This window comes from Erigeron canadensis, chromosome 1 (genome assembly GCF_010389155.1).
Source record: "Erigeron canadensis isolate Cc75 chromosome 1, C_canadensis_v1, whole genome shotgun sequence".
Taxonomy (NCBI): domain Eukaryota; kingdom Viridiplantae; phylum Streptophyta; class Magnoliopsida; order Asterales; family Asteraceae; genus Erigeron; species Erigeron canadensis.
In genome coordinates this window covers 19,157,133-19,301,311 of record NC_057761.1, presented here as the reverse complement: position 1 = coordinate 19,301,311, position 144,179 = coordinate 19,157,133, and the positions used below count along the sequence as shown (strand labels likewise).

Below are 144,179 nucleotides of genomic sequence, written 5' to 3'. Positions count from 1 at the left end.
ATAATGAGCAGAGAACCGAGTCAAATGTAGTATAGTAAGTGATAAATACAAGATTATTCGCAAGAACGTTTGCACTACCTAGTCTAATAATATGTATAATTCTAGCGGTTTTTGGTTGTACGATTTCCTATTTAAACTACTAAACACAAATCAAAAAAATTAAAAGGCAGCAACCGCTTGGTCTAGCGAGAAGCCTCTTTTAGCCAAGTAACTAAAATTGAAAGCAGAAAACTGTAAATTAAAACAAATACTTGTTCGACATCTTCGATCACATGCATATGACAATTATTATCCTATTTATTGCTAGCCTCTTGGAAAATTTATTCACGACTCAGATTCTCCCTAGATTCACTTCACCTATGTAAGTAGTGTTATCGCTAGACTCACACTACTCTTTTAACAAATTCTTGCTAGATTCATTGTTTAAACATTATTAACTAAGTCTGTGTTACTAATTCATCTTTAACTATACGTGGCTCTGTCATGACCGGATAATAATTCCCTCCAGTGACCATAGTGCACGTTTCCATGTCACTAGATCGCGTCTGACATTGTTAAGCTTCATGTTCAACTTGTCCTAATTACTATGGTTCTGGATCCGCCCGCTAGAACTGAATCACCTTTTACATCTAATTAAAGACCAATTAGTGTTTTCCACCGTTATATATTAGTCATAGTGTATGATTATAGACCGATCATCAGAATTAAATTAATATACTCAGATATAGAACCTATAATGATATGAAGAACGCATTAACCATGAATCTATGACAAACACTAATCACAATCCAACAGATGTAACAGATAAAATAAGATAAATGAACGCTTATCAACATATTATGCTAAGAACGATAAGAGATTAAAATTGGTCTTAGTCACCCAAAGTAATTACATGTTCCTAATAAAAATCATACATTGCTTTAATTAAAAGCCTTCATTATTAAGGTGAATATATTAACTATAATCTTTGTTGAATATACTTTTAAAGTAGCTTTGTAAGTAAAAGGACCCAACTCGATGAACCGAAAATATAAGAATTTTTTTTTTATACCCCACTGCGCCGCAGTGGTTCGAGGACTCCCCACTACGCCGCAGTGGAAATCCTCGGCCGGAACTTGAACATGCCCCACTGCGCCGCAGTGGGTTCGACACATCTCCCACTGCGCCGCAGTGGGAAGAACCAAAGTTATTTCCGTGGGAATCCACTGCGCCGCAGTGGGCAAAGTTACCCCCACTGCGCCGCAGTGGGCCACCTGACAGCAACCCTAATACTCATTTCGACCTTGAACAACTTGTAACCTTCAAATTTCGAACCAACATCTGAAAGACACATTCTAGAGATTTATAACAACTTCATAGACACATTTTATTATAATTACAACATCAATTTGTTTCAAAACCCTTGAATACCATTAACAAGTCATTTACCCATTTTGACGCTATTTTCGTCCAAAGTGCAACTTCACAACTTGTTAAGACTTTACACCTGATCATATACAAAATTTTAACAAAAGTATGACCATCCAACCAAAATGTACCAAGAGCCATGAGGAGGGGGATTTCTAGGCCTCTAAACCAAAAGTTTGTCATTCCTCCAAGAATGACCTAATACCTTCAACTCTTGCAAAGTCACTTTAAGCTCTAGTCAACTCTTTCAAATCAACACACTAGTTCCTTCTTCCGGAACTACCTATAAAAGGGTAAACAACTAAAATATAAGCAAAGGCTTAGCGAATATACTTGCATACATTTACGGATACGAAGGGGGGCAAAGTACAAAGACTTTTACATGTAACCTATGGATCCATATAAGCTAAAACATCATAATAACTATCGGGATTCTTAGGCCCCGGAGGTTCTTAGGCCTCATATCATATCAACTATCGAGATTCTTAGGTCCAGGAGGTTCTAAGGCCTCAAATCATAATGCCCCACATGGGCTTATGCCACATCAATTACTACACATGGATTTACAAACTTCAACATGCAATGGTCAAAACCACCATGGACAAAAGGCTTCAACATGATGTGGTCAATTATCCAACATAAACATAAAGGTATGCAAATATACTCACCTCATCCGCAAAAAGGACAATAATGCTAAAAACGAATAAGCACAAGCAAGCTTCAACCTATAATCATATCATAAAAATGCATAAGCTTACATTCACACTTGACTAGCTCAACCTATTCATACTCAATCACTAGCCCTTTCTAAACCCAAAACCCAACCCATTTGTCATTGAGTTAGTTTCATGTTTAACTATAACATTAGGTAGTTCAACCTACCATTTTCAAAAACATATCAATAACTAGTAATATTCATCTTTTCTTACAAACTCAATTTATCACATGAACTTATCAATTCCATAATCAAACACATCATATAACTCAATGACAACTAGGGTAACTAAGGAATTGGAGAAAATTAACCATAATTCATTTCCTAGTAAAAACCCCCTAATTGGTTCACTCTATGAACCCTAATTTTCCCTAGAAGGATAGAACTAAAGTAGGGGAAACCAATACCTCAACAAATGGAAGACAATAGATTAGGATTTTCAATTCACAATTCCTTCCCCCTATTTCTCTCAATTTTCGGCCACCACCACCAAGACCCACAAACCCTAACTTTTGAATTCTTGAATGAAGATTATATGTTGGTGATGATTAATACTATAAATTCTTCCTTGAACTTGAGAGAATTTATGTTTGATTTTGAAAGAATGAGATGGAATGCATGGAAGAAAGGTGAAGAAGAAAGAAAATTAGTAATGGAAGAGTGATTCATCAACAAGGTGGAGGGCTGGCACTCTTTGGAGCTGCCACGACCCACCCCATTTTTTTGTGGGTATTTTACCCGTTATCCGCTAAAGTTCCAACTAAATTAACCCCATATTTAAAAATAAAATACTAGGAAATTAATTTAATGTCAAAACTATGAAAAGGGGTTAATTTCTTTTACCTTAAAAACTTGGGGTGTTACAACTCTGCCCCACTTGGAACGGATCACGGCCTCGTGATCCAAGCCATATGCAAAGACGGATAGTAAACAAGAACATCATGTTCGGACTCCCATGTGCAATCGGACATCTTACCGTGCTTCCACAAAATCTTATAAGTTCTTACCGTCTTATTTTGTACTTTTCTAGGCTCTTCTTCTACAATGACAATAGGCTCCTCAATGTAATTCAACTTGTTATCGACCTCGATTTCATTCAAAGGCACATAAGTAGATTCGTCGGCAAGGCACTTTCTAAGATGAGACACATGAAACGTAGGGTGTATTCCCGAAAGCTCATCCGGTAACTCCAAACGGTATGCAACCTTGCCAACCTTAGCCAAAATTTTGAACGACCCAATAAAACGGGGACTTAACTTTCCACGCTTTCGAAATCGTAGCACTCCTTTCCAAGGGGAGACTTTCAACAAGACACGATCACCAACATTGAATTCAATTGGCCTTCTTCGTTTATCCGCATACGACTTTTGTCGGTCTTGAGCCGCTTTCAATCTTTCGTTGATCACATATATCTTTTCAATGGTTTTTAGCACCACTTTCGTGCCACCTGTTTCCCTTTGACCTACTTCTCCCCAACAAATTGGAGATCGACACTTCCTTCCATACAACATTTTGTACGGTGGCATTTGAATACTAGAATGGTAGCTATTGTTGTAGGAGAATTCTACCAAAGGTAAGTGAAGATCCCAAGTGCCTCCAAAATCAATTATACATGCCCGAAGCATGTCTTCAAGCGTTTCAATAGTTCTCTCACTTTGACCATCCGTTTGTGGGTGATAGGCAGTGCTAAGCTTGAGCTTGGTGCCCATATCTTCATGAAATTTTCGCCAAAAGTGAGAGGTGAAACGAGTGTCTCTATCCGAAACAATGGAGATGGGACCTCCATGTCTCACTACAACTTCTTTTACGTAGATCTTCGCCAACACCTCGGATGACGATGCTTCACAAATGGGAAGAAACAAGGCACTCTTGGTCAATCTATCTACTATTACCCAAATCGTATCGAATTGATTTCTGGGCGTCTTGGGTAATTTAGTGATGAAATCCATGGTGATCTCTTCCCACTTCCATTTGGGAATTTCCAACGGTTGCATCATACCATAAGGCTTTTGATGCTCCGCCTTCACTTGTGCACAAGTCAAACATTTCTCGACATCCTTCACCACATCACGTTTCATACCAGGCCACCAATATTCTACTTTTAAATCATGATACATCTTTGTAGCACCGGGGTGGATGGAGTACTTGGATTTGTGAGCCTCATCAAGTAGAACTTGCTTCAACTCACAAGAGAATGGGATCCAAATCCTCCCAAAACGTAAGGTAAGGCCACGAGAATCCTTAGTAAAATATTGAATTTGACCTTGAATTCTTTCTCTCTTGGGATCGTGTTGCAAGGCCTTTTCTTGAGCTTCTTTAACTTGATCAAAGAAATCGTTGGTGATCAAAACCCATAGGGGAGAAACAACTAAAGCATGATGAGAACTCTTTCGGCTCAAAGCATCCGTCACAACATTAGCCTTCCCGGGATGATATAAGATCTCACAATCAATCTTTCAAAAGATCTAACCATCTTCCTTGGCGATTATTGAGATCTCGTTGTTTAAAAAAATATTTGAGACTCTTATGATCGGAATAGATGGTAAACTTGACTCTATAGAGATAATGGCGCCAAATTTTTAAAGCAAAGACCACCGCCGCTAACTCCAAATCATTAGTAGGGTACCGTTTCTCATGCTCTTTCAATTGCCTTGAAGCATAGGCAATGACTTTACCCCGTTGCATAAGAACACAACCAAGGCCATTAGATGACGCATCACAGTACACCACCATATCTTCAAGACCATCGGGTAAAACAAGAACCGGCGCTTAATTTAGCCTTTCTCGAAGTTGTTGGAAAGCCATCTCTTGCTCGCTTTTCCATTCAAACTTGATGTTCTTTCGAGTCAACTTGGTCAATGGGGAAGCTATTTTAGAGAAGTTTTGAATGAAACGACGGTAATAGCCCGCTAGACCAAGAAAACTCCTAATCTCCGACGGGTTCTTGGGTTGTTCCCACTTCATCACCGCATTAATCTTGGCCGGATCCACCATAATTCCTTCACTATTAACCACATGGCCAAGAAATTGCACTTTTCTTATCCAAAACTCACACTTGGAGAACTTAGCATAAAGCTTCTCTTTTCGTAAAGTTTTCAAAACCTCCCTTAAGTGAACTTCATGATCGGATGAGCTTTTTGAGTAAATGAGAATGTCATCAATGAAGACGATCACGGACTTATCGAGCATAGGGCGACAAACACGGTTCATGAGGTCCATGAAAGCCGCGGGAGCATTAGGAAGTCCAAAAGGCATGACAACGAATTCGAAATAGCCGTAATGAGTCCGAAAGGCTGTTTTAGGAATATCTTCTTCACGTACTTTGAGTTGATGGTAACCCGAATGAAGATCAATTTTGGAAAAATACGAAGCTCCTTGGAGTTGATTGAATAAATCATCGATTCTAGGCAAAGGATACTTGTTCTTTACAGTGACTTTGTTGAGCTCGCGATAGTCGATGCACATTCGTATGCTTCCATCCTTCTTCTTTACAAATAGTACCGGTGCACCCCATGGAGAGTTACTAGGTCGAATGAAACCCTTGTCAAGTAATTCTTGTAGTTGCTTCATCATCTCTTGCATTTCCGTTGGAGCCAAACGATAAGGAGCTTTAGCAATGGGGTTGGCTCCTGGAATAAGATCAATTGAGAATTCAACTTGCCGTTTGGGAGGAATGCCCGACAAGTCTTCGGGAAAAACATCGGCGAATTCACTAACAATAGGGATGTCTTCGATAGATAGGGGTTGCTTCTCAACATCTACGATGTGAGCAAGATAAGCTTGACATCCATGAGATATGTAACGTTTGGCACGAGCAAAAGTACACACGGATATAGGACGTTCTTTCCTATCACCGTAAACCACCAAGTCTTCGCCCTTAGAAGTCTTCAAATATACCGCTTTTTCATCACACGCGATCTTGGCATTACAAGAGCTCAACCAATCCATACCCAAGATTATGTCAAACTCTCCCATTGGAAAAGGAATTAGATTAGCTTGGAAAAGTTCCGAAGAAATTTTGATTTCACGCCCTTTGTACACATCCTTTACTAATTCCATCCTACCATTACCAACCTCAACCTGCAAAGTATTTTCTAGACAGGACTTAGACACGGGAATAACATGAATTGCTCTAGTTGCAACAAATGATCTATTTGCCCCCGAATCAAAGATAATTCGCATAGGCACATTGTATACAAGAAATGTACCTGTGACAACATCATCCGTGTCTCTAGCTTGCTCCATCGTGAGTTGAAAAGATCTTCCACGTGGGTTTCCATGAACTTGAGCATTCTTCCTTTCCGCCTCCCTCCGTCACTCTTCTAGCCTCTCCTCCTCGGTCAACTTAGGGCATGAGCTTCTCATATGACCCTCCTTAAAGCACTTGAAGCATATAAGGGGTTTTTGAGGTTTAGACCAACATTCCCGACTAGTGTGCCACGGCTTCCCACAAGTATAACAACCCTTATCCGCCGCCTTACATACCCCCGAATGATTTTTCTTGCATTGGCGACAAAAAGGAACATTTCTTTTATTTGAGTGGTTCCCGGAACCACCCTCTTGTCTAGGCCGCTTGTTTGAAGAATTCACATATTCATACCTTCTTTTCAACACACCTTCATCAACCCTTGACATCTCAATTTCATGATCCCGGGCCACATCCGCTAACATGGAGAAAGATTCCATTTGACGCAAGCTGATCTTCTCCCGAAGATTCTTGCTCAACTTCAAATAAAATTGCTCCTTGAGCAATTGGTCATTTTCAAGAAATTCCGGACAAAATTGAGCCTTGTCCAAGAATTGGGCTCGAAATTCGTTCAAGCTCATGTTGCCTTGACAATCATTGAGGAATTCACTCCTCAACTTAGTTACTTCGGCCTCCGACTGAAACTCCTTGAAGAACATTTCATTAAATTCGGGTCATTCCACATTATCCAACGCCCCTTTCTTGATAGCCAACAAACCATCCCACCATCTTTTCCCATTGTTTCTAAGCATGCCCACTGCAAATATAACTTTAAGATGTGAGCGGCATTGACTAGTACGGAAAGCCCCTTCTATCTCCGGTATCCACCTCGTACAAACAATGGGATCACAATCACCGTGATACTTCGGAGGGTGGCACACTTCAAAGTCTCGAAAGGTGAACTTCTTCTTGTAACTTCTTTCCCCCGTTACTTCCACCTCCTTCTCCTCTTCATTCTTTTTGCCTTTATCCTTGGCATCACGTTTCTCAAATTCCGTTGCACGTTAATTGCAACCTCTTCCCTGATCATTTGAGCTATATGATTATTCATAGCCCCTTCCATTGTCGCATTCAACCTCTTAAGTAAAACGGGAGTGTACTTTTCTAAAGCTCTCCCTATTTGGTCCGATATATCCATGCTATCCTCGTCAAATACAGGCTCTTCTTCTTCATGTTGTCTATGGTGTTCATCTTCGTCGTTGTGTTGATCAGCCATACTATAATAAGATTGAATAAACAGATTTAATTTTATAACCTATCTCTACATGCTCAAACTAAAACCAAACCTAAAAATTTATACTAAACTGTCTCAAGGTTTGATGTCGTTAGTTTATAAACTGTTAGTACTTCAACCACAATAAGGTCGGCTTCTTATTGTGCTTTAAAAACTAGCAAGCAGATAAACTAGCATCATCAAACGCATCTTTCGGTCCCATATAAAATTTCGGCCACCTAAGGTCGAGTCTCAACTAAGGTTTAAGTCTAGGCACTCTCTACACGAGGGAATACCTAAATCCCTTAAATCTCGGCTCTGATACCAACTTAAAAGGACCCAACTCGATTAACCGAAAATATAAGAATTTTTTTTTTTATACCCCATTGCGCCGCAGTGGGTCGAGGACTCCCCACTGCGCCGCAGTGGAAATCCTCGGCCAGAACTTGAACATCTCCCACTGCACCGCAGTGGGATGAACCAAAGTTATTTCCGTGGGAATCCACTGCGCCGCAGTGGGCCACCTGACAGCAACCCTAATACTCATTTCGACCTTGAACAACTTGTAACCTTCAAATTTCGAACCAACATCTGAAAGACACATTCTAGAGATTTATAACAACTTCATAGACACATTTTAAACATAATTACAACATCAATTTGTTTCAAAACCCTTGAATACCATTAACGGGTCATTTACTCATTTTAACGCTATTTTCGTCCAAAATGCAACTTCACAATTTGTTAAGACTTTACACCTGATCATATACAAAATTTTAACAAAAGTATAACCATCCAACCAAAATGTACCAAGAGCCATGAGGAGGGGGATTTCTAGGCCTCTAAACCAAAAGTTTGTCATTCCTCCAAGAATGACCTAATACCTTCAACTCTTGCAAAGTCACTTCAAGCTCTAGTCAACTCTTTCAAATCAACACACTAGTTCCTTCTTCCGGAACTACCAATAAAAGGGTAAACAACTAAAATATAAGCAAAGGCTTAGCGAATATACTTGCATACATTTACGGATACGAAAGAGGGCAAAGTACTAGGATTTTTACATGTAACCTATGGCATCATCATGTCACATTTACATATTCACCTTGCACACTAACAACACATATATGGATCCATATAAGCTAAAACATCATAATAACTATCGGGATTCTTAGGCCCCGGAGGTTCTTAGGCCTCATATCATATCAACTATCGGGATTCTTAGGCCCCGGAGGTTCTTAGGCCTCAAATCATAATGCCCCACATGGGCTTATGTCACATCAATTACCACACATGGATTTACAAACTTCAACATGCAATGGTCAAAACCACCATGCACAAAAGGCTTCAATATGATGTGGTCAATTGATCCAACATAAACATAAAGGTATGCAAATATACTCACCTCATCCGCAAAAAGGACAATAATGCTAAAAACGAATAAGCACAAGCAAGCTTCAACCTATAATCATATCATAAAAATGCATAAGCTTACATTCACACTTGACTAGCTCAACCTAGTCATACTCAATCACTAGCCCTTTCTAAACCCAAAACCCAACCCATTTGTCATTGAGTTACTTTCATCTTTAACTATAACATTAGGTACTTCAACCTACCATTTTCATTCACATATCAATACTAGTAATATTCATCTTTTCTTACAAACTCAATTTATCACATGAACTTATCAATTCCATAATCAAACACATCATATAACTCAATGACAACTAGGGTAACTAAGGAATTGGAGAAAATTAGCCATAATTCATTTCCTAGTAAAAACCCCTAAATTGGTTCACTCTATGAACCCTAATTTTCCCTAGAAGGATAGAACTAAAGTAGGGGAAATCAATACCTCAACAAATGGAAGACAATAGATTAGGATTTTCAATTCACAATTCCTTCCCCCTTTTTCCTCTCAATTTTCGGCCACCACCACCAAGACCCACAAACCCTAACTTTTGAATTCTTGAATGAAGATTATATGTTGGTGATGATTAATACTATAAATTCTTCCTTGAACTTGAGAGGATTTATTTTTGATTTTGAAAGAATGAGATGGAGTGCATGGAAGAAAGGTGAAGAAGAAAGAAAATTAGTAATGGAAGAGGGATTCATCAACAAGGTGGAGGGCTGACACTCTTTGGAGCTACCACGACCCACCCCATTTTTTTGTGGGTATTTTACCCGCTATCCGCTAAAGTTCCAACTAAATTAACCCCATATCTAAAAATAAAATTGTAGGAAATTAATTTAATGTCAAAACTATGAAAAGGGGTTAATTTCTTTTACCTTAAAATCTTGGGGTGTGGATGCCTCTCAAGATAACTTTGATTATACTTGTTAATAATATCGAACACACGAATTGAACAAATATTGGAAAGCCTTCAAACAATTGCAGAGGTTTGACCTTGTCTCCAGGCTATGTGAAACGCGCACACACCGTCACGGCTCTATCTTTGTCCGTAAAAAAGGTCCGTATATTATTTTAAGGTTTTATTTATATTGGATTTGATTAACCTTAATGGATATATGGGCTTACTGGAGTTAATTCGTTTCTTAATTAACTTCAATATACTAATATGTATGTAGTAAGTATTCAACATCAAAGGTTTAACATCAGAAGAGTAACATGAAGAATTTACTTCACTGAAATAACTTCACAGGCTCTAATCTATCAACTCATAAATACATTGCGAGGGACACAAATACGTGTACCAACAGTTTTCAAAAAACGCAAACTACTATCATAAAAAAACCAATTTCTCTACAACATGAGAGTTTATGTTCATACCTCTCAATTTTTTTTTACAAAACAATTATATTCATTTTCAATATTAATGTCGTATTATTTTTATTTAATATAAAATCTTAGAAATAGAAAATACAAATAGACAACTCAAAAATAAAAAAATAATACACTTCAAAATACTTATGTCCAGGTACCCAACCTAATCTATATAACACAAACACGTTTAGATTCTCTTAATAATTATTTTAATGATCATTTTAATGTCTTCTATTTCAAATAAAATCCATTAATTTTTTTTTCAAAATTTTTCTTAAACCACAAGAACGAAAAAAAATACTTACCTTTTTATTTAATATTTTTTTTAAAGGAAAACACTAAATACTCTTAAAGAAAACATTTTTACTCGTTTTTTTTTTTTATTTTCAAAACATCATTAAATTATGGAAGATGATATTAGTACCACAACATTTAAGTAATATACCACAATTATACATTAACTTGTGTAGTCTGCATTAAAAGCTATACATTATGGTAACAACAACACAACAATAACAGGACCCAATCTCTAGACGGGGTATGAGGGAGGTGAGTTGTAAACAGTCAATACCTCTACCCAAAGGTAAAGAGATTGTTTCCACAAGGACCTCCAACCACAAAAAAGTGAAAGTCGGAAAGTGTAAAGTATTTAAAAATCATACCTGTCGGCCGAGAATATCTTAAGTAAATATATCTGCCTGTTAGCCTGGCTACCTTGACAGTAGGAGAGAGTAGCAAACATGAGATCTAACAATACTTTAGCACATATATAAATGCCACCATATTGAGCATATTAAACAACATAAAAAGGTAAAAACATAAAATGCAAAGTCTCACACAAGAAACTTAAACATGTGGTAAGAAAACAACCAAGACAACATTACATATAAATAGGAAGCGACTAAAAGCAACTCCAATGGTATAGGTTTTTTCTAAAAGCTTTTTATAAAAAGCTTTTCATCAAATGGTGACTCCAATGGTTAAAACTCAAAAAAGTCTTTTAATTATTTTTTAATTATGAAATAGTGAAGAAAGAGAATGTCATGTTCTTGCAAAGACTTGAAATTTTTTAAGCTATTGATAAAAAGCTTTTTAATCCAAAGGTAAAAGTTTTTGCAATAGCTTTTTCAAATAGTAAAAAGCTTTATAAAAAGCTTTATAAAAATCTTTACAAAAACCTCCATTGGAGATGCCCTAAGAATATAAGGGCCCGATGGACCCAAGAAAGTTACGATTTCTAATAAGCTTACAGAACAAAGTAACTTAGGCCGCCTAGCTAAAACTAATCCCAGTCCTCTTGCAAAACTCCCAAAACTACAAAACTAAATCTAGCCGCCTAGTCCTCTAGATAAACTCTAATTGGTCATGCCTCCAACAGACAAAGCCGAGTAACCTCCTCCCTCGGCTTAGGCCTCTCGAGATTCAAGGCCAAAAACCCCTATGGAGGTTACAGAGAACCAAATTAAAAAAAAATCTACTTAACCTATTCCCATATGTCTTACACTCCTTGTCCACGTCCTCCGCCGAGCAGCTCCTTTCGCGCATTCGGAATTTTGTCCTCTTACCTCCATCGACCTACCTTTTCTTCTGTCAGGTCAAAACCTTCTTTGGCATCGAGTCACCTTATTTACCCCCTCCATCATGCCAAACCATCACTAGCATCCTTAGGAAATGGGAAAAGATTAGCTCAGGGAAAAGATTAGCTCAGGCAAAAGTTCTAGGGCAAATTACAAAAATTATACCTGAGGTTTGTTCAAAACTACACTGGTCATACCTACAATTTAAAAATTACGCGAGTCATACTCACTGTTGTCAAAAACTTACGCTAACCATACCTATCGCTGACGGTCGTCTATTTGACCGTTAAGTCAAGTCACGTGTTATACATGTGAGGTATCAAAACTGTAATTTCGTAGATACTTCAGGTATTATCCTTGTAATTTACCATAAAAATAATTATTAAGAATTTTAGAGTTTTATTTATACTTCATTTATTAAGTTAGGTAGATATGATATTTATTATGAAACAATAATTTTTATAATGAAAAGTATATCGAGAAAAATAGTTGATACAAAAATACATTTATTATTAAACATGTCATTATTATTTTGTTATATGTTTATAGTAAATATAACAAGGATGAGAACCATCAAAACCACTAAAATTTTCACTTTTATATATTATTATTATTATTATTATTAATTTATGATTTATTCTTTTTAATAAAAACCTATTTAAAAAAATATAATTTTAAAAAGCAATATAATTTTTTCGTATGGTTTGTTGACATCCCCTTAGATTAGAGGGTAAAGCAATATCGAATACTCGTTACGATTTTATAATATATCTTAAAATTAGCAATTTGTAGTATTTTGTGTTTAAAGTTCCAGGGTTAATCGTTAGTCTAATCTTAGAATTTCTAAGCCTAAACTTGTATCATATGATGACATCCTTTTATAATTTTTATTTTGAAATAGGTTTTTTTAAATGTATATATGTATGTGTGTGTGTGAATTTTAATATAGAATATTTACCCACTTTAATAAGTGAAATATAAATATAAATATCTTAATAATTTTTATTAAAGTGAATTACACAAATGATACCTGAAATATACACAAAATTATGGTTTTGATACCTCACATGCACAACACGTGACTTGAATTAACGGCCAAATTGACGGCCGTCACTGATAGGTATGGTTAATGTAAGTTTTTGACAATGATGAGTATGACTCGCATAATTTTAAAATTGTAGGTATGACCAATGTAACTTTGAACAAACCTCTCACATGAGTTTTGTAATTTACCCAAAATTCTAATACCATACATTTAATCAAAAACTCACTGTTTTCAAAATTTTTATTTTCACACTTTTAATAGAAAAAACACTTTTAATAGGAGAACCGGAGTGAATTGAAGAACAAAAGAAAACGGGTAAACAAAGTCCGAGAGATCCAGAGACACAGAGTGATCGCCGAGATCCCATCCCATTTCAGTTCAGACAGATTTATATATTTAATGGACACATTCTGATTCTGATGATTATATCATCTCACAATCACAATAATAATAATAATAATCATATTCTTACACTTCTCAAAAATCATTAACTGAGATCTATCCTATTCTATTATTATTACATATAAACCCCTAATTATATTGGAGTTGAATTAGTAACAGTAATCAATGGAAGGATCTCAACAACAACAACAACAACAACAAGAAGCAAGGGATAATAATAATAATAATTCATCATCAGCAGCAGCTGCAGCACCTATTCCTTCTGTTGCTAATTTCTGGAGAGGTTTCTTTCACCAACTCTTTTCTTCATTTTTTTTTTCATCAGTTAATTAACATTGCTTGTTTTGTTCGATTTCGGCATCCATGAATTTCATTACTTTAGTGTGTAATTATATTCTATTAAACTGTTAAACATTAACTTAGGGTTTAGGAGAGGAAAGGAAGGAATCACTAGAAGTATAGGTTTTGATTACTTATAAGAATTAGAAAATGCCGCTGCCAGCAGACAGTCGACGGATCATAACTTTTTATCTTTTTCCGAGTATTTTAATTTTAGATACGGGACTTCACCGATGCCTCTAGAACTACAACTAGGCTACATTGGTTGAAGCCGTGGGTGCGTGTATTTATGCGTATGTATGTCTGTATATATAAATCTCTAGTATATTGTCACTATGTGCACGGTAATTTTTTAATTTTAAACTCATGCCTTTGATGCAGATTCTTAATGTTTTGTCTTTGTTTTTTTTATCACTTGCTATAATATAGTAGTATTGTGAAGATTTTCCTTGAAAACTCTCTTCTTATATTTTATTGGGGTCAAGTGCTTAAGTGTAGCAAAGATTCTGTACTACAAGTAACACAGATGGTGGATCATTCCTTTTTACAGAAAGTGATTTCATTTTCCATCCTTACGGATTTTGCTATTATTATTTGTTTTTTTGCAGAGTTCGATTTAGAGAAAGAAAGGAGCATATTAGATGAGCAAGGGCTTAGAATTGCTGAAAATCAGGAAAACAGCCAGAAGAACCGCAGGAAACTTGCAGAGAGCACCAGAGGTATTTTGCATGACATTTCTAGTGGATTCTAGCAACATCATGAATTTGTCTATTTGGGTTCTAAACAAGTAAAGCCTGTTTGAGCATATTAGTTGGTTGGTGGCAGATTTTAAGAAAGCACCAGCAGAAGAAAAGCCAAACTTGTTCAATTCGTTACTTAGGGGTTATCAAGAAGAGGTTGACAATCTTACTAAACGGGCCAAATTCGGCGAAAATGCTTTTCTTAACATATACCAGAAACTTTACGAGGCTCCAGATCCTTATCCTGTTGTTGCTTCAGTTGCTGTAAGTACACACATGTTCCCAAATTATCTTCCTGATATTCATTTATTGGGTGCGTTCTAAATTTGTGTTCATAGAAGATACTCTTTGATGGGGATGTTGAGTTTTTATCATGGCAGCACATCTTATAACACTTAATTTGTTTGGACATCCATCATGGTTTTTACTTCTATCATGATATTATATAGTGTTAGGAGTGAAATTATGTTCATCTGGGGTCCAAAAAGGGGGTCTGATAGTTGCTATTATGTGAGATTAAGGAAGTTTGCTTTAGGTGTGTAAAGATGCAACCTTAAAGGGTGGGAAAGAGGGGTTGGGGGGGGGGGGGGGGGTTACACAATGAGTAATTGACATGATATAACTAGGAACTGCTAGTGTGTCTACTTTGTTCTATGCATCGTTGATTGGAACATGACCTATTCTATGCATCAAACAGAAATTAGGTACTTTGTAGTAGTCTGCTCTAAGATTAATCATCATTTTCCAGAATCTATAGTTCAAGTTAATGGAGACTTTGGATTGATTTACTTGTACCAATGATCTTATCTATAACATAGTTTAATACAAAGGGATCCTAATTAAGTTCTATTGACCACATTTGTCTTTGAGAAATTAAGCTAAACCACGTGTATAACACATAGCACAAAATGATGTTATAGGATTACAAAAGTGAACAAGATCCTAAATTACATATGTGGACTAAGTCTGTTCGGCTGTAGCTTATGTCCAGAAACTCGTATGCGGAGGACTCAATATTTTGTTTGTGGTTCTTAGAATTGGCTATGGATCATTTATTGCACTTCTTACCATGTTGTAGCCAAAGTGATTGAAAGACTTAGCTTGGGAATTCATTATACGGCCGTGTCATACTTAAAATATTACTCAGTGAATACTAGAGACAACTTAGGAAATCCTTTCATAAGGATTTCTCTGAGGCCCCATGCCAGTTGCATAATATGTCAAAGGAATACATTGTTATTGGTTTCTTTGTTATTACATCTAATCAGTTTTTGAAAATTGATGCATCTATTTCTATGGATGTATTTAATTCCATAGCAAAGATCTCAAACCGAATTAATTATGCAGTTATATTCATTTCTCTTTTATGATTAAATGAAACGAAATTTTAATATTATTTCTCTCTGTTCTTAACTTAAACACATCTGTTGTATGGACTAAGTCCGCCCTCTATGTTTGGATTTTAATTTTGTTTAGATAATAAACCCCCAAGACGCATTATATTTAGGTACTGATATTCCCCAAATATTGCTATTACTTTTTGGCCAACTTTGAATGCGATAACTTTTGGGACAAACATTTCTGTGGTTGTTGAGTTGCAACATGACCATTAAGATTTTCGTCCAAAGAATTGGAGAATGAGGTTTTTACTGAAAATTACCAATTAGTTTGTACATAAAAATGAAAAATGATCAGTAAGGCTATGTTATCTAGGACTTTGGTATTAGCTAAAAGCTTTCCTGTTTAGATTTAGAGCGGTATTAATTAATTATACCAATAAAACTAAGGCCAGAATGCCTTTTTATTAGATGTACTATGTAGGTGTTTTGTTGGCCTGTTCATCTTTTGAAGTGGACTAACTGACTAAGATGGTTTTATGAGAGAAATAGTCAAAAGGACTTCAATGGTAAAAAGTAATTTGTAGAACTGGATAGATGATGTTATAAAGAGTTTGACCGTGTTCTTTTGTAGAAGCCAACTCATTTCATGTTTGATTTGATATTGATTCTCTATGCAGGAGAAAGATTCAAAAATATCTGATTTAGAGTCAGAAAACAGAAAGATGAAGGTTGAACTTGAGGAGTTCAGAACAGAAGCTACTCACCTGAAAAATCAACAAGCAACAATACGACGGCTAGAGGACCGTACCCGGCAATTGGAACAACAGGTTAACACTTTTAATATGTCCTGTAACTAATCCCTTGTCGTGCTTTTGATTCTAATTCATGTAGGAGTTAAGCTTGGTATTCTATTTGAGGAGATAGAAGGCCATGGCTTCTTTGTTCTCCCATCTGTTTTGCTAATATGTATTGTTTTTAGTTCGGCTTTGGTTGAATTTAATTTTCTGAATACATTATACATAGCACCTGTAAGATGATCATTTTAGCTTAGGTAAGCTGTCAGTCTGTCACAAAGAAGAGCAATGCCTTGTATGTCTTCATTATATTATCTTGGCTTCAATTGTATATCCATCCAAAACATTCAGGTTAATATTTGTCTGAAAAAAAGTAATATCTGTATATCCATCAAAAAGTTCAGGTGTATTCCAGTTATTGGACAGCCCGCTTTTGTTTATGGGGTACACATGACAGTTAAAGTCAATAAATTGTTTCAAAGTAACTAGCTAAAAGTTTTCTTCAATAACTGACAAGTAGGCCAAGGAACCACTGATGCAGCATCTTTTGCGTTGTTAGTTATGTTCTGTCACCAAGGGACTCCTGTCAAGTTTATCCACCAGGTCTCTTTGCGAGTATCTAATAGATATTATAAAGCTGTTATCATATTATCATAATTTGCTTTGCTACTCTCTTCTCATGTCACTGTCCTTTGTTAGCGCTTGATGTTATTTATGGTGCCGTCTTGTAGTTGAGTGTTGGCTAATAGAAGTATAGAACTTTATCTTTTAGATAGCACTGGTCTCTTTAATTAGGGTATTTATAGAATAATTAGAGAAATCCATATCTATATCTGATGGAATTAGATTTCATTTATATATTGCAAATACAATTTTAATCTTTTTTTATCCTCACTTTTCCTTCGTTTTTGAATCCACAATTGCACTTCTTTTGAGTTTTGAAAGAGCTATTTGTTTCTGTAAGAAGGTTTTACACTTGCATTGAACTATTGAATAAAGTGTGTAACAAAGATTTACCAAAGTAGAAAATGTTATTTGAATTTAATATCTAATCTAAATGCTGTTTAATATTAATTTAGATGGAGGAAAAAGTAAAGGAGATTGTGGAGATGAAGCAACGCAGCTTGGCAGAAGAAAATCAGAAAACTATGGAGGTTTTAAAAGAAAGGTATGTTATCTTAGACGGAGTATAAAGGATGATCTTAACGTTGTCTTCTTGAAGGTTCGATCATGAGAATGTCGATTGTCTTTTCCCCTCAACAAGTTAAAAGTGATAATGCCATCTTTGACACAAATAAGTCTCAAGCATTGGTATGCTAACATCTGATTAGATTGAAATTATTTTGATGCAGAGAGCAACTATTACAGGATCAACTGCGACAGGCCCAGGATAGTGTTTCTAATATGCAGAAATTACATGAACTTGCACAGAGCAAATTGTTTGAGTACCATGCTCAATCAGGTCCGCCATCTACTTCCATTTTACATTAGCAGTTATATAGAACACTCAGACTGAAAACTTACAAGCATTTAACTAATTAACTGCCTTTAACATTACTTGTGCTTATACATTGCAGAGGAAGATACAGCAGCCAAGCAGACGGAGGTGAATCTTCTGATGGATGAAGTTGAAAGGGCTCAGACTCGCCTGCTGAGTCTAGAGAGGGAGAAGGTAAGCCAGACTGCCAGAGTCTATATACTAGAAATATAAATGAGTTTGGTTTTGAAATAATGAAAATTTTCATCTTTTGAATTGGGTTTTTGTTGTATTTATTTCTGCTTACCAACATCAACTACGATGATTTTTCTACATTTAGATTGTCATTCTACTTTTTGATTGTTTAATAATTAAGGGAATGTTGTTTTCTTTTGATATCTCAAAGTATTTATTATTCTGTTTGAGTCTTAACATTAAGTTATTAAAGTCTCATGTTTACCTTGCTGCTATTGCGAGTGCGTGAGGAAGGTAGGGGGTGGGAGTGGTTGGAGGGGGCAGGTGCTCTAGTGATTCTGTTTTTTATCTTTATTTTGTTGTCTATTCATGAAGTGATTATGTGTTGGTCGATACCCCTTATTATGATACTTCTTTCTGGTCATTTGCATTCACTCTAAGTCAATTTTTGAACAATGTGCATTTATATAATACACAAGCAGGGAGTTTATTCATGTTTTTATGCTTGCTAAAATCCAAGTAAATTTGTGTATGCTGCAGGGAGCTCTTCAATCACAACTACAAACTGCAAATGAAGACAATGATACCAAAAGAAGGTGATATATACTTTTTATACACTCACCAAGTTCTTCCTAAAGAATGCTGCAACCTTTTTCTTTTTCTTTTTCCTTTCCAATCTCATTCTCATGTGTAGAGAATTCAACTTGCTGGCACTGGTTCTTTTTTAATAAGTTACGTATGTAGGAGTACATGCATATGTAGGAGCTATTTACAGTTTTTAATGTCACTTTCTATAATGCGACATTATATTTTGTTAATGTAGCTCTACTCTGAAGGTTATCTGCCTGGTAGTAGTTAAGCACTTTTAGGAGATTATGTGCCCAGTGAAATGATTGCATCTATATTGGATTGAGAAATTGAAGTCGAGAAAAATCTCTTGCATTCCTCTTCTGGTCTCATTAAGCAGCTTTACTTATTTATAGCATCAAAGAATTATTGTCTTTGTTTATGCTGCGTGTGGTGTGAACCGGACTTTTATATTCATTGAAGTTGGTGTAATAAGCTTAAGTGTTTGCTCTTAACATAGAAGCCTTGCTATAGATCTTGAATTTGAAAGAATCGAGGACTTGGTAAATAGGATTACTCAGCAATCATAAAAAGTAATTACTTGTTGGGAGTGTTGAGTCCCTGAGGGTATCTTTTTTTCTTTTTTTTTTCTTTTTTCTTATCATTTGCAACCTTCGTCAATGACTTATCTGCTCTTCTAGCTTCACATTTCCGACTTGTTTATTGCATATCTTGTTTCCTACAGCATTTTTGTCTAACTTTATATATGATTTGGATATGAGATTGTATCTGATTTAGGTTATTGTTATTTAATTTTAGTGATGATGCCGATTCAAATAGCATCCTGGAAAATTCTTTGAGTGCCAAAGAAAAGATCATCTCCGAACTAAATACTGAACTTCACCGTATCGAAACTACCTTAGCCAATGAACGAGAGCAACATATCAATGAAATCAAGAAGTTGAATGCACTACTCAATGAAAAGGTACGGTGTTTCATCAACATATGTTGTGTTAGAATGAGAATTCCGAGCACTGGTAGCTTGATTTGCCTTTTCTCTGTTACTCTTATGCTGATAATTATAATTTTCTTATAAGGGTTAATCTGATTGGGTATTTCCATATTTATTGCTTGTCCTAATAAAACTTTACTAAATTAATAATATTTCTTTTCTAAAATATAATATTTTATCACAACTTAGAAGATAGAAGTTTATTTCCTTGTTTTATTGAAGCATGCCCTAGGTTTTTTTTTCAATATTTTCATAACTTGTGGGATTCTCACCTGCCATTTGTCATCTTTCTCAATCAACAGGAAATTGCGCTTCAGGAAATTAGGAAAGAGCTCCAGGAAAGGCCAACCGAAAAGTTAGTTGACGATCTGCGCAAGAAAGTTCAGATTTTGCAGGTACTATTATCTACTGTGACAAATTAGAGGTGTTTAGCCTATTATTGATATCAATTTTCAGGCTGTCAGTATATTGCTTGTGCGTTGCACATATTCATTTGTCTACTTTGATTGGATATCACTAACTCTGGGTTTTCTATATGTAATGCATTTACATTTATGTGTGTCACTTCTGCCTGATTGTGTATTTCATATGCAGGCAGTCGGTTACAACTCAATTGAGGCTGAAGATTGGGAGGTTGCTACTACTGGTGAGGAGATGAGCAAACTTGAGTCTCTACTTCTTGATAAAAATCGTAAAATGGAGCATCAACTGACACAGTTAAAGGTAAAGTTATTAGTGTACACAAGTCTTCTTTTTCCTGTGTGAACTGCTAAGTATGAGTACTCCTTTCAGAATTATTAATTTCATCCAATCAATTCATGTTTTGCTTTTAGGTCCAACTCTCTGAAAAAACTTCTTTGGCAGAAACATCTGAAAGCAAGATATTAGAACTTACATCAAAGATCAACGAGCAACAAAAGCTTATACAGAAGTTAGAAGATGATATATTAAAGGTTAGAAACCTCTATTAATGCATTAGAGGTGGAAATAAGGAGTCAGTTACCTAAACACAATTCACGGCTGAATAAAAACTATTTGCCATTAGTGGAATGCCTAAATGGAGAAATTTTACCGAGAAATGTGTTTCAATGCATATAAGTAACCTCCTAGATCACTTTTTTAAACAAATTGTAATATTATAATGTTAAGTTTAATAATCATACCTGAAGCAATAAAATATAAAGCGACTTGGATAAAAAAAAGTGACTACTGGTCAATTTGATCACTTCTTTCCAATACATTAAAGACATTTATCTCAACCCAAACCCTTTATACCCGTTATTTAACCCACCTCATCTCTCCATCATGTTACCTCTAATTAGTATTTTTATGTGATGATGATTTTGCCATCATTTCTGGTTTCTTCACTCATTCTTAGTTGTAATGCAGGGTTACAATTCCAAAGATCGTAAAGGAAGTATGTTTGAGGATTGGGATCTTTCAGAGACTGGTGGAAAGGATTTTTCTGAGGTATATTTACTCGTATGTTTCTAATTACATTTTGTGCATATTAATATACTAAACGTAGTGTATGTCATCTAATTCAGAAGTGCTTTTTGGAAATGGTTTTTCACTTGTTTGAATGTTAAACTTGTCGGTCCCGATAACAGTTTTAAGTGATGGTTACTTAAGCAATGATTTTCCCTTCAGATAACATTTTGTCGATTTTCGTTTACATTACATTGATATAATATATGATATCGTTCAGTGTATTCTGTATGCAATTGTCATTCGAGTGATTGGACTGGTTTTTTCTGTTTATCTTGCGGCTAACATTGCGTTGAACTCCATGTAACAGAATACAGATCATAAACATGTTTCCTCAGACCAAGATCAGAACTCAATGCTCAAGGTGATATGCAACCAAAGAGACCGATTTCGGGCACGCTTACGTGAGACTGAAGAGGTGTGCTTCTTTATTTGTTTCCGTCAATAATTTATTTCTATTTATAAAGGGGGAGAAAATGCAGGTGTGGTCGGTTGGTTAGCTGGTCAAAAGGGGTTCTGTTCAAGTGCATCCTTTTTGGTATGGGCTGCGTTGACCTGAAGCCATGTACTTCAGATATTTATTTTTATTTTTGGAAATGTATAATGTCAGTTTTTATAGCTATAAGTGTTGGAAAAATGCCGGTGTGATAGGTTGGTTTATCAAGTTAAGTGAACCTATATCACAGTTTGGGAGAAAGATCGACCTGTTCACTTTATAAATATATTTCTTTTACCATCAGAGTTAAAACATAACCCACACAACGATTCACAACTGGTGTAACATGCCACCTATCCACATCTTTTTTGGGGCGTAGAAGTTGCTTTATATGTTAGAACCTGATGTGTGTGAATTTTTGGATGAACGGGTAAAAGTAGGAGGTATTCCCTATTTGGGTTACCCGATCCATTATTTGACTCAGATGTGGTCTAGCTGGGCTTTTTTGCCCGTGCCCTACTTCTAACCATTTCCCTAAACCCTAGACAGGATTTGAACCTGAGACCTCTTGTGAGGAAACAGTTTCTTTCCCACTAGACGGTCTAGACCACTTGGTGATGGTTACGAGTGAACTTTTGGTATTTCAGGAAATTAGGCAGTTGAAGGAGAGGATAGGGGTGCTGACAACTGAACTTGAGAAGACGAAAGCTGATAATGTCAAGCTTTATGGAAAGATCCGCTATGTTCAGGACTATAATTTAGAGAAAGTAGTCTCTAGAGGATCAAGAAAGGTGTTCTACATCACTTGTTGTCTTCATAGTTGTGCTTCAGAGTTCTTGTAGCTAAATAGTTGTGGCATTTGCAGCAATCAGCTGAAGATCTTGAAAGTGGCTTCAGCTCAGATGTGGAATCAAAGTATAAGAAAATATACGAAGATGATATAAATCCTTTCGCAGCTTTTTCTAAGAAGGTTTGTGAAAACTATCATACAAACATGTAGTTCCTTGTAATCAGTCTACCACTTGCTATCTAGATGCCCCATCTAAAATAAAGAGGTCAAGTAAGCAATATGCCAATATGTGAACGAACGGAAACAATTGACCGTTCTAAAAATTAATTGACTGAAGGCTAATCCACAAGGATATGGAATGGAGGTGGTAATTTCAATCCCTTTACATTATAAATGGGTCAGTTGGGGTTTTAATGAATGGGTTAAAGCAAATCTAGTTTAATAGGGAACGCTTTTAATTGGTTAAATTAAAAGTGAGATTGAGATTGATGTATAGTTTATCATAAATGGCACATTAAAATCTATAAAAAAGAAAAAGGTTTGGCAAAAATAGTTCGGTTCAGCTGAACCCATTTTAACCCACTCACCCCTTTTGCCACCTTTCACATGAAGGGCTACCTCGACAGCAACACACTTTAATGTAATATATGGTGCTTTCCTTGGACTAGTTTTGGTTTTCCGTTATTTTAAAAAGGTAATTAGAAACAAATAAAATACACATGCGCACTGCATCCTGTTATCAATTTTGTTGCATATGCAGTTACTAGGTAGTGGTTATAGTTAGACACGAGGTGGTGCAAAAGAAACTAGTTTCAAAAGACCTAATGGCTGATTATAGATATACAGTCTTACTATAAATAGTTTTTTTTTCTCTTCTGCTTCATTTTTGCTTATGCATATTCGTAACCAGATAAAGTTTGTTTTCTATCAGGAAAAGGATCTAAGATACAAGGAACTTGGTTTACGGGACAAAATCACTCTTACAAGTGGGCGTTTTCTGCTTGGCAACAAGTAAGCATCCATAAATATATATGACACTTGCTTTTACGCATCTACACTAGTGTAATGTTAATAACAGAAGCCATGTCGTAAATAAAACTGCTCAATCAGTTCTATATGGCTAGACTACTACTGGTCTTGTGTGACTAATTAACAAATGGCTAAAGTACTGAAATGGTCTATCTGGTCATTTGTACAAACCCATTGTTTATATATTGAAATATGATTGCTTAACTTAAACTGTAACCCCATATCACCCTGGATTATACTTTGCCGTGCCTTATTTTACGTGCAATAACCTTTTTTTTTTTTGTCGCAGATATGCACGGACTTTTGCATTTTTCTACACCATTGGGTTGCATATTTTAGTATTTAGCTGTCTCTACCGAATGTCAGCATTAAGTAACCTCAGGTAATTATCTATTGAATCCCTTGGATTTTATATAACAGGTACAAGGGGTTGCAATGTCAAGGCATTTACTTATGAACATTCAAGTTAAATTTTTTCTGAAGTAGATCAAATGGGTTAAGTAACAGAAGTTTGGGGTAATCTGCATATACATCTCCGTTAAAGCTTGAAAAATTGCCTATATACATATACCCAAATATCAAGTTTTCACTACACATATCTATTACTCTTGTGTCATGTTTTGGATATATATGTGATCCAAGTTTTGAGTGGATACTCTGCAACTTCCCCAAAATATTTAGCCAAAAATGGAACTCGTCAACCCTGGATCATATTATTCTATCTGACTAGTTTTTTCCGACCCCCTTTACATAAATCATGTACTGAATTATTTTGAGTCTAAACTGTATAAAGGAAAATTTTAGATTGTTGTTTTAGCATAATTAGCTGTATAACTTAATATTTTATATATCTCTTCTATTTTTAAGTTACGAACAATGTTTGCTAGTCCACCCAACTTAACCTTAGATGTACTAAACTATATCTAATTTAACACAAAGTGTAGTTTGACCCGTGTCTTTGCCAAGGTTGGGGAACGCGCAACTCGGACTCCCCTTGGCTGGGGTTTGAGGTTAGAGTACCCGGTGACTCAGGGAGTACACGGGGGAGTACCTGGATTGGAATTTTATATATAGAAATTATTAATTTGAAATTTTACGTAAAAAATAAACAATATTTTGAGATATATATGTTTTATAAATTGTGAAAAATCTTTACAAATAAGTTGTCATGGTGGTAGTTTGTGTAATATTTAAGAGGTCTAGCAAAGGTTTCACCGCTTTTGACCATTTTCGCGGATCTTGGCCGCTTTTTTAGATGTTGACCCAATGACTCCATTGACCGATTTCCTACTCTGATTTTTCCTAACTCGCATCGCTGAGTTTTATAGCCATGTTCCCTTTTCCCCTTGACCCCTCCAATTATGCTATCTTTCAGCCATGGACCTGAAGAATTTGCTGGCAATGAGAAAATCGTAAATCTTCCCCATGCAATGTAGTTCCACTCCCTGCTGAATCAGAGACGCAAGAGGTTTTGAAATTACTCACATAAACCGTTACCATGTACATAGGCTATACTACCTCCTTGCCAATGTTGGTCTTACCAATTGTGCTAATATCAGAATGTATACTTTGTTTGGTTTATATGGAAGTCTTACCAAAATTGATATACAGTTGCATGATATTTGAATATTATGCTACCGTTCTTTATAACTTTCTTATATACATTTGAAAGACTAAATTTATAGCACTCGGATACATGTAGCTTTTAATTATCTATCATGCTGGTACAAATCAAGCAAGTCAATAAAAACACAATAAGCCAGCTTATTACGTACTTCTGTTATTTAAAACTAAATAAGCAGATGCCTAATGGAAGTGCTTCAAAGTAAGCAGATGCTCATGAAGCTTATTGCGCTCAGTATTAGTTGGAACATCTGTAACTTAGATTCAAAGTTGACAATTACCAGTTAAAATAGTGGGTGACGTCTTAGTTAGTCAAAACTCATAAGTGAACATAATTTTATGAGTTAAAGTTGTCTTAGGCTATGTTTCTTTTATTTGTATTTTGTGTCTCGGTTCTGAATTCTGATACAAAAAAAGAGTCTAGACAAAAATAGATGGTCGGAAGTTTATATCGAGGGTTATGAAGAAAAGCAATTTATGGGTTGAGAGGTAAAAATGAAATAAAGATAAGGCTAGCTGAGGTGAGGGAGTTGAGGTTAAAATAAAAAAAAGCTTCAGTCGTCAAACTGGCTGGAGTTCTTTCAAGGGGGCATACATTGTCCAACTAAATGGTGGCGACGGCTCAAAAATGAAACTGATAAGTCTATGGAGGAGGGAGGTAGTTGCATTACACAGAAACCGATCTGGGTCTCTTCTTTACCTGTTCATCCGAAAATGGGAGGCCTCTGGAAAGCAATCTTCAAAGCTGAAAATCGAGCCAACAAAAAGGGTATCCAGATGCAACCAAATCTTGAATGAAGCGGGTGTTTGATGGCGGATCTGAGATTGATGATACTGGTAATCATCCTTTACATCTCGACTTTCAAGGGAACAATTGGGTACCCTCACTACATCAGCTCAATAGAAGGGGGATTTCTCTACTCTATTATGTGTTAGTGTGTTATGTATAATTCACATGTTGAAAAAGTTGACCATGTGTTTACAAGTTACAACTTGCCCGGTTGTTATGGAGGTATGGTTTTTGATTGGTTCTTGGTGATTTATCAACCCAATTTGTGCTTTCTAGAATCGCGACTTACATAATTTACACAAAACTTGCGTTGGAGAAAGAGAATAATTGTAATTAACTACTATATGGAGCTTACGAGGAGCTAGAAACAATGAGGTCACAATAAAACTTTTCAAACACCCTCTATGTTTTGAAAAAATCTGGGTAATGGCTCTAATGGGAAACAACACCAAAGCTGCGAAAAAATTTTTGAAACAGTGATTTGGGGAGGGTGTTTTGTCAAACAAGTTTTCGATAAAAAAATTTATACAAGGTAAACCGGCTTTTGAAAAGCCGGGTTCAAAAAAGTAGCCTCGAAACCGGTATTTCAAAAGCCGGCTTCGAAAAAGTACATCCGAAACCGGCTTTCCAAAAGCCGGGTTCAGAACTTGCAGGTGATGTGAAACAAGAAGACGACTAGCTACAGTGGACGATGGCTCAAAGTTCGAAACCGGCTTTTCAAAAGCTGAGTTCGAAAGTAGTATATATATATATAATTCGGCTTATGCTTCTTCTTCTTCGTAAAACTATATATAATATAACTTACTTACAAAAGTATATTAGTATAAGTTATTTTTTAAAGGGAAACTTATGGCTTCTTCTTCGTCATCTGACCCATTATCACAACCTACAGTAACATTTCATGCATTGAAAGCGAAATGTAAAGAGGATATAGACGATGGGTGATGTGTGAAAATCTAGTTAAATTAAAATCCTTAAAAATACTCCGAATCGAATACCACACACAATCGGGCAGTGGACCCGTTCGTATGCAATATAGATTAAAGTAAGTAAAGGTTTGTTCCATGGAGACTACAAAGAGCTAGCGAGTTTTAAGTAGTTTAGAAAGAGTTTGTTTTTTAAAGACACCACGTCATCTTGGTTTTTATATTAAAAGTTAGATGATTGAAAGAGTTAGAAATTCCTAAGAATTTATCGAAAAGAAAATTGTTTTTAAATCAAATAGGATGAGAAGATCATCCACTTCGACTCCATGATACACATTATTTAGGTTGCATATAATTGAAGAACCAATTCAAGTATGTTGATTTTATAACCGAGAACTAAACAAAGACTCACCCCGTACCCGTCAAGTTCGTTACTTTTTCAATTCCCTTAATTAACTAGTTCCATTACTAAGACCGGTACCCCAAGACGCCTTTCATAACTTTCCTAGCCAACTAATTGTTTTGGCTATTTAGATAACTTTCCTAGCCAACCATTAACCCGTTAATTCTTATTAACTATTAATTACTTTCTACCGTACCCGTCATAGAAACAATCGCTTCTAACCAAGCAATCAAAATAACTTTTACACAACCTAGTTACCACTAAGATCATGCAAAAACTATCCGCAATTAAGAGTTAAATAACAAAGAATTAATAAGCTAAGATTACGACACAACGTTAAATCAAATCAACTTGAATTCAAAAGATTATGCAACCATTATTCAATGTATCATTTCATCTCAGTGGATGACGAATTATTTAGCTACTCATAATCAAAAAACAAAGCACAAAGAGTAAAAATATAGAAGAACATATTGTACCAATGTGTAGAAAACAAGTAAACGCTAAGAAAATCGATAACCGAATGCCTTGAAGCTCACGAACAACCCTTAGACCTTGATGGACGAAAAAGCTGCTGAGAATAGCCCCAAAGAACCCTAAAATCGACTAGAGGTGATTGTATATCGAATAGGAGGGTTATGGTCTTGTATTTATAGAGTTTACAAAAAGTTTTCACAAACCGACCTACAGGTGCGACGCACCAAGCTTCAGGTGCGGCGCACCTGGCCTTGTTTCCAAAAATCATTCCTACCCGATATGCGACGGACCACAGGGTTGGTGCGTCGCACCTCCCTGCTTTTCAACATCCTCCAACTTTCTGAGAAGAAAATGCTCCGCACCACTCTACCAGGTGTGACGCACCTGCTCTGTTTTCAGCCAAAACTTGTAATTTTCATTCCGTCTTCACTCGTATGCGTCCATGAACCATCCTAGTGCATCTTCTAGTCTTCCGAAAGCTGTTTCTAACCATTTCACCTGTTCTAAGCCTACACCACTTAACAATACCATCAAAGCATCGAATATATATGTAAATTGCACATAATTAAGCTTAGAACGACTTAGAAACGATATGGGAATATGCATATAAATGGACATATCAAATCCCCCCATACTTAAGCCTTGCTTGTCCTTGCTTGTCCTCAAGCAAATTCAGATGTCAAAACATTCATTCCCTTGGTTCTGAATTGCAAAACATGACATTAATCCAAAAAGAAGCAAAACCATAAGAATAGTTAAGCAATTTTAATCTTAAATGGAAAATCGAAATGTTTGACAATACTTGAATGATTCATAAGCCTCGAAAACACGACTAAGCACTTTAATCAAATGAAAGAAGAATATCTCAACTAACTTTCTCCAACTAACAAATTATTGGGTTGAAATAGCATATCAATCGCTCAAAGCCTAGTCGTGATGCATATATTTTAACCATAGGCTTGTAATAGAATCGTCCCTATGTCGCCATGGCGCAAGCACCATATAACGTCTATCAAAAGAGGTAAATAACACGGTTGTAATGTACAAAGGCTTACAAAGGTCATTAACAATGTGTGTGGAAATTTAGGGATATAATTGGTGTTAAAAGGAAATAACACAAACAATTAACAAGGTTTTACGTTGTAGTCTAGTCCAACACAACCCATATCACTAGTTGCCATCTAACCATAACCCAAAAGACGTTCTCCCGACTCTACTCCCCCAATAGACCGATAAATACCGACACCATTGTGGTGTATGACCTTCAAACGACTTCTAACCACCAAATCTTACCCATATTGGCTTTAAACAAACATTGCCAACTTCAAATGAAGATTATAATCAATCAAAGAACACTTTGTTGGTTTAAACTTATGTACCAACTCTACATTGATTTGCCAAAGATTAGGGAAATACCAATTGACAGTCCAAGTTCTTCTTTTTCTTTTATTTTTTCTGTTTTTCATTCTCTTTTCTTTTTAATGAACTACTTTTACCCTGTCTAATTGGTACCCCCTTTTTACAATTTTAAAATTTGTTGACAAATCATAACAATCATGCTAATTAGAACAATCTAGACTTCTCCATAATTATGACGAATCTATCCACCCCATCAAAAGGAAATCTACCAACCCAACACAACCAAGACAAACCAAAATCATCCAACTAGTATAGGCAACTAATGATCAACCAAGGATTTCGACTATCGGTATGGTGAGAATAGGTTAAATATTTAAATGGATTTAAACACAAACGAAAAGTTAGGCTCAACATGTTTTCTAAGTGTATCTTGCACTAAAAATGAGTGCAACAAGGGTTTAACAAGGGAAATTCACTAACCAATGTGATTAGCTACTTAAACACATGCACATAAACATGGTTTAACAATAATGACATAACAAAGGGTGAATAAACAAAGAAAAAAGGTTTAATCCTATATTTACCTCTTTATCATCTAACAAACTACGGGACGATCAACTAAGACAAGTTCTAGAATCAATGCTATCACCGGCACACCCATATCAAAGAAAGAAATGCGGAAATGGAATAAATTAACCTCAAACTTGCACATCATAGTTCAAAGCTCTAAAAGAAACTCTTACTTTCGGATAAATCCAAAAGCCTATGAGAGGGACAAATTTACAAGGCAACTAAACCAAAACCGTAACACCTATCAAATCTCTAAATGAATCAAGATCTCACATATTTGGGTGTTTTGTGGTAGAGTGTGCTAGTTATGTAATCAATCCCGAATGGATTTGCCTTAACGATCATTCAAAACACATTTCACAATTTAAAATTTTTTTACCAAAGGGAATATAGCTCAATTACTTGCTAATATGATTAAACCTATGTGACAAAAGTAATTAAACTATAGGACAAGCAATCAAAAGTTAAAAATCTATTCAATCTCATCAAAAGAGTCTCAATTTCCCCATGCTTTTTCCTATTTATCTACCCCCCCATACTTGAGTTATACCATGTCCCCATTGTACAATGAACTAAAGACAATCTATGGGAAATAGGTAAAAGCAAAATAAAAAGAAAAGAAAAGAATTACGAAAACTTGTCGGATGTTGGTAAATGTTGGTATGCTTGATAGAATCGTCACAATGAATGGGCGCTGAACTTACTGCCAGCATATGCATATGAATTACTTCTCTCCAAAAGCATTAAACACAACCAAAACAAACTCAAACATAATAAGCATTAGAATATTAGTCAAATGAAATAAACAACCAATCCCTCTCCCCCCCTATACTTAGTGTTTACCCTACATAACCAAAAAAAACTATCCTAAATACGGAAAAGTAAAATGTTATAGGTGCCAACAAAGGGCATTACAACCAAATCGAAAAGTAAAATATGCAATGTTCCAATAACCATCTACCAAAGTGAACCAAATATAATCATGATGACTAAATGCCCACGGAATCCGGCACCGCCATCTCATCACCATCACATCATCAAAATCAAGGATCAGGGAACACAGAGGGAACACTGTCAGCACCATCAGGATTACGCTCAGCAGCAAACCAATCATCTCCCAGAGCAACATGAGGAGTACCCATACCCGTATGTCCTCTAGTCTCATCTCCACCCGGTGTGGAATAACTAAAGAAGTCTCCCCCATATCTAGGAACACCGGTATACATCCCATAGCCCGTAGTCTGAGTAGCTGAATCAAACTCAGGAGGCCTATACGAGTATGTCTCCTACTGATAGCCCTGCGAAGGAAAGAGATAATCAAAAGTACCTTGGCTAGGAGGCAATATCTCATGAGGAGTATAAGTAGGGATCTCTGGGCGCTCATCCTCATCAACTTGACTATATTGCTGCTGGTGAAATTGCTCATATTGCCTTTCCCACATTGGACGGAAGTGCTCATGCTGACCAAGCACTCGTTGAAGCATACTATTCGCCGTCCGGGCATTATCAAGAAACATGTCTGTAGATCCCTGTAAACCAAAAACAGCCCCCTGCAAAGAAGATAAGTCAAAAGAAGATGAAGAAGAACCGGCTGCAAACTGAGGAGCACTAGAGCCATCCTCCCTACGCCCCTTTCCTACCGGCCGTTGCTCCTCTGGTAAATCCCCCACAAATACATCTCTTCCATCCACCTCAAAGATCAAACCAAAACTAATCAAATCATTGATTCCAAAACGACTACATGGAACCTTCACCAAACTCCTTGTATTCCTATTTGTGTCAAACCTCAACATCACAAAAATCTTGCAAATAAAGTTCCCACAAACAAGCACACGATCCTTATGTGTAGCAAGATACTTTGCTAACACATAAGGTGCACAAGCAAAAGTAGTAGGAGAACCTTCATAAAACAACCTCATAAGCCAAGCATCAGTGGGTGAAACCTTCTCATTGTGATCATTTCGAACAAAAAAAAAATGGGTGATCATACGATGGATAACCTTCAAAATAGGTACCTGAATTTCCGATACCTTACTTACTGCCATGGCTAACTTACTACTACCACCAATCTCAAACCAAAAATCCTTGGTTGTTTTATCATCATCAAAACCAGTAAATATCTTTGTCAAACACACCCTTTCTCAAAAACTCATTAGTATCCATATGATTCAACTCAGCTCCCGAAACCATCCCAGTCAAGTAAGCAAATTCAGGCACCGTACAATGCCTTTGAACCCCCCTGCTCGAAAATGAATCACTTTCCTTGTATAGAACTCCTCCCTCTTCAAATTTGTATCAACTCTAATTGTGCTCAAAAATTCAAGACACCATTCACGGACCGGTGTCATATCACAATTAAAAACATTTTCCCACATCCTATATGTTTTTATCTCCCCATTTGCATTTCTACTTTTACAAGTAATCATTTTCATAACAGGGTCCCTTATATTCAAGTTCTCAAAATCCCCCCAACTAACAATTTTTGGTTCCATGACATGTTTATACCGAAGGTCTTGAAGGCGGTTCATGTAATGAATGCGCTCATTACCTGTAACTCCTGGAAAGCGCAACCACTCATGTGGTTCAGCGGGATGGGTCTTGGCACTCATGGTGAGCGCACTATCTCTAAAGCAGTGGTTGTCACTTGGGTCGGGTTCTCCGAAATCATAACCACGCCTTATTCCCGGGACGAATTCCTCACTGCTACTTGAGCCCCCCACTTGCTTCCCTTTCTGCAAAAATAAACAGAAACAACAAAGCGAGCAAGCATAAGTCACAGGAAACAAAAACGAACAAAAACAAAAATTCCAGACAACCTGGTGCGGCGCACCCCCATACTGGTGTGTCGCACCTCCTTCAGTTTAAAAATCCTGCACCCCCCCCCCCCCCCCGATATGCGTCGCACCCCATACATGGTGTGGCGCACCTGCTTCAAAATTTTATAAATTGATTCCAGATTTTCCATACTTTCAAAGAAACAAATAAACATTCTTCCCTCTAAATTTCAAATATATGTCACTTTCAAGAACCCCCAATCACAATCTAAACAATTAATCAAAATTAAAACGATTACACACTAATTCAATCATCAACATACCATCCCAACCTATCTATAATCAAAAGCCCCAAATTATTTCCAAACTTCTCAAGAACCCTAATCCGAATTTCTTCAAATTGAATGAAATTACTAGTACATTAATAGTGCAATCAATGAAAAACACAAAACCCATTCAAAAGATTCAAGTATTTCGTCTTAAAATCATTAATTTTGAAAACCACCTTGAATTCGGATTAACATACAAGATAATTAAATATGATAGAAGAAAACTTACCTTTGAAAACAATCCCCTAACCATGTTGACGAATAATTAAAAAGAGAAATTGAAATGGATTTGAAAATTTGCTTGATTTTTGCTTTTGAGAGGAAAGAAAATAAAACTATTATGTGTGTGTGTGTTTGTGTCGTGGCTTGGAGAAGAAAAGAGGTCAATTGGGTAGGCTTATTTCCAGATTTTCAGGCCCTACAAGAATCCTAACTCAATCCAGGAAGTCAATGGAAGTCAAACTAAGTCAATCTGGTTAAATACTTAGGTGGTGCGGCGCACCCCATACATGGTGCGTCGCATTTTCTTCTCAGAAACCTCACTTCTCCTGATTCACCTTTAGGTGCGGCGCACCACTAACCAAACTTACCTTTCACACTTACCTTGGCTCGTTTTGACTTACCGTAACACTTTTGGACACTTCGGAACCTGTACATCTCAACTAAAAGCTATAAAAACGAGAAATAAACATAACTAAGCTAACAAAACAAAATTTTTTTTGGTTTTTTCGATTTTTCAAATGTTTTTGGGTTTTTTCAATATAAGGAACGAAAAATGAAATAAACTTAAAATTAAAAACACACGGGTTGCCTCCCGAGAAGCGCTTAATTTATTAAGGAGTCGTTAGCTAGACTCATTTCCCCAACTACTTATCAATTTCATAAAACGAGAGTTGATCCACCTCAACTCCCTCATCACAAGTTTCTTCATTAAAAATCTTCAACCTATGACCATTGACAATAAATGTTTCCCCATTCCCCTTATACAATTCCACATACCCCGAAGGATAAATATGTTTAATGACATAGGGTCCCATCCATCTTGAAGTCAATTTAGGTTGTTTCAATTTAAACTTCGAAATGAACAACAAGACTTTATCACCTACCTTAAAATCTTTTTTTCTCAACCTACGATCATGCCAAACCTTTGTTCTTTCTTTATAGAGCTTTAAATTTTCATAAGCATGCAATCTCAACTCATCTAACTCATTCAATTGTAACAATCTTAATTCACCACTTTCAATTAAATCCATATTACAATTCCTAAGAGCCCAATAAGCCTTATGCTCTATTTCTAAAGGTAAATGACATGTTTTCCCATACAACAACCTATAAGGTGTAGTCCCAAGTGGAGTCTTGAATGCGGTCCTAAAAGCCCACAATGCATCATCTAGTTTCTTTGACCAATTTTTAGGATAATCACCTATGGTTTTCTCTAAAATTCGTTTTAATGCCCTATTTGTATTTTCTACTTGACCACTTGTTTGCGGGTGATAAGAAGTAGAGAAACGGTGATGAACACCATATCTCTCCAACACCTTAGCAAGTTGGTGATTCGCAAAATGAGTTCCACGATCACTTATTAAGGCCTTAGGACAACCAAAACGGCAAAACAATTGTTTCAAAAAATCTATCACTACCCTGGCATCATTCGTTGGCAAGGCCTTAGCCTCGACCCATTTAGACACATAATCAATCGCCACTAAAATGTAAAGACCTTTATTTGAAGGCGGAAAGGGTCCCATAAAATCAATACCCCAAACATCAAAAACTTTGCAAACCTGGATAAAGTTTTGAGGCATCTCATATCTCTTTGTGATGTTCCCTTGATGTTGACACACATCACAAGTATCCACCAAAGTTTGAGCTTCCTTGAAAATTGTTGGCCAATAAAAACCTGCATCAAACACTTTGTTACTAGTAACGGTTGGTCCATAATGACCACCGGTTGGCCCTCGATGACATCCATCCAAAATCAAACGAGTTTCTCCACCCGCAACACATCTTCTAATCATTCCATCTGCACAAACACGAAACAAATAGGGTTCTTCCCAATAATAATGCTTACCATCGGAAAAGAACTTTTTCCATTGTTGATTTGTCCATCCTTTTGGAAGTACCCCTGCAACAAGATAGTTAGCAAAATCTGCATACCATGGAACATTAGATTCAATACTCATCAAAGACTCATCCGGGAATGCATCATCAATATCATCCCCCTTTGGTTCCTCACGGTGAGGATCCTCTAACCGACTCAAATGATCGGCCGCCAAATTTTCAGCCCCTTTCTTATCCTTTATCTCAATATCGAACTCTTGCAAAAGCAAGACCCAACGTATGAGACGAGGTTTAGCATCTAGTTTAGCAAACAAGTACTTAAAGGCTGAATGATCGGTAAAAACAATGGTCTTACTAAGCACCAAATACGACCTAAACTTATCAAATGCATACACAACCGCAAGCAACTCTTTCTCAGTAGTGGTGTAATTTTGTTGAGCACTATTAAGAGTCTTTCTAGCAAAGTAAATAGGACGAAAATGATTACCTTTTCGTTGCCCTAAAACCGCTCCAACTGAAAAATTACTCGCATCACACATTAGTTCAAAAGGTTGAGACCAATCAGGAGAAACCATAATGGGTGAGTGAGTCAAACAATCTTTCTACAATAACAATCTTTCTACAATACAAATGCCTTCAAACAATCCGAATTAAACTCAAAAGGCACATCTTTCTCAAGCAAACGAGTCATAGGTCGGGTTATCTTAGAAAAATCTTTAATAAACCTACGGTAGAACCCGACATGACCTAAGAAGCTTCTAACGCCCTTTACATTAGTTGGTGGAGGTAATTTAGCAATAACATCAATTTTAGTCTCATCTACCTCAATCCCTACACTAGACACCTTATGACCTAACACTATGCCTTCTTTAACCATAAAATGACATTTTCCCCATTAAGAACAAGGTGTGCCCGCTCACATCGCTCAAGCATCTTATCCAAGTTGGAAAGACACTTGTCAAAAGAGTCACCAAAGACCGAGAAGTCATCCATGAAAACCTCCATAGATGTTTCTAATATGTCTTGGAATATCGCGATCATACACTTTTGGAAGGTGGCGGGAGCATTACATAATCCAAATGGCATCCTACGATAAGCATACGTGCCAAAAGGACATGCAAAGGTCGTATTTTCTTGATCGTTGGTGTCAATGGGTATTTGAAAGTACCCGGAGAAACCATCAAGAAAGCAAAAATACTCGTTTCCGACTAACCGTTCGAGCATTTGGTCAATGAAGGGTAAAGGAAAATGGTCTTTACGGGTCGCATTATTTAACTTCCTATAATCAATACACACCCGCCACCCGGTAACCGTTCTAGTAGGTACAAGTTCATTATGTTCATTAGTGACAACGGTCATTCCCCCCTTCTTTGGTACACAATGGACCGAACTTACCCATGGACTGTCAGAGATAGGATAAATAATTCCAGCATCTAAAAGTTTAATTATCTCTTTCTTAACGACATCTTTCATATCGGATTTAGCCTCCTTTGTCTTTGAACACTTGGTTTGAAATTTTCATGCAAATTAATTTTACGTTTACAAAATTTAGGGCTAATTCCGGGTTTGTCAGTTGTACGCCAAGCAAAGGCTCTTTTATGAGCCTTCAACACAGTCATTAACTTACCTTTTTCATCATCCGAAAGTGATGATGATATGACAACGGGAAGAAGTGAATTACCTTCAAGGAATGCATATTCCAAGTGCTCGAGAAGTGGCTTGAGCTCCAAATCGGTTAGTGGATTGTCCACCGAAGTTTCAATCTTCAAACCATCCCTCTCAATTTCCTCAAAAGTCTCATCTTCCGGCATTGATTCATCCGTGCTTACCTCCATAATCTCTCTTACCATGTCTGCAACCATCACTTGCTCCTCTTTACTACAAGCTAGCAAAGCTTCTCCTTCATCCGTGTCCAAGAAACTCATCAATTCCATTTCCAAAGCTTCGTCTTCTTCAATTACATCAATCCTGAAACATGAATCATCGGTAGAATAAGGATGTTGCAAAGCTTTATCAATTGAAAACGAAATTCTATCATTTCCTATGCCTAACGAAATAATTTTATCCTTAACACGATTGATGGCATCGGCCGTATACAAGAAAGGTCGGCCTAAAGTAAGAGGAACCTTGGCATCCTCTTCTATCTCAAGAATAACAAAATCGGCCAAAAAGACAATATAGCCTACTTTAACACACAAATTTTCCGCAATCCCCATGGGATATTGAAAGGAATGATCGGCGAGCCTAATGCTCATCCGAGTTGGCTTAAGAGCCGCTAAAGACAATCGCCTATAAACTGAAAAAGACATCAAATTAATGCTTGCACCAATATTGGCCAAAGCATCACAAGTAAGCTTAGCATCAAGAGAACAAGTAATTAGAAAACTCCCTGGATCTTCAAGCTTAGGAGGGATTTGGTTTTGCATAATTGCCGAACACTCTGCGTTGAGGACAGTAGCCTTAGCTTCCTCTAGCTTCTTCTTATCCGTTACGAGATCCTTGATAAACTTAGCATAATTCGGCATCCCTGAAAGCAAATCAACCAAAGACACATTAATATAAACCAATTTAATCATGTCTACAAACTTACCGTATTGTTCCTTGAGCTTATCCTTCTTCAATCTCTAAGGGAAAGGAATCTTAGGCTTGTATGCCTTCACCTCAGGTTCAACAACCGTTGGTTTAGCTACCAGTGTAGTAGATGTAAGTGGAACGGTCAGTGGTTTCACGGCTTGGTTCGGCTCCATTACAATCTCTTCATCAACTTGTTCATCTTCTTCGTCCTCACTATCAACCTGCGTAGGAACATTAGTAGCACTAGAAATAGGAGAATTAACTACCTTACCCGACCGAGTAGTTTTGGCATTTACATGCTCATTCCTAACATTAGGGTGTTGATACTTATTACCTTCATCATTCGAACCGGAAGGCTTAGGATTTTGTTGAGTATTACTTGGCAAAGATCCTTGTTGATGATTAGAATTACCCATTCTATCAAGCCTCACTCCTAAATCCTTGATCGCCGCTTGTTGACTTTTGATATTTTGATTCATCTTATCATTCAAAGCGGTGATATCGGTTTGGTAGTTCTCATTCTTCTTGTCTTGATCAACCATAAACTTCTTCACAAGATCCCTAAGTTCGGCGTTTGGATCAACGACTTCAACCGGTTGAACCGAAGGACCTCCTTGATTTCTTCCTTGCCATGAAGCTCCCAATGTGGACCTATAATTTCCTGCACCATTAGAATTAAAATTAGAATTAGAATTACCTTGGTACCGGTTTTGATAAGCTCCATTCCTTTGAAACAGCCCTCGATTTGCAAACGGTGGTTGATATTGATTTTGAACATAATCAACTTCCTCATTCCGTGGTGCTTTATCACAATCTTCCGTGTAATGCCTATCACCACAAATATCACAACCCGCAACCGCCGTCTTCAAATCATTTTCAATCAACCCGAACCTACCATCCATGCTTGCAAATTGCTTATCCATGTGACTTGCCAATGCCTTAATTTCAGCCACAACATCATTACTTCCACCACTATCCACCCAAGCCACACTTCTTCTTCCCGTTTTCACAAGATCCGGTTTAGTCCTACCCGCTTCTCGAATCACACTAGTACGAACCATATCTTCCATAATCTTATAGGCTTCGTTGTAAGTTACATTATTAATGTTACCTCCACAAGCCCAATCCAATTCCCTTTGAGTACGGCTATCTAAACCCCGGAAGAAAATAAGAATGTGCTCATTCAATCGAATACCATGCCCAGGACAATTTCTCATCAACTCCTTCAATCTCTTCCAAGCATCTACCAAATCCTTACCACTAAGTTGCTTAAACGCCCGAATCTCCAACTTCATTGTTTCAACCAATTGAGCCGGAAAGAACCGCTCAATGAACCCTTCCCTTAACTCTTGCCATGTTTCAAATATGTTGTCATCGAGATTCTTATACCAATTTGCCGCCTCTCCCGTGAGAGACAACGGAAACAAGTCAAGCTTAACATGTGGCATATGAGTCTCCCCATACTTGAACAATCGACAAACCTTTTCAAACTTCTCCACATGATCGTACGGATCCCACTTAACAACCCCGTCAAACTGATTTTCTTCAACCCGAGACAAGTGATTACCTTTGACCTAGAAATTTGGAGCGGTAGTTGGAGGACGAATAGCCGAGCCCCTATTAGGTGCAATGACTCGAGTACTTTCCCCAATAGTCCTATCAAAGGGATGAACCATGTCTTCGGCCATGTTTCTAGGTGTAGTAGGAGGTGTGGAGGGTGGAGTGGAGTTTGCTGTTGAATTTGGTGAATTTTTAGGTGAAGTTTTCGGTGGAGTTGGTTATTTATTTTCCGGTGGTGTGGAACTTTCGGCTTCAACGTTTAAGTTTAAGGAATCTATTTTGCTAGGTGAAGGGTTAACAGTTTTAGAAGGTTTCCTTCCTTGTCTCTTCGTCTTTCCCGGATTAGATTGAGGACTTACTAGTGGTATACCGGCAGCCCTTGTGGTCATTAACTAAGAAACAAACCTGAAAACACAAACAAAGAAAACCGTAAAACGCACCAAGTTACACAAACTAAACAAAACAGAAAATTAAAACTAGAAATTGAAAATTAACCTAGGAAAGCAAGTAACTTTCTTGCACTTGAGTACAAGAAAGGATCAACTACGAAATCTCAAACTAAAGCTCTTAAATTAGTCCCCGGCAGCGGCGCCAAAAACTTGATGTGTGAAAATCTAGTTAAATTAAAAACCTTAAAAATATTCCGAATCGAATACCACACACAATCGGGCAGTGGACCCGTTCGTATGCAATATAGATTAAAGTAAGTAAAGGTTCGTTCCACGGAGACTACAAAGAGCTAGCGAGTTTTAAGTAGTTTAGAAAGAGTTTGGTTTTTTAAAGACACCACGTCATCTTGGTTTTTATATTAAAAGTTAGTTGATTGAAAGAGTTAGAAATTCCTAAGAATTTATCGAAAAGAAAATTGTTTTTAAATCAAATAGGATGAGAAGATCATCCACTTCGACTCCATGATACACATTATTTAGGTTGCATATAATTGAAGAACCAATACAAATATGTTGATTTTATAACCGAGAACTAAACAAAGACTCACCCCGTACCCGTCAAGTTTGTTACTTTATTCAATTCGCTTAATTAACTAGTTCCATTACTAAGACCGGTACCCCAAGACGCCTTTCATAACTTTCCTAGCCAACTAATTGTTTTGGCTATTTAGATAACTTTCCTAGCCAACCATTAACCCGTTAATTCTTATTAACTATTAATTACTTTCTACCGTACCCGTCATAGAAACAATCGCTTCTAACCAAGCAATCAAAATAACTTTTACACAACCTAGTTACCACTAAGATCATGCAAAAACTATCCGCAATTAAGAGTTAAATAACAATGAATTAATAAGCTAAGATTACGACACAACGTTAAATCAAATCAACTTGAATTCAAAAGATTTATGCAACCATTATTCAATGTATCACTTCATCTCAGTGGATGACGAATTATTTAGCTACTCATAATCAAAAACAAAGCACAAAGAGTAAAAATATAGAAGAACATATTGTACCAATGTGTAGAAAACAAGTAAACGCTAAGAAAATCGACAACCGAATGCCTTGAAGCTCACGAACAACCCTTAGACCTTGATGGACGAAAAAGCTGCTGAGAATAGCCCCAAAGAACCCTAAAATCGACTAGAGGTGATTGTATATCGAATAGGAGGGTTATGGTCTTGTATTTATAGAGTTTACAAAAAGTCTTCACAAACTGACCTACAAGTGCGACGCACCAAGCTTCAGGTGCGGCGCACCTGGCCTTGTTTCCGAAAATCATTCCTACCCGATATGCGACGCACCACAAGAGAAGAAAATGCTCCACACCACTCTACCAAGTGCGACGCACCTACTCTGTTTTCAGCCAAAACTTGTAATTTTCATTCCGTCTTCACTCGTATGCGTCCATGAACCATCCTAGTGCATCTTCTAGTCTTCCGAAAGCTGTTTCTAACCACTTCACCTGTTCTAAGCCTACACCACTTAACAATACCATCAAAACATCAAATATATGTAAATTGCACATAATTAAGCTTATAACGACTTAGAAACGATATGGGAATATGCATATAAATGGACATATCAACGGATATGAACTTTACTACAAAATCAATGATTGTAAGCTTGTTTTGGAGCAAAGAAAGGTCGGGCATAAGAAGAAAATCGAAGAAATAAAAAAAATGGGCAGCGAAGCCATTATAAGTGAAAAAATGCATAGCGAGTATCTAGAAACGACATTACCAAGCATCGATGAGATAACTGTTGAACTCGACTTTGCGACATATTATAAATTGCTAGCCGAAGAAGGTTTCCGTTAGGAATTTTATGTAGTATTTTGAATGTGTGTTATTTTTATCTACGTTTATGTATTATCGTTATTTTGAGTATGTATTATTTTGATACAAGTTTTATATCGACTTTGTTCTTTTTTAAAAATATCAATTAAAAAAAACAGATACTTATCAATAAAAACAAATAAAAATTACAGATTTGTATTTATTAATGGAAACATAAAAAATACATAATACAATCTATCTTCATCCCCCTGTTGCATCCTGTTCACCTGACAATGTTCTGAACCCGGCTTTTGAAAAACCGGTTTCGGGTGTACTTTTTTGAAGCCGGCTTTTGAAATACCGGTTTTGAGGCTACTTTTTTGAACCCGGCTTTTCAAAAGCCGGTTTACCTTGTTGTATAAATTTTTTTTTTCGAAAATTTGTTTGACAAAACACCCTCCCCAAATCACTGTTTCAAAACAATTTTCCCAAAGCGGCACACAAATTTAATCTTCGTTTAAACATCTCTAAGTGAGACTAAAAACTACAGGACTCTTAGGCCGCTTAAAATCCACTACCATTAAAACAATATAATCATACCTTTTCTAGATATACTAGAAGCATACAACAATCATCATATACTTGGATAAAGATATATGAAAAAATATTTAATTTAAAAATGGAAAAACATCACATGAAATTATGTCCTTTGTTCCATCCCTTGTAACTCGACCTTAGAAACTCCTGAGATAATTTCAACCGTAAAAAATGTTGGCCCAGATGTTATTAATCACTTGTTAATTAAAAATATGAGGATGATCCAACTGTTCAATTTTGGGAGATCAAAACTTTGTTGGATTGTCATAAATATAGGATCTAAAAATCTCTCTTATACTTCCCTCATTATTTCTTGTGGATCAAAAATAAAGTTAAAAAGGTGAATTCTGACTGAGATGGTGTAATGGGACTAGTATAGTAGTATGCCATAACTTGTTTCATCGATTCATGTTTCTTGTACTTTGTAATTCTACTAGCTCTTTATTGGTGTTTTAGATATGAATATATTTCATTTTGGTCGTTGAAAATAAATGATGGGAGTTTAAGTAAACAAAAATACCGAGGATGGTGAGATTTTTAAATCCAAAACGATAAATTTTTACAAGAACGTCTTAATTTTTAATTCTTTCTCTCAATTGAAAACTTTATCTGAATTCATTTTCCATCTAAAACAGTAAAACACTTCATTACAACACAATTGTACATGTATATGCTTTTTAATTTTGTTTGACTACAACCTATTTTATTGCTTTACTTTTAAATTTTTATATTTATTTCGTGTCTAGATATAAGTTTCATTGCTATCAGGTTTGCTTTCTAATTCCTATCTACATCATACACTTCTTCTTATTCTTTATATTCATACTATAATATCATAAAAAGTTATTATTCCGTGTATTATTACACAGGCTTTAACTTAATAATATATAAAATTGGGTAATGTTGCCAACATATAAAGTGGCTAAATGAAGTCTACCGTAGTAAAAAGGCACATATATAATTCACTTGAACAAAATGCCAACAAATGTAATACGAGTAGTTCACATCACCTTAAATGTTGGCTATTTTTGTCCAAAATGGCAAAAAGCGCAAATGTAAGCTCAAAATAATATTCCATTCCAACTACCAATTCCTTAAGCTATTTGTTTTTTCTATCTTTGTTATTTTCAACACCTCCACAACAAGGCAAAGGTCTAAGATATGTCTTCATTCATGAACACTCATGTGAACCTTTCTAATCTCTGACTAAGCTCATCCAAAACCTTTTACTTTTTAAATTAGGTCTCTAGATGCCTTTTTAATAAAATACATGCTCTTTAAATGGAATTATAGTAGTATCAGTTTTCTTTTACTCCACTAATATCAAATGCAACTATATGTAAGAATAAAGTAATCTAACTTTCAATTATGTCCAAACTCTTTTCAGATTAAATTTTGTGGCTTCTATGTCGAGTCCATTTGATACTCCAAAAAAAAAAAAAAAATCAAAAATAAGATTTACTCACCGATTCATTTTAATTTACTAAGACAACATGACCCGCAACTTAAGAAAGATGTGGTAGTGTGGTGATTGGTTTGGCTTGACGCTATTCTAATTATTCCAATTATATACGATTCTAATTCAAATAAAAAAATATTAAAATAAAACAAATAAAACAATTATCTTTATCTTAATCTTAATCTTAATATTAATCTTAATCTTAATCTTAATATATACTATAAGACACTTGAACTAATGACTTATCAGCTAATCAAATCGCTCAATTTCATCAAATTATCTCTCGCTTATGTCATCATTTAATTTAGATATAAATTAAAAACTCTAATAATCATTATCCAAATATATTATTATATTATTATTTATATTAATTTGTAGAAAAATTTTCATTAGTTTACACTTTTTTGTTTTCCATCAATAATTTACACTTTTTAGCCTTCAATACTTAATTTCTATTTATTTTTAACGTCAACTTGAGGAGATTTTTTTTAAAAGTTACAAAAGGTATTTATATTTAATTTTTTTAAAGTTTCAATTGTCACTAAAATCAAGAATCCTAATTGTTATCTAATTATCTCATGACATGTGATTGAAAGTAAACCTATTCGTGTTATGAGTCTGCATCATGATCAAATACATATACTTGAATTTCAAGTACAGGATCACAAGTATATTTATATTTTAATTCCTAATTATCTTTAATAATAATATTAAGTTATGAGTACATCTGGTTTCAAAATATCTATAATAGAGAAATTATTATAACACGTGCCTTGTGAAATGACTATGACAAACAATTTCATTAATATGTCTCAGCTAATAATGACAGTGATGAACTTGTGATAATTGTACTACAACTTGCAAAGTATAACACTTAAAACCGTATACGTTCAAAATTATAAGCTGTTATGAATTAAATGTATGAAAATCTAATATTGATAATATCGTAAACCCCGTATCCAGTGTGAGACACGGGTCAAAAATCTAGTTTTTAACTAAAAATTGTTATGAATTATGAACATTTTTGTGCATTAATTTATATCATTTATGAATTTTTATACATCAATTTTATAATAATCTAATAGTCAAGATTTCATTATATTTATTCTAAATAATTTGTCTTATTTAGTCCCACAAATATTTTTTTTTTTTTCAATTCGAGGGCCTTCCATTTGTATTAAGTATAGTAGTGCATAATGTGTATAAAAGCACCAAAGGTTTATTAGTTGCTCTCCTTTTATCGGACTGATCAAAATTCCACTTACAATATGAGTCAACAAATAGTTGTTCCACTCGATCTAGCAATATGATAGTTTTAATTAATTAGGTATAATAATGGCCAATATATTTTTATTTTATCCGTACTACCTATTAAACCAAATAACCTATATTTTAAAAACTTTTTCGATCTTTGTAATATCAAAAATACCATCCATTTTATTGATGTAATTTTATGTTGCAAATCGATTTACCAAATCAACCATTGCAGACACACAACAAACTCACACCAAAAACCCACTCTTTCTCTCGGTCCCCTCTATCCATTCCCAGCTCCATCAATCACAAACACCACCGGCGTGAATCACCACAAGAACATACGCCACCGCCTCCACCTTCTCTGTCCCTTCCCACGAATAAAGGTTTTTTTGTTCTTGCAATGTCCCTTCTTAAATGGGAAACTTCTCATATTTGTTTTTGTAGTTGCTTTTAAATTTTCTGATTTCTTTTAAATAACATTTAGGGCGCGTTTGGTTGTAGAAAATATTTTTTAGTTTTTCATTTTTAATTTTTCTAGAAAATAAAAGGGTTTTTGTTTTCTAGAATACAAATAAAAATTTTGAAAACGCGTTCTAATTAGAAAATTAGAAAACATGTTGACTTGTGAGGAGAAAGGGGTGAAATGAATTGGAAAATGAAAATGGAAAATAGAAAACAAGAAAAAGGTGTTTTCAAGTTTTCTTAGAAAATAGAAAACCTTGTTTTTTGTTTTCTTAGAAAACATTCTTAGAAAACTATGATTAGAACGCGTTTTCTGTTTTCCATGTTTTCTTGGAGAACAAAAATGGAAAACAAATGGTGTTTTCTATAACCAAACGCCCCTTAGTTTTTTACAAATCTAGGAGTTTCATCAAATGGGAATCTTTATATCTATATCTATCTTAATCTTAATATATACTATAAGACAGTTGAACTAATGACTAATTAACCAATCACATCGTTCGATTTCATCAAATTGACTTTTGATGATGTCATCATTTAGATAAACTACAAATTAAAAATCCTAATAATCATTATCCAAATATATTATTATATTAATATTTATATTAATTTATAGAAAAAGTCTCATTAATTTACACTTTTTTGTTTTCCATCAATAATTTACACCTTTTAACCCGAATACTTAATTTATATTTATTTTTAGTCATCAACTTAAGAAATTTTTTTAAAATTTACAATCATTTAATTAAATAAATTTTTTTTAACATATATATGAAATATTTTCTACAAAAAAATATTTATTTGAAAACCTAATGACTTATTAACAAATATTAGAAGAGTCCTTATTGTTACCAAAAAATATAAAAAACAATCCTAATTGTTATCATATTATCATAGAACAAGTGATTGAAAATAATCATATGCGTGTTATGAACGCGCATCATGATTAAATACATATACTTGAATGTCAAGTTCGGGATCACAAATATGTTTATATTTCAATTCTTAATTATTTTTCTTAATAATATCACATTATGAGTACATTTGTTTCAAAATATATTATAATGGAGAAATTATTATATATAGCATGTGCCTTGTGAAATGACTACGACATACAAATTCCATCAATATGTCTAGGCTAATAATGACAGTGAGGATTCTATGATTATTGTACTACAACTTGCAAAATATAACACTTAAAACCGTGTTTTTTTTTAAAATTGTAAGCTTTTGTAACTTAAATGTATGAAGATCTAATATTGTTAATATCGTAAATCTCGTGTCCAGTGTTGGACATGAGTCTAAAATCTAGTATTTATTCTATATTATAACACAAAAATTATTTTGAGTTTCAACATTGAGTTTTAAGCTTCAACATTAAATTAAACCCCACTATCGCCGCCGCCACCACCACCACCAATCGCCGTCGCCGCCGCTACAACTACCACCACTCTCTGTCGCCTCCACAGTCGCTACCGCACCACCATTACATCGGCACCACCGCCACCACAACTTGTCACCGCCACCACCGTCGCATCGTGCGGGCATAGTTTTCTAGTATTTATTAAAAGCGCTTAGGTTTTAATTAATATTATATATGAATAAATGGTTTGTCTGATGGATTGATGGGGAAAGTATTTAAAATGAGTATTTATGATATTATCTAGTTTAATTAAGTGGGTAAATGAAATTTTAAAGGTTAGAGATTATGTGAGCAATTATAAACACATTGTATACGATTTCAAATTATTGTGTGTTGGGCCTATTTTTTTTATTTTATTTTCATACGATTTTTAAATGAAAATTTCAATTTAAAAAATATTAATCAACTGAATAGCACTACATGGGCCAAAATTGATCTTGCGAGCATCCCTTACCACGAGAATTTTATATGCTATTGATCGATCGATATAATTAGTGATTAGTGATATCCTCATCAGAGCTGTCTTCTAAACAAGTTTCTAAAATAGTTCAGATCTTGTCACGATCATATCTACCATGACATTTCCTTTGTTACTTTTTCTTTAATTCATTGCTTTAATTTTTTTTCTTCCACTCTAAAATAGTACGTAGTCCCGATCCTGTCACCGATCATATCTACCATGGCATTTCCTCCTACGGACACGTACTACTTCACATCCCATGCATTGACTTAGTACTTTTGTTTTGCAAATCCAAACACAATCTTCCCTTTGATTGCACTAGTAGAAAGTACTATTTCATTTAATACTTCCTTGAAGTATTTGTCTTACATATTTTGTATTTAAATTGTATTCTTGGACTATGCTTAGACTAGGCGTTTCTGGGCAGAGAAAGGGTGTCACGTACTGTTATTAGTTTGAATAATTGTTTAAAAATTGAGATTGACAAATAATTGTAGGGCTAAATATCAAATTCCATAAATAATTTTCCAATCCAGAATAAACATCCATAAACTACTTTTGAAATAACAATACAACGATAATAAAAGAAAACATGATTCAATTGTACAGCCACTACATCTTACACATTGAAAATGACTGTCAAGAGAATGGAATGAAAAACATTCGAAGGCTGCGTTTATAGGCCTTGGATCTATCAAACGGTCACATCAAAAGATTGTCACAAGGTCGTTCAAGTTTGTTGAGTTTGCACTTCTAGCACGACTTCAGATTCCTTTGTAAACTTGGTCCAGAAGTATTCCATGTGACAGAATCAACCCTTGAGCTTCCCATGCTTACTTGTTTCAAGTCGTACAAAACATACTCAACATAAAGAGTAAATAACAAGGCAAACTGAATCAAGTAAGGATTGATAAATTAACATCCCCCCTCAATCCTTTACTTGAAATACATTGATCATGCCGAATTTTGATGTAAGATACTTATGTTGCTTAATACCCAACCCTTTGGTGAAAATGTATGCATTTTGAGAAGCAGACTCAATTTTATTGATCTTTAAGATTCCTGCACTTACCTTCTCTCTGATCAAGTGAATGTCAATTTCTATGCGTTTGGTCCTTTCATGGTTAACAGGATTTTGAGCAATTAAAATGGCAGACTTATTGTCACAGAATAAATCAATTGGAAGTTTCACAGGAATGTGAAGATCTTCCATAATCTTAATTAACCAAAGAATTTCACAAGTGATAGAGGCCATTGCTCTATATTCTGTTTCTTGCTTCTCCATGATACAAGAGAATTCCCCAAATACACACAATATCCTGTCACAGATCTCTTAGAGTTTAAACATCTCCCCCAATCTGAATCAACATAGGCTCTTAAAGTGAGAGTATCACTTTGTTTAATGTGAATCCCCTTCCCAGGAGCACCATTTAGATACCTAAGTATCCTAAAAGCCCATTTTAAATGAGACTCTAAGGGAGAATGCATGAATTGACTTAAGCATTGAACAACATTAGATATATCAGGCCTGGTTAAGGTCAGGTAAATCAATTTTCCAATAAGTTTTTGATACTCAGTAATATTGCCAAGTAATTTATCATCCTCGGATTCTTTAACAAAGATGGTCATGTTCTGTTCAAGAGGTGTTTGTGGGGGTTTGTAGCCTAGCAATCCAAACTCATTTAACACCTCAAGGCAGTATTTTCTTTGACTCAAGCAAATTCCTTCTTTAGTGTCAAGAACTTCAATGCCAAGGAAGTACTTGAGTCTACCAAGATCTATTATTTGAAAATTTGAGTTCAAAGAAGTTTTAATTTTGTTAATTTCATCAGAATTGTTCCTAGTTAGGATGATGTCATCCACATACACAAGAAGAGCAATAAAAAAGGTTGATGATTGTATTGTAAAGAGAGAATGATCATTTGGACTTTGTTTAAACCCATTTTGAATCAAGGTTTTTGACAGTTTGTCTTGCCAATTCCTAGGAGCTTGTTTGAGTCCATACAAGGATTTAACAAGCTTGCACACTTTAGTCTCATTTTTATGTTGGAGTGTGATCACTTTATTATAAATCGCATGTCCGGAAATAATTTAAGCCCACGGGGTCACACGAAATGACACGGTAACTCGATAATATTAATTGATATATTAAAGTAATATATTAATTAGTTTGATCATGAAATGATTAATTAAACATAATTAAAGGGTTAATTGTATTTAATTAATTAAAGAGGAAGATTAAAATGTGAAAATTGGAAAATGGATTTGGGCCCTAAAGCTAAGGGGGGGCCGGCCACATTAAGGCTTTGTAAGCCTTGATCTAGCTTATTTTCCAAGCAATGTTTAACCTAATTATTCTCTATAAATAGATGGCTTAATTCTAAGTTTCTTTCATTCATTCATACATTCACATAAGTATTCTATCCTCTTCTCCCTTTTTCTTTGAAGTGGCCGATCTCCCCTTTTCCTTAAGGGTATTTCGACTTTAAAGTTAAGGGTTTGTAACAAAGGGTTGTTCCGTTAGTGATCGGGGTACTAGCATACATTATACGGGGTGTTTAGTGTGCGATCGTAGAGGAGTTTTGCTTTAAACCCTACTTAATAATCTTATTATTATTATTATACTTTATTGGAGCTTTGCATAAGGTACGCAACTCAATTCTATTCATTGTTAATTAATTTGATTGCATATTTGTTTCAAATTCTTCCGTTGCGCTTACTCGTGATTATATGTTTATTTATGTGTTCATATTCTAACAGTGGTATCACGAGCCACATATGTGATCTATTAATTACAAATATCAAAACTTGAAGGGGGTTTAAGGGTTGGTTGATTTTAATTAATTGTTAAAATAATTAAAAGGTTGTTTTCTTATTTTTAATTAATTAAAATCGGATCTTAATTAAATAAAATTAGGGTTTTTTTTTAATTAAAAATTTAACTTATTTCAATGGAGATTGAAACCCTCAAGCAAGTTTTGAATTGTGAATTGACATGTTTATGTAATGAATTGCACGATTACGTGTATCTTGATTATTTAAAGTTGTTAAATAATAGTAAAATCACAAGAAATTCATGTAAAATTAATTGTGATTTTACTGAATATATAGAGATATATTTTGAAAAGCATGGTGATCCAATAATTAAGGTTAATTATTAGATAATTATGTGACAATATGAGTTTTTCGTGTAAATTTTCCGGTTTGCGACAGTTTACTAAACAATTCATTTCTTTTAATAGGTAATGAGTTAGAAGCCCAAATTCGGACTGTAGATTGTCGACTCATAGGGCTACAACTTTGTAGTTCTGGTCGAAAGTTGAATCGGACCAGAAATAGGCTTAAACTGGTCGTGAAGCTACTCAAAATTTCCAGTCAGCATGTTTTATGTGTTTATGTGCTAATTGTTAATTATTTTGTTTAAAGGCTTACGCAATCAAGGTAACTTGATGCATGTGGTCCTCTTCTTCGGAAAGGGAAGCCAGGTTTAAACATATGCATGAACCATAATGACCATGTTTAGGTGGCCTACCTTAACTTGTTACATGATTAAGTAGTTCGGAATTAGCAAATTTATTAATTTTTGTATTGTTTATAAGTTGTATAAAGGTGATGCAAAAATTGTTTTAAAAATAAATTTGACTAAGAACTATCGAAATAGAGATTTCATTAATAAAATTAGAGTCTTACAACCTTGAGATACACCGGCTCACCCATTTGAACAAACTCTAAGAGAGGTATAAGCCGGAGTGCGTTAGCCTTCTAAAAGGACGGGTTTTTAATTGCGTCCATCGCAAACCTTTGCCCTTGCGCTTCTTTGTGCGTTCAAATGGAGCTACCGAGCTCTCTTGTGTTGTTAAGACTATACAAATGATTTTATTAAATATTATGTTTCGAAGATTATGCATGAGTCTTCAAACATAAACCTTTGATTCACATCAAATGCATTACCCATTTAAAGTTAAGTCAATGCCACCCACTTTGCTAAGAACACTTGCCAGTGCTTTTTGCTCTACGTGAGACGTAGGTGAATTGTATATCTTTAAGGTAGATTACCACTCGTTGTGAGACAACGGTGGACTATCTACATGTTTTTAATTGGGCGACTTAAAACGAGTTAAGAGGTGAGACCTTGACCCGTGGCATAAGATGGGACAAAACATGTTTACAAAACACTTAATACCCCTTTACAGTGCTGTTGTAAGTCCCATAATTCTAGGATTTGCATGAATGCAATTATCGATTCTCGATTACCTTTTGAATACCGTCATTTCTAGCAGATCCACTGATGAAATGATTGTATGTCAAGTTGGATCCTAGCCTTAGTGAAAGTAATTTGTTAGATGAATTTAACAAGGGTAAATTACATTTCTTAAGGATTAATTATCGAAAATACCGATAATTGAATTTTTGTCTATTTTGAAGATGGCAACAACAAATCCTTCTCAAAATATACACCAATCGGCTTTCAGGTCGATGCTAGAAAGGAAAAGACTTTCTGGAGCCAAACTTCAATGACTGGGTTCAAGTCATTGATGAGCAGACACCGTTGTTCTGGGAGCGAATGCTTCAACTTGAAAGTTGGCTGCATACAATGCTCAGTACGATAGACACAATGAGGTTGCTTGTTTAATGTTGGAAAGCATGAATGCCGACCTTCAAAAGCAATTTGAGCATTCATTTCCATGTGATATGCTCACTGAACTCAAGTCTTTGTACTAAAAGCAAGCCGGAGTGGAGTTGTTCGACCTAGTTGATCAACTTCATGACTTGCGACACGAGCATGGAACATCGGTTAGTCCTCAAATACTCTAGTTGAAGAGGTACTCATGGGCAATTGGAAAGGTTAAACTATGCTTATCATCTGCATATTACTGTTGGCATGAACCTAAAAAGCGGATTTTTTAGGAGTTCGTGCGCAATTGTAATATGCATAGCATGTGTAAAACCACTGGTAAACTTCATGTCATGTTAATTGAGTATGAGAAAGAGCTTCCAAGGAAATCTGCTACATCCCGAGTTGATGTGTGAAAATCTAGTTAAATTAAAATCCTTAAAAATACTTCGAATCGAATACCACACACAATCGGGCAGTGGACCCTTCCGTATGCAATATAGATTAAAGTAAGTAAAGGTTCGTTCCACGGAGACTACTAAGAGCTAGCGAGTTTTAAGTAGTTAAAAAGATTTTGGTTTTTAAAGACACTACGTCATCTTGATTTTTATATTAAAAAGTTAGTTGATTGAAAGAGTTATAATTTCCTAAGAATTTATCGAAAAGAAAATTGTCTTATACCAAATAGAATTAAAAGATCATCCACTTCGACTCCATCAAACACATTATTTAGGTTGCATCTATATTAAAACCAATTCAACTTGTTGATTTTATAACGAGGTAGAACAAAGAACTCACTAGTTGCACACCTAGCTTATTACCCTATTCGACCCATTAACCAATCTTTCGACCCCTAAGTTCCGGTTACCACCTTCCCTATCAAGACCTACTAAATTGACTAATTTTTATTGTTATTGTAAACAATCTTGTCTATCGATTTTACCAAACCGTTAACACTTTGAATTCTATTATCTATTGTTGTTTATTATCTTGTTACCACAAGTTAACACCTATCAATTGTACCCAATCGACTAGAATAATGTACTCCTAAACCTAGATACCTCTAAATCATTCATACATTATCAACAAAATAGTAGATAAGAGCATAAGAACTCAAAACATTAAGATTACGACAAAACGTTTAACAATCAACTTGAATTCAAAAGATTATGCAACCATAGTCAATGTATCACTTCATCTCAGTGGATGACGAATTATTTAGCTACTCATAATCATAAACATAACACAAAGAGTAAAAGTATAAGAGAACATATTGTACCAATGTGTAGAAAACAAGTAGAAGCTAAGAAAATCGATAACCGAATGCCTTGAAGCTCACGAATAACCCTTAGAACTTTATGGACGAAAAAGCTGCTAAATATTGCCTCAAAGAACCCTAAAATCGACTGGAGGTGATTGTATGTCGAATGGGAGGGTTTTGGTCTTGTATCTATAGAGTTTACAAAAAGTCTTCACAAACCGATCAACAAGTGCGACGCACCAAGCATCAGGTGCGGCGCACCTGACCTTGTTTCCAAAAATTCCTCTGCCCGATATGCGACGCACCACAGGGTTGGTGCGCCGCACCTCCCTGCTTTCTCACATCTTCCAACTTTCTGAGAAGAAAATGCTCCGCACCAACCTTCCAGGTGCAACGCACCTGCTCTGTTTTCAGCCAAAACTTGTAGTTTTCATTCCGTCTTCACTCGTACGCGTCCATGAACCATCCTAATGCATCTTCTAGTCATCCGAAAGCTGTTTCTAACCATTTCACCTGTTCTAAGCCTGCAACCACCAACAATACCATCAAAGCATCGAATATACATGTAATTTGCACATAATTAAGCTTAAAACGACTTAGAAACGATATGGGAATGTATATATAAATGGACATATCACGAGTTCTTATGATCAAGGGGGGAAAGGTTTGGAAAGCAAAACAACCGTAAGCAAAGGGCAAGATTTTTGGCAAGAGAAAACAAGTTGTGTTTGTCTCAAAACTTTAAAAAACCCTTTTGGCAAAAGGAGCATACAGCTAAAGTATCTAGCTGAGTTGAATGTGAAGAAGAAGCAAGCTGGTTCGGCAAGTGCTTCAAGTATCTTCAAAATTGAATTATATGCGTTGTTATACAAATAATAATTCAATAGCAAAGAGTCAAGTTTAACTTGGACTCTAACTATCTTTGACATTGTCATCTTGTTTAATTTTGTCAAGAAAGGTATTTATAGACTTCAAAGGGACGGTGTCTTACAATCAAATGATGAATCATTTGAATCAAATGATGAATCATTTGATAAATGCATGTTTTGACATTATCATTAGCAAGAAACGCATTGGAAATCTTCGGTATGAAGAGATCTTGAAATCAAATGATGAATCATTTGATAAAATGCGTGTTTTTGGAGTTAGCGTTAGAAACGCATTGAAAGTTTTCAAAGTGAGGAAATCTTACAATCAAATGATGAATCATTTGATAAATGCGTTGTCGCTAGCAAGAAATGCATACTTCAAATTGAAGGGATCTTAAAATCAAATGATGAATCATTTGATGAGAGATCGTTAAATCAAATGATGAATCATTTGACAAATGCATGCCTTATGTTTTCGGCGAGATGACAAGAATACCTTTTTCCGCATAAAACCGGAGAGGGCTAAGGAATTATTTGGACTAATACATTCAAGTGTATGTAGCCCATTTAGGCAAGTGTCAAGGATAGGTGCTAACTACTTCATCATTTTTATGAATGATTTCAGTTATTATGGTTATGTTTATTTGCTTAAACATAAACATGAAGTCTTCGAAACATTCAAAGTATTTAAAAATGAAGTAGGAAATCAACTCGGTAAAACCATCAAGATTTTTCATTAGGATCGAGGTGGAAAATGCTTAAGCCAAAAGTTTAAGGATCATCTAAAAGTGTTAGAAATCCAAAAATAGTGATACATTGTAATTTAAGTTATGGACTTACTTGTTGTTAAGTCATGTGTTGATGATTTCTAAGGTTGAGGGGCTAATTGTGATAATTAGTATAGTTGGTTAGTTTAGACTATAAATAGCCCTCAATTCCTTAGAAATCATATCTCTTGACATAACTTTTGCATAACTCTTAACACTGATCATATCAATAACACACTCTTGATCCCAATTCTCTCTCAACACACACACAAACACCAAGAACACACACACTAACCAAACACCATTGTTGATGTGAATTCGAGTGATAAAATCGTGTTGTTACATTTGGTATCAGAGCAAAACATCGTTTTGATCTCGATCCATAACTGAATTCAATCACGTTTCATCAAATATCACCTGTAATTCTGTTTTTTTTTCTGTTTCTGTTCGTTTTTGTTCTTTACTGAAAATCCAAAAATTAACCTCTCAAATCACATAAAATCACAAATGTTTGTTCACCGTTCGATTCCTCATAGTTAATAACATCATCCTCTCAAGTTTCGTATTCTAATTCGATCTGGATTAAAAGTTCAGATTTTGAGTTTTTGGCGCTAAAATTTGGGATTTGATTCTGTTGTGTTATAAGCTAAATTGTGTTAATCGGATCATTGCTGAGGTGAAAACAAACTGTTTGCAAGTGGTTTCATGTTCCAATTCTCAGAAAATCAAAAGATATTGAAGTTTTAAAAATCGTCAATGGAGGTGTTCATACTCAGAGGTTGAAGACGACTTTGAGAGGCTAAACGATCTCATTTAGATTGTTTTAGTTTTTCTTTCCTTGGTACATACATTTCAGTGTTGTGGCTTGTAAAACGATTCATATTTTGATCGTTTTGACAAGTGTGGTTGTAGTGTGAAGAGTTGATTGTAGCTAACTGATCCTTTGGATTGGTTTTGGTCAATTCAATTTCTTGAAAATACACAAGTTGTTGAGAAATCCTGAAAAGAAACCAAAATGATCTCTTTTAGATCGTTTCAGTTTTCTTTGAAACCAGAACGATCTCTTTTAGATCGTTTCAAGTTTTACTTGAACATTCTCTGGTTTGAGAAATTCGTGAAGAGTTGTGATTGGGAATCATACTACTCTTGGGTAACTGATCTTCGTGATTGGTTTTGCTCAATTCATTTCATTCCATTTCATACCAAAACTCTGCCCAAATCATTTCAGAATACTTAGAATTTTTCTTCTTCTGAAAATCGATACAAGTTTAAATCGTTTCATTCTAAATTCATTTTAGATCGTTTTAAATTAGATCGTTTCATTCTTGCACATTGAGATCATTTCATTCCTGGACATTTAGATCGTTTCATTTACACTTCTTGTGAGTCCCTCGATAGCTACAGATCGCTCTTGAGATCGTCTATTATTATGTCGTGAGTGCGGAATCATCACGAGATAACTAGTTTGATTAGTTAATGTGTATATCGCTTAATTATCAAGTAGATAATCAGCCGTATGATACTATATTCGTTTCTATAAGCTATAGAACGAACTTAGTGGTCTGGTGTATGTGTATGTCGAATGTAATCCCTCATTTTAGGGTATTCATTCGTATATATATGTTTCAGGTCAAAATTGGGCTTGCTGGGCTTTGTTCTTACAAACTTAGCTGCCCAGCCCATGTAACGAAGTTAATCTTCGTTTGTACCAAACGAAGTTTATCTTCGTTTGCCTCTAACGAAGATATTCCTTATCTTCGTTAGGTGTAATACTTGGTTATATTCCTAAGTGTTTCATCTTAAGGAATCCTAACACATATTATGTTTGTACTTGTATAACACACAACAAACATCATACATAACATATATATAACACCAAAACATGTAATCGATCATTAGCAAAACATAAAGTCCATAATCTATCAATTACATATATAGATACGACATAAATTAACATAATGTCTTAATCTAAACGACATATCAAATCTAAGTTGCTGTTGTCACATCAACGTGCATCAACAAACTCCCCCTTGACAGCAGCACCTTCGATTTCTTTAGTCTTCAAAATCTGATCATTCATCAAACAACAATCTTTTGCTATTTGCATGAATATCTTCATGTAAGCAGAGTTGAAGTATCTTACGATATCGACTTTCTTCATGCTTCCAAAATGGCAAGAACGAACACTCCGTATCGTATAACTTCCTCAGATCATTTCTTGAGAAGTTCACCAGCTGCATCGGATCATATACTCTTCTCAACAAAATCTTCTTCTTTGAGTCTGCATACATCTTGGCTTCACCAGAATTTCGATCAATTTCCCAATTATCCATCTTGTCCAAGACATCTTGTGCCCATTTCTTGGCAGGGACTTTGATCATACACTTAATATCATGTTGAACATACTCAACTGTTTTATCTGGCTTGACCACTCTTCTCTTCGATCTTGGCTCAATCTTAAACTGTGGTTTATCGGAATCTTTCATGTTCTTTCTCAACCAGAAATCATTTCTGAGATTCTTACCCACAACATCAGCTAAGCCATCATCGCTTGGATTGATAATCCAGTTATTTCCAAGCTCATGTAAATCTTCTTCACACAAACTCCTGAAATGTCTCTCACACCACGCTAAGTACTGACAACCTTCTGGTCTTTTAAGAACAAATAACTTCAGTTCATCATCATAAAACCAACTCCAGATGATTGTCTTGTACTTTGCAGCATCTTTGTCTGAGATATGAGTCCAATACAGATTTGGTTTCCATGTTTCCCTATGTATTATCCATTCATTAACTCTTTTCTCGGAAACATGTCGATCAACCATATGTAATGAATCATCATCTCTGAGAGGAACTGGAAAATCATTTGGATTGAATGGTCTTGTCACATTAATCTCATAATCAGATGGAATCGATACATCACCATTCTTAGCATACACAACAAAATGTAGAACTTGAGTTTGGCTACTGAATGGAACTTGAAGCATTCTTTCCCGAACATCTGATCTCTTCTGATCCAACACTCTACTCTCTTCAATCGATGGATCTTCAGGAATTGATACCCATACTTCATCAAACCCATAAGGCTTCTTGAATATGTTAAGATTTGGTTCAGGAACAAATTCACCTTCCTCGAGCTCATCACCATCAAAGAATAAATCTGTATAATCTGGATCATCTATTTAAATTTACACAAAATGAACACCAGAATCGAAAGAATAATCATGATAATTATAATAAAGATGAAATGTACTTGTATTGAAATAAGATAGATTACATTTTCATTACACAAAATGTCATAACTTATTACACACAATCAATTATATATTCTATCTAAAAATCTTTATCATAATCAAAATTAGAAACCTGAATCATGAGGAGCAACAGAAGGACCAGCACCAGTACCAGAAGCACCAACAGCAGAAGTATCACCTCCTGTCTCCCCCTCGATCTCTGCACCCTTTCCTTTATCTTCAACTGGGCGAGAAACATTCCTATCACCAGCATTATCAGCATCATCATCGTCATTCTGACGTCTTGTTTGAACCGCTGACAATCTGCAGACCTCTTCAGGAACTTCTCCCCTTTGATTCTTGACCCAGTTGATCAAAAAAGTTAACGCGGCCTGAGTATAAGTGAGATCAGACTCCAAAGTGCGAACTCTAGTCTCCAAAAGATCAACACGACGACCAAGCGACGAATCGGAAGGAAGTGGGTAAGATAAAGAAGGAGCCACTAGAGGATGCAAGACTGGTGCTTGTGAAACAACAGGAACAACAGCAGCAGTTGGTCTTGGAGGATCAGGCATTGCTACATAAGAAGCTTCAACAACACGTCGATGCTTAATTCTGGTATATTGAAGTTCAACACCCCCTTGTCGCTTCACCGGACTAACCGAACTGGCCTGTTCACCAGATCTTCCATATCTTCAAAAATCTCACGCAATTCAGAATCATGCTGAGCTGCAACATCAGGATCAATCTCAGCAGCATCAGGAGTGGAGTTAGCTGAATCTGAAACAGCGGGAATAGCATGACAAGCCTTGCTTCTATGCTCTCTATGGAACGCAACACCCTCTTGATCAAACGACTGATGCGAATGATCGCTTTCAGAAGCAGCCGAGATATCATGAATCATCTTAGTTCGACGTTCAGCGGCAGCAGAATCATCTGTGTCTGTCTCATTTGTAGCAGCAGAACCGTCGGAACTATCAACATCATCTCCATCATTTCCATCATCCGAACCATCAGAATCATCACTTGAATCATCATCAGAACCATCAACAGAACTTTCAGAAGTACCAGAATCAGAATCGGCATCAACATCATCCACAAATATATCATTCTCAAGACGAGATCGATAGTTTGGATTAATCAGGTGACCAAAAAGTGGTGGATCATGAAGACCAGCCACATTACTCGTATTGGCTTCAAGATCAGCAAAAAGACGCGAAGGCCAAGCATGAAGAACGTAGCGAGGACCTTGATCATATACTAAGTCAGGACAAAAATGTCTAACTATAGCCATCACAAAGCGAGGATACAAAAGAAATCTCTTCCTCCCCCTAGCATTTATCTGATCAATAAACTCTTGATAAAAGTATCGTGAGAAAGGATAAGGTCGATTATATACCAAAGCAACCATCTGCGACGCAATCTGAGCAGACAGTTGATCAAATCCAGCCTTGCGATTGCTCAAACAGACGAGCAATGCATACGCCAGATATCGCCATCTTCCCTGAAAACCACTTTTGTCAAGAGGAAGTTTGACCTGGCCAACAAATCCCATTCTCTGAAAGCAGCGTAGAAGAAGTTCAAACTCGTAAGTCATCTCGACGTCTTCCTCTTCTTCTACGTCCGGTTCTGCTCCTAGATGCAAAATAGTACGAAGCGATTCAGCATTGAAATCAAAAGTGATGCCTTCAACAGTAGCTCGTACAAAACTCTGTCCATCAACCATGACTTCATGAGCAGTGGACCAGAAAGAATCGATATACTGCCGAACAAGTCTCGGCGAGTCACAAAAAGCAAAAAATAATCGCGAGCCAGCAATGTAGTTAAACATTTCATGAAAATGTTCGCAATTATGCTGATCTGGATCAAGATTCAGTGCAAGATTATGCTTCTTCACAAACTGACGAGGAGCGAGAGCCATTTCTGCAAAACCAATCACAATATTGAAACAAATATAAATAATCACAATAAATGGATTGCAAAATTGAAAAACCTAATCAATAATTTCGCAAGATAAAACTGCACAAAATTATTCAAACTGAACGAAATTAAGCATTAAATTCGTTAAGTATACAGAAACGAAGATAGAACCTAAATTCGTAAGCAAGAATGAAACGAAGATAAATCTTAACTTCGTAAGAACTAAACCTAAGTTTTCACCTAACGAAGTTTAAGTTCGTAAGGTCTAAACTGTACATGCAAGTTCGTAAGTTATAACTTATCTTCTAAGTTCGTAACTTATAAACGAAGTCTAAATTCGTTTGGACACAACTAAGAGTGTTAAGCTTTGCTAAGTTCGTTCCTTATCAACTAAAGTCTAAGTTCGTAAGGCATCATCTAAAGTTAACTTCGTTTCTACTCAAGTTAAATTCGTTCAATCCAAAATTTAAGTCCATGTTCACAAATCTAAATTCGTTTTGAACTGAAGTCTAAGTTCGTTTGTACAAGTCTAACTTCGTTTGAATAAACCAGTTAATGATTTCAAAATATAGATATATAGAATCAAAATGAATCAAATCGAAGACACATAGAAAACCTAGATCATTTTCGTGAATGAAAATAACATCAAACACTTACTTAGATCACAGTTTGCACAACGAATCAAGAAAACGAATTAGATTGAGAGAAAAGAAAAGAGTTTGAGTTTTAGGGTTTTGCTCGAAAATGAGAGTAATTTTCGTTTTATGAAGAAGAAACGAAGAAAAACCCCCTTTATATAGTGAAATAACAATGGGCCAACTATGGGTCGGGCTAAACTTCACAAACGAAGATATCCTTCGTTTGAACAAAATTGTTTCGAACGAAGATAACAGTTATCTTCGTAAGAACAAATCAAAATCTGAAAATATTCCAGATTTCAGCAAGTTTCTGAAAAATTTTCAGATTTTCATCCAAGCAATCTTCCAAAACACAACTCTTCATCACAATCTGTAAATGGCAAAAACTCGTTAGAATGCAACCTGTTCATGCCTTGTACTAAAAACGTGTTGATCACCCAAATTCATAATCATAATGTAAGTATATAACCGAACATTATAATCTTGAATGAAAACCCATGGTTTAAACACTAACCATAAACAACCCTAAAAATAATCAATTTATATATGAACCTCATTACCAATGACGATTATGACACCGAGAACTTCCTTTGATCATGGATATGCGAGACGGCAAACCATCTTGAAACACGTAAGTCCCATACTAGATGCCGTCTACAAAACTAATTAAACAATGAACAATCCAACAAAATTCACTGAAGAACTTAGTAAAGTATCCAAAAGTATGTCATCAATCACAACATGAAATTCAAAAGAAACTAATATCAAATTTGATTATTTTCATTAAATACATGAATCATAAATAAATAACTATTTCAAAAACAAGTTCATGTATTCATCCTTCACATGCTCAAATCTGCATCACAAATATTATCACGACACACCAAGGATCTTATCGTCATGATATCATCCGTGTAAATAACAATGTAGTAACAGAAATCAGCACTTCAACTTTATCTTCTTAACTTGAACACTGCACACTTACCACAGAACTCATCAATGCATTGAGAACAAAACAGTATAATGCAGAAAATTCAAGTTACACGTACTCTCAATCAGGGTTAACAAATATGAAATAACTTAAAAATCTAACAAAAGATCAAGGGAGGTCATTTCTTGTCAAACCCTAAAATGTCACCACACAAACTTAAACAAACCCGATTAATAACTTGGTGACAAGTGAAAATTGTGAGATTTCAAATAACTTTGACATTTCTCATAACACTTGAAAAGATCATTTTCTAAACTTAAACAAATTAATGTCCATATTAGAAAATCTTCTTTGTAAACAAACCACACAACCTCATTAAAAATTCACATGAGGAATTCAGCAAAACATATACTCAGAATTTGAATAGGGTCTCTCGTGCAATAAGAACTTATAAAAATACTATTTTGACTCAATAAAAAGAAAAATAACACAGAATAAAAATTGCAGAATAATAAACTAATCTAGATTCTAATTAACTTGACTTTATACATTATTTTATACATTATTCACATTATGCATGATTACTGCTGATTAGATCAGTTTAGCATGTTACATAAGCCTGCGGGTGAGAAATAATTCTCTTATTATAAGTTTTGAACCGTGACCCAACAGCGATTACCGGTATGTTTGTCCTCTTAAACACTCGGTACGTCCAGTTTCCTTTGTGTTATGACACTTTCGACATACCCTGGTCAAGGACAGTCACCATGTAACCCGAGTAGCCTAATATGCCATTGGATAGTTTGCGAACTTATGTAACCCACATTCAGATATATTTTCGTAATCGATACAAGCACTAAGATACAAAATATTCAATATATTCAAGAACATCCTTAACCAATCATGAGACACTTTGTGGATAACTGAATTGAATTACTTTGTGATTTCACATATTTGCTTCTACATTTCATGATTTATAAGGAACCCGTGATTTTCTATGAGATCCATGTAGCGAACTTTCCGACAACCTATCCCAAGTTGTAAGCTTTAGGTAGGCTAGGTATACAAAGATAACCCGAGGACATACTTGTCCGAATCTCAAAGACCACATTAGCCCCTTAATTTGCATTCATTTGATTTGCATAACAATATCACATTTACTTTTATGCTCATGATTGGTAGAGGTTCTTGCCTATTCATTGAACAAATCTTATAGTAATGCTAGATCTTTCACAAAATTTAAGGACTAGATCAATTCATTACTGAAAAGCAAGCAATCTCAGCCATATATCTGAATATGTTTCCCACAAGAACATTGTATGATTTAAGTTTAGATTGAAGGAAACCTTGTTACTTTGTGTCTACCGATATATCCCAAATTGTAATCACTGAACTAATCAGTTATATTACGATTAAGCAGGCTTAAAAGCTAAAGTATCGTCACTTCTCATCATTTAGCGCAGTAACCTTACTTTATTCATATTTTTTTTTTTGGATTTTTGATTTTTCAATGTTTATTTGTATTTTTCTGACACTAGATATATACAAACTTATACTAAGACAACTTTTTTTTTTGTATTTTTATGACTCTATCTATGTACGACTTACACTACAAAGACACGAAAAATAACTTTAGGCTTATCAGGACACAACCCATGATTAGTCTTAATGGGAGTAACAACATCCTTAGCATCAGACATTCGAAACCTCGCAAGAAGATCTTTGACATACTTGGTCTGATGTATAAAGAAGCCATCCTTCAGTTGATCCACCTGTAGTCCAAGGAAGAAGGTTAATTCCCCCATAGCACTCATCCCAAACTTAGCCTTCATGCTCTGTTCAAATTCCTTGCACATTTTGTCATCAGATGAACCAAAAATGATGTCATCGACGTAAACCTGTACAAGCAAGTAGTCCTTCCCTTTCCATTTAATAAACAACGTGCTGTCTATAGAACCTCTGGTAAAACCACTTTCCTTCAAATGAGTTGACAATTTTTCATACCACGATCGAGGAGCCTGATGCAAACCATATAAAGCCTTATCGAGACGATATACTCTATTAGGAAAGTCTGGATCCTCAAACCCGGCAGGTTGTTCTACATAACTTCTTCTTTAATGTCTCCATACAAGAAGGCACTTTTTACATCAAGCTGATACACCTTAATACCTTTATAACTAGCATATGCCAGAAATAATCGAATAGCTTCAAGTCTAGCTACAGGTGCAAATGTCTCATCGTAATCAAAGCCTTCTTGTTGCTCAAATCCTCTAACCACCAATCGAGCCTTATTTCGAGTGACTACACCTTTGTCATCTCGTTTACAACGAAAAACCCAACGCGTTGTTAAAGGAGATTCACCCGGAGGTAAGTCAACTAACTTCCATACTTCAAGCTTTCGAAACTGAGCCAATTCTTCTTGCATCGCCTCAACCCATGACGGTTCTTTAAGAGCCATACCAACATTTTTAGGCTCAACCTGAGAGATAAAGCAATAATACAAGTACCAAGTAATTGCCCCAGTATCCTTAACTTCAGCAAACATACACGACGATTTCTTAGATTGATTCCTCGTGCGAACAGAGGCAGAAGCATCACCAATAATTCGCTCGACTGGATGATCCTTGTGGACCCTAGTTTGAGGAACCTTATCGACTGAAAGATCATCTCCCAAATTCGTCTGCACATGTTGCTTTGGAGTTTTATAATCTGGAGTGTTAGGCTCCTCCTGATTTTCACCTTCCGTGTCATCAGTATCATAGAAAGGAGAATCAGGTAGAGGTACATGCAAAGGATCAGTAGGAACTATAGGAGCAGACTCTAAGGTAGAATCTGCTACTTTTGTCCCACTAGATTCTCCAGATTCCGAAGTAGGCTCAACTATTGGTGAGGAAACAGAAGAAGAACCAGAAACCGGTCCACCATCCAGAGGATCATGGAGAGTAACGACATCCTCCACAGTTGGAATACCTGCAAAAGAAACAGGACCACGAAAAGAAGTGAAGACACCATCATAATCAAAATTATTAGCAGAACCAATGTGTACAGCAGGTTTATGACTGACAATTATGACATTTGTACCGAGATCTACTTTGCTAGTCTTCTGATTGTACACACGCCTAATCGGTGTACTTAGAACATAACCCAGAAAGAAACCCTCCTCAGATTTAGGTTCAAATTTCCCTTGAGGAAGAGTTTTAAGAAAAGTGCAAGGAACACCGAAAGGCTCAACATTCTGCAAATTGGGCTTTTTGTTGTGCAACAGTTCATAACTAGTTTTCTTAAACCGTTTAACTGTCAAAACCCGATTCAGAATGTGACAAGCTGTATTCACTGCCTCTCCCCAGAAAGTAATAGGAAGCCTTGAATCAGCAAGCATCGTCCTGGCTGTCTCAATCAATGTCCTGTTCTTCCGTTCAGCCACGCCATTCTGTTGTGGCTCATATGGTGCACTGTACTGATGTTGAATTCCTTTGGTCAAGCAAAATACAGTAATAGTATTATTCTTGAACTCAGTACCATTGTCACTCCTGATTCTCTTAACTTTGACTCCATGGACATTTTCAACTTGCTTGATAAAATCCATAAATCGTTCGGCAGTCTCATCCTTGGTCTTCAGAAAGAATACCCATGAGTACCTCGAGTAATCATCAGTGATCACCAAACAGTAAGACATCCCTCCAATGCTTCTTTTGTTCACAGGACCAAAAAGATCCATATGAAGTAATTCGAATGGTTTGGAAATAGAGTGGAGTACTTTGGATTTATGCGAATGCTTATGTTGCTTTCCTTTCAAACACGGTACACACTTATCTTCCATCCCAAACTTCTTAACTGGCACACCGTCAACTAACCCAAGACTAATAAGTTCATTCATCTTCCGAAAGTTGATATGTCCCATTCTACGATGCCATAGGAGAGATTCAGACTCATTTGCCTTGCTCAACAAACAAAGGGGCTCCTTTGGATTATCAACACCTAAAAGTAAGCCATAGATGTCTCTCTTCCTAGGAGCTTTGAGCATTATCCATTCTTCTGGAATAACAAAACTCGGCTTCAAGATGTATGCCTCCTTTTCAGTGAAATGAACATTGTTGCCCTTATCACAGATCTGTGAGACACTCATTAGATTGTGAGTAAGTTGTTCCACATAGTTAACTCTTTCTAGAGTTAGTTGTCCATTGACGACATCTCCTTGACCGGTGATGTTGCCGCCCTTGGATCCTGCAAAACTAACATACGACCCATTTATACCAGTATAATTTGACAAGAGCTTCTTGTCCCCTGTCATGTGCCTGGAACATCCACTGTCAAGGTACCACAAATGAATTGGTTTCCTAGGAACTCCCTGCACATAAAATGAGAAATATTAGTTTTCATTGGGGACCCAAACCTTCATAGGTTTGGGTCGTCCCTTCTCATCCTTGAGAATCAGTTCAGTCCAATATCCATTGGTAGAAGCCGTGGGTGTGACTTGATTCTCAACTTGTCTTCTCACTGGAGAAGACTTCTGACCTTTCGTCGGAGAAGGTCTTGGGGAATGAGGGCCAAAAGAAGGTCTAACACTTGAGTGAATTCGGTCATAAAATGAATTACGACTTGGAGGTGTTTGTGACCGACTCGAACTCCCACTGGGGGTAGTGAATCTTTGTTCCTTAGGGGATGAACCTTTTGGTGGAGATTCACGTCGATGAGGTATAGTAAACGGTTTTGTAGAAGATTGAACTTTAGTCTCATAAACCTGTTTATCATTACCCAACCCCCTTTTTCCTTCCGAGGTGGAAACCTTTGAAGGAGAACCCGATCTCCGAGGTCAATTAGGACATACACTGTAAACATGACCTTTTTCATGACAAGCAAAGCAAGAGAGGACCTTAGTCTTTTTCTTTGTATCTACCTTATAATTGGTACTTACAGATTCACTATTGTCTACTGACTTACTTGTTTTTCTAGAATCCTCATGGTCTCGTTTGGTCGGTGATATCCTAGACTTACTTGGGGATTTCTTACGTGCAGGCATTAAGATATGCTTCAAAACCTTAGTTGCTTCGACATTAACAACTAATTCATCTTCAGATTGGCTATCCCTAGACTGCTTAGGTAAAGGAGTTTGACGCAACTGACTTAATCGCTTCATATCCTTAATATCAACATCCCAGACTTTATCAATCATCTTAGGGTCAATAGATGATAACGGAAATTCTAACTCAGTGTAGACCCTACTACTCTTACGAAGTGTAAAGTGAGTAATACTGTCTTTCTGACCATAAGAAGTGGACGAATCTAGGATGACACCTTTCAATTTCTCTTCCTTGGTAGGTTGAGAAGAAACTCCTTTAGACTCTGCCGTCTCCTCAGTCAAATTAGGCTTAGGAGTCGAGTCTTTCGATTTACCAACATCAACACTAGGTTGAAGTAGGACTTTAGGAATATTGGGCTCTACAGGAGTATAGTTATTGTTGAAAGGAGGAGACATGCTATTGTAAGAAACCTTAGCAGTGTCAGAACTCTTAGATGGAGAATCCTCAAATTTTTTCATATGCATTAAAAGCTCATCATGTCTAGCAGAATCAACTTTAGCTTGTAATTCCACTATTTCTATTCTAGCATCAGCCAGTTCTTTCTCAATTGTAGCACACTTTTTAGCTAACAATGCATAAGCTTCACCACCTACTCTTTCTACAGCCACAACATGTTTAACTTTGTCTTTCATAGCACTAATGTCAGACTCTAAAGATTTAATCCTATCCTTTAAAATTTTTTCTCTATCAGTGACAGTTAAATCTTTTTTAATCAACTTATCTATTTCTTCATGAGCAGCATTAACAACAGATTCTAAATGCTTAATTAGATCATTCTTTTGTTCAATTTCATCAAACATTCGATTAACAATTTTGCAAACATGAACAATAGTATGTAGAGAGTAAGATACCTGTTGATCTGCTTCTTTGCAGTCTGCCATGTAAGCGACAAAGTCATCCACACTCATGCCTGCTGGAATTTCATATTCCTTCATCTGCTCTTCAATTGTCTTTTCAACCTTTTCAGTAGCAGAATCGTCTTTGTTCTCAGCAGCGTGCATCTCTCCAGAATCTTTCGTGTCATCAACCTCAACCTCTTCATCAGACTCAGAATCAGTGTCATATACCCGAGCAAAAGATTCCAAGTTCGAGCTTTGAACATTGTCATACAAATGCTCATCATTGTGGTAAACTGTGGTGTCCAAGAAATCCTCAACAGAATCTACTATCTGAGCCATATCATCAACTATTCGGCCAAATAAACATTATTAGTCTCATCCTGTGGAAGATTCCAGACATAAGAACCATCAGGTTGAGCAGCTACGATAGCCTTGTCATTGCCATTTCCAGTAGTATCATCAATCAACAAGAGAACTCTACTTGCATTCGGATTAAAAGGACGATTACCACCTCTATCTTGACGGGTAGGGGTAATATTGACATCTCTCTTTGGTCGTTGACATTCTTTGGCAAAATGTCCAAAGCCATCGCAATTATAGCATTTAACCTTTGACTTGTTAAAGCCCTGAGTACCCCCAATAAGTTGTCTACCTGTTCGTTGCATAAACCGTTGCACTCTCCTGGTGATCATCGCCAAATTCCATTTCAGATCCATTTCTTCGACATCATCTGGATCTATTTGGTCATAATCTTCATCAATGAGTGCTGGATCTGTGATCCTTCCTGCAACAAAAGCTTCATGTGCAGCACACATTGCGGCAAATACATTCATCCTTCCCTCGGCAAATTTCATATCCATGGGCATAGACTTGTAACCAGCAGAAGTAGATGAAATGTTACCAAACGTCATATTTCCTGGCTTTGCATTCTCATTAGTCTTTCGAGCCTTGTAACCAGCATCAGAAGCCATGAAACCAGCAGAATCATCTCCATCCATAACACAATTAGAACTTTCTTTCGTGCCAGAAGTACCAACCCCAGAAAAGAATGCATTAACATCAGCTGTAGGATTTTTCATAGTGGCATGATAGAGAGATGGATCTTGTGTGAAGTTGTCTTGGAGATCCTTCGCCTTATCCTTCATTTCTCTGTTTCTTAATGTGGATATAACACCATCAATACGAAGAGATGCATAATCAGCTCTTTCTTGCAATCCATGACGAAACTCTTTATAAGCTTTCGGCAAACCATCCAAGAATTTATCCACTATCTCAGTAGGAGTATACTTAAGATCAAAATAGGCTAACTCCGCAAGAAGATGTTGAAATCTCAAGATAAGATCCTCAACTAGTTCGTTCTTGGTAGCATTAAAGCAATCAAATTGTTTCTTAAGCATCTTAATTCTATTTTGCTTCAATAATGGATCACCTTCACAGTGAGCTTCAATAGCATCGAACAATTGCTTTGAAGTCTTGTACTCCTGTTTAGGAAACAGGTGCACTAATTCTTGAGGAATGCACATCCGAATAGTGGAAAGAGCCTTAACTTCGCATACAAAGATTTTTCTTCGCCTTTTAACTCTCCTACCTTGTAATTAGTTGTAACATCGTTTACAGTAAGAGTTGGCCATTCATATCCTTCAGTGATCATAATCCACATGTTCAAATCTTCTCGTTGAATATAATCTTCAAATCGGCCTCTCCACACCCAGAAGTCAGCCAATGAAACTAACTTCGGTGGAGAATTAGTACGTCCAACGAGATGATCATGATAGACAAGAGAATTTAGGTATTGTGCAACAGCAGTGTTGGTTGACGAGGAAGCCATTGGTTAAATTCGTTTTCTGCAACTTAACGAAAATAGGTTTAAGTTCGTTTGAAGGAAAGAAACGAAGATAGGTCTAACTTCGTTTGAGGAAAGAAACGAAGATAAAGCTAAATTCGTAAGGGAGAATGAACGAAGATAACTTTAAATTCGTTTGAAGGAACTTAATGAAAATAAAGCTAAATACGTTGGAAGAGCTTGAAACGAAGATGAGGTTAAGTTCGTTTGCTAAATTCGTTTGAGAAAACGAACTTAGCGACAGTTAGGGTATCGGGAGGTTGTTATGAGAGAAAATAATCAAACAAATGATCTCGAACCTTTGATAAGATATCGATTGGCTTTGATACCACTTGTGAGTCCCTCGATAGCTACAGATCGCTCTCGAGATCGTCTATTATTATGTCGTGAGTACGGAATCCTCACGAGATAACTAGTTTGATTAGTTAACGTGTATATCGCTTAATTATCAAGTAGATAATCAGCCGTATGATACTATATTCGTTTCTATAAGCTATAGAACGAACTTAGTGGTCTGGTGTATGTGTATGTCGAATGTAATCCCTCATTTTAGGGTATTCATTCGTATATATATGTTTCAGGTCGAAACTGGGCTTGCTGGGCTTTGTTCTTACGAACTTAGCTGCCTAGCCCATGTAACGAAGTTAATCTTCGTTTGTACCAAACGAAGTTTATCTTCGTTTGCCTCTAACGAAGATATTCCTTATCTTCGTTAGGTGTAATACTTGGTTATATTCCTAAGTGTTTCATCTTAAGGAATCCTAACACATATTATGTTTGTACTTGTATAACACACAACAAACATCATACATAACATATATATAACACCAAAACATGTAATCGATCATTACCAAAACATAAAGTCCATAATCTATCAATTACATATATAGATACGACATAAATTAACATAATGTCTTAATCTAAACGACATATCAAATCTAAGTTGTTGTTGTCACATCAACGTGCATCAACACCCATCAACCACTTCCTTAGTACCAGTAGAAGGAAGTGGTGAAGAAGAGAGAATGTCTGGCTCACCTCTTGTCATACCAATATCAACTGCTGAAAGTGGGGACATCATGGCAGCTGATGGGTCCTTAATAGTTGAAGAGGTTGAGGGGGAACAAGTTAGGCAGATTGAAGGAGAAAATCTGGAGCAAGTGGCTCAGATTGATTTGAATGTTGGGGTGGAGAATATACAAGTAGAGGACCAGACAGGTGGAATCGGCCCAGATTGGGATATGGTTGATTCTCCACTGTCTGAAGACAATAATTTTGATGTTAATATGAGTTTTATGGGAGTAGAAGAAATTGATCGCACCATCCATTATGTCTCCCAGTCAATTCTATCTGATATGCCTCCTCCACCCCCAAAAAATACACCAACACCTCTTCCAGAACAAACAACAACAACTATTGAATCACCAACTACACCAGAAATTCAACATTCTGAACCACTGGCAGTCACCCAATCAACTGAAAATATCACAAGGGTGTTGCCAGTATCATCAATCACCAGAATCACCAATCCTTCCAGTGGTCTCTCCTCTTCTTCTTCAACCGAGGTCCAAGGCCTTTTTGATAAGGTGGCGGACCTGGAGAGATCACTTCAGGCTTCTTCTCAGGTTATTTCTGACTTCAAAACTCTAATTTCCAATAATCTTAAGCCAGAAATGAACATATTTGCTGGGAATGAGAAGATAGTCTTTGTGAAGCTGGATGAACTTGTCATGGCAACAAATAGAAATTCTGAATCGATACAAGTTGTAGTCCAGGGAATCAAGGGAGATATGGTGAGAACTGTTCAGACTGCCATTCAAACTGAAGTTGCTCAACCTCTGGCAAGTCTGACTGGTGAAGTTCAGAATTTGACCACCAGAATAAGCTCTCTGGAGAGCAGGCCAACCCAGGAGAAAAACTCAGTTGTCAGCACCCTCAGTAATGAAGTCGTTAGAAAGTTCAAGGGAGATATGTTGAAAGAAATCACTAAGAAGGTGTCTAAAACTCTCCTTAGAAATCTTCTTGATGGGTTGTTGCCTGAAGTAATGAAGATGATCGACACCCAGTTGCCTCGCCACTTTCCTCAGGATCTTGAAATCATTAAAAAGGAAATAATGCAGTTAAGGAAAACTGTGAACAACATTGCTCCAGTGTCTGGTCGAACCTTTGACTCTGCTGACAGACATAAGCTGGATCAGGTGTGGATTCATCTTCAATCTGGAGATGCTTCCAAGGGGGAAGGTTCTGGTACAGAGAAGGTTAGTGATCTTCAAAAGAAGATCGAAGTCTGGAATAAGGTAATTGGACAGGATATCACTGGTACTGAAGCCAGTGGACAAGTTGAAGAAGAGGCTGCTGGTACTGATGCCAGTGAGCCAGTGTTTAAAGAGTTCCCAGACATCCCAACCACAATGAAAAATATCAAAAGAAAGAAAGTGGTGTCTGGGGAACCAACAGATGAAGCAGAAGAGGAATATGTGTCTGTTGATGAGGCCAAGGCAAAGAGACTGGAGCAAGAGTGCATCTTAATTGAAATTTTCAAGAAGAATCTAAAAGATGACTTGATTGCCCACCAGTTAGATATGGCCGGGCATGGGACTCTGGATTCTTACAATGCTGGCAGGTTGGGCGTACAAATTGAAGTATACAAAAAGATGAAGGATGATCCCAGGCTGAAGAAATGTCTGGATGCCTTGGATGATGTCTATATTCGATCCATGTATGCTCAGGATGAACAAGTATATGATTCTGAAATCTATGGTGTGAGCATACTGGATCTTATTGCCCAGAGAAGAGAAGAATTGAAAAATCTCCAGCAACAAGTAAGGAGTAATGCAACTGCTCTGGAGCATGAATTTAGGAAGAAGGTTAAGGGTTTGCCCAAAGCACCAGCTAGAAAAACCAAAGCTGCCAGAGATGCAGATCTTAGCACCTTCATTCCCTCGAACACAACTGAAAGGATTAATAAAGAAAAATTTCAACAAGTTGCTGAACAGAGAAAGGTGTCCAGGGAAGTGGATGAAATGGTTAAAAGGGCTCAGACAAAAGAAAAGTATGAACATTTGTCACAATTTAGAGCTGATATCCGATCAATACTGGGTGCTGAGATCCATCTGGCGGAAAACCATGACAACTTCTCAAAGTTCCATGTCAAATTCTTCAGAGAAGGGAACTTTACTGATGAAAGAAAAGACACTTCAATCATGGCTTTCGGGTGGTCAAAATTAAGAGAGTTTGGTCTTTCATTCAGGCGTAAAGATGTCTCTCAGGATGTTAAGTACTTTATGAAGATGATTCGCAAGGAATGGATGAGGAAGGAATTGATGGAAATGGAGTTGGGCTCAAGGACTTCTCTTACTACTTCTTCATCTCCAGGTGTAAAGAGGAAGGCCACTGAAGAGCCATATGGGCATGCTGAAAAGAAAAAGGCATGACTCTAATATTGTACTTGTATTTGTTTCATGTTGACAAAATTGTAACTTTCTTCCAGTTGATGTCTGTAAATATAAGTTGCAATTCCTATACAAGTACTTATCCAGATTAAGTCTAGAAATTAAAATGTACAAATTGGGAACACTAATGATCTATAAAGTGGCTCTCCAGAAATTCAAATTAGACTTAGTCAAATTTTTCAAGGATTTTTCAAGCACAAACTTGTATAGATAAAAGCTTGAAAATCCATGCATAATTTCTAAACAAATAGGGGGAATCTGTTAGGTCCAGATTTACTGGACTCGCTCCAGACGTGATTACTGGAGCCCTTTGAAAATTTGTCCAGAAATTATGTGAAGACCAGTGAACAACTTACTTGTACAGGAATCTGGATTCCACCAGATTCGTTCACTGGACTTCACTCCAGTCAAGATCTTTCCACTGAAGAACATTCTCACTGAAGTCGAAGACTGAAGTCTGAAGAAAGAAGTCTGACAAATAGCGGAGCTCACTGGAAGACTTACTAGATCTCCTGACTGGAGTCCTTGTTAGTGTTCTAGATCTTACAAGTCTGAACACTGATTACGAGGAATTGACTTTATGCCTTTACATGCCTTTACCCGGACAATCCAATTGTCCTTTGTTAAAAGCCTTACACGCATGTAAACGTGGTTGGTTAATTAAAAGACAAGTCACTATCATGTGACTTTATTCTTGTACTTTAATCAATGCATTTAAGGAATTAAAGTAATTTCCTTAAATGCATGTAACCATATTTGTACGGCAAAAAGAATATTATATTTATTCTTTTTGCCTATAAATACCAAGTCACTTCCTCGTCCAAATAACATACTTTTGCAATTTGGTGCCTTTGTTCAAATACTCTCGATCTAAACAGTTATACTTCACAACTTTAAGTATTTCGATCAAAGAGTTTATTTAGCAAAGTTAGATCACTTGTAATTCATAGGTTGTTTAGAAACTTACTTTGTAATATCTTGTTCTGCAACAACCTTGTATTTTATTTAACATCAATAAATAAAATACACTTGAAAATTACATTGTGTCTCACCATTTACTTACTTGCTTATCTTTATATTGCTTAAGTACGTATTACGTTATATATATTCTTGCATTTATATTTATCGTAATACTAGTCCAATCTAGTGCTTACTTGACGTTTCATACTAGTCCTATCTAGTGATTACTTGACTTGTTATTCTACACTTGTAGGTTAAACCATCGAGTGAGAGACTTTACACACAAAACCCCCCATTTTTACTTGAATCACTTATTTGTTACAATTGCTTATAAAAGTCCTTAGTTCACTTACCGAATCAGTCGCAACAAACTCAGTCCAAAATTCTAATTCCTTAAACCTAACATGGACTCGTTCGACAATCCCCTAGGGTTGTCGGTAAGTCTGATCCGCTAACCGAATGCTCATGTTAACGGGTGTTAGCAAACAAAGGGTAAGTTTCTCATAAATCACAGTAGGCATAACATTAAAACTTGACCCTAAATCAGCTAATGCACATGAAAAGTGTTTGATCAAATAGTCGCACTATGACTCCACCAGAAGTGTGAGTTGGGGTTGATGGTGTTTATTGGCGATTCACTTCTGGTCAGAAGGTCAGAGACCGCTTTACGCCTATTGTTGGTTAATCCCAAGCTGTTTCGTATGACTTAGGGTTTGTTTAGGGATTATTCAGAGGTTGAATAAGCTATAGACGACTTGCGGGATATGGTATATTGAACGTATATTGTGTATTATGTAGATGATGATGTGCCATATGGCTTCATCCTCTATTTGTATAGAGGGTAGATAGCTTGGAGAGGAGGGTAAGAGAGTTAAGATGAATCTCTTTCTCCTTTGTAGATTATCTCATTTTTGTTGATCTTGCCATAGAGTCGTATCCAAGTTATCCGGATCCTGATACGCATGCTTTATGCTTTAGTCGGATAATCATGGAAAGAGTTTCTTTAATCCGATCTTTGTTATATTTTCTTTGGAGCTGGGTAATTGTTACCTTGAGCTCCGGATTGGTTTGTTCTGAACGGAGATCGGGCTCCATTCTGGGTGTTTTGGATAAGTAAATTTACCTGTTTGAAGGTAGCTTTGGATACGGAGGTAGAGCTCCGTATAGGGTATATCATCAACCCCAGTCTGATGGGAGGTTCTATCTGTAGAAAATCACATTAGACTTCTAAAATATAAAAAGAAATTAAATGCCATAACGCCGTTGCTCAGAGAATGTCCTTCGAGACTATTAATGGTGCTATCATTTTTTCAGAGCCTTCGTATAAGGGTAAAATTGTCATTTTACCTTGCCGCGTATCCATCCTATCGATGGATTAATACGGACGCGCGTATCCTAAGGGGGACTCAATCGACGGTTTTTATGCGACGGTTTTTCAAACCATCCGTCATATTTCCCTATAATCCTTTGACGGATCCGATTTAATTATCACTCTTCATCATTTCTTCACTCTCGCTTATCCATTCGCGTGTGTTCTTATTGCTGATAACAGTAATACCTTAAACATCAAATGGATTCTGATCATACTCATGCCATTACCACCACGTACTCAGAGATGACGGACAACGACGTTGCATGGTTCCGTCATTATTACTATCAGCCCAATGACCCTGAAATTAGGGTTCCAGGTCGGGGGCAATCTGTGTTGGTTGCGCTTCCCAGGTTTGTAGGTATGTATATTGCACCATTTTCTGGTGGTAATCTTAGGTTTCCCTTGTCCCCCTTGTTGTTTGGTATTCTTGATCGCTTTGACCTTTACTTTTTTGTTGTTCATCCTTTAGCGATCACTGCGATAATGTCCTTTATTGCTATTTGTCGTGCGTATGAGGTACAACCTAGAGTACGTACATTTTGGTATTTTTTTCAGATGGGTTAACCGTGATGGTTGGGCGATAATTGAGGAGAGGCCCGGTAGGTTATTTTTTAACATAGGTTATTCAAATATGTTAGGCTGGCGGCCGAGTTTCTTGTTTTTCAGTGAGGGGTATGTTCATCCGAGCTTTAGGGATTTGTTGAATAGGAATAGGGTGAACTCGAGTTTTTTCTTGGATGATGATGGTCATGACCAGATTATCCTGGAGAACCCCCTAGTGCACCAGATACGGAGGTCCCCTTTCACTTTGATTGCGTATCCCATGGTGATCCTATATCTTTGCGGGATTACTTTGTCGTGGGAGGGATCTCCAGATATGCCTGTCTTAATCTGGTGTTGTAAAGGTACTACTCTGCTCTTCCTCTTTGTTTATGTTTGTTGCTTGCCTGATTCTCGGTTATAATGTTATATGCAGAATTGACACTTAAAGAGGTAGTGACCATGAATCCCCATGGGATGATGGTTGGGAGGAGGCCGGGGATTCCTTCTGATGGCGAGGACCCATTATTTGCTGGTGTAAGGGTGCCTCTTCCAAAAAGGTGGAGGACTGATGAAGGTCCTTCTGCAGCAGATTCGATGGTCTCGAGTCCTCCCATTATTGTCCTTGATTCTCCAACAAGGGATGAAGGTGTCGCTACTATAATTCCTTCGGCTGTTGGTATCAACCAGGGTATGTAGCTCTCCTTCTATGCTTTTGTCGTTTTTATGTAGAAACTTTAATATTTATGCATTTGTTTCCTTCTTGTAGCTGGAACCTCTGAGCCCGGACGGAGGCTTGGGAAGGAGCCAGTTGACGAAACTGGAGCTACTACAACTAGGCTACCAGTGCCGGGGGTGCCATACCTGCAATTGTTGCGACTAGTGTTGCTTCGACCGGTAAGTGATAGTTTCACCTGAATGCCTCTTCGTTTTTTCTCTAATATTGGTGGTTTGAATTTTTCCTAATATGTAGGGATTCCTGTGTTTGGAGAGTTGTCTGATCCACAGTTTTGCCGATAGAGTTTGAATATGATGGTCCTCGGTCACTCAAGGGGGCTGTTAGATACCATGTATGCGCATAGGCTCGTTGAATTGACTAATCAAGCTTCTTTTGTTGCTGTATGATTAGCTCGTCCACTGCAGCTAGGATAAGGCATCTTGAGGAAAGTTTAGAGAGACACAAGGCGGAATTGGTATCCCTCAGAGTTGCTTCGTCTGCCACTGGTGGTTCTGCGACTGTTGAGTCCCAGCAGAGGGAACTAGCTGAATCTCAGGAGGCATTTTCTCAGGCTGCCCAGAGTTTGGATGCTGCTCATGAGCGTATTGCCTCTCTTGTTTCTGATGGGCCTGCGGCTTTGATTAATAGGTTAGAGTCGGAGCTTGAGGATGTCAGGAATGCTAACCGGCAATTGATTTCTGGTGTTATTCCTCATGTATTCCGTATGCTGATGGTGAGCCCTGAGTTTGACCGATGCCTTGATGAATTAATTGAGGCTAACAGGGTTGATGCCCCAGCTGCGTTTGCTTTGCGTTTAGAGCGTGATGGGGTAATCACTCTGGGAGGGAATAGGTCGAATTTTCTTAGCAGAGGGTTAAGAATTGATGACGTTGAGGAGGCTCTAAGGAATATTACTTTTCCTTATATTCAGCGAATAGCCACTAATCCCAATGCCTCTATTTCTGATTTGTATAGTATTAGGCCTCAAGGGATGTAGACTTGTTGTAATCCGTTGTGCATAAAAAGTGGCCTCCTTTTGGTAATTTTATTTTTGATTCGTTTCTCATTCGTGTGGGAGAATGATATCCCTTTAGTGCATTCCTTGTTTAAAGGAATGTCTCACGTACCAATGCTTATGCACTACAAACATAAGGAGGGAGTGACTTGTGCATTGGGCTCATGGGTTACTACCTCATGATTGTTTTGAAAAGTCTTATGGGCATCCCCTTAACAATTCAAGGATTTAAAAAACTTTATGCGCATTTATAATATTATTATGATTGTTTTTATTCATTTGGGAGCTTATAAGTACATAGCGGGAGAATTTTACAAAATAACATTTGTATCTTTCCTAGCTGCTACTTTTGTGCTGCCCTATTTGCTTCGTTAATTTGGCTTATCCCGGGGGGAGATTGTGCTCCATCCGGTCTTAATGCCTTTCGAAGTCTTTAGTTTGCTGTCTTCTTCGCTCTCCGTTTCTACGGAGCTTCATGTGCTTTCTGTTTTGAAGGATCCTTTTTCCACAGTTGGTCCCAATCGACCCCTGGCTCTTTTCTAGGTTATCATCCTATTGCGTTTGTGTCATGGTACAGAGCTTTCTCCATTTGTATCTGAAGTGACTGGGGAGATTATCGTTTGCATCCCTCTGTGGGATTTGTATTGTACGCAACCATGTATTGTGGACACTATCATATGGAATTTCCTTAGTCTTTCTTTACCCAAAAGCATGGTATAAGGTTATTTCGCTTTTATCATGATTGCAAGAATTCTTGCGGTCCGTCGCCAGGAGAATCCTCCGATAGTGACATCTAGCCATACTTCTCCGACTGGGCGGATCCGTTCGCTGGCGAACCCTACCACTTCGGTGTTTAGTGGCATGATCGTTTCACGAAGCTTTTGTGGCAACCGGAGGAAACTTTTATATTGCGCCCACTTACCGTATTCACCTGTGCAATTTTTAGGCATACATTGCCTATGTTCACTTTTATTAGCACCGGATCCATCGAACCTTGATCATCGAGACCAGCGAAGTGGTAATGTTGTGGCCCTTTTTTGATAAGGGTGTTTGACAGTATCCTCATTCGGTGTTCTTCTGGTTCTGCTTCGTCGAAGCTTGGTTTGGTTCTTTTCACTAGATGCGATAGCTTGTTTTCTCTTGCGGCGTCATCTATTTGTCTTAGCAGCTCTCTGCAATTGTCTGTACTGTGGTCGTATCCGTTATGGAAACAACTACGTTTGTCAAGGTTTTTTGGTCCCTCTTTCAGATAACGGTACTAGTCTGACGAACGTCTTTGCCATTGCTTCTGTATATGGTAGAGGGTTTCTCAGTTTGTTCATCTTCCGATGTTTCTTTTCTCTTCCCATTCTGTTTTACCATGGTCTTCCATTTAATCATGGCTTTTTCTGCTAACTCTTCCATGCTTTTCCAATCATGAAACTTGCTGACCAAGTCTGAGTAGCTGGTCGGTTTACTGAGGCATAGATGTCGTATCAGTTCTTTCGATCGGAGCCCATGTATAGCTCCGGATATTCTTCCTTGTTCGAATAGACACAAAAAGTTTGGTGTGTTGTCTCCGTATCGTTTCAGAAAATCTTCTGTTTCTTCATCCTTCTCATGTTTTATCTCATACGCCCGAAGGTGGGAACCGAGTTCTTCCTTTAGTTTTGTCTTAAAGCTTTCAGCGTCATGTATGCTTTCCTCTGGTAGGCTTTTCCGCCAATCCTTGACCTTTCCATGCAGGAGGTAGAGGATAACATGGCAGACTACCGGATCACTCAATCCTTCGATCTAGGCTACACTATCGATTTCATGGAGAAAGGTACTAACTTCGGAGGTGCCGTCATACCAGGGGAGCTGCTGTGTGTCTAACAGTTTTACTGGCGGCACGTGTTGGTGCAGCTTCTTTGTGAACTGTACACATGACCGTTTGTATTTAAACTCTGATTCCTTCTGATTGGTTTCGTCTTTTGCGACTTTAACCATGGAGTTCGTTTGAGGGTACTGTGGTACCATAAGCACATAAGGGTAATACCATGATCCCTGCATATGCATCGGATAACCTCCAACTAAGGGTAGCATCCTGATATGTTGGGTTTGTGGTGCTCCTTTCAGGTAGAAGCATCCTCCGTAATAGTATGACGGGTACATTGGTTGATATTGTTGTGCCATACCTGCCGTTACCACTCCTGTTGGGGTTCCTTAATAGGTCGGGTATGTCGCTGCTGGGCTTTTTGTTACTCCGAAGTCGTCTTTGTGTTTGTTTTTAGCTTTTCTTATTTTGTCTGGGACCTCCTCAAGCGACCATTGGTCAGCTTTCTTTACCTTTGTTGAGTTGATTCCCTGGCTTAAAGTCCAAGTTTTGTTTCCCTTCGAAGATTCCTGCGTCTGAGGCGAGGGGATATCCTGATTTGTATACTCAGGGAGTTGCATGGCATCTCTTTCCAACTCAGGGGTCGTGCTTCTTTCATTGCCTCCTCCTCCTACTCGTTGGCTAATATTGGTCGTGTTATTAACTGCTGACTTTTGGCGCGCTGACTGACCCTCCGCCCGATCACCGGGAGAAGGCAGATGATCGTTATTCTCCCGTACATCAGGAGAGCTGGTGGTCTCAGCGAGGAAGATTTTGTCACTCTATTCGTCTTGGCTTTAGGCGGTTTTTGGCCCGTATTGCCCTGGTGGGGATTCAGAGTTTCACATAATGCTTTTCTTTTGATCGTGACTAGGTTCGAACTTGAGGACAAGGGTCCCACGGATGGCACAAATTTGTTTGATCAAATAATCGCACTATGACTCAACCGGAGGTGTGAGTTGGGGTTGATGGTGTTTGTTGGCGATTCCCTTCTAGTCAGAGGGTCAGAGACCGCTTTACGCCTATTGTTGGTTTATCCAAAGCCATTTCTTACAACTTAGGGTTTGTTTAAGGCATTTTTGGAGGTCGAATAAGCTATAGATGACTTGCGGGAGATGGTATGTTGAACGTATATTGTGTATTATGTAGATGATGATGTGTTGTATGGCTTCCTCCTCTATTTATATAGAGGGTAGATAGCTTGGAGAGGAGGGTAAGAGAGTTAAGGTGAATCTCTTTCTCCTTTGTAGATTATCTCATTTGTGTTGACCTTGCCATAGAGTCGTATCCAAGTTATCCGGCTCCTGATACGCATGCTTTATGCTTTAGTCGGATAATCATGGAAAGAGTTTCTTTAATCCGATCTTTGTTATATTTTCTTCGGAGTTGGGTAATTGTTACCTTGGGCTCCGGATTGGTTTAATCTGAACGGAGATCGGGCTCCCTTTTAGGTGTTTTGGATAAGTAATTTTACCTATTCGAAGGTAGCTTCGGATATGGAGGTATATCATCAAAAAGTCTTCATTATTAATAGTGCAGGGAATAAGAAAACTTCATGTATCTTCAGATGCTTGCGGTAGTTGTGTCCATCGTGAACTTCATCCCTACTGTCCGAGTAGTCCCCATATTTGATTTTGCACTTTGAAGCGAATTAGGTCTCGACATCTCCTTGAAGAACAACTAAAACCAAGTTTTGCGCGAATCTGGGTTGACGGAGTCAAGAGCGGCACTGGTTCTGGACCAGGAGCAACGCTGGTGGTGTTTGAGCGACGTTGGTTGCTTCCAGTGGCGCTGGGCATCCAACAACACTGGTGATGCCATGATGTGGACCAAGTATTGTCATACTAGATAGATGTCTTGAAACTATTGGCCCCACGATGGGGACCAAGTGCTGTGATACTTGATGAATTGAAACTATTGACGCCACGATGCGGACCAAGTATTGAGATACTTGATGATTTGTGATACATTGCATGACTTTGACACGCTTATAATGCACGCATTGATATTTATACACTTTCGATACATTGCATGGCATTGACACGGATATGATACATTTCTTGGCTTTGACATCATTGGCACTTGACTATGACTTGTACCTGAACAAGTATTTTTTGTCGTTTGTTTACTTATGTGGTAAGGTTGAGTGATAAGCTAACCTCAAATGTTTGACGTGTGATAACTAAGGGTTGTAGTAAGTATTGCTTTCAACAATAAAACTCGTTTCATGAATTTAATCGGCTCAAGTAATTTAAACGATGTAAACTATGAGGAAGACATTCGTGAGCTTGATTACGGGTATGCATTATTAGCACAAAACGGATGTGAATGAATTGCGGGATTATCCTGGTGAAAATAATGAATGTTATGAGGTTCAAAGCATTGAAGAATTTGTGATGGATACTGTTCAAAATCTAGTTGATAATGAAGTTGAGGATGATACATTAATTTAGAAATCAATCACTCGGAAATAAGCATTACAAGCGGCTAACAACTCTTCACACCTTTTGTTGCGACAATGTCTCAACTCTTAAGTGCAATGTAGAAATTTAAGGATAAATTCAACATAGATTTAAAGTAAAAAAAAAAAAGTGACTATAGATTCATTTTTTACTAAACAATATTAAAATTTTGGAATATTTAAGGAATTATTAATTTATAGTTTTGATGAGACCTATATATTTACCTTGGGGTTTCAAAAAAAATATTATCTTATTATTTTATTGATTGGTGTCTAATTTTGTACTGACAAATTATTAGTTTTATCGAGGTTAATAATTTATCGAGTATTAATTTATAGAGGTTCTACTGTATATGTATATATATTGTGATTATTGACGATGGTTCATCGTGAATCATTACCACGAACTCACCAACCTAGTATTGACCTTGTACAGGTAATCAGGTGAATCTTGGACGTCAAGTTTGATTGATGCTTGTGGTAGGATTCGGGCCTGGACTTACGTGGATCCCAAATTCATTTGCCCACTATTTACTTTATGCGTAGGATCGATAGCTATCTTTTGATAGTCTTTTGTAACGTTTGATGGTTACTTGCTTCTTGTGCATTCTGTACTTTGTATTTGATGTTTGGATTCACCGAATCCCTTTTTATTCATTTAGTCTTGCTCTATGATAATCTCATGCATACGCTATATCTTTTTGTTAATATTTCGGGCCTAACTCGGGGTGTTACATTATTATTATAAGTTATCTTTATATTATTATTTATATTATATTCTTAATTTCAATTATTATTAATTATTATCATTAGTTTAATTTATTTTAATTGTAAGTCCCCTTGAAACGGATCGTTAATAGTTTTCTTCAGTTATTTAGAGGTGCGAAATCTCTCTATAACTTGGTGATTCACAACAAAGCCTCTAGATTATCTGCTGCCTCGCAGATGTTCTTCAGGCGGCTAGTGGAACAACCTTTGACGACTATAACCTGCAATACCTGCTTGATATTTCGACAAATGTTCAACCCTAATCTCTGTTAGGGTTTGGTATTTATAAGAAAAGACGTGATTGGACTTCAGCGAGTCGGCCTCACAAATCCAGCCCAGCCCGTCACAATTACGAGGTCGTAATTCTTGATTGGCTCGTATTTGACCCTGCAAATACGGGGTCATATTCCTATGTGAATTGCGAACTCGCAATTTACACTTAGCAGATTATTATTACACATTCAATACTTAAACTTAATCTAGTATTATATGCATAATACTATGTTCATTAATGACAATCACATTACAAAGACATATTACAATATAAAATCGAACAATCTAAACGGCTATTGACATAAACGTGTACTTACATCATCATCATCATCATCATCATCATCATCATCATCATCATCATCATCATCATCATCATCATCATCATCATTATTATATATATATATATCTATTATATATTTAATTTCAATTGCTAATATTTTTATTATAATTTATTCTTTCTAAGTTATTCTTATTATTGTTTCATATTTAAATTAAATTTATTGTTGTTTTTTGTTATTTTATTATTATTATATATTATATTTTTCTTATTATAATAATTATTATCTTTTTATCATTATTTTTATTTATTCGTATTGTTATTATACTTAATTATTAGTTTTATTAATATTGTTATAATTTTTTTTACTATCATTATTATAATATTAGTTTTATATTAATATTATTTAATTATTTCTATTCATATTTACTATTATTAATATAAATTATTATTATAATTTATAATTGTTATTCATATTTTCATCAATATTTTTATATTATTTATATTTGTTTATATCTATTATTTTTATTAATAGTAAAAATACTGATAGTAATAATAATTATTATGTTTATATTTTTAATTAATATTAATTAATTATTAATTTAATTATGTTTATATTTATTACAAAAGTTTAAGAAAGGGTATTTTTATCAGTTTTCATAGTTTAAATTTATATTCCTTCAACTGAATTACATTGAATTATGTCAAGTTGGAAGATTTTTGTCAGTTTTCATAGTTTTGAAATTTTCAAATTGTAATTCTTTAAAATTATAATTCCTTTGACAGATTTTGATTAGTTTAAAATCATTCTGTGAATCAAACAGCTCTAAGAGTCAAAATCTTCCAACTTTACCCATAAAGTTGATTTCTACTTCAGAAAATCTAAATACATTAACATAACATTAAAAACTTGTCAAGATGAAGACAAATTTAATCTCGCTCTAACATGACATCATCCGACGACTATTTTGGTGATTTTTATTTTATTATTGTGTTAGTATTTTCTTTATGCTTCTGTTCATACTAAGTTAGATTGTATGTTTATACTTCTCACTCTAACATGACATCATCTGACGACTATTCCCGTTCATACTAAGTTAGATTGTATGTTCGTTTCTGGGGTAGGATTGGTAGTTGCTACAATAATTCATGACCCACAAGGTTATAGAATATTCAACAATTATGAAGTGGTTTATGTGGAAAGCTTAATCACCTGGTCACTTTTAATCTTTTGATAATTTATAAGCATGACGTACAAATAGTTTAGATAAAGTTCGAATGTTTCGTTTTGGGTCAAGTGTGTCAAATTTACTCAACTTTGTCACCTTTCATGTTTTGTGAATTTAATTATATGTCTAATGTCTCAAATTTGTACTTATTGATTTTATATCTATAATATAACTAAAAGAACAAGTTTGGAGTACGTTTAGCATTCCTAATCTTTCTCTTTTAGTTTAATACTCACTCTTTTATTAATCTTTTGTTATTTTAATATTTATTTAATAAATAGCCGTCTTTTAATAATATAATTTTATAATTAAATTATTACTCATTATTATTATTATTATTATTATTATTATTATTATTATATACCACCTTGAAAAAAAACCCTCACATATTCTCAACAAAAAAAACTATGGCAAAAAAAAAACCTACGATCGACTACCTAAAAAGTTTTTTATGTATATACTTTGTTCATATTTAATTATTATTATTTAACATTGAATTCTTATGTTATTGTTATTATTATGTCTTTTAACTTAGTTTGTTTTCCATTATAGATTCATTATGGCTTATCTTCAACAACAAAAAATAAGACCACATTAGTTCATCTTAAAAATCTTAAGCCAACATATGTTAACCATTATCTACGACTCCGTGTTGTGCATGTATGGACTGTTTTGGAGTAGAACAACCCGAAGAAAATCAAAACGTTCGAGATGGTCTTTGTTGATGAATTGATATGTATTTTTTAAATTATATATTGTACACTTTTTGTTTCTCTTTTTGTTAAACTTTTTGTTTTTCTTTTTGTTGAGTTTAACTCTAAATCGTTTAATCAAAATTTGATTTTTGTGTTTGTAGTAAGTTTAGATATAACGAACTGCAAAAAAAATTTTTAACTAAAGTTGGAAAAAAGAAAAAAAAAAGGTAGACTGGAATCAATATTTATATGTTGTTAATTTTCATATGTTTCTTCTTTAGCTTTCGTATTGATTAAGTTGTGATATTGGTCATATTAATGGTTGCTCGAATCATACTGTTACTGTGTAAATTTTTAAATCGTCTATATTTGATGAAAACCAAAAAAAATTACTGTTTGCTCGCTAGCTTTTCGTTGCATAAGAAAAGCACTCTTTAATTAGCTTTGACTAAATGAACATCAAAAGTTATCATCATGAATCAATTTAACAAGAATATATAGAAGAGATTTATGAAGCAGAAACTTACCCTGCTTTCCCTGAAGAATTAGTTTATTATGCATTACTTCTTCAATTTTTTTGCCTAATTTAAATCATTTTTTGTTTTATTTTTAAGTATTTTAATTTAATTCAATATCTATATAATATACCTGAATTCCAATTTTTTTAGCATTGATTAAAATATTTTGAGACTACCCGTCTATTGGATGGGTCTGAACAGTAGTATTATGGGTGTGTTTGGTATTGCGTTTACAAAACAAATTTTGCGTTTTCAAAACAAATTTTGCGTTTTGAAAAAGCACATGCTTCTCCAAAACTGCATTTTCATAACAACTAATCATTTTTTCACACAAACACTTTTAGATTATTTGCGTTTTACAAACGTAATAATCAAGTAATCACTTTATAACGCAATCCCAAACACCCTCTATATACGAGTATACATGAAAGCAAATATACGTACATATCGCCGGTTTACAAATTAATTGTAAGAAGCTGAATACATAGATTACCAATGGTGAAAGCTAGGCGACCCCAGGTAAGATTGTACGTAGGAGTATTTTCAAGAAAAATCCATATGTGAGTCATTGGCATGTAGTTTAATTTCTAATACATACATATAACAAAAAGTAGATTTGACATTTTTAGTTATCCATAAACATCAATTTATACACCAATTAACCTAAAGCTATCTAATTTAACTAAACTAATTATAAATAGAGCGGAAGACGTAAACACCATTATCTATATAAATATATAATATGTGATGTGATTTCTATATATATGCATGTCTATATCATTCCATATATGTTTAAAACAAAGCTTGTCTAATATATTGCTATCTTTGTACGACACAAATCATGAATAACAATAATAGTTTGCCTTACTTTGCAATGGTGCTGGTCCAAATTCTTTATGCAGGAGCAACCATCACAATGAAAATCGGGTTCGCAAATGGACTTAATCAGCTTGTGTTTGTAGTGTATCGCCATTTAATCAGCACGATTCTCTTTTGCCCTTTTGCTCTAGTTTTCGAAAGGTAACATATATATGATATATCTATATAGTGACCGATTGCTTGTCATGATTTAACTATGTATTTTTTTTTTTTTTTGGAATAATTGAAAATGAAAAATATATATATACAGGACGAAAAGTCGACCGAAACTCACATTTGTAGTAATGATGAAAATATTTGTGCTGTCAACTCTTGGGTCAACAATCCATCTTAATGGAGTTTCTTATGGTTTAGCATATACTTCAGCAACAGTGTCAAGTGCTTTAAATTGTCTCACACCATGTTTGACCTTTCTCATTGCGTTTCTCCTTAGGTACGTACGTGCATATAATATGATTTATTGATTATGTACTTCATAAAGTGTTCCCGAGTATACAAACGTACTTGCATACACTATAATTGATCGACATTTTTTTTTAACGTCAACGAAAATTCATTAAAAAAATTTAAGGTGCTAGGATCAAACTACAAAAACATCTAAAAGGTTACAGAGTAAATATACCGCACCAAAACTATACAAATTTGAGCATTAGTTGCTACATAAGGATGAAACCTGAAATTGACACCATTGTTCCCAAGTCATGATAGATGTAATGCATATGGCGCCATGGCTCGAGATTGTGATCCACATGAAGCTTAATACTTGAATTTTACCAAAAACTTCTTGGACTTTTATAGCTTTATTTTCGAAGACAGACATTATATTTATTGGTAAAAGTTCTTGTAACACAAAAAATAGCAACATTAAACCTGGATTCTTAAATGAGACTTTTTCTAGAGGGTGTTAACATAATTTATATGCCAGTGGGTTGGTGGCTCATCGTAGGTGTGAGTTTAGGTCAGTTTTCACTACTTCTAGCATAAAACCAAAACCCAAACCATATATTTCAGTTCACTTTTTGAAACCGAAATCCAACCCAAACCAAAAATTTTGTTTGCCGGTGTTGAGTGGTTTTGGGTTCGATTTGGTTGAGTGTTGTTCTTTTTAATTTTTTTTTTTACACTTTTAGCTTATTAGTAAGTAATAATGAATAACATCTAATTGTTAAGCGGAAACTATGACAAAGAAAATAAAATATAAGTGATTTTTATTAACTAGAATATATCTTTTAGGTGTTAATATCGAGAATGATTTTTTATAAACGAGCTTATGTGTTCATGCATATTTTCATCTAAAACATACAGTTTTTGATATGTGGATTAAAAAAGCAAAAAGTTTAAATATATTAACATTATCATATTTACTAAACATAATTAATCAATAGATGTAGTAGTAAAATGATAAATGTATAAGATAGATTAATATATATAATTTTGGTTAGGTTCGGTTTTAATAGTTCTGTTTTTGTATATGAAATCTAAAACAAAACCGATCTATTCGGTTTTTAGAAAACCAAAACTAATTCAGATAGATTTTTTATGGGATCTGGCCATGCCCAAAAACACTTTACATTAAAACCATAAAAAAAGATGTGAATTAGTTCGGAGATGCGTACGCAGTCTAGTGCAGGATAGGTTTTAAAAAACTTCTTAATGTTAACTTTTCATTTTGATCAATATAATGAAGGATGGAGAAAGTAAATATTAGAAGCTTCAAAGGGCAGGCCAAAGTTGTGGGAACAATTCTTGGGATAGCAGGAACACTTACGATTACGTTTTGGAGAGGAGGATTTCAATTGAAGGGACTTGTAGATAAGCCCTTAATTGACCTTTCTAACACCAAAGTTTTTCATGGTCATGTTAAACCAAACTGGGTTAAAGGGGCAACCCTCATTTCTGCCAGCAAAGTTTCCTGGAGTTTGTGGCTCATTTTACAGGTAATTAATTTTAATTATATATATAATTTTGCTGTGTGTCATCTAAAAACAAATTCAAATATAAGTGAAGAAAACACGTCTATAGATCTTGCTACCACTTAATTGTTTGTTTTCCTTGAAGATCATGTACATCTTATGTGTTGTCATTCTTGATTGTGCACATATTTTGCAGGGATTAGTGCACAAAGTTTATCCGGCACCATTGTCTATGAATATCATGATCTGTCTTTTCGCATCATTGCAATCTTCTATCCTCGCTGTCTTCTTTGCAAGAGAAGCTGATATGTGGAAGATCAAGTGGGACGTAAAACTCTTGACGATCATCTATGGGGTGAGTTGGCTATCCATTTTGGATACATACAAAAAACAAGTTCACATATACTATAATGTTTGTTATAAGCATTAAACTTGGATATCTCAACTCAATATGGACATATATACTTGGTATTGTTGGTGAGCAAAATTATGTTCATAGATTACTGATAAAAATTATATTACTCTACTAATGAATGTATATGTATCTGTGTACTTTTCTTTCACTTAGGGTATTGTAATATCTGGATTGACATACTACCTTGTCTTATGGACAATTAACAAGAGGGGGCCAGTGTTTGCAGCGATGTTTACACCATTAGAACTTCCGATTGTAGGAGTTTTTTCAGCCATTGCCTTCAACGAAAGACTCCATATAGGAAGGTTAGCATCTTTTTCAAATGACACAATTAGTTGACTTTTTTGTGAATTGTTTTTTTTGACTAATGTCAATATGCAACTTAATAGACCACCGGTATGTTGTGTTTAAACCCCCATTCTCAAATATATGGAATATGCTTAGCTTCTTTTTTTTTAGTATTCAATTTCATGTTCTTTCACCTCTTATACAATTTATGTGTTGTAATATTAACTAAAATTTTACACACAAAAAGTACACATTTACGTTGTTAATGACAAAAAAAACTCACTAAATACATAGCATAGGAAACATTTGTAGTTAGACACACCAGAGAAGAAAGTTTGATATAATATGTTTGATAACCCACAGGAAAAAAAAAAGGTTCTGTAGTATTATATACCATTACACATATGATATATTCTATACACTTTTAGTCACAGAAAAAGAAAGTTTTGTAGTATGATATACAATTACAAATATGATATGTATGATATACTCTTAGACTCTTGTCCCATATTTAAGAAGTATAATAAAACAAATAACTTTACTAATCTGTACTTTGGTTTTGGTACTCTGCAGTTTTATTGGAGCGTTACTCATAATTGTGGGACTTTATAGCGTACTTTGGGGGAAGACCGACGACAATGTTGTCAAAGTACAGAGCAAAGATGACGTCGAAAATAGGATTAAAGCTTCTGATACTTTTAATAATGATGGTAAAGAAAGGAATTAGCTTATGGGTCAAGGCAAAATATGTGTTTTATGTTACAAACAATATACAAAGAGTACAATGGTAGTCTATAGAATCTGAAAATCATGTATTCACAAACGCTGAAATTCTGATTACTCAACCCTGAAAACCCGATGTTCATCTATAGAATCCGGCTAAAATCATTAAAAATGAACTCTAAAATACATTTCTAGCTCTAGTATTATGTAGATATACACAATCTGTGTTTGACCGACGTATAGAAAATATTAACAGTTATATAAATCACTTTACAACAGGAGAAAGATTATAAATTCATCCCAATATCATAAATCACTTTACAACAGGAGAAAGATTATAAATTCATCCCAATATCAGGACTCAAAGTTAATGAAAAAAAATATAAATGACGGTATACGATCACCATAAAAAAATAATTACCTTATCTAGCCTCATTCATGATGAAAGCGAAATAAAATTTATTGAATCCTCTTCTATGGAGCTAGCAGTAGACGGCTTAATATATATTTTACTAGCATTAGTGTTAGTAAGTGCCGATGAAGTATTGGTGGTCCAACTTCCTCAAATAAATTGAGAAATTGTGGAAACTAGTCAAGTTTTACTAGAAGTTCAGATGATAACACAATAACAGATGTAAGAAAGATAAAATGTTGACTTCCAAGGTCAAAGAGACTAATTCTAAATTTGAATGATATAATTTTTTATAACAATAAACTCTAAAATGTTTTGCAGAAAAAAAAGGTGGTACTCTTTTCTTAGAAGAAATGATAAATAAATTTGCTTTCAAAAGAGTAAGTTTGGACTCAGAATCGATATTTGTTTTTGAATATATCAACTCTGATCATTTTAGGTGGCAAAATGGACATTGTCGTTGGTTGTCAAACGGGTCAAAACAGATTTGGTCTGCTTAATACAGGTAGCTTTGAGCCTTTGACCCATAAACCTTTATTAATCCTTTCTTCTAAAACAGTTAATGTCGTAAATATGATTCGAAAAACTAAGCCTTGCAAAAAAAAATAAAATAAACTAGTACATCCTACTGTACGGATCATATAGGTTTGGCCCGGCTGGATTTACTTACGACTCTTTTGGTCCATTTATAGGAAATAATCAATGTGTTCTCTATAGAAAACACATCATTAATCGTCATACTCTTTCAACTCAACATTTGATCAGTTCCCTTTTCAGCTAAGTTGTTTATTCAACCCATTTGAGCCCATTTACGATCGAACACTATAAATTGGGTCACAAATGTCACCCCTGATCATAGCTCTAGACAATACTTACTGGGTACCAGAAATTCTGAACGTATTCAGAATTCATTTTTGTCGACAAACGAAGTTTAAGGGTTTACTTATTATGTCAAAATAGTGTTCGGTTTGGATATCACCACTAAATTACATTATTGTTCAACTGATAGAATCTTGGCACATATATATAACACATTATTTCATTGTAGAACTTGGTAGTGAGATTATCTGTAGCTAAACTCAAGGACGAATAGTGTTAGATTTTTATTTATTAGTAACTAAGCTTTGTTGTTCATTTATTACTGACTGATTTTGAGAATTTGAGATTATATACAATTAATCTCATTTGGGTTGGTTCTGAAAAAGAAAAAAAAAAAGCTAACTGAATTAGTAGTATGTAATTTCGAGAGGATGAACTTGACATCTATTGATTCAACTTGAAGCTTGCAGCTCCTAAAAGCTTGCTGCCAAACATACCCATAAATTACGAGTATTATATAATGTAATATATACGGGTCAGGCGGGTCAGATATATGTGTTGGGTATGCAGGTTTTCATCTAAAACAGTCCACAGACCCAAACCCGCTAAAACAATCCTCATACCGACCATAGACCCGCATACCCGGACCCGAACCCGGCCCAAATTTGTCCGGTTTTCGGATTTCCCCATTGGGTACCCGTTTGTTTGCCATCTCTACTCATGGTCTTCCTTCCCAAGGTTCCTTTCCAAAAAGAGAGAAAAAATCCATTTCAGTTATGCAGTTTTGGCTGCTAATCACATAGTAGGTTTCATACTACTTTCATCAATGACAAGATTCCAAGCTCAACCACTTATTGCATATCTCATGAACCTGATGAAATACAGTGGGATGTATGACCTGCTCCTTGCACAAGCAAGAAACCGAGGAATATTTTCAATTTTATGTATATAACGTATTCACTCTTACTAGTATTTTATATCTTAAGTGTAACTGTGTAAAGATACATATTACAACATAACATGTCATTTTTATATATCAAATATCAAAGTGTAATAAATATAATGAATCCTCCAATAATTTTCAACAAATGTTAGAATAGTTTATATTAGAAAAAAAAAACACTACTATACAATACAATATTCAAGCTTTCAAGGTCAGGATCTTGAAGGGAGGTGATAAATATATAGTGAATCCTCAAATGATTTTCACCGAATCTTAGCATAGTTAATATGTATTAGGAAAAAAAACTATCATACACTACAATATTCAAGCTTTCATGGTCAGGATATTGAAGGGCGTTTATTATATCAATGGTCTCGCCGAGAAGTTTGGCAACCGCTTTGATGTTTGTCTCCCTTATATCGATATCTTGCGTAAATAAAGTGCCATTCGCAGGATATGGATATAAGGGAGATAACATCATGCCTATAACTAATTTGGCAAGATGCTAAAATAGATGTTATATATATATCTCAAACCGGTCAATAGCGGTGGAAATCGAGATCTTTTAAAAAAGTTTTTCAAATGCTCCATCACTTGAAAAAAACACAATGATGAAATGTTCAAAGGTACTCGTCACATTCATACGAACGTGGAGATTGTTCTTAAGTTCTTTGACAGCTTCGAGATAATGAAGTGGTGCATCATGATCCATTACTGCCTAAATGGATTCCTTTGGAAGTGAGTTAAAAAGATGATGGTTTAATTGATACAAGTAGAGTAGGCTTTACGTGAATCGGGTGATGTTGTTGTTGCTGATCGTGTGATGAGTTAAAAAAATAAAAAAAATAAAAAAAAAGGGTAATGTAATAGTGATTGCGTGTTGCTTATTCTGTTATGAGCAATTGTATAAAATGTGGATTAGTGGATTGGGATGGCTAGTACTTTGAGAAGTATGCTGATTTTGTTACAAATATTTTTGAATTGGAATGAGAGTAACATCATATCATATGTATATATAGAACGATATATATAGAACGGACGAGAGGAGGGAAGATTATCATTAGTGGATAAAATGATTGGTTGGTAAACAAGACTACATGACATGTGAACATAAAACATATATAGCCCCACAATATGGCAAGAATAAAGTCACGTCATGGGTGCTCAATTGAAATTAATTGCAAGTACAAATACATAGCTTAGGAAAAATTTGAAGTTAGACAGACAGAAAAGTAATTTTCTAGCTAGTACGATACACCATTACGCATATGATATGTTGGATATACTTTTAGATGCTTGTCCTATATTTGAGAAGTATATTAAAAGTAAATACTCAATGGTAACTTTACTAATATGTACTTAATTTGGCTTTGGTACTCTACGGTTTTATTGGAGCATTGCTAACAACTTTGTGGGAAGACTGACAACAATGTTGTCAAGGTACTTGAGAGCAAAGATGATGTCTAAAATAAGAATAAAGCTTCCAATACTTTTAACAATGGTGGTAAAGAAAGGAACTAGCTAATGGATCAATGCAAAATATGTGTTTAATGTAACAGACAATATAGAGAGTACCATGGTATGCTATAGAATTTGGGAACCATGTATTAACAAACTATAAAATATTGATTACTTAACTCTTATAAACCTGATGCAGATGTACACAAAAATTGCAGAAAACAAAAACTACGTATTCACAGTAATCGATCACTTTACGACATGAGAAAGATTCTAAATTCATACCAACATCAATAATCAAAAAATGTAAAAATATAAATGACCGCCACACATGAAAATAATTGCCTTATCTACCATCATTCATTGATGAAAACGAAATAGAATTTCTTGAATATTCTTCTATGGAACTAGTAATAGATGGTTTAGTATAATATGTGGCAGAAGTACTAGCATTAGTGTTAGTAAGTGCGGATGAAGTGTTGGTGGTCCAACGTCCTCCACGCCCTTGAAGACCAGGTTTTCCTGGGTGGGGAAGGGTAAAAGAATCCTTTGATATCATGAGATGCAGAGCATTCATATCGGGCCTATCAGCAACGATAGCTTGACAGCATAACAACCCTAACTGTATGCACATTAATGCTTCACTAATGTTACATGTTTCAAGGTTTTCATCAACTAACTCCAGTTGCTTCCCTGTTTGGAAGAGGCTCCACGTCTGCACAATTAGTACCATAAAAGATGGGTATGCTCAGAAACAAAGTCTTACTATTCTATAAACGATGTAATAATCTCTTGTTTTATTCCATACTATCATAGAAAAAAATTGAGAAATTCTGAAAACTAGTCAATGAAGATATCATTGCTTGAATTAAAACAAATGCATTCATTTCTTTAGATCCCATCACAATAATCTATGTATGTAAGTATGTAACCCTTGTTCAGATATTCCTTCAAAGTTCACAAGATAAAACAGTAACAGATATAACTATATAAGAAAGGTAAAATGTTGACTTCCAAGGTCAAAGATACTAATTCAAGATTTTGATTCTAATATGATATTTTATTATATTAGCAAATGTTAACAATTAACTCAAATATATTGCAGAAAAAAAAAATATGGTATTGTTTACTTACGAGAAACGATAGATAAATTTGCTTTCAAAAGAGTAAGTTTGGGGGGATGCAAAGTCAGAATAGATATTATTTTCATATACATCAACTCTGGTCAGGTGACAAGATGGACATTGTTGACTTGTCGTTAGTTGAGCAAGGGGTCAAAACAGATTGGCCAGCTTCATACACGTAGCTTTGACCCATACCCCTTTATTTAGTCCTGTCTTCTAAATAGTCAATGCCATAAACATGATTTAAAAAACTATCACCATCTTCAAATAAAGTATTTTCTATGGTAGCACCATGAATAGTGCATAGCAAAGCAGCGCCCAATACACCAGCAACTCCCATCATATGAAATGGGTTCAATGTCCATCGAAATATAGCTGCTATGACTTACCAATAAAAACAGTAATAAATATTTTATTTTTTTGAAGGCAACATGACACTTTCAAACAAATTGCTCACAAATACGCAAAGGGTCCAAAATAGACCCACAACTAATAAGTTGATAGGTTATCAAACATATCACATGAAACAAATGATTTAAATAATCAGAGAATTTTTAAATGAATGTGATGCAGGCCCAAACGCAACTATTGAAAATCAGGCCCTTCTGGTTTTAGAAAATCAAGACAAAAAGATACCTCCACAAAAATGGGCATAACTTTTGCTAGAGAGCTCCGTTTTGGACGTATGACCAGTCAAAACGACCGCAGAAACGATACGCATCAAGTTTCAAACAGCCAAAGGTGGTTTGGTTGACCTTCGAGCCCCGAAACGGCCTTTTTCTATGAGTTTTGGACCATTTTATCTGTTTTTTCGGGTTTTTTAGATTTTCTTTTTGTTATAACTTTCGGCCTACTTATGTTTTGAGGCCCATTTGAAATTTGCAGCACTATTTATATGCATCAGAACATGGGAAAGTGATCAGTTTATGTTGAATTAAAAATTCATTTTTTTCCTCTTACACATGGGCGTGTTTGTGTTAAAAACCCTAAATTTTGGTATTCTTTTTAGAATCAACGAATTTTAGAAGAATTGTTTCTGGGTATTCGTAGAATCAACAGAATCAATTGTTTATCTTTATTCCGTCTGCGTCAGAATGACTTTCAAATTTTAACCCGATGCTTCTATGTAACTAATTCTTAAATTTTAGTGATTAGACTGACCGATAATAAGTAAATGTGTGGAAATTGCAACATGTATTTGTTAGTATATGATCATATAAAATGAACGTATGTTCAGAAATGATTTAAGCCTACGAGGTCACACAAAATGACACGGTAACTCTATATTATTAATTAATATATTAAAGTAGTATATTAATTAGTTTGATCACTAAATGATTAATTTAAATAAGTTAAAGGGTTAATTGTATTTGAATTAACTAGAAGGAGGTTTAATTGTAAAATAAGTTAATTAGGGTTGGACTCTAATTGGACTTAGGGGGGCCGGTTTTTGAAGGCTCTTTAGAGGCTTTAATTTGACTTAATCACCAAGTAATTATGCCCTAATATCTCCCTATAAATAGAGGCTTAAATCTAAGGATTTAAGCATTTTATTCATACATTAATTCTTTCCTCTCCTTCCCTTCTCTTGGCTTCGGCCGAAACTCCCCAAAAAAAGGGTTTTCGGGTTTTGCTTGGTTCGACTTTAAGGGGTAGTAACAAAGGGTTGTTCGGTTCGTGATCAAGGTACTAGCATACGATATAAGAGGTGTCTAGTGTGCGATCGTAGAGGGATTTACTTGAAATCCTTTAAATTTCTTCACTTTATTCATCTACATTATAAAGTAATCCTTAATCCTATTTCAAGGTTAATTAATTGATTACATGGTTTTATTTGCTTCCGTTACGTACTCGTGTTTAAAGATATTTGGTTATATATTCCAACAGTGGTATCACGAGTTACCCATGTGATTTTTAATTACCTAAAAATCAAAACTTGAAGAGGGGTTAGGGTTTCATATTTTTCGAGAATTTTATATAATTATCTTGGTTATTTTATTAATTAATTGATTTAATTGTAATAAAATAATGATATAAAAAATATAAAATTATTGTTTTTTAAAAGCCCTAATTCGAACTCTAAAAAAAAAAAATTTGTTATTTTTGGAAACCCTAATTGCAAGTTTTGATTTATTGTATAATTAATGTGTTAATTGCATGCGTTTATGGATTACCTTTATTTAAATTGTTAAATAGAAGTAATAATCATTAATTTTTACATGAAATTAATTCATGATTATTACTTAGTTATAATGATAAAATTATTTGATCATTAGGTCTATTTAGGTGGATAATTAAAATAATCAATTGATTGACAATGTGATAATTATTTGTTAATGTTGCTGCTTGACACCAGTCCACTAAAACGACCATATCTTTGAATCCGTGGGGAGTTAGAAGTCGCCTTTTGAACTGTAGATACTAGACTCGTAGGGATACAACTTTGTAGTTGTGTGCTAAGCCCAGGTTGGCAATCCTCTAGGCCTGAATGGGTTGTGAAGCTGCTGGAAATTTCCAATCAGCATCTTGTGTGTTTATGTGATAAATTTGTTATTAAATTTTGGTTTACGGAATCAAGTTTACTTGATGTATGTGGTCCTTTTCCTTGAGAAAGGGGAGCCAATCTTAAACCATAGTGGCCTAATCAAGGATGGATACCTAATTGTTACGTGTTTATGTTTAGAAAGTTTAGTTTTACCCTTTAAGAAAATTATGTGCAAAATTGTTTTTGGAAAATTAAACTTGACTAAATTATATTGAAATAATGATTTTGTTTATAAAATTGGTGCCCTAATAAATCAAAAGATACACCGGCTCACCCATTTGAACAAACTCTAAGAGAGGTATAAGTCGGAGAGCGTTAGCCTTCTAAAAGGGCGGGTTTTTAATTGTGTCCCTTTGCCCTTGCGCTTCTTTGTGAGTTCAAATGGAGCTACCGAGCTCTTTTGTATTTGAAGGCAATAAAAATGAGTTTTATAAATATATAATGTTTAGAAGATATGCATGAATCTTCAAACATAACTTTTTGATCACACATCAAATTAATTGACCCAATAAACTTAAGTCATTTTCCATCCAACTCGTAAAGGACACTTGTGGCTATTGTTTTACTCACTGGTACACAGTGGTGAAATGGCAGTTGCAAGGCGAATCCCACTCATTGGTACACAGTGGTGGACAAATTTGCCCGTTTTTGGTTGGATGACTTAAAGTGAGTTAAGCGGTGAGACCTTGACCCGTGGCAAAAGATGGGACAAAACATGACTAAAAAAAAGCACTTGATGAATCAACTGTCATATGTAGGTCCCATTCTTACTAGGAATTGCACATGTAATGCAATTACTGCTCGTCACTTACCTTTTGAGTGCAATCATTTCTAGCAGATCTACTGATGAAATGGTTGTATGTCAATTGGATCCTAGCCTTAATGAAATTAATTGTTTATTTTTTAAACATTGGGTAATTAATTTCTTAAGGATTAATTATCGAAAATACCGATAATTGAACTTGAATCTGTTTTGTAAAAGGAAACAAATCCTTTACAAAACATATACCAATCGGCTTTTAGGTCGATGATAGAAAGGGAAAACTTTCTAAAACCAATTTCAATGGTTGTTTTGTCAATAGAGAATTGTTTAAAAAGTTGATGTCATTGAAATTCAGATATCGCTATTCCTGATGCGAGTGCCACTGCTTTGCAGTTGGAAGCATAACATACTCAGTACAATAGACATATTGAGGTTGCTTATTTGATGCTAGAAGCATGTCTCCTGAGCTTCAAAAAGCAATTCGGATTGCAAAATCCGTGTGATATGATGAAATAACTCAAATCTATGTACAGAAAAAAAGTTTGAGTTGAATTACTTGAGTTAATTGAGTCACTCCATAACTTGAACACGAGTATGGGAAACCAGTAAGTGCTCATGTACTCAAGATGAAGAGTCACTTTGAGCATTATGGAAAGGTTAAAACTATGCGTATCTTCTGCCGATTGTTATAGACATAAGAGACAATTACAAATTTGCATAGCATAGTTGGACTTCATATCAAGTTGATTGAGTATGAAGAAAACCTTTCAAGAAATCTGAGATACCCCAAGTTCTTATGATCAAGGGGGGAATGGTTTAGAAAGCAAAACAACCGTAAAGATAAGGGCAAGAACTTTGGTAAGGAAAACAAAGTGTTTAGTCTCAAAACCTTAAAAGACCCCTTGGAAAAAGGAGCATACGGCTAAAGACCAGTCTTGTCATCATTATGCTAAAGTGAGAAACTGGAGAAGGAATTGTCCTAAGTATCTAGCTGAGTTAAACAAGAAGAAGAAGCAAGTTGGTTTAACCAGTTCTTAAAGTATCTTCTTACCTGAATTATAAATGTTGATGAGATACAAACGATAATTCAATAAGAGTCAAGTTAACTTGGACTCTATCTATCTTTGACATTGTCATCTTGTTTAACTTTTGTCAAGAAACGCATTTAAAGACTTCAATGTGAAGATATCTTACAAATCAAATGATGAATCATTTAATAAATGTGTGTCTTCGGCATTATCATTAGCAAGAAACGCATTAACAGTCTTCAATGTGAAGAGATCTTACAATCGAATGATGAAACATTTGATAAATGCGTGTCTTTGGAATTGTCGTTAGTAAGAAAAGCATTGAAAGACTTCAAAGTGAAGGGATCTTACAATCAAATGATGAATCATTTGACAAATGCATGTCTTATGTTTTCGGCAAGATAACAAGAATACCTTTTCCGCATAAAATCGGAAAAGGCTAAAGAACTACTTCGACTAATACATTCGGATGTATGTAGCCGATTTAGACATGAGTCAAGGAAAGGTGCTAGCTACTTTATCATTTTTTTTTTGAATGATTTCAGTCGTTATGGTTATATTTACTTGCTTAAACATAAACATGAAGTGTTTGAAACATTCAAAGAATTTAAAAATAAAGTAGAAAATCAACTCGGCAAAACCATCAAGATTCTTCGTTCGGATTGAGGTGGTGAATACTTAAGCCAAGAGTTTAAGGATTATCTAAAAGCATGTGGAATTGTCCAACAGCTTACTCCTCTACACACTCCTCAACATAATGGAGTGACTGAAAGGAGAAATCGAACCTTGCTGGACATGGTAGATCTATAATGACCCTTACGATTCTCCCATTTTTTGTTTGGGATAATGCTCTAGAGATTGCTGCATGCATTCTCAACATGGTTCCAACCAAGAAGGTTGACAAGACACCATATGAATTAAGGCATGGAAATGTCCCTAATATGTCTTACTTAAGAGTCTGGGGATGAGAGGCACTTGTGAAGCGCGATACGCCTGACAAACTTGAACCCAGAACTACTAAGTGTATCTTTGTCGGATACCCTAAGGAAACGATGGGTTACGATTTCTATGATCCCGCCAAAAACACTGTTCACGTTGCTCGAGATGCTGAATTCTTTGAAAAGAAATTAGCTCAAGAGAACAGTGGGAGGGTTGTAGCTTGATGAGACTCAAGAGGAAGATGTGTCACCTTCTGAAGCTCTTAGCAATCATCAACTTGGGGGGGGGGGAATGTTCAAAGTCATGAACCTCAAGTCGATGATGATGAAGCGATTCCACTTTGTAGGTCCGAAAGGACAAAACGTCCTACTGACAGATTATGTCTGATGGTAGAAGAAAACGTTTTAAGAGATATCGATGACCCTCTGAATTTTAAAGCTCCATTATCAGATCCGGAATCTGACTAATGGCTTGAAGCTACGAAGGTGGAAATGAAATCCATGAAAGACAATCAAGTCTGGTGCATTAATCATTGCCAACGAGCCCAGAGCTCAGAAAGATGCCAGACATTATGCTAGAAGATATCACTATGTTTGTGAGCAGATCGAACTAGGAGAGATCAAATTACTCAAAGTTCACACGGATTTTAACTTAGCTGATCCTTTCACAAAAGCTTTGGCTAGGCCCAAGCTTGAAAGGCATGCTAAGGGCATAGGACATAAATTAGCTAGTTATTTCATGTAAAACTGTTGTTTCGGTATTTGGATAAGGGATGTTAAACACTTTATATTTACCATAATGAAATAAAGTACTTGATATGTTTGATTTCATTTAATTTAATTGTGTCCTATATTTGCAAGTTTAATCCTTGAATATTTATTAAATATTCTAAATCGTCCATTGTCGATTAATTATATGGGAATATAATTAAACTAAGACAAATTTGAGTGATTGGTTGTATTCTTTGAATACATAATGGCCGGTCCCACCAAACTCACATGGTATCCATATGATGCATATCGGAATACCCCACTAACGAATTTATCACTTTATGGATCGGCGACATTAAGTGAAATTTGTAAATGGTTACTTTATTGATCCTTTGACTTGAGATACAAGCAGGTCAGCATATATGAATTGCACTTACTTGATATAGTTCTAAATCTCCTGAATAAGGGAGTACATAAAGGACTATTTTCAGAAAGTGTAGTGAAGTATGATGACTGACACGTGTAGTCAATACAGGATTTGTTCCTCCAACTGATAGTTGCAGAATGATACCACTGGGCCCCTCATTGGGACTATTTAAGATGTTTACATGACCATGTCCAAATAAATCTAGACGTGTCTCGATTGTATTTGGTAATCTTAAGTAGTGATGAAATGAGAAACAGAATCGTTAAATCATGAAATGACACTGATCCATATTCATGTTTAACACGATATCTGAACAAAGGGATCATAAATGCCTCAACCATTTAAATATACTTTAAGAAACTATAGTTAAATATTTCTGGGAGCATTGGCGCGTTGCTAGACGCTAACCAATGTTATTACCTTCATTTATTACGAGCTCAAGTGGGAACTCTTAGTATATGATCACGTAAAATGAACGTATGTCCGGAAATGATTTAAGCCTACGAGATCACATAAAATGACACGGTAACTCTATATTATTAATTAATATATTAAAGTAGTATATTAATTAGTTTGATCACTAAATGATTAATTTAAATAAGTTAAAGGGTTAATTGTATTTGAATTAGTTAGAAGGAGGTTTAATTGTGAAATAAGTTAATTAGGGTTAGACTCTAATTGGATTTAGGGGGGCTGGTTTTTGAAGGCTCTTTAGAGGCTTTAATTTGACTTGGTCACCAAGTAATTATGCCCTAATATCTCCCTATAAATAGAGGCTTAAATCTAAGGGTTTAAGCATTCTATTCATACATTAATTCTCTCTTCTCCTTCCCCTCTCTTGGCTTCGGCCGAAACTCCCCAAGAAAAGGGTTTTCGGGTTTTGGTTGGTTCGACTTTAAGGGGTAGTAACAAAGGGTTGTTCAGTTCGTGATCAAGATACTAGCATACGATATAAGAGGTGTCTAGTGTGCGATCGTAAAGGGATTTACTTGAAATCCTTTAAAGTTCTTCACTTTATTCATCTACATTATAAGGTAATCCTTAATCCTATTTCAAGGTTAATTAATTGATTACATGGTTTTATTTGCTTTCGTTGCGTATTCGTGTTTAAAGATATTTGGTTATATATTCCAACCTGTGTTGAGTTTATGTAGAATAGTCAAGAATTAGTGACTTACATAGCTCAAAAGATCTGACTTTTCAGCACCAAGCTGCCGCTCACTAACTTTTCGGCCACTAACAATCTCCAAAACTAAAACCCCAAAACTGAAGACATCAGCTTTAACCGACAAATATCCATGCATCGCATACTCAGGAGCCATGTATCCACTACACAAGATCACAAAAGTTGAGAATACAAAATTTTAAATACTTTTTAGGTGACAAAATGTGAAGGTTTGGTTGCTTGAGTAACTGGTCAAAATGGGTTTTTGTTAAAACTAGTACGGAGTACCTTTTATTATACGGATCAAATAAGGATTTCCGGGCTGTATCTACCTACGACTTTTTTTGGTCCATTTATAAGAAAAATTCAATGTGTTTTCTATTAGAAAACGACATCATTACCATAATAATCGTTACTCTTTCAACTCAACATTTGACTGGTTCCTTATCCAGCTAAGTTGTTTATTCAACCCATTTGAACCCATTTACGACAGAACACTACTAAATTAGGTCAAAAAATGTCACCCTGATCAGAGGTCTAGACAATACTTACTGGGTACCAGAAATTCTGAGCGTATTCAAATGTGTATCATCACCAGGAAAAAGTCGTGCCAAACCAAAATCTGAAATTTTGGGATTTAAACTCTCATCCAACAAAATATTACTTGCTTTGATGTCTCTATGGATGATCCTTACAGGGGCTTCTTCATGGAGGTAGAGAAGACCTCTTATAACGCCTACAATGATTTGAAACCGTTGGGTCCAATGCAATGCTCGAGACTTTCCTTTATTAAAAAGAATGTAGTCGAGGCTCTTTTTTGGAAGATACTCGTATACAAGCATCTTTTCCGGTCCTTCTATGCAGCATCCTAATAACATAACCAAGTTTTTATGCTGAATTTTGAGTAGTAATTTCACCTCATTAGTGAATTCACGCAGGCCTTGTCTTGATGTAAGCGATAACTTCTTGATTGCTACTTCTTGGCCATTAGGCAATAAACCCTTCAAGAAACGAACTATAAAAATAGAATCATAGCTAGCTCACAGGATAAATCCTAAACTTAACCATGTTTTTGCCATTATAATTGGTTAAAATGGGCCAAATCATCCATATTACCTGTTATAATGCTAAAATTCAAATTTCTTTGCTCAAATGAAGTTATAATTACCTCAATATACATCATAAACAATAAATTTAATCATCATACCGGACATTCCGTATATATACATTGCTTACAAAACTTTATACAATTACTTACAAAAAAGATTTGTATGACAATGTTGAGAACATAATTCATAACTGAAATAAAAGAACCATAACATAAAACATTTGTAGCAAAGATTATATTATAATTTATTTATATAATTTTCATCGACCTACATATTTACCGTCAAAGTTAGAAATAAAATGTCAAACTAAATTATATGATACTAAAAGGATGGAACGGAATTAAATTACAGTATTACCTTGTAAACAGGACCAAAACCACCATGACCAAGTTTGTTAGAATCTGAAAAGAAATTTGTAGCAACTTGAAGAGTTTGGAGTTTGAAAAATAATTCCCATGATTCTGATTCTGATTCATGCTCATCGGCGGCCGCAGCTCTTCCACCGCATCTCATGCAACAACTTGACACAAGTCGTTTCATTTTGTTAATTGTACGGAAACTATTCCTATTAATTTATTGTCAAAGGTTCCAACAAGTGCAGAGTTGTATATATATGGTTTTATATATATATTATTATATAGGATAGCCGGATAGGAGTAACAAAAAGACTTGACATGTTCCACACACAAAAGTATCAAAAACAAATACAACGACTATCTACGTTGCTTTTTCAAGTTGAAAGTCAACTCTTTTGGCTTTAACCGTCAATTATGTGGGCCCACTCCAACCAAACTTAACTATTTATTTCCAATACATTTCATTTGATGAATACCGATCATCATCATTGCCATAGTTATCTGTATTTTTACTCGACTCGAAATTTTGATTTTTTGACTTGTAAATTAAAACATGACTCGAATCATAATAGTCATGATATTTAATAATATATAAGTTTATAATTATATATAAGTTTTTATTGTAGATATATAATTTATATTGATATATTACGCTAAATATAGTAAACATTATTGAAATAAAATCAGATTTAAAAGCATATTATGTTTAAAAAAAAAAAGAAAAAAACTTAAAAATAAAAAATTATTATGTGACTCGTGACTCGGAACACGACTCGGACCGACTCGCAAACAAAACACGAGTCATGCTACGAGTCAGGAGCAAAAACAAGTCATCCACCGATTCGTCTCGTTTTCACTTGATTTTGACTCGACTCGTACGAGTCGACTTGTGTCTTGTACGAGTTTGACAACTATGATCATTACCATCATCATATATCACTTTATTATTATGGGTAATGCGTAAAAATTGTGTCATTCAAATTATAGCCTGGTACTCATGTGGTTTTTTACAATGTGGTTTTTTTATGGGGTTATATGTTTAACTCCTGTCACATGTAAATGTATAAGAGGATGAGTTTTTAAGTAAAATAGTGTATTTGAAAAACTTATTTACCAAAATGGTATACTTTAAAAACTATTTACCAAAATGGTGTAATTATGTTTCTACACTCATTTCTTTTTTTTTTTTCTTATCATTAAAACACCTCAATACTTTTTTGGAAAAAAATTACTCTCGTCTAAACATCCAACTCAAAACCCAACAATATGATTCTTTATCTGCTTACAGAATCACAATCTTACAAATCTTGATAACAACTTTCGATTAGTTTCAGGTCGTGTACATTTCGGGTTGTAAAATGGACCCAAATAAACTCACTTTTGTTGGTGGGAATCAGTTTGCGGGTTGTATCCCATCAAAAATAAATACTGAAAATGTTAATTAGGTCAAGTAAAGATTTACTCTGTGGCTCTTTTTATATAAACTTATAAGAAATTATATAAATATATCTATTTCTTACAAAGTTATAACGAAACTTAAACCTATAAATAAAATGTAAAAAAAATATCGTTAATAAAAAATTTCCTTATATTGATTCTTTTTTATGACTCTCCGCCAAAACTAAACGTAAATATATAAATAAATAAATCTCAAAAGATTGTTCTAGCTTTATCCCTTCGTGCACAAACGACGTCAGAAGAAAAAGGAACAACAACAAAAGTTGTTTGTGATTCTTAGTTTCTTACTTTAATGCAAGAGTGAGTAACAAATGTAACACCGTCGTTTAAAAATATGGATTTTCAAAAACTTTCGTCTAACGTCGTTAAAAGAAAGCGGAAGTAACTTTAAAAGTCCAAAACAATAAAATCTGTTTGGTTTATTCATTAAATGGTGTTACTAGCCATGTCATCAAAATAAGTTCAAATAGAACCCATCGGTTGCCTAACATTAAACAACCAACCACATTATCAATACAAGTCATTATTATCTAAACATAAAACAAATATTTAAAGCGAGCAACCATTATAGGTAAACTATAGCCAGTTTCAAGATTATCTACCCATGTCTCACATCTTCTCACATCAACCTGCTCACTAATATTGGACCTGAGGGCACAACACATTTAAAAGAGCAAGTGTTAGCTAACGAATTAGCTAAGTAAGATAGCACATAGTTTATAAAACGTTTGTCCATTTAGAACATTATATAAAAGTCATATTAAGTCGTTAAGGCACATATCATCAAACATATCATCTCACATACATATCATAGCATCAACATCTTTCATATTAGGATGGGTCATCTTAAATGTGCCTAGTCATCTTTTATATCTCCACATATCACATCTAAACATCTTTATAGTTGTGACATAAGTCACGCATCTCATATAACATATGCATCTTTATAAGTGTGACATAAGTCACACCCGACTGGATGGACAAACCTTACGGCTGTACATCAATGTCGTTAAGGAATGACAAGCCAATCCCGGAGTAATCCGTATGTTCAAGACAAATGGGGCGAGTCAGACCTCCCGTATTACTATTCACATATTTGACCATGTTGCAAGGAGCCACCCAAGCAACCACATCTACGCACCCGCCGGACAAGGGCAAGCACGGGTTAAGCTTAACACTTTCATCTAAAATTACGAGCTCGATTTCACATCTCATATAGTTTAGGTGTTCACATTACCTAAACATATCACATATACATCTTAACGTTTTGGCCCTTAAACGTGCACGTGTCATGACAACTTAATAAGTCTAGTGAACTAGATGAACAAGCCATGTAGTCATGCACATTTTACATATCATCAACATATAACACATCTCAATTCATCTCAAGACATTACATAGCATTTCATAGCATATATTACATCGCATACATTGTTACATCTCGTACATCAGCATATATCATTGCATATCGTATATCATTACAACATTGAATATCATTTATCATCTTAGATCGTACATCATTTCATATCGTCTTTCGTCTTTCATACCATATCATCTATCAAGCATACATAGCATCCCATATCAATACATATCATTGGGGTAGCATTTCAGGCTTCAATATGCATCTACATAGCCCATATCACCTCCCATATAATCCCGAATACCCATAAGCAAACAAGATACCATTTAGGGAAGCTATTATATGAAAACTATGTTTTTGTTGAACCCTCAGCGTGTCAAAGTAGTTTATCTTACCCTGGAGAAGCACACAACAAATGATAATGTAAGTTACCAAACTTTGCAAGAATTCCCGACTACCTATAATCATTAAATGACCAGCACTTTAGCTAAAAGAAACATATATGTAAAATAGGTCACACTTGAGGTTGTGCAAGCGATCTGCACATGTGTAACTACAACCTGCACATGTGTAACTACAGCCTGCACATATGAAACTACCATCAGCACATGTGTAACTACGACCTGTACATATGGAACTACCATCTGCACATGTGTAACTACGACCTGTACAGATCTTTTCATTGGATATTCCCATAAAACCCTAAAAACGTTTCCATGATATCCCCAGGCCTTATAAACACCAAATTCTTTTAAATTAACATCAAGTAGGACACAATTGATGACTTGATATCATCCATTGATCCTTGAATCAATTGAAACAATGGTGCACACCTTAGAACACCCGCAAGACGCAAAATCGAAAACGTTTTGATCAAAAACTCAATACATCAAGTGGGTTTCCAATTAAGCACCTGGAATTGACTTTATTACATCTAGATAACATAATTCATCATTAAAGTTTGCAACTTGATGTTGCTATCTAATTCGATTAACGATTATATTCATGAAAACATCGCTTTTACCCGGAAATACCAAAATTAATCAATCCCAACCCTTATGGCCAGAATTAATGGACAAACCCTAATGGAAGGACTCATCTACTGATCAAATATTCATGTTTTACCTGTAAGGAGGATTGAAGGCTTGTGATTTATGAGAAATCACCACTAAAAACACCAAGAAATCGAATAGGATGAGAAGGAGGGAGCTAGGGTTTTTAGAGAGAAAGAGAGTTTTTTGGTTATGAGATCTGATTATGGGACTTAGGTCAACCGTTAATTAAAAAGTTCGAGATGTTACAACAAAGCTATTGTTTCCACTTATACGAACAAAAGAAAGCCAGGAGTTTGCCTTTCCGTAATTCATTTAACAATCTCCGGTATTTGTTAGACATATTTGTATGGTAAATTGTGATTTGGATGTATTAAATTGAATGAATGATAAAGATAATAGAATGAAAAGAATCTAAAGACAACTACACCATTTTGGTAAATAGCTTTTAAAGTATACCATTTTGGTAAATAAGTTTTTCAAATACACTATTTTGGTTAAAAACTCAAGAAGGGACCTTAGCAACACTATACCCTTCTAATACATAAAGAGCAAACTCTTTAAGGAGTTACCATGAATCGAACTGGCATAGATGAATCCGTATGGGGATGTTAACCATTTATCTGTATCCGTCTTTGAAACAAAAAGTGTAAAAATCGTCTTACATCTAAAATATCAATTTTCATTTCTCACAATGTAACTTTTTTTTGGCGGTGAGACTTTGGGAGAATGTGGAAAGATATAAAAGAAAACTTTTTGATATTCATTGTATCAACGTTTTTTTTATTTGTGGGCTCCAAGAAAGATGCAATACGGATTCTAAAATGGGCCATGGAGGTGGAAGTAATAAAGAAATAAAAGTAATATATCTAAAACTTTTTTCTTTAGAAAATGATAATAGTATCATTAAATTTTGTTAATTTACCATGATGTACAAAACCACAATCCAGCTTTGCATATAAATATCAGTTCACTTTCTTTTTAAGCTTGAAATGTCTTCCAAGCATATAATATTGGCAAAGGTTTTTTAATAGATTGTTTGGAAATATTGAAGTTTAAAAAATGGGAAAAAAATTTATAAAAAATGGTAGCCCATTGGTAAGGTCTTTAACCTTAGGAGGATCCACCTGGGTTCGAGTCCCACTTCTCACATTTGTGAGGGTGAATTAATAGAGGTTTTTTGAAAGTCTTATTTCCAGGCATACGTATAATTTAGGAGTAGAAGTAGAATAGAATGCCGCTAAAAAAAAAGATAGTTGAAGGAAGAGGTGAATTATTGATTGATTGGGATGATGTAGGATAGATGGAAGATTGATTGATGATGCGAAAGATAGAGTGTGAAAGATGGAGAACATGAGTACCTTTGACAATAGCCTGTATTGCATGCGTTAAACTGCTTAAGATACATTATTATAGCTTTAACAAGAATATGATTGTTCTCAACTATTCATAAGTTCAACAACGTTAACAACACTACAAAAAAAAAATCAACTATGGTTGTCCACTCATCTGAGCATTTCATTAAAAACTGAAACTTTGATGCATTTAATTGAAAAACTTTTGTATGTTTTGGAATAGAACGGGATACGCACCCGGGCGTTGACTCAGTAGACATTACATTTATTTATGTATATGGTATCATGTAAAATTAATAGGGTATTTTTAAGACGTTTATTGTGTGCGATAATATGTAAAGATTTATAACGTGTTTTTAGGATCATTTACAAAATTGTTAGTAATTTGTCATTGAATTGTAATTGTCATACAGCATAAAAGTGAAAGAAGTTGAACATAGTGTCATTAGACTTTGTTAAGTTAGAAGTAATGTCTAATAAGTCAATCTGTCAATTTAGAAACCCAGATAACAGTTAACGTTCGTTAAGACCCGTTAGAGAAAAGTACGTAGCCCCTATTAGAAAAAATAAACTGATTTGCAACAGTTTTCGTAACTTTTGTTAGACACTCAAAAGTTAATTATCGTTAGCTGATGAGGACCTTCATTGTAAGAGTATTAGAGCTTAGGGGCATAAGTAGTAGAAGGAAGAAAAGAAATTGAAAGAAAGTGTTAGAAGTGCAAAAAGAGAAAAAAAAAAGACAAGTATGAAAGGAAAATTAAAAAAGAAACCCAAATTTTAGATTAATCATGATATTTGTATAAATTAAAAAAGAGCTATGCTAGAGTGAAAAACATTTTACAAACTAAATTTTACAAACATAAGTGGCATGTGAGTTGGTTTTATTTGTAAAAAGTTTGTGAATCTAAAATTACTCATTAAAAAATAAGAGCCCAAAGGCACCAGGTTTATGAAAACAAATGGGATTAAAATATTAGCATATTAAAAGTTGTATATAATCCCTTCATCAAAACCGATGCAGGGTTTTTAGGATAGTTATAATTGACAAGATTTTAGAATAATCAAAGTAACAGCCAATGAGAACGAGATGAATAAATACGTCTAACATATATATACTAAAAAATATGGAGTATAGACGTTTGATGCGAAAATACAAATTTCTTGAAAGATGGTTTCCCTTACAAACATCACTCTCAAATCTTTCTTCAAGGAAGACAAACAAGTTACTTCGGTTACAATATTCAGATTGTCAATGAAAATGGTTTTTTCCAGTATATACATAGTATTTGCATGAAATGAACTCTTATCATACCCGTCTTTCAAAGATCATCGTCGTAGATCAATCACGTCAAAATTCAACTTGGGGTTAATATAAACATCTGTACATTGTTTATAAATTGGACTGCCATCTGAAGGTGCATCATGTGCATGGAAACCACGATGAGGACAGTTTCTAATTATTCCCATACCACCAGGTGTTGTCAGCCGGAAAATGCCATGATTTCTATATATGAACATTGTTATACAAACGCGTAGTCAACAACAAAGCTTCATTACTACATACGAGTACTAATTCTATTCTCTACACTTCCATCAAAGAGAAGACTTTCCTTTGTCACAGTACTTAAAGTATTTCAATTATGGATAAAACGCAGGTCCGTTTGAATTAATCCACAACACTAAGTTCGTACATTTTTTTATAACCAACACATTACTACATCAGATATGATCAAAAATAATGTATTATTACTATAAAATTCACATTTTTCCAATAAAGCAATTATGAAGTTGTATGCATTAAAGTTAACACGTTGGTCAGCTTTTGGCCCATTAAACCTAATATTACTCATTTCCTTTTTAGTTGACTTTTTCTAGTTGAACCATTAGAGTAGAAGGAAAAACATAACCCAAATCGAACCATTCCTAAAAATGTGTCAAAATCCCACCACTACTACTAAATAAGATACTCGTTTTTTGTCGTCATGGATATGTACCTAGGGTAACTAACTATGGAAAGCCAAAGTCTTTCATGAGTTGGCAAATGGCAATGTTAGTAAGAATGTGAAGTTTTGGAAGGGCAGGTGGTGTAAACAAAACACATTATAAACAAAAAAGACATTAAACATTTGTATCAAAACAAATGACTCTAACCTTGAACTATCTCTTGGTGCCATGACAATCGCAATGGCCTCGGGCAACATAATCTGGAGAATAAACAAGAGAAGTCCTCATTAAAAGTTAAAACAATGCATGGGTTTACACTCTAAAGTTATCAAAAGAAATTTTCACACTTAAGCTAGACCTCCATGTAACAGCAACAAAATTCCAAATTTATAATTATCTATAGTTGTCCAATTATTCAAACAAAAAGTGGGGAAGGTTCACTGAACAGCAGATTTAAAAGTACACTAACAATTGTGACTTTATTGATTTCATATAAAGAGCGTACTCTAATTTTGAACTAATCTTATTCTTGTATTTGTCCACTACACCGGACACTTGGATCACCATAGTCGCAGCATAAACCTTCAAGAGTATGAAAATTCCAGCCTAAATGAAGTTGGTAATGCGACTGGTGATGAAACTATACATATTGATGATGAGAAACTACAAAATGGTAACAACTTCACACTAACTAGTGATCAACTTGAGGGGCATGTTGTTACTTGCTAAATTAACTATGTCAATTGATCGAACTAAACATCCTTCAAATACGTCTTGAAAAAAAGTTAAGTTGGTTAATGTACATTCTAGCGCTGGCATAACAGGTCCTACATGACCTTCTAACGATAAGGCATGCCACCTGTTAAGGTTGGACACGAACACGACATGATACATAATATAATGGCATTTTTTCATGTCGTAACACTGTTATAATCAAACACGAAACCTGTTAAGACCGTGTCGTTTGGTGTCATGTTAAAAGGTATGTGTCTAAAATTGTCAGCTCTAATGTACATCATATAAACTTAAATAAATAAATAAAATAAATAAAAACGTATACTGTAAGATTGAATGTAAACTTGCACTTGATATTTCTCACATTTTTTTCTAATTATAATTTATCCAAATAATATGATGTTATCAATTCATCACCTACGACTTTTGTTTCTTATTATCGGAGAGAAATATATTTGTTACTCATTTATCTACATGCTCATGCTTAAAATTATAATATATTATCGAATAATCCCTAATCAATTAGGTGCAAAGTGATAGATGGTTGTTATGGTAGGCAATATTATTATATTAACAAGTTTTCTCTTATCTGAATGTCTCAAAAACTCGGAAAAGCCTTTATAAAAAAATTATTCTGTTAATTAGATTTTGAACAACTTATTTAATACAGTCACATAATTTCTGGCAAATGTGTCTATTCACAAAGATATTTTCCAAAATGGACCTCTTCAACACACACCCTACACCCAATCCCCTTTACCATACTATGGAAGGGAGACACCCTAATGGGTCTCAGAGATTAGTAGTCCATTTTCAGATATAAAGTTCCCAGAGTGGCACATACGATCTTCCGAAAGATATTTCATAGGAGTTAAGCAGAAGGCAGTTATTTCAGTTCTAAAGATTACTCTGGAATGTCCGTAAACTGCATTTTATGTCACCTCTTCCAATATTTGTAAAATTTTCATATTGATTTTGAAACTAAGATAGGGTTCTAGTTGGTTTTAACAAGTGTGTTGATCCTAAGAGCTCCTTAGTCCTTGCAGCACAAGAGCAGAAAATATTATGATTATTGATTTATTATCAAAAAGGACAGGAAGGGAAATATTACCTGATATGCATAGTGGGTATGAACATCAATTGATGACATGAAACAAGACTGTGTAGGATGAGTCTGCATATAATAAACAAAGATCAGGATGTAATACAAGTTGAGTAAGATAATACTCATAGAGTATTTCCAGGATTATAAAACTAAAGCACCAAGTTTTTTATAAATATATATAAAAAAAAATCTATACGATTTTAGTAATCTTAAGAATAAAGATGGCAAAAATACGATTATCAAATCATAACTCGGGAAACATCAACATAGGACACCTTAGGGAAATACACTAACAGGTTGAGAAATGGGCTATAATCTTAAGCTAATGAAGATCATTATTCTCTATAAATCATAACGTGTCTGCAAATAGCCATCTACTATATACACAGTTAGGATATAATAGAAAATAACAGCTCTTAATTAAATACAAGATCTAAATTATTGTCTGTTGTTATTAGCCATCTTCCAAGGGATTTATTAGTTTTGGGCAAAACCAATAAAGCAACTATTTTTTAAAACTTGAGTTTGTGGTTGCCAGGCCCAACAATAATATCTTTGAACACAGCCGATGCTAGGATTTGACTCCATCTACCCCTTTTTTCTGAGTTATTTTAGTTAAGTTAATGAAAATGACCAGCCAGCCCCTGAACATCAGGCCTCTCAAATTGACCAAACAACCCTTGAACTTAAATAGAACCTTCACTTTTATTCCTTCAGGCTTCACCATATATTAAGTTTCCATTATTATTACTGACTTTTTGGTAAAAACAAAATAAAAAAATCAAAACTGATCTAGATAAAAAAAATTATTTGGTTTAATCAATGCAAGCTATAAGAACCTGCCCCATAGCACGGGCATCAACCTTTGTTGTATGTTTTGGACAGAAGTGGATCAATACATCATTCTGGTATCCTTTTGAAAATATGTGAAGAACTAAAATTAGTACTGAATTTTATATATTTGTGAAATCTGAAAAACAGAAATTAGATACATTTCTGCTCTAAGCAAACAAAGTAAGATACAGATGATTCTAAATTCATAATTATTATCATATGACTCACATGGATCCATCCAAGGGGAAAGAGTGATCGTTTATCCTGCACTTCAAATATTTCCTCCTCGTTAGTTGCCTGGCACTGTACCAGAAATAAGTAAATTAGTAATATATCCCTTTTTTTGTTTATATTTTGCAAACTCCATGTCATCATCAACTAAACCTTAATATAACTTGTTTACAACAACAGTTTAATGATTCCTGATCCAAAAGATACATATAATTGAAACTAACAGCAAAAACTACCATGGCTTTCATCATATTTTTTGCTTGTCAAAACAAAATCAGTTATAGTCTTCAATTCTTCCGCACCCTAACATCTCTCATAGCGTAACACTTGAGAATTTGCATGTCTCAAAACTTGAGTTTATGGTTGCCTGGACCGCAAGCCCATGGAAATAACAGAACCCAACCCAGAACTGGACCCGACATAAACTAAAAGCATAGCTCGCATGCCTTTTGGTAATATATCATATTAAGTCTTTATTTCCAGCCAAATCAATCACATTATGGCTAATCTTGGATATGAGTATATGACAATTTCAACCCATTCACAAGAGGGTCAATTCCTATAAAGTTTTATCTTCAACGGATAAAAAAAAACAACTGGAGAGGAAACAATTAAATAGGTCAAACACATAGACAGTCACAGAAAGTACCTTTTAGTGATCACAGCCTCCCAAAACGCATTTTAAAAAGCTATTTTATTATTGAGATGGCATATATTGTATTCATTTTGTTCACAATATCAAAAAGTGTTTCGGATCAACCTGAAAGAACCACAACATACATTTTGCATCGTTACTCATTACCCAACCCGTCCAATCCACTCGTTTCTCCACCTCTAGCTACTCTACAATATAATGCAAGTTGAAATGGTTGTATCATAAAAAATAAGGGTAAAGCTGTCATCTGCAAATAGATGAAACAAAAATATGAGGATAAGGTTAGAGCTCTACCGAGTTCTCTGTTGCTTCTTGCTTTGGGATGATTAGTGCTGTCACATAGAATTTTCGGTTTTTCTAAAAGCAATCAATAGGAACAAATTAGATAAACACTCATAACAGATAGTCATTGCAATAACTGACGCCACGTACCAGTGACCCTGCAAGAATACCACATGTCTCTAAATTTTTGTCTGTATTTGACTTTGCCACCTTCATGAAATGGTCCATCACTTTTGATGACTGCAAGAAAACATAGTTTGCATTTCACCTCTATGAGCAGAACTCACAAAGCATATATATTTTATAAATATATAATAAACAAAAGTAAGAAAAATAAATAAAATATGGAGTATCTGAGTATCTCACAATGTGCAATTCCAGAGGAGATTCAGAACAAACATCATCGATGGGATTTCCAGATCCAGGGCCTGTATCCGGAGATGCTGGGAGTAAATCTTGGACCTCGGCAAGAACAGGAGGTGGAGAAGGCTGCCTAATAATATCCAACTGAACTGGACTTTCTAGTTTTTCTTCGAAAGAAATCAAGGAACCGGGTTCATCAACATGTGGCTTATTGTTATTGTTTTGTAAAGCAAATGATTCGTGACTTGATTTTTCTCTTTCTAAGTTGCTAGCAACGTGTGGAGCCCCTTTTTCCACTGACACGCCATCCTCCAGGGAAGGCAACTTGTTCTCCCTTGCAACATCAAAATAACAGATTTTACTAGTACGTCTAGAAAATCTAAACATCAGCCGTTGGGATGACAATTGTACTACTAGACTACCAGTAATATCTCTATTGGGTAAAACGCAGTGGCAAAATTCAACTCATAATAGTCGCTTCAGGTTATGTATCATCACTCTTGGTCAAAAAGGTAAGATTAAAAAAAAAAACATAGATACATACATATATATAGTTATATATCATAAAGAAGATGAATTTAATGGGTAGAACGGGTTGCAAGTTGGTCACCCAAAGTGTACTTTTAGAATATGAAACTTCCGAAATCTTTTTAGTCAATTCATCAAATTATTATCGATATAATACAATTTGCAATTATCTTTGTTCAGCGCACTATTTATTTATTAAATATAATTGAAATCTTGGACAAAGTACCCCAACCCGTGAGTACGGTTATGAAAACACTGGCTAATTACTCCGTATATTTAAATCCATTACCCAACCTACCCATTTTTCCAGCTCTAGGCTATGACTACAATAAAATATAGTGAACTGATGCTTTTTTCTTTGCAAAAAACTAAATTAACCTTGGAATCTCCACGGGTGTCAAATCAATGATGCTTGGATAGCGAACCTGTGGTATAAATAAGAGTATAAACCCTCTACATAACCAAATCATTAAATAGAATGAGAAGGGGATGGTAAACTGGAATACCGCATAATTGACGGTAGGCGTCTGCCATTGCCCACGAAGTCCGTTTGGACCCAATATAGAATGTCTAGAGAGTGTTTCCTCCTGTGCACGCGGAATATTTAGAGATCTAAATCAGCAAGAAAAACAAACAAAAAATAGTTTGTATGAGAATAACATGCAGATATATATTATATTCATATATAAAAGAAACTCAGTAAACTAATCGGCTAATCCTTGAATTAGTGATTTCTATAGTATTATAATGTAAGAATATAAGTAAAAGCTTTATAAACCTTTAGTATCTCAAAATTAACACTTAACGTGTCATCATAGAAACAAAACTAAAATGATTCTCTTGTATTATTTGACATTCCCCAAAACCGCAAATTTGCCATCTTTCATTTGACTCTCTAAGTTTCGCAAAAATATATCAATACACTGATATGGATCAAATTTAATAAGTGCATAGGGGTGCAAAGTGTCGATCGTTGATATTTAGCTTGTTACATTTAGTATTCTCTTGTGCACAAAGTTTAGGGTTACACAACTTGGTTAAATAAGACCTATGGCCACAGTATTTTTATTGAGGGAGATTATTGTCGGTTCTTTGAACAATTAGGAGTTGCTGTAACTCAAAAATCCAGTTTAAGATTTCATAAAGCTTAAAAATAGTTATTTAGCCATTTATCATCCAACAATTGTTTTGTGGTGTAATTCTCCGTGTTGGTTCTCCTAGTTTCTGTTTTAATCAGGTCATATCATAATATAAACCAAAGTAACGAGTCAGTTAGAAGGGTAAACTTATCCCATCTGCAACAATAGTTGAACTTCACATCTTCGCTTTAATGAATTCATTCATTGAGACATTGACTTATTAAATAAGGTAATGTAGCATAAAAAGAAATTGTAAATGTGTGATTGTAAATATTGAACTTGAAAGACAACATTCAATTAAAAGTTAAAACCCAATTCAAGGATTGAGAGCTAATGTGTGATTGTAAATATATGTCTATACATAAATTGGTAAATACATAAGGTTAAGCCATAACGACAGCACTTACAATTGCCTAGTTTGCTCGACCAGAGATTTGGCAGGTGAATAGATCTGTATCTGAGCATCTCGATACGCATACCCATGAGCATTAACTTGTGGTGCCTGGTATTATAAATTTTCATAAATAAGTTCTGTTTCTTTCAAATTGCGAAAAACTTAAAAAGACATAAGTTCCAATACAAAATTATATGCATCATTAACCATTAGACTACACTTTAGATTATCATATTCAATTTTGGGGCAAAAAAAAAATCAAATTATAGAAACATTGTGCACACTCCAATTTACGTGTCTATTCTACGATGTGCAAACACAGGATTGCCATTTTTCAAGACAGATTTATACAACCATCCTCAAGATACACCAAAAAGTTAAGCCAATAAAGTAATGTTTGACAGCTTCAATACGTTAGACATATAATCCTGCGATATGGTTATATCACCGCAAGAGGATTAGCAACTGTCAGCGTCGTATCAATAGCACGCATGGGTCACATTGTGGGTGTGACCAAGGTGGGAAGGCACTCAAGGCAGTGTTTTTTTTCTTTCTTTTAAGTTTATTGTGGGTAGTATGTGGTGTATTGTGGATCCAACTTTCAACATGGTTGTCGTAGTGCAGAAGTGGGTTCAATGTGGCAAATTTTATAGGGTGGTTTAGTGTGATTGTTACAGATACTCTAATCACCTAAAATAGATCACAATCCGGTGAGAAGGGATTTTTGGGTAAGAAGACTGTTTTACCAATTTTTGGAACTTCGATTCACAAGTATACATTTTAAGCCAATTCACCGAATAATCACAGTACCATTTGTAAATACATAAACACATACTCACAACATATATACACACACTAGCATGGTACCCGTGCGTTGCAGCGGATACCATTAACAAGGTGCAAATGAAATGAAGAGAGAGATATTGAGAGAGGGTTGTGTGTGTGTGAATGGCTGCAAATGAAAAGGGAAGGGTAGGTCTCCCACCTTGAATGCACCTGATGTTTGTTTGCAACTAATTTTTATGTCTTAAACTTTTTATGCACCTAAGAAAATTCACTCTTTCATGCACCTTATGCTCAAGTAAAGTGCATCAAATTACTCACATAAGGTACATCAAAGTACGATTTACAAACGTGAAATGATCTATCCTCCTAAAGATTAGCCTAAAAATCTTCCTAAAATCACAAAATGATGACATATGAATTTCACTAAATCTCTTTCCTAATCTTATCCCTTGATTGTAGCACATGTGATCATCTTATGGTTAGAAGGGTATTTAGGGTATTCTTTTAGAAGGATTTATCATTTCCCTTACAAAATAATGCAATACAATGAAAACTTTTACCACATGATTTAGCTATTCACTTTTCCCCTTTAGGGTTTACCTTATAAAGTTTTAGAAGAAAAAAAAATAAATTAATAACTTTGTCAGTCCTAAACCGAATGAAATTTGGGGTTAAGCCTAGAGTTTATCCTTTAAGATTTATTAAAAAAAAAAAAACATTTGTCCCAAAAGGCCAAAACGGTATGAAATTTAGGGATTCGGGTTTAGCTTAAACCGCAAAAGGTAAAACCTAAGTCCAAAGTCGTGTGCAACACCGGGTTTACCATTTTTATGATTTTAGAAAGATGAAATAAATACCACCGAGATCCAGGCCCAAACCCTATTCTTTATAAAATGAAACAACTGTGACGCACCTTCGCCCAAGACTTCCTATTCTTCGCATTTAAAGACACTTTTCACAATAACTGTTCTCATGCATATATATACATATATATACATATATACAACATATATAAAAAAGGGCTAATCATCCCTGCTATTGACTGTAGGGATATTTGCTGCAGCAACCATAAAAATCAGGAAGGGGATTCTGTATACTTATAAACTAAAAAAATTAATGTGTAATTTTTTTTCCTAAGGATTTAGGATTATGCCTACAGTTGCTGCATATATCATTTTTCCTAGATTTTTGTCATCGGTATTATTACTGTGAATCAATTCCTTTTCACAATAACTGTTCTCATGCATATATATACATATATACAACATATTTAAAAAAGGACAAATATCCCTGCTATTGACTGCAGGGATATTAGCTGCAGCAACCTTAAAAATCAGGAAGGGATTGTGTATACTTATAAACTAAAAATCAGGAAGGGATTGTGTATACTTATAAACAAAAAATATATAATGTTAAATATACCTTGTTGATGGCATAATTGTTCATCAGACTTTGCTGCCTAACAGATGCTTCATCTGGTAGATATCTTGGTGAATCTATCAATTTCTTTTGTGAAAGTTGACTCCGCCCATTTGATTGTTTTGTAGATAACTCGCTAATCTTCAGTCGCACAGATGGGCGCAGGTCCTCAGCCTCCATTAAGGCACTATTAAATTTCTGATATCAAAATGTTATAAGAATTGCTGACAGTGGGTGGTGATGGAACAAAAAACTCAAGATGGTGTACCTACCTTCTTGAGGGATAGCTTATCCGTTTGAGAACATGCTTTATAATCTCGATGGTGTGGTATTGTTTCCTGAGCCAAACTAAAAACAGAAGCATAATTTAATACGATGTCTGCTTGGATCAGCTTAACTTGAAGAAAGGCCAATATTTAATGTAGTGAATACCTTAAAAATCTAAGGAGCATTATATACAAGTCAATAATATTTTTCTCTCGTCGGAAAATTGCAGCCTGCGGATACAAAGTGAATTTAAAAGCGTAAAAAAAGCTGATAAATTTAACTAACTTGATAGAAAGAGAAAAAGCAGAATTAGTAAATAAATACTTCATGGCATTTTTAGTTGTAAAAAACTAAAAGTGTTTTCCAAAATAACTTTCATTGAAAACTTGAAATATTATAAAAAAAAAAAAGGTGTTCACTGTTCAGATAGGGTTTTTTTTTTTTCCAGAAAACTTTTCACTACAAACAGATAACTCAGTTTTATTGAACCAAGTGTTTTCTATCACGGGAATGGATAACTCCTTGTGCATTCCAAACTTGAATATGAAAACAACTAAATAAGTTTTCAAATTTGTCAATGGTTTCCTAGTAATAAAAGCCTTTTCATTTTCTCACGAAAAGAAAAAATGAAAAACTTTTTCTTTGAGGAAAGGCTCTCTAAATTTGGCCTAATAAAACATATTCACACATAACAATAATACCAATTCCCATCAGAGAAAATGAGATGTAGACGGTCATTCCTCTACTCAAAAGTATAGAGACGGCTAGCGAGAGTATGTAAATTGTGTGTGTTAATGAGAGTACACGTATATATCACATAAAGAATTAAAGCATCTAAGAATATAAGGGCATACATATATGTATATATTATCTATATATCTATCTATAACTTATATTTATAATCTATATATATAATTTTTGATAAATAATCTCTTATAAGAGGGGAACCCCTCCCCCAAAATCTCAAAAGATGAATTGATATACCTAAAATACCTCTCTCGTTTATTCACTAATTTAAACATCTTCACCTAGTATACCTATAATACCCTTAATGAAATAATTACAACATAAATCTCTCAATCCTTAATATAACTACACTATCTCCTTCAACATCAATTACTTTTACATTCACCACCATTGCCGCCCCCACCACCCATCACCGCCACTGTTGCCGCCGCCACCATCGCCGCCGCATTGTCCGGGCATACGACTAGTGTATATAAATACATGAACACACAACCCTAATCATTTATCCTAATCCTAGTAGGCCACGGACAGGAGAAGCTCGATCCTGTCTCCTCGGGTGGAGCTTCGGTCTATTAACACATAAATGAATAATTATTTGGTTCATTGGAGCAACCATAAATCCTCACAGTGATCATCAAGCCACTATTTGTTACTTGCTAATATAAAAAAATAACAAATTAGTACAATAAAATAGAGTAGTATTAAAGAGGAAGAAGAAAAAACCTGACGGAGAATGTTATCGGCGATCCGAAAATAGTAAGGGAGAGAAATTCGATTATCAACAATAACTTTCTTAGCACTAGCTTCTACATTTATAATTGTATTATTATTATAATTGGAATTGGAATAAAGAGAAGACGATTTCATCTTCTTTTAGGGTTTGTTTTCAGAGGATCTTTAACTTGATCTTAAGCAGCAGCAGCAGCAGCAGCTTCAGTCGGAGGTTGGAATTGGATGGATATAAAATAGGAGTCAATGCCGTGTATGTGATCACATAATATTTCAGCTATTTCTCACCGATTTTGGTAATAACAAAATAGATCTTCACACACGCACTCCTCTAGCTAATAAAACCCGAAGTTGGAAGGCTGATTTAGGGGTGTTTGGCTTAGCTTATAATTGTTTATTTTTTATAAGCTACTACCCGAGTATGTATCCACGAGTTGCAGCGGTAAGATGGTGGGGGTGATAGCTAGTTATAGACTTATAGAGTGTGATATGTCATGAAGTGTAATAAGTCATAGAGTATGATAGTCAAATGTCTTAGCCGTACGGGCTCCGTCCTCGGATTTAAAAATTCGTCGAAGGTATATCGAATGACATCTCTAATGAAAGAGCATGAAATTTTAAGAACACCCATATAACTTTTATCATTTATCGATGTACGGTTTTTGAGATAAAAGATTTTAAATGAATTGGAGTAATAATTGATTTTTGGATGAGAGAGAAAAAAAATGATTTGTTGAGATTTAAGGAGAGAAAAAATGTATTATAGTTACTTTAGGTAAATATAGAATCGATAGGATGAACATTTTGGGGAAGTACTTAAAATCAATATTGAAAATTTAAGTTCAATGTTAAAAATCTAGGGGAAATTTGCTTTATAATATAGTATAGATAATATATATATGTTTATAAAATGCTAAAGTTAAGGTCTCTCCTTATAACACTTAACGTCTTCCTCACTTCTTCTACTATTTATCAATTTTTCTCTTTCCTAAACACCCCAAGAACACCCCCTCCTTATAAGGGCGTTGGCATTGCTTGGAACACTTTTTATCTCACCACTCACTTTCAACCAATCACCTTATGTCACCTCATCTAGACCACTCACCCACCACTCATCCAAATTTGTTGGTATCCGACCACTCACTTCCTTTTTTAATTTTATTTAAAACATAAACATTAAACAATAATCAAATATAAAACATAGAATAAATCTTAAATAAACTTAAAAGTTCGATTACAAATTAAAACTTAAACATATGACATAAAAGTTTGATTACAAATAGAAACTAAAACATACGACATAAAAGTTTGATTACAAATAGAAACCTACAAAGTACACGGCCACCTGCGTTTTGCACATATTCTCGCGTCTGCGGGCGATGATGAAATCTCTGAATGCCGGGTCGGTGAGATGCTCATGTTGATCCATAACAAACTTCATGTCACAGTTAAACTCTTCCCCTTCTAAAAACATGAAATACTCGTCATCCTTTTTCTTTTAAACCTCAACTCGCTCGGTAGACTCACTTTCTCGGTTGTATTGTTCGATAGAGTATCACTGCGGCTTGATTCATCGCTAACCTTCTTTTTTCCCCTTGATTGCCGGGATGGAGCAGGATCTTCATTGAGACACGACAAAGGAACGTTGAATTCCATTTCCTCTCCCACGGATGGTGTTAAAGTAGCATTTGAGTTGAACGACTTTCTTTTCAAATTCGAGCTCGACGCCTCGTGCCTGCCTTTAATATACGGTTGCTCTTGGCACTTCGGGTTGTCTTTCACAAAGTTCCACGCAAGAATATGCATAAACTCTTCTTGTATTGTCTCTCAAAATCTGCATTCGCTTTGTCTCAGATATTAATCTCATTGCACCCACTCATCTTCATACGCGTCTACAATACAAATATATATACATCAAACGAAACATAATATATATATATATACACAACAAAATTCGAACAATTGGAACACAACTATATATATATATGTGTGTGTGTTTTTTTTGTATATATATATAATACAAAACACAACTTCAAATCAACTACTAAAATATATACATATACAAACAAAATTTGAAGCAGTGAACACAAAACAAAAATGAAGCAACATATTTATACATATCTATATACACATATCTATATACAAAACACATACGAAACAGAAAACAGAGAACTATATAGAACTATATATATATATACATATCTATAAACAAAACAGAGAACACATCTAATTCATAGCAATGAACACAAAACAGAAATGAAGCAACATATTTACATCTAATCTAATTAAAACATAAAACATGCCGCCGCTTGATGGTATCCATTGAATGCTTGAATTAACGGATTCATAGCCTTCTATTTCGAGTTGACTTGATCCTTGGTCCGTTCGGTACCCGGAACTAGACCATGATAGTGCTTAAGAATTCGCTTCCAAAATCCCCCTTTTGTTTGACGGTCATAGACAACCTTGTCAACCGACACTTTAATCCAACACTTCACAAGTGCTTCTTCCTCTTCTTGAGTCCAACTCTTCCTTTCCATCTTTTTTCGACATCCTGTAGTGGGGCGCACCTCAGCCACCTCTTCCAATTCTTCTTCATTTTCCTCCTCCTTTTGCCAATTGTTTTGTGTTTCAGGAACAACATCTAGTCCTTCAAACTCTTCTTTCTCATCCTCCAAGGCATGTGGGTCGCGTGGCATCCAAAACGAGTCGATATCGACATTCCCCATTTTGTATGTTTCGGGTGCAGTCGAGTAATACACATTTAGGGACTCGGGTGTCATGTGAGGACAATAAACTGATTGAGTTTCAGGCATTAAACTTTGTCGCCGAGAGGGTTGACTTTGAGGTGGTGTTTGTTGATGATAAATGGATTGGGATTGGGACTGATGTTGAACTCGACCGCGATACACATACCCATGGTGTAACACCCATCATTTAAAAACTTGGATTTTTAAAAACTTCGCCAAACAGCGTTTAAAATAAGCGGGAAGGATCACTTTTGAAATCTGCCACATCCGTAACGGATGGTACCTTTAAAATTGGTGTTACTAATAAGCATCATCAAAACAATAAAAGTAAATCCAAGTATGGCACCAACATAAATGCCCATTATTACAAGTCTTAAACATAATCAAAATAGCCGAAAACATAAGGCTATAAGGAAGTCTATGCATTAATTGTCTTTGCTAAGCTTCTTTATTCTTTCTACCCAAGTCTCATCAAGCTAACCTTCGCCTAGCTCAATCTTGAATATCCTGAAGGCACAACATTTTCAAAGAACAAGTGTTAGCTAATAAAATTAGCTAAGTAAGATAACATATATTTGAACACATTTTCCAAATAAATATATTAACAAAATCTGCGTTTTAAGTTAATATCACATACATACATAACAACATAACATACACTTTAAGTTCATTATGTCCTAAAATGTGCCTACACTTTCTTTCTTTATCTTTCTTTCTTTCTTTGCCAAGACGTAGGCTAAGTGACTTACGCCACTTACATATGGATGTGGGGTTGTGTGTAGGTGCTCATAGACCATACATGGAGTCCTCACACCCGACATGATGGGTAAACCATAAGGTGGTCTATTGACGACGTTAAGGAATGACAAAGTCAATCCAACTGAATAAACCGTTTATGCCTTGATGCAATGGTTGTTAGTTACTCCACCCGGAATACTCAAACGTAACTATGCCACGGGAGGTATCATGATTCCCATACCACGTGACCACGTGCGCACCAACTCCGAGGAGTTAGCACGGGTTAAGCTTAACACAAGACTTTACAAATTGCTCGAGACTTTAATCTTTATATTAGTTTAGGTTACACTTTCACCTAAGCTAATCAAATATTATCTTTTACTTTAGGGCCCTTAACATGCATGTGACATGGCAATCCTATCATGAGTCTAGTGACTAGGTGTTCAAGCCATGTATACAAACATATAGAATTATCACTTCATTTTTTCATGATCACATAACATAAACATTTCATCATTTCATAACATGTATACTTACCTCACACCTTTGCAACCTGCATAAGTATGTCATGCATCATAAATGGTAAGTATAATATCCCTTAGCAACCTCTCATAGTCACCCATAAACATAAAACGTGTATACGTATCCAATTTGCAAGGTTTAACTTATGAAAACGAGTTTTGTTGTACCATCAGGTGACAAAAGATGTTATCTTACCTCAATACAGCTTACCAACCAGTTATGAGTATCTTACAGTGCTTGCTAAGTGCTCCCGACTACCTAGAATGAGTACAAGATTGACATATAAGCTAAACGAAGTGTTTGGTGCAATCTCGGCAACAGGTGCGTCGCACCTCCCTAGTGGTGCGTCGCACCAATCAACTAAAAACTCAGATCGGATACAAGTGCATCGCACCAGCCCTTCGTGCGTCGCATATCGGGCTCCCCTCGAAAATCCAAAATCCCAATCTGGGCAGTGGTGTGTCGCACCACCCATTTGGTGCGTCACACCTGGGGTGCCGACCAGTAACTCAATTTTTAAACTTGCTCTAAACGATTCACATTCGATCTCAAACCCTTAGCCCGACCTAGGGACATAAAATTGACCTTTTTAATGATACTTTTGATGACTCAAATCAATCAATAGATCCTTTAATCATTGGCTAACATATAGAAATCGTTTGATCACCCGAAAACATGAAATCAACAATCAATCAACTATTTAACCCAACCCAAACCCTATGGACTGGATCAAAATCACTTGCATAACATATATGATTAGATTTCAAAGGGAACGAGATATGTCACCCGGGCGTTGCCCCAGGGATACATAGTGCGTATGGTACTTTCTTTATGGTAAGATAAACTTGTGAAGTATTATGTGTAAACACAACTGTAAGCATTTGAAGTTAGTAGCATGTTAGGGCAGGACACAGTTTAGATGGTTGCATCGTCAACTACCATTCATGTTATTGTCATGTACAAAACGATATATTCCTAATTGGTAGATTAGAGAAAGTACAAAAAGATACAACCATGCCTTAACCTAATAGTGCTAGTGGTCATTTAGACGTTCCAAAATATATAAAGTTACATCACAGATGTTAAGTTGGTCGTAGAAGACCCAAAAATAGCAAGCATGCATTACTCCGTTTGCGTTCTGTTGCTACAGCAATTACCATATCATTTTGTTGATCAACAAAAGCGATCCTTTAGAAACAATACAATAATGAGTTATAATTGTGCTAAGGTTTGTTTCATTGAGCAGGTATAGACCTTGAGTACTTTCTTTTTGATGTTTTGATTGTTTTGGAGGGGGTGAAATTTCTGGTAAGAAGTCACAAACGACGTCAGTGAGTGTTATGATGAAAGTAAGTTGGTGGTTGTTAAAAAAAAAGTACCTGATGTATCCATGCTGCCGTGTTCTGTCAAACGTTTTCGTTGCTTGGGTGCGGGGGTTGTTGGGTGATAGAGGGAAGATGTTTCAGTGGGTTGCTATTTCAGTGAGAGTGGTGCATTTGCTTCAAGTATGTTGTTAACGTGAACGGTACCATCTGTTTTAACTGTCAACTGTAACATATGACGTTGTCCATAAAGTTTTCTTATTTGTTGTGGTAGAACTTTTGGGTCAATGCAGTTTTCAGTTGTAACCAATTCATGGCACAAAATGCTAGTTAGTTGTTCTACCGCTCGATTGAAGAAGATTGCATCAGTTGAACCTGTTTCATCTGTGATGAGAGTGTTCAAGGCGTACCTGTATTTATATTTGGTTATTAGTTATTATAATGTAAATTCAAAGTATGATGGCTTTAGTAGCTTACAAGTTTGTTGGTTTGTCCATAGTGGCATGGGTACGGCAACGCCACAATATTTCACCTTGCCTATTCATTTCTTGATTTACACCATGTGAGCAATATTGACAGGCGGGATAATACCATGATCTATAGGCAAAGATATCTGTTATTGTGGCTTCACATGATAATGGAACACGCTGCGAAAACCATAATAACAAAGGTTATAGTAGTAGTATTAATCATTTTTGCTGTAGCTACAAATATAAAAGTATAAAGTATTACCAATTAACATGTTGTTGTATTGTATAATTGTATCTATGAGGTATAGTAAGAGGAATGCGTGGCTTACGTTGAACTTAGACTGGGCTTTTGTGGGTAAGTCGCGAATAACAATCTTTTGCGTTGATGCCAAGGGGACAATGTTTTGTGTCGGTCCTACTCGTGTATGCGCGATATTGGCAAATCTGTATATGATAAATTTGTTACCTTGAAATTCACAAAGTATAACGTCATGTTTGTAAAAGCATAAACAGACCTTTCTTTAAGGTGATCAAGATTAGGTATTGGTGGATTAACGAAAAACTTTGTGGCATCTGTCGATGTTAGTTGAACAATTTCCGCTGTGAAAAATTACAAAGATTTGTTAGCCCGTTGTTGTTTGAAGTTAAAAAAAAAATACAAAGTATGTTGAGGTTGAGAAATGTACGCTGGAATTCAGAGGCAAATACTGCTGTGACGGCAACGATTTGATGTAAGGCAATTGCTTTCTCCACTTTACGACCCTTATCTTCCCATAATGTCACTTCAGTTGTCCTGCTCCTGTTTAAAGTAAGAGGGGAGTTTCACGTTATAAGAAAGTTGTAGTTAATATCTGAGGGAAGTGTCATTGTTTATATCATTTGTTTTAGCTAAAGAGGATAGTAAAATTAGGAAATGGGTTTTTCAGTTGTGTTAATGTTACCTGTCATCCATAATCATTACTCGCCTTAAGTGAAGGGGGTCTCCTGTTTTTGTCGCTATGGTTGGTATCATATCAGTTATGGATTCTGCACGCCCAACATAATCTGCACCATAAACAAAATGTTTGATGAATTATCAAGTTCCATTTCAATGTGGGGAGTATCAATGAGAAGTGTAATATATATGGATTTTTAAGGAGAATTTGTTACTTTACATAATGATAGAAGTAAAAACTAATAACGTTTAAAAAAAGTTACCTAACAAAGCGCTTCCTTTAGTATCGTGATCTTTGAGTTTCTCGAAAGGGACAAAGTTAAAGTAGTAATCGGGTATTTTGTCATTAGTCACTAACTGGAATTGTGTGTCGATTGAGTCTTAGTAATACAGGATGGGGAACAACAGGCGCATACTTTCTGCCTTTTCTGGTGGTGTACTTTGTGATCCTGTAGCATTGGTTTAGGGTGACGACTTTATCTAGATGGGTTTCGTCAATCGAAAAAGCCTGTGCCTCAATTGCATATCCCTTTTATAACAAAAAGTGATTTTAGGAACGTATAATGATAGGATAAATAAGTAAACAAAACGTGTGAAGAAAAGAAGTTTAAGAGAAGGATAGGGCTTACAGTTATGTCAACAAAGAGATATGAGAATTGTTGGCTGTTGTTTCGCGAATGCCATTTGTTGACGACACGAACCTCAATCATTTCAGGGTAGTCGGGGTACTTTATATCCTTAAGTAACTTCAGCGCCATTTTAGGGGTTGCAAACTGTTGATAAATGTACCTTTAAAAAAAATGTATCAGCCTATATTGTTTCCGAGTGGTATGTAGTATTGCAATTGTGGAGAAGCTCAATAAGGAAAATAGTAATAATCAGTAAACGAAGGTTGTTTATTTTTTATTTTTTTAGTAGTTCATGCAAGATAACTATATTCTTATGGAAACGACTACATGTAAGTAAGACAACAAACATGATGTGTATTAAATAAAGTATAACTGATCGGATACTAATATGTACCTAAAACGGGCCGATTTCTTGTAAGAAGCCCGAGTAGACAATGTGTTTTTGTTTCTGTGTCATTGTTTTGTTCAATCGGTACAATGAGCACTTTTAATGCGTCAGGGGAGGTAGCTCATAAAAAGGCAACATATAGCTGATCGTGGCCAAAGACAGGTTGTGGTAAGTAAACTCCAATCTTGTTAAGAGATTGACCTTGGCTTTTGTTAATGGTCATTGCGTAACAAAGCTGTAATGGGAACTGTTTTCTTTTATGAGTGAAGGGGAGCTTCTTGTCAGTATATGTTAAAGAAATTCTGGGTATGTAAACACGATGTCCAATAGCTTTACCGGTTATTACTTGTGCTTCGATGACCCTTGGTAATAAGTGTGTAACGATTAATCTAGTACCATTGATGTTTCTTAAAAGAATAACAGGAGAATGAACTTTTAACTTAAGTCGGTGAGCGGGGAGACCACTAAACTCAAGCATATTTAAATATTCTGGTGGGTATAAAGCTTCAGTATCTGATTGACAGCCAACATGGGGAGTAATTGAATCAGTGCTAAGGTAGACTTTGCTATCTCCTGGAGCTTTGAGAAGTATCAAATCATTAATTTCATTAACAGTATCATTTTTGGGACAGACAATTGCCTTTTGAGAAAGAGTTTCTGGCCGAATGTTTTTGAGGTAATCGTCATCGTATATGAATTCAATAAGATCATGAATAGCGTTATTACTGAAAGGTATCCTAAATTTGGGTGGAACTTCAACAATCTTCGTATCGAATGAACTTGTAGCATCCAACCTCCCAATGTTACCATCGCCAATGTCAAGAAGCCACGTTGAGAAGGCAATAGTAGCGGCGAATGAATTTGGAGAGGAAAAGTGAGAAAGAAGGCGAATGTTTTCTGTTAACTTGTATACTTTGAAAGATGGCCATAGATATGAACGCGGTAGAAAAGAATCTAGGATGGTAGATTTAGAAGCGCCTGGAATTATAGGCAGCGTCTGACGAAAGTCTCCACCTAGAAGAACCGATTTCCCTCCAAATGGACAGTCTCGACAATTAAGAATGTCTCGAAGTGACCTATCAAGTGATTCAAAGCAACGACGATCACTCGTAGGTGCCTCATCCCAGATTATAAGAGAAGTTTTGGCTAACAACTGTGCTAGGTGGGTATTCTTAGTTATGACAAATTGAGGCGTCGGTTAAATTAATGGGTATCTTGAATCTTGAATGAGCAGTTTCACCCGCGGGTAACAACAAAGATACAATTCCAGAAGCAGCAACTGCTAAAACGATCTTGCCCTGAGAACGTAAGCCTGCAATGATAGTGTTCCACAAAAATGTTTTGCCTGTACCACCATGGCCGTAGACAAATATGAGAACTTGAGATTGTTGTGTGATTCCACCTATTACCTCGTTGTATATAAGCAATTGTTGAGGATGAAGTCTTTGTCTTTGCAGATTATGCTCCTTTGACAGTTGTTCTCTGTCATAATTTTTCTCCTCCATCAATAAACGGTTTCTTAAACATAAAAGAAAATCTGCTGGAGGCAACGGTAACCCGAAATCTGCTAATGATGCATTTGTGGCTCCTGAATTGAACAACAACTGAAGCTCGTATAGAACATATTGTTTCAGGTCATCTTCATTCACCAATTGGTATTTATGTTGAAGGTCGCCCATTTTAGTCCATTGATTTTCCCAGAACTCCATAGGATTTGATACGTCACAAAAAAGCAACATATGCGTAAACAAAAATCTTAATTCTGAAGGTGTAGCCCACGCAGCTGCTTCTGTAAAAGCGAAGTCCCACTCTTTATCGTCTCCAAGTAGTCCAAGTCTCTCACATGCAACACGATATGTAGGGCAAACCTCACCTGCTACTCTTTTTATGTCTGCAAATGAGGTACAGCCCGTTTGATGGGTAAGCAATAACCGCAAATAGAAAGTCTCTCCACAGTTTGGGTATATGTAAACCAATCTACCAATTGTTGCGTGTTCTAAGTTGTTAGTACGACATGTCCAACATTTAGAAGTGCCATCCCAACGAAATTCCTTTAGATAATCGACATAACGTAGATGTCTTCCTGAAGAATCAATGGCGTTATTCCGTAACCATTCAGTTAATGTCGTTCTTTTGGCAAACTGATTGTGTAACAACTTATGTAGAGGTTCATTGTCTTTGAAATAGATGTTTTGCATTTCCTCTTGATGAACTGCTAGTGTCTGCACAGCTGGGTGTCCAGCATGAATACTAAAATTTAATAGACGCCAAGCGGCTTCGTGAGGACAAATAAATCGTGTGTCTGTAAAATCAGAGATCTCATCGACGATACGGGTTGCATTTTGTTGTTCAGATATTGACGGATCGATAGGCTTAGATATTCTAAAGCGTACACGATCAGCGCCCTTTGATATGTACTTGAATAGGTATTTTATCAGCATGTTCCATCCACAGTATTCGACATTAATGTGTGCACGAAAACGTAGCAGTAACATTTTATTGTATGGTACTACAAAAGAGTTATCTAATGGAATGCCATTTTTGATGACAAATCTGCCGGAAGATGGTCTTTTGTAATGTACGTAGCCATTTTTATCGAAAAATGTTGTATGATGATAAGGTTTTGGAAATTTCTTGGAGCAGGTGCTTTCAAACGTACAGGAAGCTTCTGGTCTTAGTATTCCGCATGGACCATGCATCATTATATTAGTCACAATTTTGTACAGGAGAGGGTTATCTGCAGGGTCAGGGATTTCTGCACTAATGTAAGCGTCTACGTCTTCAGCGTTTCTTACCTTGTCACTTTCTGCTACCCACAACAGCAAATGACAATGAGGCAGCCCTCTTTTTTGAAACTCAACTGTATAAAGATCTAGGAAGAAAGACACGTATAACGGTGATAAGGAATATTATATATGGCTTATGGTAAGAAAATTTAATTCAGTATAGAGAGCCACCTGCGACAACGCTGCCAAAAGTATCATAGCATATAGAACCCTCAACCGGAGTATCATAGCATATTTTATTGTATGAGTTGTACAATTGAATAGAGAAATAAGGGACATTATCCGCATGACACAAATCTCTGGCTGAACGGAAAAGTTTGACCAATTCATTGTGAGTATCTAATATATGAATCAATGAAGCTACTATGTCTTGGTCGACGCCTATATGATGTGGGTCCGAAAAGAAACGAAGTCTGTTACGCAACTCGTTGTCGGTGTCGTAGATGTACATTTGTAGGAACCGTGGTTTTTCGTTATCAGGCGGACACATTGTCCCAAGCCAATGATGTATTTGGCCTTCGATTCTAAAAACATATGGACCGGATCCATCGTTAATAGAATCGTTTATAGTTGCACCAAACGATGTCATTGAAAATATGGAGTTATATAAACGAATGATGTCAAGAAACGCAGAATTTTCGAAAAGACTTTTAATTTCCGGAGGGGGGTCAGTGGGAAAGAGAAGACGAACTCTACCAGCTTTACAACATTGATTATATTTGATGGACGTACGTGTAGATGAGCTAATGTTACGTTCGTCATACCAAAAAAGTGCATGACAATATTGACAAACACAAGTACAATCACCATTGTCAATGTACGTTCTTGTGATAGACGATGGGATGGAAGAAGACGATGAATTGGAATAGGACGTGGTACCCGTTGATACCGGATAGATGTCAACACGTGTACGTTTCTTTGACTTACTCATTTAATTATACCGGGAAAAACTTAAAACTAAGATAGATTTAACAAATGCACTTAACAGCAAAGTAAATTAAAAAGAAAATTATGTTAAATGAAGGTTTAGTAGGTGTTAAGTAAGATTAAACTACATACATCAGCTATAGAAGAAACAGTAGTGCAATTAAGATATCAAATAAAAGAAAAGATCATACCTGGGCTAAAATAGAAGCGTGTATGGATAACTGCCGGGGAAAAAAAAAGAGGTTGATATGAATTTCAAGCACGAATCAGCTTATATGTATTTTAATAATAATAATAATAATAATAATAATAATAATAATAATAATAATAATAATAATAATAATAATAATAAAATACTTGGGTCCATTAAAAGTGCAAGGAAAGTGCTGCTTTAAATGAAGTAGTTGTTTGAAAGTGAAATCAAGTTACGCCGAACGCTAAGCACATAAAAATTGAACTTTGGATACATTAAAAAAAACAACATTGAGCGTTTGTTCTTCAAAAAGTTGGGGTAATAATTGTTGGTGTAGTTTAAAGTTGAACTTTATATAAATTAGATCTTTGCTATCAGTTTAATTGATAATGAAGAATTTGGTGAAAAAAAGAGAAAAGCATTCTGTTACCTGTATACCGTCGTCTATTGGCAATCGAAGATTTGGAAAGGGTGAGTAATGAGTGGATAAGAAGATGTAAAGTTGCAAAGGATAAAGAAAACCAAATGTAAGATTTTAGTTTCCAATACGTGTTTTGTTGTGGGTGGTGTTGTACAATATATGAATATTAAATTGTGTAAAGATAAGTGTAGAATCACTTAGAAGATTGTAGATGGATATGTCCAAATGAAAGAAAAGGTTGGACTTTTGGAAAACTGGTATAGTCCCAACAGAAGAAAAACCGGATACTGTAGTCTGCACGAATTTCGATGGTTTCTTTTTAATATATATATTATAATTTACCTATATTACCTGTAGATGACTTAGGGGATTCAAGATCTTAACAAAACTTAATCAATACGGCACGAAACAATGAAATTTTGGAGGGAACTTTGCTTTGGAGGGGGAGGGGATCAGCTGGGGTTTCTCACGCCTAAGAGCACAGAGTTTATGACAATTAGGGCAGCCTAATTGCCTTCTAACCTCTGGCCATCAACCCTTTAAATTACACTTAGGATCCCTCAACTTATAAACTTGACTTTCTTAGCTTAAACTTCTATCGGGAGTCTTAACATTCTAACAAGCACTTAATTACTTAACTTTACTTCAATTACTTTCATTAATCATCATATTAATCATATCATAATAAACATAACGGACCTAACGTTAACTAACGGAGAGTCAAATAGTCAAACATAAAATGTTTGAGATGTTACACACGGCCACCACGAATCGATCTCATAGCACGCTTGTTTTAGTCTTGGATCCATATGCTAGGTGTATGTGAAAGAAATAGAGGGAAAAAGCTGAATTTTGTGGGTTGAAAAAAAGAAGGAGAAGAAAAATATATATAAAAGAAGATAGGGGGAAAAAAAATCAAAAACAAGTCCAACAACTAGCCAACGGCTAGTAACCTTGACCGTTACATGCCTCGAATTTGTAGCCTTTGTGTCACACCCCGACTAAGGCGAAAAACTTGGTATGTGACGCATAGTACACGCGTCATGGATATTACATAGGAAGACTAAATGAATCCACAAATATAGAAAGTCTTGTTATAGATTATGTCACACCCGACCAAATCCTTTTGGCGAGTTATGACTAAAGCGGAATCATAACACAAAGTGTACAGAGAACGACCACTAAATGTGTCGTTTTTATTTATTAAACATAATATTATTGTCTTTAAAACATAACTTCTACAATAATATTAACTTCAAATTACATAGGAGCTTATTTTTGTTAACTAGTGCCAGACTCTTGAACGATCCATACGAGTTTCCTACTCTATGAAAATCCAACATACTAGTTACCTGAGAAATACATGCTAAAATGTTAACATAAAGTTGGGGAGTCATAGGTTTATCATATCAACATAGTTTATGGATCAAAAGGTTTTCATATATATATAGTTACCCTAATACCGAAGCTTAACGATGATATAGTTACCCCATGCGTAGTACCTTCATCCTCAAGTACTATGGATCAAATAATTGTACACCCGTTTGATCATGTCGATCAAGTTAACGCTACTAATTCGGGTGGGGGTGTCAAACCCAATAGATCTATTCACAACTACTCGCGCTTAAGTCCATAACTAACGGTATTGAAATAGGAGATTCGATAGGATGAGAAACAACTCAGGTAATATATAGTATCAAAATACTTGTGTCCAATCTTAAAACAAATAAAAAAAATGCATGTAATCTCACCCAAAATGAAATATTTAAAATGGGCTATGAACTCACCTTAGGACGACGATAACGCGGTAATGATATCCGAGTGTCCTAAATAAATTATGAGATTTTTATTAATTAAAAATCGTTAGGAAAATAAATATTTTTAAGCCTCAAGCCATAATGTTTAACACCTTAGTTACTAATATGAAGTCCGTTTTTAATTGAGGAAAAGTTATCTCAATTTGTGTGTATATCAATGTACAATTTGTGCTCGTTATAACATTATGTAGAATTTGTTACAACACGACTTGAATCCATGTTTTCAGTATAGTGGAAACAGCAAATTCTGATTATCAATCCTTCACTATAAGTTTAGACATGATTGATGCATCTTTTATATATAATTATATATCTATGTACATAACTTTTATATGTGTCAACCTTAATTACTCAAGGAAGCTTCTAATTTACTTATGTTTCTACTCATATTTATGTTTTCATCAGTAAGCATCTAGTCCAATATTTGTGGTTTTTAAGTATTCAAAATCTGCAAATTTTCATGTACACATATGGACTCTAATATGCTAGTTTCTAAAGTCATCACAGGTATACTCTGTTCTTATTTCCAATACTCATTTTGGTTTTATAATTTTCGACATTAATAAACTACAGCAACATTGTTAAGGAGCAAAAGGCTGATGCTTGATTATATATGTTTAGATTAGAGAAGGTCTTGGCTTGCTTATATGACTAACCTAAGATCATGTGAAGCATACTCACAAAGTTAATGTCAATTAGCATTTCTTGTTTATAGTCTGTTGTCCCTAAAGTTCATTCATGGTGTAGACGGGCAATATCGCGGTATGAGTTTTTAGAACCATTACATCGATACGGGTCATAAGACTTACAGTTATGGGAGCCAAGAAGCATGGAAAAGAATTCTAGGACAAAATGAACTCCGGGATCATGATAACCAAAAACGTACTACGGATGAACAAAGGAAACAAGTTCGATTTTATTGGCATAAAGAAAAATAGAACAGGATGTAAAGGACTAAGAACATGTGTGTACTTACAGTACTAGCGAGTTTCGAAATCTACAATCAAGCGATCAAAGATTCTAGCTCATTGTGTTAGTGATTATATAATATTTTGGGTTGTGTTTTTCTAGTTCTAGATTATGATAGACAGAATTTTAAAGGGAGGTTTTTGAGTACTTAAAATGACATCAAGTAGTTTGTCTTTTGGGTGTATGAAATTGGAGATTGAAGGGGCTATTTATAAAAGAAAAGTTGGAGTCTTTGGGCTGGAATTGTTCAATCGATCAGAGTAGAAGCATTGTCACTTTCATATGTCTTCTAATCATTAATTGGTGTAATAACAAATGTTCTTTCAGTCCAAATTCCTTTACATTTCCACCAATTCACTAATTAACAAGGTAATAGCATTTCTAATTCCTTATGATCGACTTAATCAATTAATTTACTATCATTAACCTTACTTTCCTTTCTATATTATCTTACATCTCTTAATTCTCATATGATTCAATCAACCATTTCATTTCTTAATTAGTTTTCCTTACGCACTCCACATCACCCTATAAATTCTACATCCTCAATTATCTTATAGTAACGAATCTTAAAACTTCTATACCAACTTCATTATAGTTCAAAAATGACACTGTTCAACCTACCATTATCATCTGACCTATATTTCACTATCATTTACTCATAAATTATCAACATTAAATTTTCAATTTATCTCTTAGGTATCAACTTATAATTATCATTATCGAGCACTATAATTGATTTATCTCCCATAAAACCATACTAATGAGAATATTGACTTCGAGAATATAAATGAATCGAATACACTATGACTCCAATCATAAAATTTATACTCAGATATAGTAAACATATAAACATATTGAATCGACTCCCTGCTTTCCAGTAAACGTACCTATGAATTTCTTTAACCATAATCACGTATTCTTTAAACTGAATCATTTCCTTAATGGGACTTATTCCGCATTTAAATATAAACCATGCTCAATACAATTTGCTCATCGTCTATATCATTTAAACAAATCAAATTATAAAATTACCAAACTATGTATAGCCCTTAGTCAAGAGACTAGAAAATAGATTTTAATTTATTGCTTGTTACATCCATAATTTTCCTTTTGGCACTCAGTCTTTTGATAATATCCATGCTAGCTCAGATAACCATACACCCTTCGCATAATTATGACAATATTTGTTCTATACTTCTGCACCATCATCAAGTAAACATTATTTCCATAAGCAATACTTCAAAACACTTCACACTACAACTCAATTCTTTTCATTCAAACCATTTATATACTATTAATTATTTGCTAAATTATTAGTCAATCATTAATCTAACGATATCCACCGTATCCATACCATACTCTTCTCTTTCATTCCATCTAATCATTCAATAATTCAAAAATCAAATTCTTTTTTTAAGGTCAATTCAACTTACTCTCATACTATTTAATAACACGATTTATATCACCGAATTCACATCAACAATGGCGGAATCAAGGTGTTTGGTTAGTGTGTGTGTTCTTGGTGTTTGTGTGTGTATTGAGAGAGAATTAGAGGTGAAATGGTATTAAGTATGTGAAAAATGAATCAAGGATGTGTGTAGCGTTATGATTCCTAAGGTGATGAGGGGTATTTATAAGCTAATCTAAACAATTATGCTAATTATCACGATTAGCCCCTCAACCTTAGTAATCATAAGCCTATGACTTAACAACAAGTAAGTCCTATAACTTAAATTATAATTTATCACTATTTTGGATTTCTAACATTCTCCCCCTTAGTGATATATTGTAAGAAATGAAGTACGTGTTATTTTGTCTTGTAGGAATGAATTTGATGAGCCCGATGGTGAAGACAATTGGTGTGTTGAAACAAGTCTTCAAAGCTTTCTCATTGTCTTTGGAGAACTTGATTCAGTCTTGGTCTTGGACTTCTTGAAGTTATGTCATTTATTGATTCTCAATGTTCTTTTTGAACAGAGAATGATGAGTGTGTGTGTCTTGAATCTTAGAGGATTGTTGAATCATGAATCAGAGTTGTCTTTTGAAAAGTGGAAGGTATAAACTTTTCTTGTATTCTTCAATCTTCGATTCTTGAATGAAATTCAGCTTCTTGATTCTACAAGGAGAACAATGAAGTTGAACAAGTCTTTATGCTTTCTTGAATTTTGATGTCTTGGAATGAATTTTTCAGAAATATGTACTCTCCCCTTTGATGTATGCATTGGAGCTTCTTGGTAAAATATTGTATGACTTGAGGATCTTGAATGACATATGTTGATGAAGACTCTTCTGAAGCTTTACTTCTTTGACTTGAATCTTCAATCTTTTGACTTTTGAAGTTTTGATCTTAGTCACATCATTTTGAGCACTTTGGAGAGTATACATTTGAATGAGATTTTGAAAAGTCTCTTATGAAAATAATCATGCTCCCCCTCAATTCATGAGTAATCACAGTCTTTGATTGGAGCTTCTCTGATCTCTTGTTAAATCTTGAATGTATATCTTTTCATCTTCGATCTCATTCTTATTTCTGAACTCAATTCGGATTTTCTTTTTCAAGTCAAGATCTCATTTCAACTAAGATCTAGTGAAAATTTGAGCTCAATTGACTGAAATATTATAAATTGAAAGAACAAATGATCTACTTTCGAGATGAAAGAACTTCAAGTTGAATCTGGAACCCTTTCAAAATAACTATACGTTAACGATCCAAAGCAAAATTAGTTAATCTGATCGATCCAAATCTTGATTTGTTGCAATTTTTATCAATGATGAGGTGTTTTTCTTTTCTCCCCTTAATACTTTTAAAACAACCAAACACAAATTTTTCTCCTTGCTGTCCTTATCAATCATTCTAATTTCTTCCCCTAATCAATCATAATATTTTCTCCCCCTCATAATGACAAAGTTGGGAACCAATGTCATTATACACACATTGATTGATTAAATGTCAAAAGAAATAATATGACCAAAAGTTAGATATTATGCACACGAAGAATTATCAACCATCAAAACTACAACCTAGACCATTAAGCCAACCCAAATAATCCTATGGGTGACTAAAATATAAGATTGAAGTTGTTGGTACAGAAGTTTTAGCATGGTGTTGGTGTTTTCTGTGTTGGGGTGAAGAGAAATAAAACCGGATAATAATAATCCGTTAACATTTGCAAAAATCGAAAGGATTAATGAAATGACCGAAAGAAATGAATACCATTTATCGGATTTCCTATGTATTATTGAGAAATGCACAAAGCAAACTCTAACATAGTTTGGTTTTTTGGCTTTTCAACCTCAAGATTGCTTCAAAGAATGTATACCATGGTTAGTGTCACCGAAGCGTTAGATAACCATGTTCTACTATCCTTAAAGACTTTTTAAGAAAAAAAAACCAAGGTCATAATAGACTTCTTGTTAACTCTATAATTACACTAATGTAATTATGAGACTACGTTCAAAGTTGGCAAAGACGTTAACAATGGTAGGATTTCCATTTGATCATCGTGAAATATCAATTAAGATATCACTACAAATGTTTCGGCTATATCACAAAGATAAGCAATTATATCACAAAGATATGACTCGATTGTGTCCTAAAGAATGAATAATGATCAAAGCACTGATCAAACAATATAGCTCTAGACACAATGTGATCAAATGAAGTCGGGGACTGGAGCAGAGTGTCACCCTTTTTCAATATCAACATCTTCCAAATGAAGAGTCAATAGAAATAAGAAAATCTCCATGAGAAATAAAGCAAGCATTTGTTAATAAACACTTGAGTGGTTAGATAAAGATGTGCATCGCTTCACTGGGTCCATGAAGACTTCTTCAATATCGAGATATCAACAAATGACATCCGATAAAAACCTGTTTAACCCGGCGATTTGAGAATTTTAGGGAAGGGTATCATTTTTTTTAACCCTTTTCTCACAACATATCACCATAACCTCTCACTTTTCGACTTAAATCCCTCCATCCTATTTGCACGAAATCATCATCACTCTAATCATCATCACTTTTCGACTTAACTCACTTTTGGAAGTGAATACTCCGGGGTTTAGAACTCATCGGTGATGATGAAGTTCATGGAGTGAATTTTGAGAAAACCTAGTCGCTCATGTGCAAACTAATCACCGAACTCCCATTGGATAAAAATCATTGGAAAATCATCAAATGTGAAAAAAAATTGTTTTAAAAACACATTTGAAGTTTGAAAGAGGTTTGAAATCACAAACTCCCCCTTAATCTATGCAAAGATATATCAAGATGTTTTTTCTTAGAAAGGCGGAGCAAAAATGAATTTCACAAAAACCATAATGATTTTACTCATGTTAACTCAATCAATTGTTCAAGATGAGACAACTCGGGAGTACACAAAGGCGTTCGATCCTTCGCTTCTCATATCAACAATTGAGAGTTTGATTATTTATTGTCGGAAAAATTTCATGAATTGTTTCATTTCAAGTCACACATTTGCTCAACAAACTGTCAAAATTGCTATTACACATATATATTCATATAAGTCCACTTGGAAGTATACAAAGGCGTTCAATTCCTCGTTATCTTATATCAATCTATATGTATAAAAACATGAATTTATACCAACTTTGAAATATAAATAATTTCAATTAAGAACAGGTTATGCACTGAGTATGCATAAGCCATTTTGAAAAAAATAGCACAATGAAGAACGGGTTGCATACAGAGTATATGCAAGTCATTTTTTTTTTATAAAATGTGTCAAGAATTCCTTCAAGGGTAAAGTGATTTAAGGATCAAGATTTAGCATACCAAGTTTAGAGATTAGAAAGTTAAACCTCTTCTCATCCAGTGGTTTTGTGAACAAATCAGCAAGTTGATAGTCAGTTCCCACGAAGTAGAGCTCGATGTCACCTTTCTCAATATGATCCTTGAGAAAATGATATCTAACATCAATATGCTTTGAGCGAGAGTGGTTTACTGAGTTGACTGTAATTGCAATGGCACTTTGAGAATCACAATAGATAGGGACACGATCATATTTCAGACCATAATCAGTAAGTTGTGTCTTCATCCATAACACTTGAGCACAACTAGCCGCAGCCACATATTCAGCTTCAGCTGTTAATAGTGACACACAATTTTGCTTCTTGGATGACCAACTCACAATTTTATCACCTAAGAATTGTAAAGTACCAGATGTGCTCTTGCGATCAAGCTTACAACCTGCATGATTTGCATCTGAATAGGCAGTTAAATTGAATCTAGTATCCCTTGGTAATGTAAATCAGTTGGAGCAGCTTGATACCTAGCACACATACATGTGCAAACATTATATCTGGGCGAGATGCTGTAAGATACAACAACAAACCAATCATAATTCTATATCTCTTTTGGTCAAATGGTTTCCCATTTTTATCAGCATTAATGTTTGTTCGAGCAGCCATTGGGGTAGAAATTGAAGAACAGGAAGTCATGTCAAACTTTTTCAACATATCTTTAATGTACTTACCTTGTGATATAAAAATACCATTTGGTAATTGTTTGATTTGAAGACCCAAAAAGTAGTTCATTTCCCTAATCATGCTCATTTCAAAATGATTGACCATTAGAGATGAAAAGTTTTGGCAAAAAGTTTGACTGGTCGACCCAAAGGTAATGTCATCAACATATATTTGGACAAGTAAAACATGATTACCTTGCTTGCGAATAAACAAAGTAGGGTCTATCGTGCCTTTGGTAAAGCCACCTTTGAGTAAGAAAGTAGTCAAGGAATCATACCATGCTCGGGGTGCTTGCTTCAGACCGTAAAGAGCCTTGTCTAACCTGTAGACATGGTTCGGCCTCTGAGGATCAACAAAACCTTCTGGTTGCTCCACGTAAACTTCTTCTTTGAGATCACCATTCAAGAACACAGTCTTCACATCCATTTGAAACACAGTGAAGTTTCTGAATGCGGCATAGGCTAAGAATATGCGAATGGCCTTCATTCTTGCAACTGGAGCAAAAGTTTCGTCGAAGTCAACACCAGGTTGTTGGCAATAACCCTTCGCAACTAGTCGAGCTTTGTTCCTTACTACGACTCCATTTTCATCCTTCTTGTTCTTGAAAATCCACTTGGTACCAATTGGTTCTTCTTTCCTCGGATTTTGAACTAATCTCCATACCTTCAGTCTTTCAAACTGTGCGATTTCATCTTGCATCGCCTTAACCCACTCTGGATCACTAAGAGCTTCAGAGACTGTTTTGGGTTCGATATTGCTAAGAGAAAGTGCAACAAGACACTCATTGACTGAAGTACGAGTAGTTACTCCAGCTTGTGGATCTCCAATTATCTGCTCTGTAGGATGATCTTTTCGCATACGTGCCTATTTGTTGTCATGAGGAAGAAGATCTTGTTGATGAATGTCAACATCATCATCATTAAAATTGGAGTTTTGTTGAGAGAGAGAATCATAACTTGGAAGAATTCTTTCCTCAAAATCTGGATGATCAAAGTCTAGTGGCACATATACATTTAGAGTATTTGATGGGTTTGTTGTCTGAGTTATCTGAGAAGGTTGTTCTTGAACATTCTTTTGAGAATAGATATCAATTGAAGGTGATTCTTCTTGCTCTGAAGAACTTGATGATGGTTCATGATTGTTGTCAGGAACTGAATCATTGGTCTGAATTGGTTCATTGATTGGAATAGGTTCATTGATGACTTGAGGTTCCCTTTCATGAATTGGTTTTGAATTGTAGAATTCTTCGAAAAGAATATCTAATTCTTCACTTGTTGGAGTCGGATACTTCTTGAAATTAGAAGCTAAGGTAGACGTCCTTGTAGGAGCACTTGAAGTACTTGGATCACTGATTGTTGGTAGCAAACTTTCTTGTTCAAAAATCATGCCAGACATCTCATCAAACCAAACATTCATTGTTTCTTGAATTGTGTTTGTTCGGCGATTGAAGATACGATAGGCAATTGATGTCTTAGAATAACCAACAAAGTAACCTTCGTCACCTTTCTTCTCAAACTTCCAACATTTTCCCGATCATTCAAAGTGTAACAAGCACACCCAAAAATGTGAAAATAGTTGATGTTGGGTTTGTGTTTGTTAATAACCTCATAAGGAGTCTTCTCATGAGTCATGACGCTGATTAATGATAGACCGATTCTGAGTATGACAAGCAGTGCCAACAGCTTCAGCCCACATATTCAAAGGTAATTTGGAATAAGCAAGAATTGTCCTTGCTGCTTCCACCAGCGTTCGGTTTCTCCTTTCAACGACACCGTTTTGTTGTGGGGTACGGACAGCAGAGAATTGGTGAGTAATGCCTTTTGATTTGCAAAATTCATTGAAAACGGCATTCTTGAACTCAGTACCGCTATCTGATCAGATGTAACGGACTGGAAGTTGAAGATTTACTTGAGTGGAAGTGATGAAATCGATCAAAATTTGAGTTGTTTCATCTTTGGATGTAAGAAACTTGACCCAAGTATATCTTGAAAAATCATCAACAATAACCAAGATGTATCTCTTCCCGTTTCGGCTTTGTACTTTCATAGGCCCACAAAGATCCATGTGAAGCAAATGAAGAGGTGCCAAAGTGTGTGGAAGTTTCTTTGGTTTATGAGAAGTTCTTTCGATCTTCCCAACTGCACAAGAAGGACAAACATGCTCACTTTCATACTTGTAGTCAGGCAAGACTTCAACAAGCTGCTTGTTGACCAAAGCATTGATAGTTTGAAAATTCAAGTGAGAAAGCCTTCTATGCCATAACCAAGAATTCTTCGAAGTAGCCTTTGAAACGAGACAGATGTTATCAGTTGGTTGGTTATCATCGAGATTAACGGTAAAAAGATTATCACCACGATCTCCGCAGAGGATATCAACTCCATCTAGAGTTTGGACTTTGCACAGGGATTGTCGAAAAAGAACTTGAAGGTTGTTGTCACAGAATTGTCCAACGCTAAACAAGTTATGACTTAGACCTTCAACATAATGAACTTTCTTGATAACAATTCCGTTACGTTCAATATCTCCATAACCTAGAATAGGAGCGAAGTTGTTGTTTCCAAAACGAACAGTTCCCATGAATCGTTCAACAAAGTTCTTGAGCAATGCTTTACTGCCAGTCATGTGTTTCGAACACCGGAATCGAGTATCCAAACACAGATGGTTATTTCCTACAATCAAAAATTTTAACCGACTTTAGGTACCTACTTAAAGACGGGTCCTTTGTGGTTAGTTAACACAGGCAGGGGGTATAACTTAGGAAATGCATACAAACATGCTTTAGAATCAATATGAGCATTAACAAGCACACCATCAATAAGCACATTTGTATAAAAGGTACGCACATTCACATTCGAATCAAAAGAAACATGTCTAACATCATTCAAACAAGTACGAGAATTAACATTGTTTACAGACCCACAAGGCATAGCCTTGGAATTATTAACATTGTTTTCCAAAGATGAATTGTTTAAACCAACAGAAACTTTCTTCTTTCTATTCCCAACATTCTTTCTCCTTCTCTTCTTCTTCTTTTCCTCAACATGTTTACTAGTGATCTTAGGTTCTAATGACTTAGGAACCCATTTGGTCTTTCCACCTGTTGAATTGAAACTAAGAAGATTAGAACGAGGGGTTTTAAACACTTTCATCTTTTTGGTCTCTTTTTGGGGTGAGGAAACTTCTTGCTTCTTAGGTTTATCATGAGAAAACCATCCATATCTATCCCTATATCTAGTTGAACCATTCGATGTGTCCTTATTAGCAACACTGAGCTAGACTTAGACACTTTAGGTAAAGAACTAGATTGAGAGTTAGACGAAGAAACATTGGGATTGTCTTTTGGAAGTTTCACTTTTTGATACTTTGGTCTTGGTAAGGTCTCAAC

The 144,179-nt window shown here is 35.3% G+C and overlaps 8 protein-coding genes across 8 annotated transcripts; 2 read left to right on the top strand and 6 right to left on the bottom strand.

Moving 5' to 3' along the window:
• Nucleotides 1-13,285: 13,285 nt before the first annotated feature.
• On the top strand, nt 13,286-25,287 carry LOC122584150 (protein CASP). The gene is made up of 19 exons (XM_043756409.1): nt 13,286-13,676; nt 14,341-14,451; nt 14,558-14,736; nt 16,490-16,639; nt 17,686-17,774; nt 17,959-18,068; nt 18,184-18,278; nt 18,819-18,874; nt 19,665-19,830; nt 20,160-20,252; nt 20,452-20,580; nt 20,691-20,810; nt 21,247-21,327; nt 21,656-21,763; nt 22,429-22,572; nt 22,647-22,751; nt 23,503-23,582; nt 23,890-23,982; nt 24,976-25,287. Exons 1-19 carry the CDS (start codon nt 13,559-13,561, stop codon nt 25,034-25,036), a joined length of 2,088 nt encoding a protein of 695 aa, XP_043612344.1. The 5' UTR covers nt 13,286-13,558; the 3' UTR covers nt 25,037-25,287.
• Nucleotides 25,288-37,533: 12,246 nt separating this feature from the next.
• LOC122586053 lies at nt 37,534-48,144 on the bottom strand. Its single transcript, XM_043758167.1, has 2 exons — nt 48,004-48,144; nt 37,534-39,057 (listed from the first exon to the last, which is right to left on the bottom strand). Exons 1-2 carry the CDS (start codon nt 48,142-48,144, stop codon nt 37,534-37,536), a joined length of 1,665 nt encoding a protein of 554 aa, XP_043614102.1.
• Nucleotides 48,145-48,152: 8 nt separating this feature from the next.
• Nucleotides 48,153-74,703, bottom strand: LOC122586042 (uncharacterized mitochondrial protein AtMg00810-like). Its single transcript, XM_043758158.1, has 3 exons — nt 74,688-74,703; nt 74,464-74,544; nt 48,153-48,709 (listed from the first exon to the last, which is right to left on the bottom strand). Exons 1-3 carry the CDS (start codon nt 74,701-74,703, stop codon nt 48,153-48,155), a joined length of 654 nt encoding a protein of 217 aa, XP_043614093.1.
• Nucleotides 74,704-85,861: 11,158 nt separating this feature from the next.
• Nucleotides 85,862-89,270, top strand: LOC122586130 (WAT1-related protein At5g64700-like). Its single transcript, XM_043758237.1, has 6 exons — nt 85,862-86,060; nt 86,170-86,352; nt 87,607-87,856; nt 88,029-88,187; nt 88,401-88,552; nt 89,109-89,270. The coding sequence occupies exons 1-6, from the start codon at nt 85,882-85,884 to the stop codon at nt 89,260-89,262; spliced, it is 1,077 nt and encodes a 358-aa protein (XP_043614172.1). The 5' UTR covers nt 85,862-85,881; the 3' UTR covers nt 89,263-89,270.
• Nucleotides 89,271-93,125: 3,855 nt separating this feature from the next.
• LOC122584714 (cysteine-rich receptor-like protein kinase 10) lies at nt 93,126-103,328 on the bottom strand. Its single transcript, XM_043756761.1, has 4 exons — nt 103,058-103,328; nt 102,144-102,592; nt 101,605-101,755; nt 93,126-93,605 (listed from the first exon to the last, which is right to left on the bottom strand). Exons 1-4 carry the CDS (start codon nt 103,238-103,240, stop codon nt 93,237-93,239), a joined length of 1,152 nt encoding a protein of 383 aa, XP_043612696.1. The 5' UTR covers nt 103,241-103,328; the 3' UTR covers nt 93,126-93,236.
• Nucleotides 103,329-109,362: 6,034 nt separating this feature from the next.
• On the bottom strand, nt 109,363-120,760 carry LOC122583159 (AMSH-like ubiquitin thioesterase 1). Its single transcript, XM_043755591.1, has 14 exons — nt 120,434-120,760; nt 119,129-119,193; nt 118,969-119,044; nt 118,700-118,894; nt 116,505-116,599; nt 115,465-115,570; nt 115,337-115,383; nt 114,434-114,764; nt 114,218-114,307; nt 114,080-114,142; nt 113,128-113,202; nt 112,072-112,134; nt 110,433-110,485; nt 109,363-109,785 (listed from the first exon to the last, which is right to left on the bottom strand). The coding sequence occupies exons 1-14, from the start codon at nt 120,575-120,577 to the stop codon at nt 109,608-109,610; spliced, it is 1,581 nt and encodes a 526-aa protein (XP_043611526.1). The 5' UTR covers nt 120,578-120,760; the 3' UTR covers nt 109,363-109,607.
• Nucleotides 120,761-125,922: 5,162 nt separating this feature from the next.
• LOC122586031 (replication protein A 70 kDa DNA-binding subunit B-like) lies at nt 125,923-127,933 on the bottom strand. Its single transcript, XM_043758149.1, has 9 exons — nt 127,805-127,933; nt 127,582-127,704; nt 127,439-127,532; nt 127,183-127,285; nt 126,928-127,040; nt 126,757-126,841; nt 126,571-126,685; nt 126,249-126,418; nt 125,923-126,181 (listed from the first exon to the last, which is right to left on the bottom strand). Exons 1-9 carry the CDS (start codon nt 127,931-127,933, stop codon nt 125,923-125,925), a joined length of 1,191 nt encoding a protein of 396 aa, XP_043614084.1.
• Nucleotides 127,934-128,313: 380 nt separating this feature from the next.
• Nucleotides 128,314-131,567, bottom strand: LOC122586020. Its single transcript, XM_043758139.1, has 3 exons — nt 131,150-131,567; nt 129,455-131,064; nt 128,314-129,345 (listed from the first exon to the last, which is right to left on the bottom strand). Exons 1-3 carry the CDS (start codon nt 131,565-131,567, stop codon nt 128,314-128,316), a joined length of 3,060 nt encoding a protein of 1,019 aa, XP_043614074.1.
• Nucleotides 131,568-144,179: the final 12,612 nt, after the last annotated feature.

Bases quoted from the DNA above. Each gene is read 5' to 3' on its own strand.
- LOC122584714 (XM_043756761.1), bottom strand. From the start codon at position 103,240: ATGAAACGACTTGTGTCAAGTTGTTGCATGAGATGCGGTGGAAGAGCT. The intron at 102,593-103,057 runs GTAATACTGTAA...CGTTTCTTGAAG, and splicing joins GTTTTGGTCCTGTTTACAAG to GGTTTATTGCCTAATGGCCA. The intron at 101,756-102,143 runs GTAAGTATTGTC...GATCTTGTGTAG, and splicing joins CTCAGAATTTCTGGTACCCA to TGGATACATGGCTCCTGAGT.
- LOC122584150 (XM_043756409.1), top strand. From the start codon at position 13,559: ATGGAAGGATCTCAACAACAACAACAACAACAACAAGAAGCAAGGGAT. The intron at 14,452-14,557 runs GTATTTTGCATG...GGTTGGTGGCAG, and splicing joins ACTTGCAGAGAGCACCAGAG to ATTTTAAGAAAGCACCAGCA. The intron at 20,581-20,690 runs GTAAAGTTATTA...TTTTGCTTTTAG, and splicing joins ATCAACTGACACAGTTAAAG to GTCCAACTCTCTGAAAAAAC.
- LOC122586042 (XM_043758158.1), bottom strand. The intron at 48,710-74,463 runs GTAAATTTACTT...TTCAAATAATAG, and splicing joins CCAAAGCTACCTTCAAACAG to ATCTTGGTAGACTCAAGTAC.
- LOC122586020 (XM_043758139.1), bottom strand. From the start codon at position 131,567: ATGACATCGTTTGGTGCAACTATAAACGATTCTATTAACGATGGATCC. The intron at 131,065-131,149 runs GTGGCTCTCTAT...CTTTCTTCCTAG, and splicing joins TTTTGGCAGCGTTGTCGCAG to ATCTTTATACAGTTGAGTTT. The intron at 129,346-129,454 runs GTATCTTTGTTG...CACCTAGCACAG, and splicing joins CAGTTGCTGCTTCTGGAATT to TTGTTAGCCAAAACTTCTCT.
- LOC122586031 (XM_043758149.1), bottom strand. From the start codon at position 127,933: ATGGCGCTGAAGTTACTTAAGGATATAAAGTACCCCGACTACCCTGAA. The intron at 127,705-127,804 runs GTAAGCCCTATC...TTGTTATAAAAG, and splicing joins ATCTCTTTGTTGACATAACT to GGATATGCAATTGAGGCACA. The intron at 127,533-127,581 runs GTTGTTCCCCAT...ACACAATTCCAG, and splicing joins AAGGCAGAAAGTATGCGCCT to TTAGTGACTAATGACAAAAT.
- LOC122586130 (XM_043758237.1), top strand. From the start codon at position 85,882: ATGAATAACAATAATAGTTTGCCTTACTTTGCAATGGTGCTGGTCCAA. The intron at 87,857-88,028 runs GTAATTAATTTT...CATATTTTGCAG, and splicing joins GTTTGTGGCTCATTTTACAG to GGATTAGTGCACAAAGTTTA. The intron at 88,553-89,108 runs GTTAGCATCTTT...GGTACTCTGCAG, and splicing joins GAAAGACTCCATATAGGAAG to TTTTATTGGAGCGTTACTCA.
- LOC122583159 (XM_043755591.1), bottom strand. From the start codon at position 120,577: ATGAAATCGTCTTCTCTTTATTCCAATTCCAATTATAATAATAATACA. The intron at 114,143-114,217 runs GTACGTGGCGTC...GATTGCTTTTAG, and splicing joins GTATTCTTGCAGGGTCACTG to AAAAACCGAAAATTCTATGT. The intron at 112,135-113,127 runs GTGAGTCATATG...TATTATATGCAG, and splicing joins TTCCCCTTGGATGGATCCAT to ACTCATCCTACACAGTCTTG.
- LOC122586053 (XM_043758167.1), bottom strand. From the start codon at position 48,144: ATGGAAGATCTTCACATTCCTGTGAAACTTCCAATTGATTTATTCTGT. The intron at 39,058-48,003 runs GTAAGTGCAGGA...CCAAATTTCTAG, and splicing joins TTCACTTGATCAGAGAGAAG to GTCAAAGGTAATCACTTGTC.